Source organism: Mya arenaria, chromosome 9 (genome assembly GCF_026914265.1).
Source record: "Mya arenaria isolate MELC-2E11 chromosome 9, ASM2691426v1".
NCBI classification, from domain to species: domain Eukaryota; kingdom Metazoa; phylum Mollusca; class Bivalvia; order Myida; family Myidae; genus Mya; species Mya arenaria.
In genome coordinates, this window is record NC_069130.1 from 44,875,647 (window position 1) to 45,007,258 (window position 131,612).

Sequence of the window (131,612 nt, forward strand, 5' to 3'; positions counted from 1 at the left end):
TGAAATGAAATGAAGTATTTTTTTAACAATTCTTGAATAAAATTATGAAGTATCAGTGTAAATATAAGTAATGAATTGCGGAATTGTTGTCATTATCGGGAATATGAACGCAATTGGGCTGGTCAAAGTACGCGTGGAGTCCACACACTTCGACCAGCCCAATTGCTTTCATAACCCGATAATGACATCAACCCCGCAATTAATTCCTTAAAAATTTGTATTTTTTATGATGGTCTGCTTAACATGCATCATATATTTGTTTGAAATTCCTTGCCAATTGCAATGTTTATAAAATTCACATGAGTCTGGTTACACATCATACATTTTACATGTTTCAATAACATTATATTATATATATATTAACTGAACTATTTTTGTTGGAACTACTTGACCTTGTGAACGTAGTCAAAATACTCGTCTATGTATCATACTCCTTGTTACTTTACAGGTATTGGCTATGGAATGGTCATCATGACGGGAATTGTTGCTGTGTACTACACGGTCATCATGGCGTGGACATTATACTACTTGGTCATGTCATTTAGTAAGGTTCTACCGTGGAGTCACTGTGACAACGAATGGAATAATGACGCATGCGCACTCCGCGTGAATCAAAATATGACGTCGCTGATGTCATCAGGTTTTAACAATTTCACAAACGAAAGTAACATTGATTCAACAGTAACGTTACACCATGATGGGATAAATTCAACGGAATTGTCAACAAGGATTGCTCGGACTCCTACTGAACAATTTTGGGAGTAGGTTGTTTTTTTTAGATGTGTTTTTTTTAAATTCACACTGTCTAGAATGTAATTGTATTATCTGCAGCAGAAAAAGATGCGACTGACAGGGAGCACAATAAATAAAAGTTAATGCTAATATTTGTTTTAATTTAATGTCTCATATTGTTTCACTCATTTGATTTAATCATCGAAACAAACAAAAATGATACGATTTGTGTACAAATAAAATGACATTAGCAAATATATAAAAATAAATAATGGCTACGTGGCCATAAAGTAAAGAAAGTGCCTAAATATTGAAAATGCTTTCAATAACCTATAGTTTGCGCCTTTGAAAAATAAATCGCATACAATCCATTCTAGAACGTAATTCGGAGTCGCCAAATACGTACAAAGTATAAAAAATAGGAGTTGATTTAATTGTGACTATCCTATGACACCAATGGTAGTTGTATCAGTGTCGACTGCCTCTAATGAGATACCTCCCACCCTCCCCCATTATGTCGTCATTAATTATGTTGTTCTTCGGGATCGTTGAAAATAATCTAGTTATTCTTGACAATGGAAATCGCTTAAGCCGCTTTGTGATTACACGGAGGGCGTTGATGGTGTTACATTTACCACTTCTAAATTAAACCGATGTTGACAGTTTCTTTTATTCATATGAATGTTTAATATATTTTTAGATTTGTTTTTTATTTCGAATTATTTATACAAGTTGCTTCCACAGTCCTGGCAGAATTGGTATGACGATAAAATAAACCACACAACAGAATTGCTTCAACAGTCTTGATAATTAAAAGCAGAATGAAAGTCGTACACCAATACTTCTTTTCTTTCTGAATAAGCAAAATGCTTAAAAGCTCATTCTTACTTTAACAGCTGAAGATAAAAAATAAATATTGATTATACATTGAATGGCCAAATATATGCGTTCTTTAAGCAATTTAAATATCGACTTTGGATTGATATGATTATGTGTCGTTAAAGTGACTTTAAATATCTAAAATACTTTGAATTACTATGTTTATGTGTCGTTCAAGCGAATTTAACTATCGAAAATTCTTTGTATCGCTATTTTATGCTTTGTAAATGCGAATTAGAATATAGAAAATACTTCGAATTGCAGTATTTATGTGTCGTTAAAGCGAATTTGGATATCAATAATACATAGAATTACTATATTTAACATGTGGTATTCCATATACAGTGTTTTGTGACTTATTGACGACATAGCACCAAGCAGGGCATAAAGTTAGTCGTTGATTCTGTTTTTAATTTGTAAATGTACAGGTTTTTTTCTAGTATAAAGCCTAAAACAGACAATTGCAAATTCCAGGTACAATGTTCTCCAACTATCTGATGGAATAGGGACAGCTGGGGCTGTACGATGGCCGCTACTGTTGAGCCTGTTTTGCGCCTGGTTAATTGTGTTCCTCACATTGATTAAAGGGATCAAATCATCTGGAAAGGTATTCACTATAATATCGACTGGTACCAAGAAGAGATTATCTGAATTGTTTCTTGATTTCTTCGAAAATGCTTTTGTAAAGGAACAAGTCAAATGAAGTTCCGCTTGAAGTACTGTATGTAGGTTTGTCGAGTAAAGGGTTCAGTTAGTGTAGTCCTTAGCACTTACCAAATGTATTCATGCCCAAACAAGCTGCAGTTCTATAAAAGCCAATGTGTATATTAACACTCAGTGTGTCTATTGTTCTGATCATAGTTAAAGTTAACAATGTTTTTAACTTTCAAATCGTTACTGCTCTGGAAAATTAGTGGATAAACTTTATTCCGCAGCATTTGTAACACTATTTTAAGATAAATGTTGCGGTTGTCCATATTTATTTTTACATATGAGAGCTTACCATCAAATATTTCACATGTAAACGTTAATAACGATGACGTTATCGCGTTGTAGACTTTAAATAAACCGGCCCATTAATAGTTTCAAAGTTTCTCTGGGATATTCCAACTTCAACGCTGTAAATAACGTTAACTAAACAACAAACGCGGTTTTAAGAGCTACATCGTCAATGATATCGATTGGTTATTGTACGTGACATACATTTAACCGCAATAAAATTTCATTTGACCCACCCCTCATTTGGATGAATCGTTTGGGTACTATCAGTCTGCCAAAGGTATTCCAAAGATGTTGCGTTATTCTTATTAATGTAATTGAATCCTCTACAGTGGACGTAGGGGCGTATGAATTAATTGAAACCTCTACAATGAACGTAGGAGCGTATGAATGTAATTAAATCCTCTACAATGAACGTAGGGGCGTATTAATGTAATGGAATCCTCTACAATGAACATCGGGCGTACGAATGTAATTGCACCCTCTACAACGAACGTAGGAGCGTATGAATGTAATTGAATCCCCTCCTATGAACGTAGGGGCGTATTAATGTAATTGAAACCTCTACAATGAAGTAGGAGCGTATGGATGTAATTAAATCCTCTACAATGAACTTAGGGGCGTATTAATGTAATGGAATCCTCTACAATGAACGTCGGGTGTACGAATGTAATTGCACCCTCTGCAACGATCGTAGGAGCGTATGAATGTAATTGAATCCCCTCCTATGAACGTAGGGGCGTATGAATGTAACTGAAACCTCTACAATGAACGTAGGAGCGTATGATTGTAATTAAATCCTCTACAATGAACGTAGGGGCGTATTAATGGAATGGAATCCTCTACAATGAACGTCGGGCGTACGAATGTAATTGCACCCTCTACAACGAACGTAGGGGCGTATGAATGTAATTGAATCCCCTCCAATGAACGTAGGGACGTATGAATGTAATTGAATCCCCTACAATGAACGTAGGGGCGTATGAATGTAATTGAATCCCATACAATGAACGTAGGGGCGTATGAATGTAATTGAATCCCGTAAATCCCTTACAATGAACGTAGGGGCGTATGCATGTAATTGAATCCCTTACAATGAACGTAGGGGCGTGTGAATGCAATTGAATCCCCTACAATGAACGTAGGGGCGTATGAATGTAATTGCACACTCTACAACGAACGTAGGGGCGTTTAATTAAGAAATGAATTGCGGGGTAGATGTCATTATTGGGGTATGAACACAGTTGGGTTGGTCAATGTGTGTGGAGTCCACGCGTACTTTGACCAACCCAATTGCGTTCATATCCCCGATAATAACATCAACCCCGCAATTCATTCCTTATATTTACACCAATAGTTGATTATTTCATTCAAGAATTGTTAAAAGATACTTCATTTCATTTAAGAAAACCTTTCAGTAACCCGTTCTTACCCATTCGGTAAATAGAACGCCCCGACTATAACCGGAAATCTTTTTTTTCAAATAACGTCACAATAACGCGGGAAAAGATCAACCACTTGAAATCACTTTAAAACGTAAAATTGAAACACTCCTGGTACCAATATATTTTAAATATAATAAACTAACACTTTTAAAAATGTTGATCTTTATTTTACGGGACCTGCAGACACAATACAACAAATAACAAGATAAATAGCTTTCATGTATATTGTTATGCAATGAATTACGATCCGAAGATATTGCGTTCATCGATTGATGAACGCAATTACCGAAAGGCAGTTCATTTAAGGAATGAAAGTTGAGGTGTAAATATATGTAATTGAATCCCCTGCAATGAACGTCGGGAGTATGAATGTAATTGAATCATCTACAATAAAAGTAAGGGCGTATGAATGTTTTTAAAACCACTACAATGAACGTAGGGGCGTGTGAATGTAATTGAACCCTCTACAATGAACGTCGGCCGTATGAAAGCAATTGAACACTCTATAATGAACTTCAGGGTGTATGAATGTAATTGAACCCTCTCCAATGAACGTAGGGGCGTATGAATGTATTTGAACCCTCTTTAATGAACGTCGGGCGTATGCATGTAATTGAATCACCTACAATGAACGTCGGGCGAATGAGTGTAATTGAACCCTCTACAATGAACGTAGGGACGAATGAATGTAATTGAATCCCATACAATGAACGTCGGGCGAATGAGTGTTATTGAACCCTCTACAATGAACGTAAATGCGTATGAATGTAAATGAACCCTTTACAATAAACGAAGGGGCGAATGAGTGTAATTGAACCCTCTACAATGAACGTAGGGGCGTATGCATGTAATTGAATCCCTTACAATGAACGTAGTGGCTTATGAATGTAATTGAACCCTCTACAATGAACGTAGGGGCGTATGCATGAAAATGAATCCCTTACAATGAACGTAGTGGCGTATGAATGTAATTGAACCCTCTACAATGAACGTAGGGGCGTATGAATGTTATTCAACCCTCTACAATGAACGTCGGGCGTATAAATGTAAGTCAATCCCCTACAATGAACGTAGGGGTGTATAAATGTAATTGAACCCTCTACAATGAGTGTGGGGCGTATGAATGTAATTGAACCCCCTACAATGAACGTCGGGCGTATGAATGTAATAAAATCCTCTTTAATGTACGTAGGGGCGTTATACCAAGATCAACACATAGTTTAAACTAATTACGGTTTCGCGTGTAGAGAGTGCTAACAGACTTCCATAAAATCCTAAATATTATTTGAATTGACATGTTATCAAATATTTCAGACCAAGGTTTGTTGCCAGATGGCAACGCTTATACAACTAAATAAAGTATTAGCCTTAATAATTGCTGAGTTGTTTGCGATTAAAAGCTACGTGGCCACTTACCCTTTATTCAAAATGCGCCAATTTACCGCTAGTAAATCTTATTCGTACCAAATTCATTTTTTTTTCTTCGATCATTTTAGTCAAACGACTTAAAAATAATACTTTTACCAATGCATTTAAAACATTATTGATATCAACCTTTATTTTGACCCATTAAACACTCAATAGAATACTGCTTTATGTCGATTTCCAGGTGATGTATGTAGCAGCCACTGTCCCTTATCTGCTACTGTTGGTCCTACTGGTTCGAGGTGCAACACTTCCTGGCGCCCTGGATGGGATTTTGTACTATGCAGTTCCCAAATGGAAGTATCTGTTAAAGTTCTCCGGTAAACATGCATGAACATATTATGTAAAAAGGGTGAAAGAAATGTTATATCTGCTGTATTATAAAATGTCACATACAGCCTTTTGCCATTAAGGGGGAAGGGTGAAAGCGTTATCCGTTATCATAAATAAAGAAGCCAATAAATTCTTTCTGCTTTTACCACTCGACGTGTTAACCTTTTAAGTACTAACAGCAACCAATGCGCAATTGCATAAATATTTAAAATAACGACATCAACGATTATTATCAGTAGTCCGCGCGGAAGCTATTTAGAAGGACCGGAGTAATGAGAGATTAAAGTCGTATTCATTTTTTTTTGTCTTTGCATGATAATTCTTCAACTTCAGTGTCAACGGCTTTCAATCTGTTGTGATATATTTAAGAATTCAAGAATAGAGTTGGTGTCATTTTAATTTACAGACAAACTATCTGTTTTAATATTCCATGAATATGGCAAGTTGCAAATCCAGCGATTTGCATTGTCGTAGTCAAAACGAAGTTTATTTCATTGTTTTATCCAATTAAATGCGTGACAAAAGATGTATTCAGTAATACAGATTGTTAATTATCAAAATAAAGCACATAAACTAAAAGACCTACAACATTCGACAAACTCATTTTGAACCATCAGAACATGTCAAATGTTACGCTAATAAGTTTAGCCCCCTTTTAAAGCCAAATCCTGGATCCGCCACTGATTATTATGGCGGCATATAATTGTGAAAATAAAACCTTTAAACCTTTTTGTAATGTCATGTAATAAACCCCTTTGTATAAGTCTTGTCATGCAATAGTCGAAACCTTTTGCCCTCGTTATTAAAGTTGGAAAAATAATATTATGCAATTTAACCCTTTTTGATGTGTATCTAGATGTGTTTGTCCTACTGCAGATGTGCAGATGTTTTACTCATGCATGATGTATATCAAGGTGTGTTTGTCTTACTGCAGTATTTCAAGATGCGACAGTGCAGATGTTTAACTCTTTCTTGATGTATATCAAGATTTGTTTTTCTTACTGCAGAATGTCGAGATGCAACAGTGCAGATGTTTTACTGTTTCTTGATGTATATCAAGGTATGTTGGTCTAACTGCAGTATGGCGAGATGCAGCAGTGCAGATGTTTGACTCTTTCTTTACGTTTATTAAGATGTGTTTGTCTTACTGCAGTATGGCGAGATGCGGCAGTGCAGTCTTTTACTCTTTCTCGATGTAAATCAAAGTTTGTTTGTCTAACTGCAGTATGGCGAGTTGCGGCTGTTTTGCTCTTTTTTGATGTTTCTCTCGGTGTGTTTCTCTTACTGCAGAACTGCGAGATGTGGCAGTGCAGATGTGTTTCTCATGCATGACGTATATCAAAGTGTGGTTGTCTGACAGCAGTTTGGCGGAATGCGGCAGTGCAGATGAATTGCTCTTTCTTGATGAATATCAAGGTGTGTTTGTTTTACTGTAGAATTGCGAGATGCGGCAGTGCAGAAGGTTTACTCTTTCTTGATGTATGTCAAGGTATGTTTGTCTTACTGCAGTATGGCAAGATGCGGCATGGCAGATGATTTACTCTTTCTTGATGTATATCAAGGTTTGTTTGTCTTATTGCAGTATGGCGGGATGCGGCAGTGCAGATGTTTTACTCTTTCCTGATGTTTATAGCGGTATGTTTGTCGTACTGCAGTATGGCGAGATGTGGCAGTGCAGATGTTTTACTCTTTCTTAATGTTTATAGCGGTATGTTTTTCTTACTACGGTATGGCGAGATGCGGCAGTGCAGGTGTTTACTCTTTCTTGATGTTATTACGGAGTGTTTGTCTTACTGCAGTATAGCGAAATGCGGCAGTGCATATGTTTGACTCTTTCTTGATGTTTATTAAGATGTGTTTGTCTTACTACAGTTTTGCGCGATGCAGCAGTGCAGATGTTCTACTCTTCCTTGATGTTTATTAATATGTGTTTGTCTTACTGCAGTATGGCGAGATGCGGCAGTGCAGATGTTTTGCTCGTTCTTGATGTATATTAAGGTGTGCTTGTCTTACTACAGTATGGCGAGATGCGGCAGTGCAGATGTTTTACTCAGCTGGCATGGGCTGGGGAGGGATATCCACATTGGCAAGTTACAACAGGTTTCACAACAACATTGAAAGGTATTGTTTTAGTAGAGTTTAAATGTTCCTAGATGGGCATTAAAAAGGAATGTTTTATACATTCTGACATATCCTCGAAGGAAATGCACATTCTATTTTAAATCATTATTATATTATAAAACCGATCATAACTTTGTGGTTAGATGTTCGGGTCCCTTTTGGTAGTTAAAAATGTTGATTAGCACAATTTAGACGATCCGATTTCATTACTGAACTAAGATATTTATCCACATTGGCAACTATGTAACTATCCCCCATGCGGATTTATCTCTTATTCCTGTTTGCTCGTCTGCTTTACGTTTGAATCTAAAAATTGAATTATGCCATTATAAAACCGATCATAAAAATTTGTATTGCATGCTTGGGTCCCTGTAGTTTAATTTATTTAGCACAATTTAGATGATCCTAGTTTAGCACTTAAATAAAATAATTATCCACATTTGAATCTAAGTATAATGTCAATATCTCTCAAACACATTACTCTTTAAGTCCTAGTTTTTCGTCTACTTCTCCCATTAAACAACCGATCATACTTATTAGTATTAGATGATAGGTCCCCTTTAGTCTAATTTGCTCTTGATTAGCAGAATTTAAATGATACTTGTTTTGTCAATTAAATAAGATGATTATGTTAAATCTCACAAATAATATGGAACAAAGCAGATTACTCGAAATTGCAGTTTGATTAAATTGGTGTTAAATGATGAAGACACTTGGGCTGGTATTCATAAAATAATATGTCATAACTCACAAGTCATTTTTCAAAGTCGAGTAGCTTACTAGTCATATAATATAATAACTTAATTGTAACACAATTTAATCTTTCACTGTATGTAGTTTGCGCACTTTTATAATGGATACTTTTGTTTTAAATTGACTTCAGTTAAGAAACGACTTGACAAGTTTTTATGCATACGGTCCCTGTTATATTGACAATGAAACTCAGAATATACACAAATTTACCGTTATGATTAAAGTCAGAACTAATCATGATATCAAGATTTTTATTTAATAGATAATTTGTCCGGGGTTACAAAATTAATTGTATAATTACAAATTAAAATTAACATTAAAACAAATTATTTATTTGTTTCGAAACAGTGAGTATAACAACTCTGAAATACTTCTTCGGAAAAGTGATCGTGCGATATGTGCGTTAATAAGACGATCACTGTGCGTTTAATTTAAGCATTCATTCTCACTCCCAAAAAAGATTTACCACAGTTAAAACAAATGTTTTAATACATCAAAAAGGATTGAAAATGTCGAAAACAATGGTTCTTATAAGGATAATGTTTAAATTGGAAGAAAACACGGTATTTCTGCCTCATAAGGCGATAGTAGACCACAGTAAATCTTCTAGCAAGTCAAGTCAAGTCAACAGTTTATTGAGTAATTAAAGAGCACTGGCCCAAAATACATAGCATACAACAATGGCATGAGATGTGTCAGGGTTATTAATCGATAAAAGCAAAGTGTAAATAAAAATCATGATTACTTCCCCTTAACCATTAATGTTTAGAAGAAGATGGTATACATAATAAGCTAGCTTTCGTAATTCTTCAGATTGATTTGTGTTTAATAACCTATAAAAATCTTCTGATTAAGTACCATTAGAATACCAATTAAATAAATATTGCGTTCGTATATCATTATATTTACAACATATAAAGAATGCATGGTATTCACAGTCTAAAATAGAAATGTTAATTTTATCTAGACAAAACCGACAAACGCGTTTTACCCTTGGGATATTATTTTGCCTAATAGTTTCAATTAACAATTTGAACATCTAAATTTGCTAAAAGCTAATTTGTGTTTGTAAGGTATGTCTAAAGATAAATAATGTTCCACATTTAGAAAAGTTTTGTATTCTTTATAATGAAAACACCGACTGGAACTGTTAATAGAATCGTGCCAGTTTTGGTTGAAACAATCAATAAGTCTCCGTTTAAAAACACTGATAAATATAGATATATCGCCAACATCTTGATATCCGGATATTACCGAAGCCATACATTAAAAGCATATTCTTTTCTTCTTACAATTTACCCAGCAAGTGCGTCCAACTTCATCCAACGACTTGAGCATTAAGTAACATTGTTTAGGGTATCTATTATTAGAAAGTTGTAATAATTTGCTAAAAATATCTAATAGAATTAGAAAAATAATTCATACATAAAGGCAATCTTCCACATTCACCAAGAATCATACATGTATTAGTGCTTTTATTAACACCAATATGCTTCATACAGAAATCGTTTTGTACATATTCAATCTTAGGACAGAATGTATAGCCCCAAATCTGGGACCCATAACATAGAATAGGTTCTATCATAGTGTCAAACATTTTAAACAGTTCTTTTGTTGGAAAATAACCAAAAGGTTCCTGGTAACGTTTAATAGCAAAATAGCTTTTTGAGCTTGAGCTGCTAGTTTGTCTTGTGCTGGTGTCCATGACAACTGTGGACTAAACAATATACCCATGTATTTATAAACAGATGTTGTTTTTATATTTACGCCTCGAAAGAACCATTTCTCATTATTTCCTAAAGGGCCACCATTTCTAAAAACAATTATTTCAGTCTTATCAAGGTTGACCTCCATACCGGTATTTTAACAAAAACCATCTATTACGTTTTATTGTTGTTGCAATTTAAAAACCGTTTCCGCACAATTAGCTAGTCATCTGCAAACATTAGGCAAATAATATCTGGCATGTCATTAGTAGTGAAAATCCAAGAACCACAGTTTTCTTGTAAAAGGGCTGATAACTCATTTATGAATAGGACAAAAATTGTCGAACTTGACTTGCTTCCTTGTCTTGTACCGACATTACATGGGAACAAGTTTGTTGCACCATCTGGTGTTTTAACACATGAATTTTAATCGTGATACATAGCTTTAAGAACTCTTAAAAAAGACCATGTATACCTGTATTTTGGAGTCATTGGAACAGTTTAACGTGGTTTATTTTGTCAAAAGCCTTACGAAAGTCTACGTATAAACAGTAGAAGCGCCCTCCCTTTTTTGATAGATATTTTTGCACCATGGCTTGTAAACGGAATAGGTTATCGGTTGTCGAGTAATTACGACGAAACCCAGCTTGACATTCATCAATTTTATGGTTGTCTTCAGCCCAATTATATAGCCTTTTATTAATGGCACCTGAACATATTTTGTACATTGTATTAGTTATAGATATCCCCCGGTAGTTCCCCGGTACAGTATTAGGTCCAGATTTGTACACAGGACATATATTACTTTGCCCCGAAGACAAGGAAAAATGCCAGTTGACAGAATGCTATTAAATAAGTGTAACAAAAAAGGTCCTATATCAGAACAAGTGCATTTATAAAACTTGGAGGGGATTCCATCTAATCCACAGCTTTTATTATCAACAAGATTAGAAGTAGCAGGTACTATCTCATTTAAGGTAAACGGATCGTTAAGTGGGCTAGCACTATGATCAATCGAATTGTGAATTTTTTCAATATTGGGATCAACTAACACAGCGTTATCGCCATATAGTAAGCTTTTGAAATAATTAAACCACTCATTTGGAGAGATACTATACACAGTCTTTGATTTCTGTATACCAAGTGTCAGCTGTTTCCAAAAATAGTTGGGATTAAGGTGTAACACTCGTCATCCCACCAAGGAGGTTGATCAGACACGTATTTTGCTCTAAATTTCCCCAGCTTCATAATATAGTGCTGTTAACTTGTTTATATATTGGTTAACACCCTCATTCAAAGACTGTAATATTTCATGTGCGAGCAACTGTAACTAATTATATCATCTAGCAGTTCTCTTCTTTGTAACATATCTTTTGATTTAAATTTAAATTTACATGAGATAGGAAAATGATCAGATTCGTCCTTATTCAAGACTGAAAAATCCGTAACATATTGAAAAAAACAACAGAAGAGGCTATCATATAATCAACGGTACTCTGTCGTTCGAAAAGCAAGTCTATTCTCCCCGTATATCACCTGGGAATCTTCCATTGAATAGATGCACATCACAAATACAGAAAAGTTCACTAATGTTTTACCAAAATTGTTCCCTTGAATAATATCTTTGTGGTTTCGTGGAAATTCAAAATTACTTCCCTCGTATTCTACGTCACCAAATATAAAGTCAAGATTATCGTTTGGGATAAAATCTAAAAAGTCTCTCGTACGTGAATTAAAATCCACGGACAGAAACAATGAAATATCCGGATAATCAAGCTTAATGGTTTCAAAATGGTCAAACAATTGCAAAATACCATTTTTCTCAGTCATTCGATAACAGTATTTGGATCCTTCAGGAGAAATATATGTAAAGTACATAATACCATCTTTACAATCATGCAATAAAGACAAGTTTATATGTAATACAACACAGTCGTTATAATGCGTATATATACGTTCAATAATATTCAACTTATACAGAGCACTACTTTTAAAACGCTGATTCCCCCCACTGTTTCGTATAGCATTTTCGGTCATTGTTCTAATACAATCAAAGTGAAAATGTGACTCTATGAAATTATTAAATTCGCCCTTAGTTTTACTCAAAGTTTCACAAATGCAAATAATTTCAAATGAGCTTAAAAAACTCTTCAATGAATTATTTTTACAGTGTTTGTTTAGCCCAGCAATGTTCCAAGTTACAATGTTTATATTCGTGGTTCCATATGAGTAGTCATTTGGTATGCCTCGGCCGAATCCCTAGTCGGTTGACCCATCGGAGAGTAAGTCATCTCCGGGGGTTTCCGTCTTATCGCTGATTGGTGCATTCTCACCAACTGGTATACCATGTGCTCCTATGTCACGACCCTCGCGCTGACTTTGGACCAATCGTCTGCTCTCGCCGTCATTGTTTATGTGACCACGTGTTGTTTGAACATGTGGTGGCTGATCACGCGGTCTATATTGAGCGCGTTTACCAATCTGAATAATGCGGTCGCTACTGTCATCGTATTTGAAAACAAAGTCATTGACAAATAATTTGTCAAATCTGATTCATACATAGTTGCCTTGTTGGCGTTCATAGATCATTTTTTCACCAAGTATTCGCCTATGCCTCTTCACTCGGTCACTATAATCCTGATGTACAGAGTTTGGGGGATTACGTATACATTTAAAGACATTGTTTGCCCTGTTTATAATAGATTGACAGTCCGTAACTCTGATGAAGCGTGCAATTATTGTACATGAACTCGCATCCTGTGATTTTACCCTATGCGCCCTGTCGATGTCAAATTGGTCGGCCTGTGCCCCAAAGTTCAACGTTGTTCTTAAGAAATCACTTACTTTTTGCTCCGTAGTTTCCCATTTCTCATTAATATGACCAGATGTCCCACTAAATCTTAATAAGTTATTCCTCCTTGATTGGTTTTCTATTTGATCGATTTTACTTTGTAACTGCGACACCTGATTTTTAAGGTTTATATTGTCCTGTTTAAGATAGCATTCACCAATCATTTAATATTTTTGCGGTTACAATCTTGTTAGCAGTAATTGATTCCATAAGTGCATTATTTAGTAAATAGTTAAAGGTTTATCATTCAAAATATGTGTTTGCTATACATGTGTATGCATTGATTTTGAATAAGAGTGATCTTTAAACCATTTGCTTTGTAATTCAGAGACGCAATTCTTTTACCCATACTGGACGTTTTGACAAGCTTCTTCGCTGGATTTGTGATTTTCGTCAATTTAGGCTACATGTCGCATGTTTCTGGAATACCCATTGATCAAGTCGTCAAACAAGGTACGGTAATGTGTTATGTGATTTCTGTCTTGTGACTTTATAGTATTCTTTTCCGATAAACTCATCCATTTGCCCCTGTAGAAAACAATTCAAACGGTAGATGTAGTCCCCAGATAAAGAATATTTAAATTAAAATTTTCACATGCCTTGCTTTAAGTTTGGCTCGTTTGGGTGTAGCCTTTGTTTCTTGTACAATTATTTGTTTATATACACATTATTATACAAGAAGTATTGGTTACACCCAAACCACAGTCATTTGATAGGAATGAACTGCTGCATTGGTGTCATTTGACCTGATATACATTAAGTGACAATAAACCTAGAGTTATTCATTGTTTCTTCAGATTTATAAAAGAGGTCACTCCTACCAACGATTTAGAATAAAATAACTATGCATTACTGCAGTTTAAAAATGTCAGAAAAATCTCGAAAGGCCTAAATAGCTTCTACAACTACGATTTGATCTTAAAAGGATTGAGTACGTAAAACATGCCAAGAAAAGTACCCACACGAAATCTTGCAACAAAACATGCAGCCGATTATCCTCCAGCCTTTCAATAGCAACCAGTATTCTTACCTGAACATGCGTCTAGTTGACGAAATTTGTTCAAGTTTCCGAATGTATCCGAATAATTCTCAACACAGGGTCTGTATCCAAACAAGAGTGCCTTAAGCGGGGTATTGAATTAAGAATACACGAGAGAAGCATGACAGAAAAAAAAATTATTACAGTGTTAGATCGTACTTTATTCCACTTGTTGACATAGACATACAGTATTTTAACAGGTGGTTGCGCCACTCGTGAAAATATTTCATCTTCATAAAATTCACCGAATATCATATATTGTATATGTATATTATGTATACATTGACAATGACTTTGATTAAGTTGATATACTATTTTTAGGCTTTCTATGGCAAAGGAATTTGAAATGCATCTTAATCGAAATAAAATTACAATTTCATGTCACACAGCTTACTGCGCACATGAAATTTAGAAACAGACAAAAAGCCATTTAAGTTAAATCTGTTTACGACTTAGAATTGTTTCCCCCAGGTAACATCAAACGCAATCGAGTCTGGGTTACCATCTTTCGTGTCTCAGAACGTTCAAATTTAACAATAAAACTTTCAATAAACAAAAATCAAGGGTCTCTTGTGTATAGAGCGTATTTAACACGATATATAGTCTTAAAATAAGAACTTGTTAATAATTTATAACATGTATGCTTATTTTGATCTTTAATTTTCCCTTTGACAACTTTGTTCATGTTTAACTGAGATCATAGTTATTAGAGCACTCATTTGTCTTTGACTAATTTTGCAAATCCGACAACGGTAAATAATTAAGCAAGTACTTTCATACGCAAAATGGCACTAATGAAAACTACGAAATACTAGTGGTGACATTCAAATGCAATAATTCCCCCCCCCCTCTTTTATAATTTCACCTTCACGATTTGGACATTTTAACTTCTCAAATTCATGAATTAACGATTTCAACTTTTCGATTGTCCGACTTTAATTTCACGAGTTCACAAATTCGCGATTTCACGATTTCGTGCAGTTGAAATCGTGATATCGTGAATTCGCGGAAATACGGCATATCGTAAATTCATTAATTCGCGAGAAGGTGAATTCTTGAAATTCAGAAGTTGAAATCTAAAAAACTTAAATCATGAATATGCGAAGTTCAAATTATGAATTTGTTATAAAGAAATCCATTAATCATGAAATTTTGAATTTGAAATGCCACCAGCCCTTTGTAGAAATCTTATATATTAATAAATGTTCTACATTTCAAAGCACATTCATTGATTTGTTTGTAATAATTTACTTAAATCAATATTTTACTGATATTTATCCGATACGTTTAGTTTCAGCTACGTATCGCAATATATCGACTTATCGATAATATCCCATATTATTGAATAAATGTGTGTTTTTGGTGCGTTATCGTGGTGTGTTAAAACGCAAAATCCGCTCGTTATCGGTAGAAAACGTGCATTTTTCATAAACTTTACGTGCCGTTTATTACCGGCTTTTTGTTTTACATCAGCGCGATCAGGGCCTGTATCATTACCATGGTCGCTTAGCGACCAGTGTTTTGACCGAAAGTTGGTCAACGATGCAAACTTTTGCACTAAAGCAAGTTTCAGCATAAATAGCTGTATACAAATAACAAAAAATGAAATAAACCACATTTAACTTACATATTTTCTTCTGAGTTGTCTTTTCCTGGCAAGCTGATGTGTGTTTACTAAATAGATACCTTCTGCAGTTGTTTTTTACTATTTGTTTGCTTAAAAGCTCTAGATAAAGTCTAAAACGTTTAACTCCGTTAGTCGTTTGCAATGAAAATCAAATCAAATATTTCTCTAGTGCTGCAGGTGCTGCACATTTTATCCATGACATGTTAACATTGTGTTCCGGTTTTAATAATTTGCCAAAACATATACATGTTAAAGTATGAATAAATCGGTAGTAAAGCGATTACCTGATAGGTATTTAGTGTAAATAATCCAAGTAATCCAGTCAATTTCTAAACACAAAAACTTTCCAATCGACTGAACACTGAAAAATATGGCGTCGCTACAAAAATGCAACTGTCGAGTTATGTTGCGGCCCTTATCGAGCTTAGTGTAAAACTTTGCGCTTGACGTCGCGCAAGTACCCGATTAAACACTGCTTTAACAGTATACGGAACTTAAAGTTATTATTTATTTTGTCTTTTTAGGCTCTGGGATAGTATGTTTTTGTTTAAGGCCCGAGGATAGCAATTATTTTTGTCTTTTTAGGGCCGGGGATAGCGTTTATGGTTTACCCGGAGGCTCTTTCTCAGCTTCCTTTACCGCAGCTGTGGTCTGTGCTGTTCTTCTTAATGCTGTTCACAGTCGGACTTGACAGTCAGGTATAATCTTCGTTCAGTAAATTCAATATAAATGATTTGAATAATTGATGTATTAGCAGAGTTCAGTCAATCTCCACAAGAAGGGAAATTAGAAATATTTGATTAGAAATGATCATTGAAAGCGAAAAATGCCCCTTATAAAAAAAATATAGAAAATGTTTTGAAAAAACGAAATGATATTAATGATTTCAAAGTCATCCCAAAACTAGTCTCTTTGGTATGAGTCTGAAATACTCAATTTAATACTTTCATTTTTTTGAAAATGGTGTACTATATGAAAAAGCTAAGACATAAATTATGATTGTATTTTCGAAGTCTGTGTTATTTTTCCTTTAATCAGTATATTATAAATATAGGGTTTGTCACAAATCGTCGTATAATACAAATAATGATTCAACTCGTTCAGGAAATATCTTTGACATCTTTAAGCGAGCCAATGAACATATTTCCTGAATGAGTTGAACAAATTTGTAGATGATATGATGACGAGAAAATATCTGCCTGTTTCACCTGCCCTATTGATATGCTAAATACCACAAAGAAATGCCATTTCACGCGCTTCATGCATTTTTTAACCTTTAAGGATGAAAAAGACCTAATGATTCTTGGAATTATAATACGGCTTCCACCCGTATTTGGGATCGCTTTTAGTTTTGCACTTTGTTATGATGTCAACGAAAAGTTTCAACATGTTCAAAATTACGTGTAGTTTGTGATTTCGATTTGAAAGATCTTCGTTCAAGAATATTTACGTAGGGCCCTTTGTCGAAAACAGTTCTAATAAAACAGGATCTACAGTTTTAGTCCAACCGTATCTGCCATGTTCACATTAAGTAGTAGTTTGTGCTTTCGATTCGAAAGATCTTTCTTCCAGAATGTATCGATATTTATGTATGATCCTTTGTCGAAAACAGTTCTAATAAAACAGGATCTGCTATTTGGGATGTAGTTTGTTCTTTAGAAGGATCTGCCTTCCGGAATGAATGAGTTTGAAGCATATTATCTTACTATCAATTTATTGTAACTACTTTGATATTTTAGATGGTGCACGTGCAAACTGTGACGTGTGCAATCATTGACACGTTTCCCAAACAGTTAATCAACAGAAAACTCATCGTCACCGGTAGTGTTTGTTTTGTCATGTTCCTCCTTGGCATATCATGTGTTACCCAGGTATGTATTTAACCTTTCGTTTTTGTTGCGACTGGTTTACTTATATTTTAAATCGAAACACCTAAGTATATTACAGTGCGATACGCAATTAAAATGCGGTTCTCAATATCTACGAACATCTAAAGGCGACACTCAAACCTTCAGGTGGTTTTATTAGTCTCCTTTTATTTCATCGCGGTTTTTATAATCTCTGTATATTTAAGGGCGGTATTAAACATTAAATTATATTTCAGGGCTGTACTTATACTCTCCTTACATTTTAGGGCGGTATTTATACATTTCTGGGCGGTTCTTATACGCTCCTTAAAACTTGTATTCCCCTCATATTTTAGGGCGGTATTTACGTTCTCCAAGTTCTTGACTGGTACTGTGCTAGCATTGCAGTCATGTTTCTTGCCTTCCTTGAGGTCGTTGGCCTATCATGGATGTATGGTATACATTTAAATGGAACATACCTTTCAAAATGTTAATTGTTAAAATATCCGAGTTGCAAATATGTGACAGTCTACTTACACCATGATATATTTGGTATCATTTAAAGTTTATACAATTTCCTTTGATGATTGAATGCTAATGGAACTAATACGTTTATTTAATTGCGTACGCATTATGTGCGAATTTCGTTTCGTGAATAAGTTTACATGTGGCATACATTTCAAGTTGTACGCTTTTACACCATGATATATTTGGTATCATTTAAAGTTTATACAATTTCCTTTGATGATTGAATGCTAATGGAACTAATACGTGTATTTAATTGCGTACGCATTATGTGCGAATTTCGTTTCGTGAATAAGTTTACATGTGGCATACATTTCAAGTTGTACGCTTTTAGGTGTTATGGTTAGGAGTTTGGATACAAATCATCGTCACAAAACCGTCACAAAATTACAGTCTATACTTTATTTATAATAACTTTGAATAATTGAAAAATGCATTTTATAATAGGTTTTAATATACCATTACCCAGTAGGAATACCAACTTATTGCCAACTTATTGCCAATTCCAGGTCTGCAGAATTTCCACAACGACATTGAGCTAATGTTGGGCAGGTCTTTATCGCCCTTCTGGGGAATATTTTGGCGATTTATAACACCAGCGATCATAATGGTAAGGTTATTTCTGACGTTCTGACAATGCTGTAGACGAGCTTAAAGCGCTTGTGATATTTAATTGACGTAATTAGACATGTGTTCCGTTCCTATGGGGTACCTGCTCAAAATAAAATATTTCTTTTAAGCAGAATGCATCAGAAATTAACTGATATAAGAAACATCTTCACAGCTGTGATCGATGGTAAGGCGATATTGTTTTGCTTATTTCCACTAATATTTATGTGAAAAACTACAGAAACAAGTTCAGTAGCCAAAGGTTTAGACATGAACCCCACCGGCCCTATATTTTCCTCCAAACCATACACTTTCTGCCGTAGTTTGGATTTCTTCTTTGTAATTTCCTAAAAAAAAATGTTCATTTACGACTCATTTTAAATTTGACAGTTTAATACTTCACATACTGAAAATAATAACGTCTGACTGCTTATTCACTGAATTGAATTTATTCGAAATATTGGACAAAAGTAAAATGTTCACCACTAGAATGTTAATCTTTACATAATGTTGTTATTGGCGAGTATTTCTTAATTTCTTATGACAATAACTGTACTCAGAGGTACTTAGATTACGTCAGATACATATTATAGTAGGTATCATTATCGATCATGGTTGGTGATCGTTTATATAATTATATACATAACAATGTAATTAGAAAATTAACATATGTTTTTCCGCCAACCAATTTTGAAAACCGAGTTTAAGGTAGCGAAGTTAGATGTGTAAGTGCATGAAAGAAATTTCCATCGATATTTTATCTATGTTAAATTTCAATTGATAACGCTTATGGATCACTAAAATGAATTTTCATGACCGGCATAATGTCACTTCTCCTTCCTAAAACAATAAAAGTGTCCCTTGGTGGTTAAAAACACATACAATATGTTTTAAATGTGGGCGCCACAATAAACGACTATTTTTAAAGACCCATATTGTATTCAATGTCGTAATTGTTGGATAAATAAAGAGGTGTTCAGATTGCAGATGTTCTACAATTTATCACAGGAATGGGTCCAGAACTTGACGTTAAAGGGAGTGTAACTTTGAGGCGTACCCTTTTAACTTTCGCCCCTCCCTCAAAACCGAACTAATTTGGTTTAAAGTGTTGGCAAGGGATTAGGTCGGTACTTCCTCATGAATCACTCTAATAATTTCTAGTTCGAAAAGGTGTTTTTCTGTTGTTTTCCTCATCATAACATGTATAAATATATCGTCATGAACCTTGTGGAATATATCTCTAATACTCAACATCTTATATGGGTCATGAACCTCATGTTATATTGCTTTAATACCCAACATCTTATATGGGTCATGAACCTCATGTAATATTGCTCTAATACCCAACATCTTATATGGGTCATGAACCTCATGTTATATTGATCTAATACCCAACATCTTATATGGGTCATGAACCTCATGTAATATTGCTCTAATACCCAACATCTCATATGGGTCATGAACTTCATGTTATGTTGCTCTAATACCCAACTTCTTATATGGGTCATGAACCTCATGCAATATTGCTCTAATACCCAACATCCTTTATGGGTCATTGCCCTAATGCAATATTTCTTATATATGCAACATCTTATATGGGTCATGAACCTTGCGATATATTTCCCTAGTATCAAACATCTCAATTTGGTCATGAACCTCGTGTCATATTGGCCATATATCCAACATCTTATATGGGATATGAACCTTAAACAATATTTTTCTAATTTCCCACATCTCAAATGGTTCATTAACCTTATGCAATATTACTTTAATTTCCAACATTTGACCATGTACCATGTATATATTTCAGTTTAGGCGATCTTCAGAAAATAGAACGGGTGTACCTGGAAAAAGCCCCTTTCTGTAGATCTTCAAAATTACATTCTTAGTTAGCCTGGTCGGAAAATAGACTGCCTGAAAGATACTCTATGAAACTACTTTAGGAATTCGTCAGTATCGACCTTAGTAAAATTAATGAGCAGAAAATTTAAAAACTCATTGTCATTGACCCACACAAAAATACAAACAGCAAAAATATCAATATTGCTCTGTTAAACATCATCTCATATGGGTCATATCATTTAGTCCGTATCATCTACTTCGCAGCTAATATGGATCATGAACCTTGTGCAACTTTCCCCAGTAACCTACGGCAGCTACACCTACCCAGGTTGGGCGGTCGGTATAGGATGGATTGTGGCCTTCCTTGCAATTGTTCCCGTCTTCATATGGATCCCATATGAGTTGAAGGGCCACACTGGAAACATTCTCACGGTTTGTTTCGTGATTTTGTTTATGCTTTTGTTAATTACACGGATTCGGAAAGATACTATATTCGAACAGAACAGAAGAGACTGAGATAAATTATTAAGACTGGTACATCATCTTCTTAACCACATGTATATCATAATTATGGCTAGAACAGCTAGAGTATTTATAATTTAACTGATGATTGTATGCATCGGTTTTTCTTAAATTATTTATTTTATCGAAGGTGGCTGCTATATGGTTGTGCTGAGCGTGATTAACACATTTTTTTCTAGATGAAGTAGTCTAATTAGGAATTCGTTTCTTGCAAATAACAAGATCTATCGGAACCACATGATCTTCGTATTTTAGTAATTTAAACAACCCTGAATGTACGGTCATTTATTAGAATTAAACAATGCAATATAATTATGAGACGTATTTTGATGTAACAAATTATTATGATGATAAAGATGATAATTAGAAATACATTGAATCAACGACGAATCTATGCTGTTAATTTAAAAATCCCTTGGTGTACGTTTTTCTTATTAGAATTATGCATTGCAATGTCATTCTAAGACCATAGTTTAATATGACAAATTCATGTTATGATCAAATAAAAAAGAATCAAGTAGGTGTTCATTGTTTTCGTTTCTTTCAGCGCTTGAGGAAATCGCTTAAACCTACACCTGAATGGGGTCCTGCCGATGACGAACAGAAAGAAATATACAAAGGGGCAACGCATGAAAATGGGGCTGAAGATATTAATGTTATGGAAAAGGAGAGCTTTATTGGTTAACGTTAGCCATTAACATGCAATGTCGATCCGCAGTCTGAGAACGAGCGGCTAATTTAGACCGATACTGAAATTGCCGAAAATCTGCGATTGCCAATTACTTGAACTTAATTTTGGAGACTGAAGATGGCAATTAAGAAGTTTTTTATGTAGAATACATTTCAAAAACAATATACATTTTCATAGTTAACATACTGTTCGAAAATGCATGTACAAGTACAATACTTAAGTGTTTTCATTGTCATCTAACTGATGCTTATATTTTCAATTTTGCATTTATTCATAAAGGATCGGATTGAGTGTGAAGCTGTGTCGAGTAAGTAATACCCTACGTTTAAGCTGCATTCACTTTGAACGTTTTGACAGCTTTTTTTTCCTTTAGAACGAGCCATTGTTTTAGAAAATGCATGAAAACCAGTGGTATACAAAAAAAGATCGTAGATTTTCATACTTACGGTAGAAAAATATTGCTTAATGGCTAAAAGCCTTAATAAAGCTTTAAGAAAAATTAGTGTATCGGCATAAAACATCGATTTTTGAATGTATATATGAACTAGGATCAGATTTTTTGCTAGCACCCTTATATCACTGCTATTAAGAGCTTAAAGTGGACTTCATTTTCGGTAACAGCTCGAAGTGCCCCAGCATGAATTGATAATGTTTGTTCAATGGACGTTTGGTCTGTGTGTGTTGCTTGTTTGATGTGTGTCTCTCGTACCTTGATGAACTTATGCATTGTACATTAAAACAGGGTCGTCCGATAAGCGACGTGCACTCGCGTCTCATATAAGCGACCCGGGTTCAATATCCGGTCTCTCCCACAAAACAAGACCGCATTCTTGCGCAAAATCATGTCAACGAGAGGAATTTAATCATCATAGCTTTCTAAAGAATCGTTGTCAGATGTAAAATGTTTAAATCGGAACACGGTATTGGCTAATTGTTTTGTTACTGCAATTGTTTCTATGTTATGGCCTTGTGTTTTCAAAATGATAAATATGCAAATAGAAAAAAACTTCACTGTCTTATCATTAAAACTGACTTTTTCTTATTCAAAATCGATTTGATCAATTGTAACATGTGAAAGCTGGACTTTTATTTTATGATGTGGGTGATATTTTAAGAGCAATTGTAGTAGTTAATTTTTTTTAGGAACTATGAAATTTAATAATTAGTTCGTGCAACGGCTTTACAGACTAGCGTGATGCTGATTAGATCAGATGATTAATATTACTTTGATCTTTTTGTAACCTTGTATCATTGCATTTCATAACATTTACAATGTATTGCATTACGTAACCAGAGTTGTTGCAAAAACACTAATATTACGGATACGTGAACGCATGGACATCTTTATGTGTACAAAGTCATCCAGGTATGTATAAGAACTTATCGTTATCTTGTATCGGTGCTTGATGGCATGTAAAATATACCATAACTAAGTTGCGAAAACACTAGAAATACGGATACGTGTTCTCGCGGACTACTTTTTGTGAACTACGTCATCCAGTTATATTAATATTATACACATTTAAAATGACATGTAAGATAGCAGGAGGAAAGTAGCGTATGTGAGTAGCAACTGGTCGACAGGTTCAATTTAAAATGCAATATCTCCTAAGTTATCATACGCTTGTAGCTACGTAAGAAAGTTGTACCCGTTGCGTTTCGCAAACGATTCCATAGTCTATAATAGACAAATGTCAATATAACATTGTACATAGTTCGAGCTTCAGGACAATCAAGCCAAGCGGGAATGCTTTCCTGCAGTGGAATGAAATCGGTCTTTTACATCCAGTTCGATCCAACGAGAAAATCGAGCCAAGCGAGTTCGAGTCAATTGGGTTCGACTATATAAAATAAAGCTCATTTAAAAAAAAATGTGTATTCACTGTAAGTTATGTTTTTTTTTAATACATTTATAACAATAACCTATATGTGTGATCGAAATTTATAACGATCTTGTTAAAAAAATAAACTGAAATTGTTATGATGTTTTTAACAAATAGTTGAGTTGACATGTAACCTTTCAAAAAATATCAAACTATTTGTTATCACATTCGGAACACCTCGGCCTAGTTCCATGAAAACAACTCGGATCTGTGCCGGTTTATCAGAAAAAGTACTTAGTAAAAAAACTATTAATTGATTAATTGTAGTGATTTAACGTGTACTGTGTATTACTATTACTAAGTCTAAATTTATTGACTTTGAAGATTATTTTTGCAAAAATAATTATGATTCCCTAGAGTTAGGTCATTGAGATTAACTGTTGAATTGAAATTACTACGCGATCTACTTGCAGAGTAGTAAAATTTAAAGATTACTGACAATGAAACCCGTCCATATACATCCGAGGTTTGTTTTCAATGGAAAATGGAAGAGGTGTTCCGAATGATTTAATTCGAATATATCTTTTTACATTGTGGGCGTTGATACACAGTTGTACTTTTCCTTTGCATTATTGAGAATGATATTGTATTGGAACCTTTTTTAATAGTTGTATTTCGAAATTATTGTAACCCTTTTTGTTGTGCTTACTAAAACTATGGCGCTTTATTGTAATCTGTATATTGATGCATTCTGTATTTGAGGTCACTCTTAAAGCTCGAAATGTAAATGAACTAATGGTATTGTATCAACAAATAAAAAGTAAATTCATTTGTAGATTTACATCACAAATTAGTTCGAGTGATTTTGTTATCACCATAAATAATAACAAATTAATGAGGATCATTCTTCTTGCTGAAAATAATTTTTTTAAGCTTAGTTCACATTCATATAAATTGTCCATACTTTACATTAGCGGCATTTCCTGCAGGTGTAAGGGCGGTTACTCTTCTATGTTAATGTCGTCAGTATGTAAAGTGTTGCGCGATATTCTCTGCAGGTCCAGGGAGATAACGCTTCTAGGTTAATATTGTCAGCATGTGAAGGGTTTCGTGACATTCTCTGCAGGTTCATGTGCGGTAACCCTTCTAGGTTAATGTCGTCAGCATGTGAAGGGTTCCGCGACATTCTTTGCAGGTTCAGGGGGAAAACACTTCTAGGTTAATGCTGTCAGGATGTGAAGGGTTTCGCGACATTCTCTGCAGTTTCAGGGGCGATAAAGCGTCTAGGTTAATGTCGTCAGCATGTGGAGAGTTGTGCGACATTCCCTGTAGGTGCAGGGGTGATAACGCTTTTAAGATAATGTTGTCAGCATGTGAAGGATTGTGCGACATTCTCTGCAGGTTTATAGGCTATATCGCTTCAAGGTTAATGTCGTCAGCATGTGAAGGGTTGCGCAACATTCTCTGCAGGTTCAGGGGCGATAACCTTTCTAGGTTAATGTTGTCAGCATGTGAAGGGTTGCGCAACACTCTTTGTAGGTTCAGGGGCGGTAACGCTTCTAGGGTAATGTCGTCTGCACGTGAAGGGTTGCACGACATTGTCTTCAGGTCCAGGGGCGATAACGCTTCTAGGTTAATGTCGTCTGCACGTGAAGAGTTGTGCGATAATCTATGCAGGTAAATTGGCCCTAAGGCTTCTAGGTTAATGTTGTCAGCATGTGAAGGGTCGCGCGACATTATCTGCAGGTTCAGGGGCAATAACGCTTCTAGGTTAATGTCGTCAGCATGTGAAGGGTTGTGCGACTTTCTCTGCAGGTTCAGGGGCAATAACGCTTCTAGGTTAATGTCGTCAGCATGTGAAGGGTTGTGCGACATTCTCTGCAGGTTCAGGGGCAATAACGCTTCTAGGTTAATGTCGTCAGCATGTGAAGGGTTGTGCGACATTCTCTGCAGATTCAGGGGCAATAACGCTTCTAGGTTAATGTCGTCAGCATGTAAAGGGTTGCGCGTTATTCTCTGCAGGTTCAGGGGCGATAACGCTTTTAGGCTAATGTCGTCAGCATGTGATGGGTTGCGCGACATTCTCTGAAGGTTCAGGGGCGGTAACGCTTCTACGGTAATATCGTAGGCATGTGATGGTTTCGCGACATTCTCTGCATGTTCAGGGGCGATAACGCGTCTAGGTTAATGTCGTCAGCATGTGAAGAGTTGTGCGACATTCTCTGCAGGTTTATGGACTACTAGTATATCGCTTCAAGGTTAATGTCGTCAGCATGTGAAGGGATGCGCAACATTCTTTGCAGGTTCAGGGGCGATAACCTTTCTAGGTTAATGTCGTCACCAAGTAAAAGTTGCTTGACATTCTCTGCAGGTTCAGGGGCGATAACGCTTCTAAGGTAATATCGTAAGTATGTGATGGGTTCACGACATTATCTGCAGGTTTAGGGGCGATAATGCTTCTAGGTAATGTCGTAAGCATGTGGAGGGTTGTGCGATATTCTCTGCAGATTCTGGGGCGATAACGCTTCTAGGTTAATATCGTCAGCATGTGAAGGGTTATAAGTTAATAGACAAAAGCAGCCAACATCGCTTGTTTTCGAGATCATTTTATAGATTTGTCAATGTTAACTAAATGATAGAGATTTCAATTGTTTATCACCTTCGACCAAATGATGAAGAGTCGAACAGCTTGTCGACGTTGACCAATTAATAAAGGGTCTAACAGCGTGTCAACGTTGACCAAATAATGAAAAGTTGAATTGATACAACATTGACAAAAGTGCAGATTTTCACGTTGTCTAAATATAAAAGTTCAGCAACTTGTGATTACGTTCAGGACGATTAGATTTTGATCCTTGTTTAGACCTTTTACATTTAACACACCACTTTCCATGATTTTTCAAGCAAATTGGTATAGACTTTTGAAAAGATAAAATAAGATACCATTTTCAAGATTTTTTCTTCATCGGCATTACAGCGGAAGACGCGTTGGAGCATTTTCAACAGTTTTTAAAATGTTCTGACTTCAATGAACGCCATCCGTGTAAAACTTATAGCTGAACGAAATCGTGTAGTAATTTAGGCACAAAATTAAAATGCATTCATTTCGTTTCCTCTTTTTTAATCTTAAACCTTCTGTTCATAATAGAAAACATACCCGAAAACAATAATAAATACCATTGCTGATGAATAACTAGCACTGTATAAGTATAATTTATCTTTCGTCTGCTATTTCCATAGTCATTGTTTCGTCCACCTGCCTTTGTGTAAAATCTTTACAGCTGGCTATTCTTGAAAAGCTTTATTCAACTGAGAAAACGGACGCGCGTTGACATCCGTTAACTGTGCTCTTGTTTCATCGAGTATATTCGCGCATGTTTATGTTCCAATTTATTTATCGTGTGTTAAATCTGTTTACAATTGGAACGAAAACGCCCTACAAAACAGACACCAATACAATTGGCCATTCTTAAGTCCGATATTGTGAACACTACTGCAATTAGTATATAGTTAGTTGATAAGAAAACAAAGCCGGACTTCTCTCCTTTATTGCCTTAATTGTACGTTCGAGTATGGCTACTTAGTGTTATACATGCAGAACAAACATTAAATGAATTGATTGTTGCGGATCCGTGGTCTAGTAAGAAGACAATTAACTGTCAATCCATGTGTGGCAGTGTCGAACCCCAGCCTCAGCACTTACGGAAATAACCGTCTTCCGGGACAGACGTTGAAGAGGGTTCCCGCGCGACAGTGTATTGCACTGGCGCACGTTGGCACTATCGTCGTCAACCACGGTACTTAATTCCGTTATACTTCATAAGCAAAGCGTTTAGTAATGTGTCGGGGTATCCGACGATGGTATGTGCATTATGGCTCACAACCATATACGGCTAATACTCTCCGAGCCGATGAATGAATTTCCCAGTAGCGTTGTTAAATAGAAGTGCGCACCCCTATCTAAAATTTAGGATTATTTTTTGTAAATAAACTGACAGCAAAACAGCTGACTTATTTCTAAAAAAAATATTTCGAAAATAAGTAAAACAAAGTGTGCAAATTTTAATACAGCGCATCATTGTTATTTCCAGTTATATTATATAAAGAGTACATTTGAGTTTGTCCGAAAAAGGAAGAGCAAAGTTTCATAAATAGTTCCAAGTGATTTTACATTCAAATATTTGATTTTTACAGCTCAACACAAAACTTGTACCGCCATCTTTTAGACACACAGCTTTCTACTCAGTTCCATAAGAGAAATAATAAAAGTATCGATGAATAACAAAAATAGATAAGGCGTTTAAAAGGTGAATTATAAAAAGGGCTATGTCTGTCTTAAGACGGTATCGATATTAGCGGAGGTTACTAAACTGGACGTATCTGTCCTCCCGAATACGACCCGTTGGTAGCTGAGTTGACACCAGGGACTTCACTCCAATTTCAAAACCTTTTGTTTTGTTTGCCCTTTTCACCAGCCCAATTTCAGGTATCTTTACACAAGTCTCTGTCATCAAATACGGTGGGATATCTAACTCAGATATATCAGCTGTAAACTTTCCGTTAAGTGCTCTGTAAGCGTCCATACCGTTCATCACATCGAACAAAGCTCGATAGACATGCCACTTTGGGAATCGGAATTTCTTATCGTTCATGTTTCTCTTGAATTGCACGAGTCCCCAGCGGTCCTGCAAATGTAGGTTTATGGCTCCGCAGGGTTGCCATGACCACCAATTCTTTTGAGAAAGAGCTTGAGGAACATACCTTCCATTTTCAACCGTCAAATTGTGTTCTGATCGACCAAACTGCATGAACCAGGCTTCGTTATCATTTGGGTTCGGGTCAGTGAGATTTCTTTCTGAGCCAAATGAAAGAGTCTCGAACGGGATCGACATCTCGACTGACCAAAACTTATCTTTGTCTCCAGGTTGATTGATGGTGCCGTCGACATATACCCGAGACGTAAGGTTTGCCTCCCATGTTTTCAATTTGTCGTCAGCTTTGCCCGATGCAGATGTATCAACATCCTCATAAGGAGACTTGTAAAGCAACTGGTCCATTGTAGTACCAAACGCATTGATTTGAATTTGCTTGTAATTGAACATAGTACCATCAACATCAATCAGGAGCTCAAATCCGTTATCTTCCCAAATCCTATCGTCGTGTGTTGTCTTTGTCGCATATATGTCTTTCTCTTGAATATATGCTCCAACATAAAGGTTATTGTCATCCCATCTCAGTTTTATTTTAGTCGTAAAGAACGGTGTTGGAAAACGCTCGCTTCTTATGTCCACAAAGTCCGCGCTCCAAGGTACCTACAAAGAGCTCTGTAACATTAAAATGTTTAAACACAATGTAATGAGACGTATTTTCCCTTTCAAAAGACATGTAAATTCCGTCGCTGTGCAATTTATGTTTTACAATTCATATCAGAAGGTTGAACTAACTACGTAAGTTTGTTATTTTGGGGGTTAAAAGTTTTAATCAAATTTACTAAATTCTTATTGTTAAAGTTTGCACTTCTGTGATCTCGCGATATTAGGCAATTACCCGCTATACCTTTATAACTGGTTTGTTCAATGTTACTTGACAGTACCAAAAATTACAAAAACAAAACGAAACTTTGTAAACGTTTTAAACTTCAGGAAAGAAACACTTCTACCTCTTTCCATGCATCGTCGTTCAGTACCCCATCAATATTAATGGTCCTTCCGTTAAGGTGGTAAGCATTGTAATTTCTTGGAAGATACAAATTCTCGCATTCATTCCTGCCTTTTACACATGTAAGTTTTTTGCGGTGACGCTCGAGAAAGGTGCCGTAAAAACGATTTACTTTTGAATCCGATTTATCAAAATAACTGTTGTAGCAGGTGGAAGACTGTAGCTGTTCTAGGATCGTGTTTTTTGCTGTTGGTACTTCATCCGTGTTTCCATTCCCTGAAGCATATCCAATTGCGATCCCAAGGAGAAACACAGCTATTGACACACCGCAACAAATGGCAACAGCTTTCCTAGTTTTAACGTCTAGAATAATATATCCGGGCATTTTCGAAGACAAAACGTGACTACGATTTGTAAACCTGGTGATATAGGCCAAAGCAGCTCGAAACACTTAATCGAGTATCTTATCAATGACATTAATTAAATTAAGCAATTAGTTGCAATCATTGAACAAGATATGTTGTTGTATGTAGTAGATATATAAATCCCAATGTTATAAATGATGTGAAAGTCGCAGTCAGCTCATTTTGAGGCACAGGCGGCACTATCAGTCAGAGGTGGTTAAACTATGTATGCCTTAATTTGCTCGTTATCATAATTATTCGAACCGATGAACTACTTGTTAAACATTAACACAACACAAATTATATCTCGAAAACTGTTTAACATTTGCAAATACGTAAGGCATTGCAAATGTGTTTGTGCAACCACGCCCATTAAGTAAAAGAAGGTACGTGCCCATTCATTTTATCCTTAGAAAACGTCGGCTGGATTAGGCAAGTGGATAAAATAGCCTTAGAGACCTTCTTTTTATGTATATTTTTTATAATACTATCCAGAAAGATTATTTGTTTACCCTCTCTGACTACTACTGCCGCCTATGTTTTGTGGTGCTTTTTTGTGCCATTGTACGTGCTTCACATACTTATGAAATCTTCAAGTGGTGAGTGACAAAGCAATTGCAGTGAACAAAAACATGCTATAATTAGGTCATCAAATATTATTTGAAATTTGCTGTGTCAATAGGAAGAACCAAATTTCTTTAAAAATACATGTATGATATAAATCTGTAAAGCGTTATAGTAATGTGAAACTTTTTACGACATTAACTAACGTAACGACCTAGTAACATATTTATGGCTACATGCATTAAACAACTATAGAAAGGCTATGTTAAAGGCTGGATGCCCTTTAAAGGCTTAACAAACACAAATTCAGTGCCTTGTTCAGTTATTTGTAACCGTGACCGCATATTCTATGTACAACATGCATTATTTCCCTCCAAATTGTGTGTAAACAATACCCAACAGAACCTTACTATTTTGGATTACAAATGGTCTACAAATTAGAGATTATTGAATAAAGATCAGTTATTAATGAAGCGACCACTATGTCTCTTTCTTGCATGTTGAATACCGTTTTACCGTAAATATCTGTTATGAGTTTTAACTTTTTATTCTATTCATGTGCTAATTTTCCGAATACTTCTTCAGGCTATATAGATTTTCTGAAATATTTTACTATTTCTATCACTTTCAGGTACAAATAGTAAAAAAAGATATTAGCGATATGTTGGCGCTTTTTAAATGGGTAATTTGTGGCCATGTAACCATAAATGAAAAACACCATATATAAAGGCTTTTATTAATAAAAGTCTAATGAAATAAACATAATAATGTTTTTTTTGCAAGTTTTGCACATTTATGTCACTTTATCTCTATGGACACAAATAAGCCCCAAAATAAAAGCTAAGGCAACGTTGAAACGCTTTTGACATTGCGATAGCTTAAATATCATAGATAAAGATTCTTTAACATATTAATCAAAGTGAGTTTTTGCCTTTATCGTTTTTATTTGATTTTTTTCTGCTGGTTTTCATGCGTCACTCTCGCACATTCTATGCCTTCTTGTTTGAGGTTGCTGAAACTCGAATTAATTTCGCTTCGGTTTCTGTGGGAACTCAAATCATACTGCATGTCGTAATGTTGTTGGCAATTTGCTTGATTGAATATATAGGTTTTGAGCCTGGTACTTATAGAAAGTTGTGGTTTCGTCCCTATTTTACGATGCTACTCGACTTGCGTTAGAAGATTAAATTCGGCTTATTACTGACAGCTTGTCAAATGATAAAGCATTTTTAGGTGCGTAACTGCTATGTCGTTTTATTCTGATCAATCGGAACTCCTCAGCCATTTTCCATCGAAAACAATATCCGATGTATGTCGGTACATCAGTAAATGAAGATCGTTAAATTAATTACTGTACTATTAAATAGTGAAACGTGACGTTTGCATCAATTTATTCAAAAAGATTCCCAGTAAAGTTTTTTTTATACACAAGAGTAAAGTCCTTAGGTTTAACATGACAATACTGCGCGATCTATTTGCAGTGTTGTGAAATGTAAAGATTTCTGACATTGTCAATCGTCCATACATCCGAGGGTGTCTTATATAGTACATGGCCGAGGAGATCAGATTGATATTCTATTACGCAATGTTCATAAAGCTTGGATAACATTTAAGTCAATAAATGTTTGTGTTAAATAGTTATAATAAATATCGTAAGACTTGTCATGGACTAAACAAAATGGCGGTCATCTTGGCTGTTTTCTTGGTTACCATGGTAACCTTGAGTATATATGCCAGCTGTCCACCCTCGCTAAAAACGAACTTCAGACATCCCCCGACACAAATATACCAAGAAACGCCCTGGACAAAAAATGCACACAAATACCTCTAGGGACTGTACTAATTCTCATGATTTTAACAATACGCCTTTTTACATCTTGTCTTGTTTTCATTTTCATACCGCATGATCTCATGTGACATGCTGTTTTGAAATATAAAGAAGTAAGAGTAGTACGAACGAATTATGGTTATTTATTTTCACAAACAGTTATTATATAATGATACACGTAAGGAGTATACGTAGGTATATATCCCCTAGGTAAAACTATAGATCGAAGATGGCATTGTTCGAACATTTGTTTTTTCCAGCATTTAATCAATGATTAAAGCAAAAAGTTGTATCCAGACGGTACATCGAAACGATAATTCTGAATGTGATAGTATCTGGTGATTAAACGCTGGTAGGAAACGTAGGGCACAGTTGCTATCAGATTGTGTATTGAAACGATAACGCCGAATGTTTCATTTTCTGGTTGTAAACTCGATCAAACTCTTCGTTTTGAGCTACAGTGAACCAGTTCTTCCAATCGCCTACAGCTCCTGTAACATACCACAAACACTCGTTATAAGCATATTTGTGAAACATTCCAACTAAACTCTTATTTTGGACAATGATAACATAGAACCCCTCGTTGTTTTGCCGTCTATTGCTTCTGATTTGTGAATCTGAATTAGCTATATGACATGTTAAAATGAATAATAAAATGTTTCTAATGAAATGATTTGTTTTATTTTTGTTTCAACATTTAAAAACATATCGTAATATTACACAATCTTACAACAAACTGTCACAAGATTGTTTATTAAAACGGGCCGAGGACAAAGCACCCGATTGATATAAAAATAAGTCTAAAATGAGTCATTTTTTTCATTAAAAACAATATTCCATTTCAATAACAAGGGAGTGTACCACCCAGCAAATCAGTAATCTTGCTCAATCCAAATAAAATAATTGCTTAATATCTTTTTTATGTTGAAGTCTTTTCTACGTATAACACATAATACATGACTGAAATCCTACCTTTCCGATACATGTTGAAGTCTTCTACGTATAACACACAATATATGACTGTAATCCTACCTTTCCGATACATGGTGAAGTCTTCTACGTATAACACACAATATATGACTGCAATCCTACCTTTCCTATACATGGTGAAGTCTTCTACGTATAACACACAATATATGACTGTATTCATACCTTTCCGATACATGGTGAAGTCTTCTACGTATAACACACAATATATGATTGTAATCCTACCTTTCCGATACATGGTGAAGTCTTCTACGTATAACACACAATATATGACTGTAATCCTACCTTTCCGATATACTGTGAAGTCTCCTTTGTAAACCACACAATATATGACTGTAATCCTACCTTTCCGATACATGGTGAAGTCTCCTTTGTAAACCACACAATATAGGACTGTAATCCTACCTTTCCGATACATGTTGAAGTCTTCTACGTATAACACACAATATATGACTGTAATCCTACCTTTCCGATACATGGTGAAGTCTTCTACGTATAACACATAATATATGACTGTAATCCTACCTTTCCGATACATGTTGAAGTCTTCTACGTATAACACACAATATATGACTGAAATCCTACCTTTCCGATACATGGCGAAGTCTTCTACGTATAACACACAATATATGACTGTAATCCTACCTTTCCGATACATGGTGAAGTCTTCTACGTATAACACACAATATATGACTGAAATCCTACCTTTCCGATACATGGTGAAGTCTTCTACGTATAACACACAATATATGACTGTAATCCTACCTTTCCGATACATGGTGAAGTCTTCTACGTATAACACACAATATATGACTGTAATCCTACCTTTCCGATATACTGTGAAGTCTCCTTTGTAAACCACACAATATATGACTGTAATCCTACCTTTCCAATACATGGTGAAGTCTCCTTCGTATAACACATAATATATGACTGCAATCCTACCTTTCCGATACATGGTTAAGTCTTCTACGTATAACACACAATATATGACTGTAATCCTACCTTTCCGATACATGGTGAAGTCTTCTACGTATAACACACAATATATGACTGTAATCCTACCTTTCCGATATACATGGTGAAGTCTCCTATGTAAACCACACAATATATGACTGTAATCCTACCTTTTCGATACAAGGTGAAGTCTCCTTTGTAAACCACACAATATATGACTGTAATCCGACCTTTCCGATACATGTTGAAGTCTTCTACGTATAACACACAATATATGACAGTAATCCTACCTTTCCGATACATGGTGAAGTCTTATACGTATAACACACAATATATACCTGTAATCATACCTTTCCGATACATGGTGAAGTCTTTTCTACGTATAACACACAATATATGACTGTAATCCTACCTTTCCGATACATGGTGAAGTCTTTTCTACGTATAACACACAATATATGACTGTAATCCTACCTTTCCGATATACTGTGAAGTCTCCTTTGTAAACCACACAATATATGACTGTATTCATACCTTTGCGATATACTGTGAAGTCTCCTTTGTAAACCACACAATACATGACTGTATTCATACCTTTCCGATATACTGTGAAGTCTCCTTTGTTAACCACACAATACATGACTGTAATCCTACCTTTTCGATATACTGTGAAGTCTCCTTTTTTAACCACACAATATATGACTGTATTCTTACATTTACGATATACTGTGAAGTCTTCATTGTAAACCACACAATACATGACTGTATTCATACCTTTCAGATATACTGTGAAGTCTTCTTTGTAAACCACACAATACATGACTGTATTTATACCTTTCCGATATACTGTGAAGTCTCCTTTGTAAACCATACAATACATGACTGTATTCATACCTTTCAGATATACTGTGAAGTCTTCTTTGTAAACCATACAATACATGACTGTATTCATACCTTTGCGATATACTGTGAAGTCTTCTTTGTAAACCATACAATACATGACTGTATTTATACCTTTCCGATATACTGTGAAGTCTCCTTTGTAAACCATACAATACATGACTGTATTCATACCTTTCCGATATACTGTGAAGTCTCCTTTGTTAAACACACAATACATGGCTGTATTCTTACCTTTCCGATATACTGTGAAGTCTCCTTTGTTAACCACACAATACATGACTGTATTCATACCTTTCCGATAAACTGTGAAGTCTCCTTTGTTAACCACACAATACATGACTGTATTCTCACATTTGCGATATACTGTGAAGTCTCCTTTGTAAACCACACAATACATGACTGTATTCATACCTTTCCGATATACTGTGAAGTCTCCTTTGTAAACCACACAATACATGACTGTATTCATACCTTTGCGATATACTGTGAAGTTTCCTTTGTAAACCACACAATACATGACTGTATTCATACCTTTGCGATATACTGTGAAGTCTCCTTTGTAAAACACACAATACATGACTATACTCCTACTTTCTGATATATTGTGAAGTCTCCTTTTTAAATTACACAATACCTGAACGTAGTCCTACTTTTTCGATACATAGGGAAGACCCCCCTTAAAAAAGTTTGTTAAACACACAATACATGGCTGTATTCTTACCTTTCCGATATACTGTGAAGTCTCCTTTGTTAACCACACAATACATGACTGTAATCATACCTTTCCGATATACTGTGAAGTCTCCTTTGTTAACCACACAATACATGACTGTATTCTTACCTTTCCGATATACTGTGAAATCTCCTTTGTAAACCACACAATACATGACTGTATTCTCACATTTGCGATATACTGTGAAGTCTCCTTTGTAAACCACACAATACATGACTGTATTCATACCTTTCCGATATACTGTGAAGTCTCCTTTGTAAACCACACAATACATGACTGTATTCATACCTTTGCGATATACTGTGAAGTTTCCTTTGTAAACCACACAATACATGACTGTATTCATACCTTTCCGATATACTGCGAAGTCTCCTTTGTAAAACACACAATACATGACTATAATCCTACTTTCTGATATATTGTGAAGTCTCCTTTTTAAATTACACAATACCTGAACGTAGTCCTACTTTTTCGATACATAGGGAAGACCCCCCTTAAAAAAGTTTGTTAAACACACACTACATGAGTAGACACCCACCTTTCCGATACAGAGAGAAGTCCCCTTTGTAAAACATAACATACATCACTTTATATCTACCTTTCCTATACATAGTGAATTCTGCTTTGTAAAAACAGCATACATTACTATAAAGCTACCGTCTGTTACATTGTGAAAGCACATTTGTAAAATACTGCATTCTGTATACATACCTTTCCGATACATGGTGAAGTTTCCTTTGTAAAGCAGTTTTCGTAAATCGTCAGATACCAGTTTGTCCTTTGACATATTTGAAAATTGACATTTTTCTGAGACCATATTCACTAGTTGATCGTTAAAGTCTACTCCAAGGAACTTCGCGAGTCTTTCAATTTCACTGACATTATTCTGAAAACAATAAATTCCAAGATTTTAATTGGTAAAAAAAGTACAATTTAACACCACCACTTGGCCGTAATCCGTTGAAGAGCTGAAATAAATCGGAGTTAAAGACATACAATCGAAACATTCCTTTAACACAATGATACCGCCATACCAAGGGAACTTACTGCTCCTAGTATTTACAAACAAAACCTTAAGAAACAAATTAAGCAAAAGATCTATGTATGCGTTTAAATAAAAAGTGTATGTTTGTGTTTTGACTCATTTTACTTTCAAATTCTTTGCTTTTCGGTTTAAAATCCAATCATATGCCAAATATCCTGAACACAAAACGCTTACTGCAGCAGATATATATGGCTCTAAGTTTTCATAAGTATATCTTACATCAGACGTTACACATGAAATAAACTCATACCACATTTTACTTATACCTTTGCTAAATATTGGGTAATTTTTAAATCTAAGACGTCACAAACAGCATTACCTTCTGGAGTTCTTCATAGTAAATAACATGGACAGGATACGATGGGTTCGCCTTTACAAATGTCTCCCATGACAAAACGTTACCAAACCAAGAGCCATATTCCACTGGAAAAAGATTGTATCATTTACTAATTAAAATATGATTCCTGATAACAGAATACTGATTGAAGAGTACATGATGATGATGATGATGATGATGATGATGATGATGATGATGATGATGATGATGATGATGATGATGATGATAATGATGAGAACAAACACTATGATGATGATGATGATGATGATGATGATGATGATGATGATGATGATGAGGTTGATGAGAATTATCATGACGATGATGATGATGATGATGATGATGATGATGATGACGATGATGATGATGATAATCATGATTATGATAATCATGATGATGATGATGACGACGACGACGATAACAACGAAATTAGTGAGATCCGAAAGCAAGGTAGTTTAACGACGACGACGACAATGATGATGATAACGACGACGACGACGATGAGGATGATTATGATAATGATGATGAAAGCTTACAACGCAATTAGAGAGATCCGAAAGAAAGGTAGTTTAATTGCGTAACATTTTCATGCTAACTTAATAGAAAGGTAGAGGAGGCGCTTACATTTCTCTTCTAGAAACAACTTCAAGTAATGTTGCCATTCCCCATCGTAGGCGTAGCATGTGATTCCCTTGACATGATTGTAGAAGGACACCGCCATATCTTTAGGGTTTCTCAAAATATGAATAATTTTACATTTCTTCTCAAAAAGCTGTTCCGGCAAAAATTTAAAGTCTAAATGCGAGTTAAGAATCCTAGGTGAGGGGATGTCGTTAAGCTCGTTTTGTGGAACGTTTTCAAGCATGTTTTTCGACTTTCTCTTTGGTATTGTCTCAGCTTTTCCCTGCAGCAGCATGCTTGCAATTTCCCATACCCAGTGTGTTCCTGAAATTTGGATAAAACAACAGTTTGCTGTATATAAAAACGTTAATGGGCGTTATTGGCTATTTTTTACATTTACATTTATTGACGGTTTTCAGCTACTGCGTTGTTAAAGTGATTTACTTCTATCTTATTATTGATTGAGATTAACGACATGAATTAGGCCTAAAAAAATACGTCCGTTTCGAGTAACCCGACCTTACCTATAAAAATGCGCCGACCCTAACTATTTTTTCCTGTTTCTGAGCAAAATAAATATTCGTTAGCGAATAGAGAGTTACGAAGGGCGGATAAATGCAGATTTTAATCAGAATTATTGTTTATATGATAAAACAAAGTCAGGCAATGACAGTAATGTAGGAAAGACTGCCATGTGCAAGAAAACACTCTGAACTAACGACAGATTTTGAAAAAAAAATAAAAAAAATAAAAAAGAATCCCTACCTACCCTACCTAGAAATTTTGGGAAGGTTACCCTAAACAAACAATTATTGTTTTTGGCCTTATATAACTTTTCACAACTGACACTAGTGTAACAAGAAAGCCTTAGTAGAAACATTGACTGCTACTGAGCTCGTTTCTGTAGTTTTTCGCATAAATATTGACTGAACTAATCTCTCTGACAGAATCTATCTACGTATAAGTTATGAACAGAAATTTAAAACATTCTGGATTGGCATTATGCCCAAACAAAAATGGTATCATCAAATATATATAACAATGTATTCACCCGAACATTCTAACATAACCAAGCTACACATCAAATGTGTTATTGCTTCGCCCCTCGATTGTAACCTTCGTTATTAACTTTCCTTTTTATAAGGTAGGGGAAAAATGAAATCACTTACTTAAATAAGTGCAAATATTAAGTGACTGGTGGGTCCTAAAATATTTACAGTGATCAACTATCGTCTCATAAGATAGAAATACTGTGTTTTATGCACTTTCCGTTCAAATCCAAAACGGTATCCTTCATAAAAAGCATTGTTTTTTCTATATTTATTCATCCTTTTCGGTAAATTAAACAAATGAATTATTAGTGGTACATTTGTTTGGAGTTAGTTTGCATCTTTAATCAAATACCTGATTTCATTGGGGCTAGAATGAAGACATCATCATCCCTGCATTCAAATGTCTTCAATGCCCTGACCAATTCACCCTCCTCCTCCGCACTGTTGTAGAAGTTACAGATTTTATAACCATCGATGTCCACTAACTGCATGGTTGCCCCACCCTCATCAGTTAGCACAAAGGACGTCATTGTCTACTGCGAGTAATACACGTTCAACTTGAAACTGAAATAAAACACCAACAAACAATGTAGTATCATGATATCATAACTGGCATCACCATTTAAAAAAAAACGTTTGTAGTTTGTTACTTTGATACATATGTCATAACATGTGTAAACACTCTTGACCTGACGTTATAAATTGATGGAGTTGTACGCCTAATATGGCGACGTTGGATGTATTAAATGTTATAAATGATTAAAACAGTATTGACGATATGAATATTATATCACCTACATGGTCATTCGATGTGAGTCATATAATACTCGTTATCTTAATTTGATAAAAACAATCACCAAGATTCGTTTTTTGTTGCTGTTGGTTTTTGTCTTTAGATCAATATTATAATTAATATTTATTCCTTTCTGAATGACCAATCATTAGATATACTCTGAATATTCTACTAAAATATACCACATGAAATGTATTAACACATTATTGTTTCTTGAGAAGATTAAAAATTGTTCACACTAATGTTCATCAGTAAAGTATTTAAAAAAAAAACTGTCCGTTGATATGTACGGCTGTAATCAAGTTTTACAGTGGTTAAATACTTGGCGGTTGAAACAACATTATGAATGCTTTTATCACCTAGTTCGTAATGTCTTTTGCAGCTGACGAGGAAACCAATCTGTTCAGTAGCAAAACAACAAAGCTAAACGATTAAGCGTGGTGCTTGATGTCAGAATGCTTAAAATGTAGGTTATAATCTATAGACTGTATCTACCACTTGATAATTAATCTGGCATTCGTTATACATGTAGATTAAGTTAATTACACATAATGATTCTAAAGCAAGCCCTTGCTATACACATCGAGTATTCACCTCAGTAAAAAGTCAGGTTTCACATTTAAGCATGATATTAAAAAAACGTTAACAACTTACATTAAGAGTTATTTTCATTTATTTCATAATGAAGAAAGAACATCAACATAAATACTACCATTTCTACAAAAGTGGTAGATAGATTATGGTATACAGGTAAACAAAATAAATGTTTAAACGAATACATTTCAAAATAAATGAAATATACGAACCTCAATTTCAAATAACAAAAGAAATCAATCTGGTTTAATCACAATCACAAGTAGCAAAGTAGCAAGTTAATACCAACTACCAAAATACTGCTATCAGTACGTACACAAATCTGACCTATTTAGAGTTTATTAATACATGAGTTTATACGCTTAGAGGTTCACGATATAGCGCGTAGAGATATATATCGTGCATGAATTGGCTTTAAGATAATACGCGGAGTTCAAGCATCAAGATCAATACACTGGTTTCAGCACCAGATCTCCTTGAATACTTGAGTGGTGAAAATTATCTACAAAGTTCTGGCTGCAGAAATTCATCATTCTTTTTTTAGTAAAGCCATTAGCTATAACCAATATTGATTGATAGAGTGAGGCCGGTTTTATATCACTGGTTAAAGATTGTTAGTGTGTATTTGTGGCATACCAATTGATTTTGTGTAATAACATTCAAAACATGTAAAAAGCGCGCACATACAAAACATGACATATTTAACACATAATGCAAAACGTGCAAATGACATTAGGATGAATATAAAAGGCATGCGCAATGTATAGCTAGCTGTACTATATTAATTATCGTAAGTGCATTATGTGTTAAATATGTCATGTTTTGTATGTGCGTGCTTTTTACATGTTTTGAATACTTGATTATTGTTACTTTTAATTATGCGCGCTTTATATATATTTGTAGTGGAGTTGTTAGTTAGTTTGTCTGAATAAAGCTCTCTTTCGCCCTTATCTTTGTTGGTCATTCGTTTAATGTAAGAACATACTGACAAGCTTTAACCATCTTTAATCTGCAGAAGTTAACATACTTACGTATTTTAGTGGTCTACATTATATTACGTAAACTGTATACCCACATACTGGTCCAGCCTTGGTTTATATCTACTGATACACCTAATTAAAATCAATAAACGGCTGACTGCAAAATTCTCGTATTAATTGAATTGAAAAACGTATAAAATAATGCCTTCTCATCGGATAAAATATAAATTTGACCACTAACAATATATAACCATTACTTGAAGAATGATGTCGGTTCTTAATAACAATAGAAGATGAAAACTATGGACCATAATTTGAAAGATTTTGTATATATAAATACACACTGCTAATGGTTTTTAATATGTGACAAAAATGTAATTGCAAAGTTTATAGTGTTTACATATGCTAGATTGAACGTAAGGCAGGCGCTTGATTTTTAGATTAAACTATGCTTATTTCAAGTAAACATCGTTAAAAATACATTTTCTGTTATTTTGAGTATTCTCAAGCGTTTCTGCATTACATTTTGCGTATGTAAGATAATTATCTCGATCATTTCTGGAGTAATTCCCAAATTGTTTTAGTTGGGATGGATATCCTTTAGTTTGATAAGCCAAATAGTGATAAAAATTATTACAATGGTTATTCTTCACATAAACCTGATAATTGATCAATTGTACATAGCTATTATTATGAGAATTGGCAGGAATTATTCACTTTTCCCCTAAAAAACATCATAGACCGTAGTAACGCATTATCCAGTTGAATGGATTTAAAAGGGCTGTACTCCATCTGATAAAATAGCGAAAAAAAAGGAAATTGTCGAAAACTGACATACTTCGATGTGTACAATGCATTGAAACTTATTAACTGAAGTACCACATAGTTTACAATTTATTTAAGTTTAGCAGTTATTTCGTATTTTTCCATTAAAAAGATTACTGGTATGTCTACCAGGTAGAATTCATTCCTTATGCGTGATTGGCTAGTCGGTGTTATCACGTTATATAACCGAGGTAGGAGTATAGCTTAATTATGTCACCCAATGAGAGTAAGCCGTTGTAGCTCAGTGGATAAGACTGGACTGCAATTTTGGCGACACGGGTTCGAACCCGGTCTCTGACACAATGTTTTTTTTTTTACAATTATGACATCAAAGCGTAACACATTCTATTAAATAATTGTCCTTAGATTCGTTACAGAAAAAAAACTTTGTTTGGTGGCAATCTGGTGTACAGTCCCTTTAAGACTGTTCAAAATAGTGTCTGTTGTTGTTTGCGATGTTTATCTCAAACGAGTTGATCACATAGGCATTTGCACAATACGAACAAATGCCTCTTTACCATATGCTTAAGAAAGAAAAAAACATTGACTAAAACTATCAACACGAACATAAACTAGCAATGGAAAGACAGATTCGAATTCTGTCAATGGCGTTGGCAATAAAATATCATTTGATGTTTTTGATAAAGGAAATAACTGTATATGATTTAGGTGTGAGGTCACATACCACCCTCTTGTAAAAAAACATCATTTAAAATAGTTCCGGTTTCTTTCAAAGAAACGGTCTAGGGGGTATAATGTATACACTCTTATTGCGCTTAATTCGCGGGCATTCTATTTTGAGTAATGCAATATATTCGGCATACCCCTGATACTTTAAAACCATCGCTTGTAATTGGTCAAAAGACGTTTCATCGAGTTCAAACGCATATGTACGTTTCAACTTCCATTCCTTAATACAGTGCCTTCAACAATTGCGAATACACTTCGGACTCAACACACTTTAACGCGCTCAACTGCGTTCATAGCCCAATAATGACAGCAATCCCACAATTCATTCTTTAAAGTAAAGTCAATGAAACAAGAGACCCTGCCGCTGTTCAGAAAGCCGAACTTATACCGCGTACAGTTATTTTCGTAACTCTCAGCGTTGTACTTGGATTATCCAAGAGCAAATTTGCAAATAGTGAGTTTAATTATTAACATTAACATTTTTTATAATTGCGGTTTATCTGTGTATGAAGATATCGTGCGGTGCACGGATAACCCATCGGACTTCACTGACGGTACACTGACCAATTATTTCCATACATCGATGAGCCGCAGTACTTAAACATACAATCCTTAAATAGCTCCATTCACAATTAAAAGACTACGTAGTCTACTTGTATAATAAACAAATGGACAAACAAACAAAATAAAACGATAACAGAAGAAAAACTCACAAATAACTCAGTTAAATCCTAAATCCTAATTATGCCTGATGCGAATTCCACAGAATAAAATACCCCTAAATCTTAAGGATTTCAACGTCAGTATATAAAGTCTGCTTGGCCGGTATTCACATCTTACTAGATTTATCTTAATCTGCGAAAAAAAGTCTGTGTGATTTTATTTATTGGATCAATGCCCTGAATATATCATTGATCCAATAATAAAAATATTCAGTACTGCCCTTGAAATGGCACTTGTCATGCGGAATATTGTATTAAAATCGATATAAGAAAGACAGAATAATACTAATAAAATTAGGAGCCATATTTACGAACCGCTTTATCACTCGACACGATGAAGGCCATGAACATTGATTAAAAGCTTTGGCCACGCTATTTTGTTCCAACAAAAATATAGCTGCAACGAGTGGAATAAACTCATTTTTTAAATGTTTCCATTTAGTCTGAGCATAAGCGCCAGTCATATATGAAATTGTTCAGGTTGAAAAGTTCTACCTATAAAAAGTGTATTCGAAAGTACTTCGACGTTTTTAATTAAAGCGTTCGTTTGGAGTCTTCCCGAAATCATTAGAGAGAGATATCATATTGTCACTGCTTCATTTGATGGGTTGCTTTACAAAGAAGCTCGTTGGCATTTCAATGATTTTTAGGGAAAACTTTTGTATTTGAATATTTTTGGTGCGAAAATTGAGACTAAACACACATTTTTGTTATCGGAGAAAACGGGCGGATATTAAAAACATTTAGATATATTCTCAATTTGATTTATTAGGGCGTGTAGATTCGAAGGAAAAACAAAAATGTGAACCACAATTAAATTTTGTGCTTTATTCTAAGAATGATGATATATTATCAACTTGGAAAAGTTTATTTTATTGCTTCAATGTTAAAACTAAAAAAAGCCCTGAAAATAATTACTCGTTATCCTATGGACTTACATGTAATAGTAAAATTTGCATGACGAAGCTCCTGTTTGATTTACGAGCGACATTTCTAAAAAGACAAGGCATAACAGACACTAAACAGATATACGCAACGTGATTATAAATCAACAGTGATTATATATGTATACATATATTTGCCGATAAGAAATGCTGGGGCTTACTTTCTTCTGACACGTCCGTCTGGCAGCGCGCATACATGTAATTACACTCCTTGATACAATCATGATAATGAAATAGACAATGAAATAGATATATTAGGATCATCATTTATTTCCCGCTTCTGCATAAAATCATGCCCCCTTTACCGCACCCCGATCACAGACGGGAATGTTTGGCTGGTGATCGCGGGAAAGGGGATATATGGTATATTTACGAGCAAGAATACCAATGGAAGTTCTTGCCTACAATGGACCAGTCGTTCCAGTAATTCTATTGCAGGTTTCGACTCCAAAGTTAGCAGCTTATAGAATCACGCTCGAGTCCGTTTCCTAGCAAACTCTATCAGTTTCAATTCAGGAGGTCTTGCGACAGTGTCCGTACACCAATCCCATTTGACTATTGCATTGTCCATTTGTTCGGGATGGCTAGATCAAAGCCAAATTCCTCAGCTGGTGTCGAACTTTTTTCTCTGCCGCCCGTTTGGTGGTACAAATTTAGCTTTTTTGTCACCAGAAAAGTCCATGAAGCTAGTTTTTTTTTTGAAAAATTAGGCAAAATCGAGGCCTTGCGTTCATATGACAATCGGGGACTTTTTATGTTTTATTTAAGTAGTAAAAGATTGAATAGACGTATATGTTTGCATTTTTGTGAGGGCTTAGGATAATCTATCTTTCACGGGAAAGCCAGGTATATTTTATGTAGAAAACCCAAATAAAACTCTTTACATATACGTAGGTCGATTCTGAAGAATGCACCAACAAACACCAAAGTTCAGTTTCGAATGTTGACTATCAACGAGCTATCTCAAGCTACGCCTGCTTTATTTTCTGAAGATCGGCAGATTTACTCCAACATATACATACGTGATTTCCAATCTTTAATCAACACTAACGGGTCAACAACACGGCAAACACGATCATGAATACGATGTATTTATAATCATAAAGTAACAATAAACACGTCGGTTATTGCACTGTTTATCACAAACAATGTGCATGCAATAATGTATCCATATCTTAGTTTATTATAAAGTCCGTTATTGTTAATATTTCCGTCAGTTTTATAACAGCTTGCACATAAAAACGCTACCGCAACTACTAGCTCGATCATTTGAAGACTAAAACTTATAGTAAGTATTTTGTTTCCGCTTTGTCCGTTTCCGTATGAAGATTTCAGGAACATAATTGTTTGAGCCACAACTTTAACAACTGTGCAAAGATACACTGAAATTGAAACTGTCACTGTTAGGGCGTCGACTGAATGGCGTCCTGCAATGTATGCGATCTGAAATGGAATGAAGATTATATTCAGTGATGTGCCGGGTTGTCTGGATGAGGCTTCTTTCTTCATATAATACATATGGAAAGAAACGTTATGGGTGTGCATACAATGTATTTTTCCCCTAACCATCAAGATATTAATATTAAACCTAATGTAATTTTATCACATAATGTGATAACAAATTTGACAGGTTTTTTTTTTTTTTTTTTTGGGGGGGGGGGGGTATGTAGGCGTGTTAAAAGTCACGTGCATTAAGAATAAAATGCCCTTCGATTTTAAAGGTTTTCTGTGTTATATATTTATTTTTATTCAAGTGTGTACAAAGCACCTCACCGTTTTATATTGCGTTTATGCCAAAAGTGTTCGTTTTACATGAACAACTGTATTGGTGTATTCAAATATGTATTAGCCATACCAAAGACGATGAGATAGATAATAAATCTATATAAATTGAAATGGCTATGCATTACATTGGCCAAAAATCTCCATCCCCCCATGCATCAAAAATACTTTTAAATAACAATTAATGTGTTAAAATATTATACACCTTAATGTTAAAGCTTAACTTTATGAACAGGGGAGAACACTGTTAATGTGAACGAACAGAATTCATCAGACCTAGTTCCTTTGTTTAACGTAACAAAACCGTATGCGAATATTAACAAAGGGGAGATGATCCAAATTAGCTTCACTTTTTCAGCAGTTCGAGCTAAAGGAAGGTCTCCTCTTAACGTTTTCTTAAACATAATTTTATCATCGAAGGTTAATTTTGGACCTTTTTTAAAGATACTTTAAATGGATACAAATACATATTGCAATCGATATTTTTTTTCGATTTCATTCTTATCATTTCTTTTCTTTTCATCCAACGTACTTGTTTTGTCAAGGCAAACAAGTTGGGAACATAGATATATTTTTAGAAATGTGCACACGTCCATTTTACCATCAAAAATCATATAAATCATTCCATATTTAAGCACTTGTAATAAAGTATTTAATAACATCTTTTGAATCAACAGGGGCAATTTGTTAAAACATTATTTTTTAAAACAAACCATATCACCTTGCCTATCACAGACGACTAAAGATTGAATCAGTTCCAACATTTTTTCAAGTTAATTCATTTGCTAAACCACTTTTTGTCAGGGGATAGGAACAATGTGAACAGAGTATGTATGTATGTATGTATGTATGTATGTATGTATGTATGTATGTATTTCTTTAGACCCTACGGTCAAGGATAACCCGTGAAAGTGCAAGCACTTATTTCCAACGGGGGTCCATTGTTTTTGCTAAAGGAACAGCACGCTGAAGAGACAGTGGTGGGATTTAAGGAAGTCCGGGTGCGATACCCTAGCTCTTTTTCGAAGAGACCCCTTGGTTCCTTTACGTGCTCGGTGTAAAGCCCCGAGGTTACTGAGTACATCACTTTTCTCAACACCCTACCCTTTAAATGCCGAGCGCAAGGCAATGGAGCTACTTGTTCTAACTTTTAACGTCTTTTGGTTTGACGCGGCCAGGGATCGAACCCACGACCCCCCGCTCCGTAGGCGGACGCTTAACCACTATGCCACAGAGAGTAATGATTCTTAATATATTAGTCAAACTTGTATTTCCATTTATCAATATTTCAATTTCAATTCATTTTTTCCAACTTGTGCTTTAACTTTATTTCTTATCAAAGGAAGGCATTTAGTAAGTAGCAATGGTTCACAATGTTATTGTTATTTTACTAAACAACGCAGTACGTTAGAGTAACTTTATAAATGTTATTAGGATCATTTAATTCTTTTCAGAACCATTCAATTCCTTTAACTATATTATTATACAATATTTAATTTATTTTAATCAGCATTTTCTTTCTAATCAAGGGAGGCAATTTGGTAACATTATAACACAGAGTTAAGGTTCTAGTAATGCACTTAATTTCACAACGTCATAAGAACTTTGATGTGTTTCTTTCAATTAATTTCAGTTCAAATTCTGGAGAAAAGTAGATTGATATGCTGCATTTACATTCCGAAGTGGCAATAAATTTTACACTATCAAGGTTTAGGTGATACAATTTGGCATAGTGTAGCATGGTTTTAATGTGAAAACATCTACGAAGATTGAAGTTTATTTTAAGATGGTTTTCAAGTTTTTATCAATATATTGTTATAGGATCAACAAACTGCTTAAGTTCATATTATATATGTATGTTTATACGTGTATGCTGCTTTGTGAACATTTTAGCACTTGGAATGTGGAGTGACAATATGACTGTGTACATGACTTATAATTTTAATATAATAAAGAGATTAAAGACAATCAATTGAACCTCAGTTTGCGTCGCTTGTGACTGTATTTCTGGTCGAAAACTTCTGCGCTTGACGTCATCAGCTCTCCGTCTTCTAGCCACGTCACCAGCCATAAGCATGACGTCATCAGAATCAGTGTTCATCTTTCGGTATAAATGGTATTCAGGACTGCCCTTTTCTCTGAAGCGTCTTTTATCTAACACAAAACGATAAAGACAGGAGCTCAATCGGGATTCATGTTGAAAATCGGTAAGTACATCGCATACAATTATTTAGTAATAATGAGTTGATGACCTGAATTCCAGTGTTGTTGTGTTTAATAAGCATTTATATTTGTATTAAAAGTCTTCTGAATCACAGCAGGGTCATAATTTTTCGTTACCGCTGTGTCTTTTTGACTCACATTTGTATTTTTGTTTAAACCAATAGTACTCTTCAAGATTCGAAATCGATATGTTAATAACAACACGATGTATGCAAATACTCAGATTTTCATAGAAACAACATTTATATATTAAGTATTTTCTAATGCGTAAAAAATAATAGTATCGCTCACCTATTATTCACGTAACCGATCGAATATCCGTATATTTCTTGGCCAACGTATACACAACGTATACACACTGCTTATAACTATAATTAAATTCCGTGCTAACAGAAAACACAAGCATTGCAAAATAGATGCTGCATTATCATTTCCCACTGTTAAAATAAATCACACAACAGAACACATCCACAAAGATAAAGCAGATACCGAAGGACTAACTAAGAAACAATTTTTTTATTATGTAGTCTTATGTCAAGTATGCGAATATTACTTTCTAAGAAATAGCAAGTTATTTTGATAGCGTTTAAACACATGTCGTTTATTTTATTGCTATGTTGTTCGTATATTGTCGTTAATTATCACGAAGGCAAAATCGCTCTGATTCTTGGAGATATGCCATCAAGAAATATGGCTGAAAGAGAAATACACTAGACATATTTGTAATTAATGAAATCTTGATATTTCGATATCTCATTTAACGGTTGAGTCGTTGTGACGTCTTTAACTTATGTCATTTTTCAGAACTTTTCTTTCAATATTTATAAGATTAAAATCCGTAATTTCTAATTAAAATATCATCAGAAACGTTGTACTATAGGAAAGCACATAATTACTTCACGTGCAAGCTTTTGTTTCCATGGCTTTATCTGAATTTTGGCAGACTGCAATTTTAGACAGTGAATGTTATTAAATCAGTTCATCTTATACATACCCTTACACTCCTTTCAAACAATGCTCGCTGATATTGATTGTAGGAATCTCTCAAACAAGATGAGTTTAGCTGCAGGTAATTATCACCTGCCCATGCTTTCTCTCAGTCATTTCCAATAATTAATCCGTTAAATTTCACCTGCATGAGTAACGTACTGGCACTTCCTACAGTATCATAAAACATCGAGTTAATTCCTTAATTCAGTTATGTTCTTTCTTTATGAATCTCATTTGTCATATGTTCGTATATTTACTTGATAATTTCTGCAATTCTTGATCTTCAAAATACGCATTTTAATGATACAAAAAATCTAATACACATGTATAAGCTGTAAATAAGTCTGAACCTTTATGCCTGTTGACATGATAAAAAATCTAATACACGTGTATCAGCTGTAAGAAAGTGGGCAACTGTATGCCAGTTCACCCCATAATTAATTTGATGTCAAATGATATAATTTAATGTAAAGATAAAGAATATGTAAAAGATGCACTCTTACTCCCAAATAAGATATACAACAATTAAAACAATTGTGTTAATATACTAAAGAGGATGAATAAATATCGGAAACAATGGTTCTTATAAAGGAACCCGAGTGTAATTTGCAGAAAAACACGGTATCTCTACCTTATGCGATAATAGTTGATCACAGTAAATATTTTAGCATCACCAATCATTTACTGTTTTTGGCGTTTTTAGCTATTAAAAACTTAGTTACAATGTTGTGATCAGTAATATTATTTCCATAAATGCATTATTTAGTAAGTAGTTAAACGTTTAGCACTCAATATTTATGTTTGTTATGCATGTGTATGCATCGATATTGAATAAGAGTGTCCCTTTAATACAATACCAATAAAAATATTGAAAACATGCTGTTTTTGGTCTTGAAAGATTGAAAAGTCAGTCATTCTGCTGTCGACCTTAGTTGAAATAAAGAGCAAAAAAATTAACTGCTATAACTTTATTTGTAATGTATTCTCGGTCATTTGTATTTCATATTAGTAATCAGTAAGTAATTATTTATGATCTTTCAAATGACAGCAAGTATATGCTTGATGTCAAATTGGCAATCTACAGCAAATAGAGCAGCCGCAGTTCGAGGTAGCCCGTTCTATATCTGTAGATCGTCAAAAACTCAAACTTATTTGGTGTTTGTTGGTGCATTCGTCAGAATCGACCAAAGTAAAGATAATAAACAAACAAATCCTCAATTTTCATCGGCTCACACAAAAAATGCAAGCATCAAGCATATGCTTCCTTTTACTACTGACACTTGTTTAACAAGTAGGCATTGATAGACTGAATATCATAGCAAATATAGACTGAAATGTACACTAAAATGATATGTTCAGTGCATTCGTCAGAATCAACAAAAAACTAATGAACAAAAAAAAATAAAAATTCCTTGATCGTCCTTGGTCCACAAAAAAAAATGCAAACATCATGTACAATTAATGAACATAGAATCTTGAAATATCCTCGATGGTCATTTGGCCTACACAAAAATGCAATCACCATGTAAAATCAATGAACTGGAATCTTAAAAAAATCCTCAATCGTTATTGGCCCACACAAAAATGCGAATACGAAGCATCAACATTTAACATTTCAGCATTTAGCATTAGAACGTTTTACGTTACAACTATTCGCTTGGAATTTTAGCATCGGTATGCTACTGTATGAATAACTGCCCGGGATTTCTCTTTTCTCTTCTGGGCACTACTTTCCCTACTATTTTGTATTGAACCAAATGTATCTTCCAAACAGAAAAAAAGGAAACTACAGGTTCAAGGCATTTGACTTTCATCTTTTCAATCTCACCAAGTCCTACTATGTTCAAATCATTTTTACAAATTACGAAGTGAAGACTAGTAAACTTATATTTTTTTATTATTTTATAGTGACTTGGATTTTTTTCAAATAAATAAACCGCCAGTGTATCTTTCTCAAAATTTAATGGGAAATAGAAAAAATCAACTATAATCGTCAACATTTGCATTGAAATAGTATAATTTCATATAAGATACGCCCCGCTCGAAAAAAGTTATAGTTTCAATTTAGCATATTTCATGGTTCATATCTTACATCAAACATAGTATAAAGTCATTCACAACATCTAATAAGAAAGGTATGTCACAGATTGCGCTGTATGTCACTGAACAAGTTAATGTTCACCAGACGTTAAAATAACTGTTTATCATTGAATAGTGTTCGCCGTACCATTTCCAAGGAACCAAGAAACGTTTCTATGCCTGAACAGGCGCGTGATGGATACTATGATCGTGGTCTGGATGTCCATGATCGTGTATTGTCAGTTCATGGTCTCTATTCCCGTCCAAACCATCTAATGTTAAACCGGCCAGCACATCAACGGTGCTAGTTTCATTTCCAGTGTTTGATTTCGTTTTCTCAGTGGTCAATTCATGTTTGTGATTTACGGCCTTCTTATTGGTTGTTGATTTGGTAGTATGGCTGTGATTGGTTGATTTTGTTATTTTTGGAGTCTTTGTTCCGTCCAATTTGATTTCAAGGACTGTTCCTCCGAGTTTTCTGGGGGTTTCTTTCTTGCGTGACTGCTGCTGTTGTTGGTGTAGATACATTAGCCAACGGTACCAAGCCGCAGTTGCTGTCGGATGGATGGTGGTGTCTGCAGATAAACATTTTAGACACTTCGGTTATAAATGTATAATATCGAAATCAGAAATCAATAAATGTAACTTTTAACTGGTAGAAAATTGTCGTTATTCCACTCAACGGTCGCATTTAGAATGCTTGGATATAGTGCTTTCATGTCTATAGTTTCAGACTTGTCCTGATGGAACTACGCTAATGAACGGTCTTCACATATTGATAGATCGTGTTCTTGCGAACAGTTCCAAATGTTACTGATACGCTTCTGTGTACCATTGTATGCATATAGGTACACTATAATAGTGCTCACACTGTGAGGGACAAGTTCATCGGGATCGTTTTGTGAATCCTTTCTTGTTAAATAAAACGTGATGACAATTGTCAGTTAACATTACCACATTGTTTTATAAACTACTCTACTTAACCCTACATTTCATGGGAAAACAAATGTGGATAATCGAAACCCATACGCAAGGCTATTCAAGGAATATTATTCAGGATATCTACACGTACGTTATATTTTTACAACGGTACACCCTAATTTTCATAAATATTCTAAGCATAAGTTACCAGCGGCAGTCTGGTAGCCAGTGGGAACTAGGTGATCCGAACGGATGTTGGTCCAGTAGGTGTCGTAGTTAAACACCCCAGTGGCCCTGAAAAGAAAAACAACCATGACTGTTGCAAATACTATTTTTATAAATGTTGTGGTAAACATTTGAATCATCGGGCTGCTGATTTGAATCTGCTTGATATCAATAACGCATAAGTGTATTACCACCGTTTCGCAGTCTCAATTCAAGAACATTTAACAAGTGTAGGTATGCCAATCCAGGATATTGGCAAACATATTCCTCAATTTTCAACAACAATAACTTCTAAGCACTTCTCAAAGGACGTACACGGTTATGTGTATCCTTATGTCTGAATATATTGATATGTTTGACATACTAAGAAAACTTTTGATATGTTTCATAAAGGAAACAAAATTATGACTGTTAAACAGTCTTTCGTTTGGTTTTTGGTCTAAACAATAGTTATCTATATGTAATAATACATCGCCTTATTACAAGTATACAGGCGAAAGGATCGAAGGCATATTTTGTATATTAGCTTGGCTTACGCCAGGGGCTAGCCCTGTATATTGGTTGTACTACAGGGATTGATTTTACTACAAGAACTGGCCTTGTAGATTAGTTGTACTAAGGACTGGCACTGTCAATGGTTTTACTACAGGGATTGGCCATGTTAATGGTTTTACTACAAGGACTGGCCCTGTCAATTTTTTTACTACAGGAACTGGCCCTGTCAAATGTTTTAGGAATTGACTTTTACTATTTGGATTGGCGCTGTATATAAGCTTGTTTTAAAACCCTACGCCTAACATAAACTTAAATAAGAGACACACAACATCGCTCGCAAGGAAGCAGACATAGATTGCAAAGATGTTAAATATCGCCATAGATAGTTGCATCGGTACCATCTGCGAACGGTAAGTGAGTTAACAAGGAGTTAAAGACCTAGTTTAAGGAAAGTTTGGCATGACAATCCCCAGCTGTGCATCGCTAGCAAATTGTACTGATGTCACAGTAGATGCCAATTGCCTGTGTATTTGTTTATTGGTTCAGGGTCATTTAGGGTCCATTTCTATTGTAAAACCTCTAAAACTGCACAGCATGATACTCAGATCAGAGATCTGATAAGACAATTAGGTAATTTGATTAAGATTAATACATAAAGGTTGTTTACTTTACATGTTTGTTTTTGTTGGTGTTGTTGTTTATTGTTGTTGTTTTTTTGGGGGGAGGGGGTCACTTATAAAAAAAATAAACTAGGCCTTTCAGGCACATCGATGTAACTGTCATCTTAATGGTCTTACAAGAACTGCACATTTCCAGGGTTGTATGTCTCCGGGGCAACCCAGACTACGGAAACACTGGCTCTTCCCCGAGTGTTGGAGTGCGTTGCGCCCCCTGTTGTTGATCTATACGTCTGTTGGCAAATTGACGGACGCTCGTTCATCGTCAGGTTCTCAAATCTGTATTAATATAAATATACGCACTATAATCACTCATGCATGTTGCCATTTTAGTTAACTTTTAATAACCCCATTTAAAACAACCATACAGGATGCTATGATCGCCATGAGCGTCCTCTCCAGCTCAGTCAATATCGACGCATCAGAATTATACCAGAATTACTTAAACAACACCATATTGTTCGTACGTCCTTTTACTAGTTTTTACAAGCTTTCTATTTTATCTTTGTTCGAATGGACGCGGGCTTATAGTGGCTCACAAAAAGCATATGTTACCTTGGCACTTTGATTTATAACGATTAAATGTCTTATACCAACCTTCCAAAAGCTTCCCTTCTCAAATCGCGGATGTGGATGTCCGCTTGTATCGCTTGGATGTAAAATCCTCTCAGAGGCCGCTCCGGTGTGCTCGAATAGAGCGTGACTGAAGAGGAGATGAAATATTGGTAAGATTGTTTTATGCAATGCTTCGTGATATTGTGGCATACCTTTGCCTGTAGATGACTTCTCTTTAGGCCGTGAAAAGGCAGTTTTAGGGCGCTCGAATTGAACGTGATTCCTGAACAATAGAACAAGAAATAGTGGGAAAAATTGTTTTGTTCGTGGCTTCGTGATATTGCGTAATACCCTCGACTGTTGATGTCTGCTTTCATAGCGTTTAAAGGCCCATCCACAGCGCACGAAAAAAAAACGCGTTGACTTAAAAAAAAATATAAATAGTGGTGAGATTGTGTTTAAGCATGGCCTCGCGATATTGCGACATACCCTCGCATTGCTTTAATGGCGTTGATAGGCCGCTTCGGTGTGCTCAAAAAGAGCGTGTTGACTGAAGAGAACAAGGCGAGTGGTAAAGAAATGTTCGTGGCCTTGTGATATCGCGGAATATCCTCGTCTATGTTTATGAATGTCTGGCGTGGATAGACCTCTCCAGGGCGATCGAATAGACCGTGTTGACTTAAGAGAACATGAAATAGTGATAAGATCGTTTTGCTCGTTTTTTTGTGATATCGTAGCATACACACGCCTGGCCGTCGGATGGATCTATGGAGACAACAAGTAATAAATGTTTTACTAAAACATACGCAGTTACTTCCCTTAACAACCAAGACTTGGATGAACAATTTGTTCATAATATTCATTTATTGAGTAACATTTCCGTGCATTATTTATACACTTATTATTGTTCAATTGTAATGTATATGATTGGCAAAATATACATAACTATAACCTCTGTTTAACCATTCCTATACATGAACGAAACTTAGAATAGAATATACATAACACACATTTCAGACTCTATTTCACTCGGTCTAATAAAGTTGCCCGAAATAGTGAAATCGTATAACAACAAAGGTTACATGAATAAATATAATAACATGTTAAAAAGTAAAATTGTTTTTCTTTAATGATAAATCTTTTTATTAATCATCCTGAACAAGTTTTACATTTGTCTGCTTTCTACGTGCAGTTTAAAGGAAACATCTTACGATATGAACGAGCCATCCTAATCTTGTCACCAGAGACGTATAATAATATAGTTATATGTTGTAGCGTTGTTTATTGCAAACGGTCGCAAAAAAAACGCGTTTTCTAACCTGTTACCCTATCCCCTGGCTGGAACGACGCTCTATCCGTCCGAATGCGGTATGGGCTTGACGTTGCCGGTTGGGGCATTATGATCCCCTCGTGGGTTACGTTTATTTTCCGCGTGTGAAACGTTGAAGGGTCTTTGCACGAGAAATCCGGGGCCCCGTGACTGAACCCATAGCACGTGCACGCCAATCCCATTAATGTTGACAAGATCAAGACATACATAGTAGGAAATATAGTTTTTTTTATAAATAAAACAAGTAAACGTTAATTAAACATATATCCAAAAATTAACTATTTTGATATGACTCCGATTCTTTCCTCTAATTCATAAACATGTTTATTGAATCAAATATCTAACACTTTTTCCCTTTTTTACGCACTACCTTTATCAAGCACTCCACATTAATTAATATTTGTTTCGTCTCGAGTTATAAAACACTGACCAATGTGACTAAGTACGTCCATGTATCGTACATGTCCAATTAAACCGATCACTGGTTGTCACTTTATTGTCCGTGCACAGTCCTTCTTGACAGTCTTTATTTCAATTAATCACGCCATTAATTAATTGCAAATGCTTTTTGCGTGGCTGTTGCGTTTATAGGTCATAACAAGGGTGATTTTTGTTCGTCTAAAATGAATGCATGTGTAACAGTTTTTTATCACTACTGTATCGATTATAGTGTATCTTAAAAATCAGTGAATTTGACTAATGATTGCCTGTTGTTGTTTTTTTACGTATATATTTGAACTAGCAACAATCACCTACATTATTATATTTATTTTCTATAATGATAATGTAAACCCGCCATTAATTCACCTCTCAATAGTGTGTTCAAATGTAAGAATATTGAGTTTTCACATGATTTACTTAAATGTAAACTGTGATATGATAAAAGAATATTGAGTTCAGTAGAATTGAGAACATAATTATAACAAATTCCTATGCTTTAGAGAAAAGATTTTTGTTAATTCTTTTACGTGTTTATGTAATGTAAATAGACTGTAATGTGTTGACAGTGATATCCCTTTAAGTGAAAAACGACAAAATCTTTTTGAATAGATTTATTTATGGACTCGTTCTGAAATCTAACTTGAGAGGCCCCGTTTTGAAAAAAAAAATAAAAAAATCTTCAAACTGCACTTACAATTGTCTTTTAATTTGAAAATTTGGTTTCAAAAAAAAACAAAACATTTTTTATTCAAAAATGATAGAAGCTTCATGATTCATTATAACGTCCGTTCAACATTTTAACAAAACATCCAACAATCAAATTGTACTGCCTTGAACTCGGCATAAAGCGCAATAATGTTCTTTAATTTAATTCCCAAATCAAAACATAAAGATACTCGGGACTGCATACATCGGCAAATATCAATTCAGTTAATTGATTTATACTAAAGTTACGCCTTTGAAAGCATGGCCGATGATTTTAATCATTTTAATGGATTGAAGTTATCAAATTGTGGAATCAGTATGTGAAGGCAATGCCGACATTTGATTATGTTACATAATAGTACGAGGAGTTAAAACTGCTGGAATTATCGTGATTAACAGGAAAAAAGGTAGGTCCAAATTGTTCGTGACTTAGTATTCATTTAAAGCTGCACTCTCACAGATTTACCGTTTGTACAACTTTTCTATTTTTTGTCTTGGAATGAGCAAATTCTGGCGTTTTTATCTGCAAACCACTAATATAAGACTGCTGACAAAAGATCAAATCGCAGATTTTCATATTTCTGTTTGAAAAATAATGTTTGTTGGCTTAAACCTTTATGAACGGTTTAAGAAAAATGCATAAAACATCAATTTTTGAACTTAAATATAAAAATCTGCTATCTAATTTTTTCTCAACAGCTTTATATAACTCGTTTCCATGGATTTTCGCAAAAATTGGTTCGTTCCAAGACAAAAAGAAACGTTCAATCTGTGCACTAATTATTTTTTCGCATGTATGTATGTTTAAACTACCTATATTTAATGAACTCTAACTCTTGTGGTGTTTTTGATGCATTGATTAAAAACGATCTATGTAAATTCAATGAATAGAAAATTTGAAAAATCATTGATTGCCTTTGGACCACACGAAACTGGAAACTCCTGTGTAACTGTGTGTTACAAAACAATTGTGTAAATTATTACCGCCGACGATAAGGAAAAAAAAATCCGCCTTCACTTAAAAATAACAATGTAGGTTGATGCATTTTTGTATGATGTTGAACTGATTTCACTTTAACAATCAAAACAAAATTAAAACATGATGTGTGAAATGATTTTACATATTAGCGAGATTTCGGCTTTTTTTACTAGAAAATTTATGGCCACGTAGCTATTAATTGGAAAACATCATACATAAGGCTTATATATCCGTTAATATGTTGCTCATCCCCTACTTACATTTGAACCGTATACTCCACCACTTTTTAACGCCCTTTTCTGTATACGCTCGAGTATTATGATGGTGATTCTAGTATGTATAAGAAAAGTGAACTTAATGGATTATATCAAGCGGTTTGGTATAAAAAAAAAGCTTTAAAAGACTCAAGACCAAATTGTGTGCATTGAAAGGTAGTCGATGGTGATATCAATTTAAAGTTCATCTCCGTGACATACATTGCATCCCAGACGAATCCATTTAGTGGATTTTTCTAGCAAACCAAATTAGTTTATATGAAAATGTATAGTCCTTGTCAGTTTTACCCTCATTTCTTTTTCTATTATACTAAGCTAACATAACATGGCATTTTGTATTTGTCATTATAAATTGAATGATCTACCATATGGCTCATGAATTTATGTAAGTAAATATGGGTTTCGGCGCATTCTTTAAGAGTTTATGCTGTCCCAAAAAATAAAAATGTTTAAGAAATGCACGCTACTGGTATGTTTTGTGATTTTCGTGATTCAGAATTATCATTGATTAACGACAATTGATATATTTTTATTTATATACCATATACATCTGTTACCTACTAAGTGAAATGTTGAATTCATATATGAAAATGCTTTATATGTTATGACTATATAGTTCGTTGGTACACATCTTATAAAATTCAATTATCATATCCTTTGTATTTCAGCTGCTCTGAAAATATTATCATACATTGTAAATATTGTTTCTTTATCATTTTACTTAGTTAAGGCTAACGTTTAGAATTTAATTTTTAAATTTATTTAAAAAATCTTCATACATTATAATAGTTTACAATTTACAAGTTTTCATATGATAAGTCCCTGTTCTTGACAAATAGAACATAAATATTTTACTTAACGTTTGACTGTCCATCCTCAACATTAATTTTAACAATGTTTAATACAAATTTAAAGGGACTGTACACCAGATTCGCACCAAAAAAAGTTTTTTTCTGTAACGAATCTCAGGACAATTATTTAATAAAATGTTTTACTCGTTGATATCATATTTGTAAAAAAGAAAACCAAAATAAAAACAAATTGTGGCAAAAAACCGGGTTCGAACCGGTGTCGCCAAAATTACAGTTCTGCGTTGTATCCACTGAGCTACGAAGGCTTACTCTACGCGGGTGATATAATTAAGCACTGTACACATCGAAACCAAGATTATGTCAGCGTTTGACGTGTTTTTTTTCGCTATTTCATCATACGGAGTGCAGTCCCTTTAATGTGTAAATGATTATTCGTAGTGATCGTATATTATATTGTTTGTGTCTTACATACTTTAATACATACATTAATTTTTTGACCATAAAATAATAACGAAAACGTTTGTGGTCAAATCATTTAATAAATGTGTTGAACCTGAATCTTGAATCTATACCGACTGCATTTCCAAGTAAAAGACGTGTGTACTTGTCAACCGTCCCCTGCAGTACTTTCAGTGCTTTGATTCTCTTACGGATTGAACATTTGTGTCGCATGACGTTTAACGTTGTACACAAGACGAATGTTGATGCTAGGCATCAAAGACGCGGCTGAATGGGTTTTATTGAATATAATACTTGGAAACTATCGATACCCAATTGGCCAAAAAAAGTCATGTGACAATATATACAATTGTTAACATTCCGAATAAACACGGAGATAGCCGAACTATGACGGTTTAATCAACTTTCTAGATCGTAGTTACTCGGTCGTCTCCGGCATGCGTACCTTATATAGACTGGTACCTTGCATTATCACCGATAACATTATTGGTGTCAGTCGGCCGAGATATCATTTTAGCCTGATCCTTTTCGGCCTACTTTTATTCATTAATGTTTGTTTTAAATCGTGTGAATTACGCTTTGAACTTTCATTTTATATCAGTTAAATTTAAATTGTGTTAATTTCGTTATTGCGACTTATTTTTGTTAGTAAAATCGTGTGAATTAAGCTTTGAAGTTCCATTTTATATCACTAAAATTTAAAATAGTAAATTAATGTCGTGTTAAGGCACTTATATTTGTTATCAAATGCATAATTCAAACTATTATTCACAATATGCCCGTATATTCTCACATGCTTGTTTACTACCACAGCGTGTATATAAATCGTTTTCCCAGAAAGTAATTTTCTAAAATAACGAACTCGTATGACCGGCGACCAGTCAATACAAAAAACACAGAGAATAACTTTTTTTGATTTCCTGTTTTAAATGTTAGGCTTATTCGTTTTATATGAAGTTTTGGAAGTTTTACACGCATCAAAACGGTTATTGACGACCAATTTTAAGTAAAGTTGAATAAGAGTTGATATCATTAAAAAATGTTTTTGTTTTTTTTTCACAACTAAAATTAATCCGTATACACTTCCCCATTGACAATTGCAAACATGTATCCCTAATAACGTCGAGTAACTTCTACCAACATGGCTTCCTCGTGTATATAGTAATTTAATTATGGATGTAACTATCTTTTTCTATGTCTGACCCATAAATCGTGGACGTGTTCATTGAAAAGTTACTACTTTTAAGACTACTTTGGTGGTATTCAGTACAGCATCTTTGTGACAGTTTTCAATTTCGTCAGAAAATGGTTAAAAGAAGTCTTGCAATGTTTTAACACCAAATATATGAGACAAAGCTCGAAAAAAGAGAGACATATGCATTAATCTGATAAAAGATAAAGGATATTCAAAATATTCGTTGATTAAAATTCGAAAAAAATCACAAGGTTGAAAATGCTCGCCAACAAAGCTTTATTAATCCCTGATTAATTTCTTTTCTCATGTTTTGTACATGTCATTGTACCCGTGCTTGGGTGACGAAATGCACGAGATGTCGTCCACACGTACACGTACTATCTATTTAAAACAATGAAATAAACGTGCAGATATCTAAAAATGTGACGTTGCAAAGCCTGTCATAACTGTTGATTTTCTCTATAACTATGGGACGTCAGGGAATAAATGCAATTATCGCTTTCAGTTTAAAATGCTACAGTTGTAATAACATATCTGTATATGACACTTAACTGTCAATGAAAAAGAAATATAAGGCTTTAAACCAAGCTTTTATTGCCAGCGAAATGCTGTGTCAGTGTGTGTGTTTATGTTTAGATTATTCAGTGAAAGATGATGTAAGGAAGCTCCTGTGGTGGAGGGATTTTATTTTATGTTTGAAACAGTAGCTGTATTAAACGTAGGTGCTCTTGATTTCGTGTCATCGTTCTATTCGTGTTTTCATATGGTAAGTGTAAACTTGACATATAAGATGTGCAGCTGGTGTTGTCCTTTGTGTGTCAATTTAAAAATCGACAATTCTGATGTAATGCAAAAACTAACCTCCAATATCCTCCTAACAAACATGTTCTTAGTTTATCATAAATTATTCAACATTTGACATATTGCACTATATAAAAGTTATATAACGTTCCAATGTTAAAAGCATATTTCAATAACTGATCTAAGTATAATTCAGAGCAAAAGGTTGTGAAAACAACAACAAAAATAGAAAATAAAGATTTCAATTGTTCGTATTGACCTTTTGTCCAATACATATTTTGTTTTATTTTGATAATTGTTTCATGTATGTTGTCTGTAGCGTCACAACCTTGCTTAGAGTTTGCATGACTTCAATCCTTATGGTTATAAACATGATTTGAGTTAAACTTTATAACACTGCGCGTGTTCTCTCTTTCAATTCTTACTTACCGAGTAAACCGATGGCAGCTCTCCCTTCTCCACCATCAAGAGTCAATTATGAGATTGAAAAGCGCATTTTTTACTCAGACAAAAGTGTGTAAAAATGACTGTTCTCATACATATAATTAGCATCATTGTAAGCATAAATAAGCAGTCAAGTACTCATATATATTGTGACCAACAATCGATTGACAGAATTGTATATAATCACATAGATTATGAATTATATTAATGTAAGCTCATGGGCCTATGGCCTTTATGCATTTAAATAAACTATAAAGTATAATAACAAAGACGGGAAGTTTGTTGCGGTTCGAGACCCGATTGCATGGCGCACAAATTTCAATGTCGATGCGGGATATTTATATTTTTTCCGAATTATAATGTTTACGTTATTGTCATCACAAGGATGCATACATGCATAATGTTGGAACGACTCTATTTAAATGGCATCAGACGTCATTTCCTATTTTCTAAGTCGGATAGATCACGAGTAGCCGTGATATGGAATTTATCAGCGAGCGTAGCGAGTTGATAATTCCATATCAAACGGTTACTCGTGATCTATCCGACTTAGACAACAGAAAGTGTATTGCATGTTTCTCAGTCCGATACCATACATTTGTATGAGAAAAATGCCAGGAAAGCACAGGAAACAAACATTTCTGTAGTATTAAGAACGTTCTTGTAACATAAGTAGGTGCACGATTTGCACGAGATTTACCAGTTGAAATATCCGACAGAAAAACAGTTGTGTGTGAGATTTATCAAACACTTTTGCAGGCCTATGATTGGCCGGCTGGAGGTAGCTGTTGTCTAATGTCTTTGCATTCTACCTAAATTATGAGACAAAGAGGTATTTTCAAGAAATACAGTGTTTAATCTCGAATCTCTTCTTGAAGTTCAGAAGAAATATATTATAAAGAAGGGAATTTAGTTGCGGTTCGGGACTTGATTGCGTGGCGCACGAATTTCAAACAAAAATGAGCGTTACTAATGGTATGATTCCAACTCTAATGCGTATATTATTGTCATCACAAAGATCTATATAAATATATGTTTTCATAATATTGTAATTGCATCAAGTTCAATTTTGATGTAAATGTTAATTGCAGAAAGCTGTCCATTATATAAGAGAAAGTGCAGCCCGAGGAAATCTTTTTATCTGTTTGCGGCATTTCACTTTCTTCAGAGATGTTGACCACGAGGTTCATATCATGAATTTCATGTCAACTTATTGGACTCAGTCCGAATATATACACTCATTAAAATGTGTCGAATCCGAATGTAATACTAAGGCAAATCAACCACTATTTAAGTGTTAATTATTAATATGTTTAGTATTTAAAATAATTATCTAATCAAATGTCTGTGGATATAACAAAAGCAAATTTTATATTGCTTAAAACAGATATTTTATTATGTTTCTACAGTTTTATGCGACATATCTCGTTTTTTTTCCTATTCCCTAACATCTCCGCAAACCGCTAAAGTATGTTTATAGGTTATTGAGACTGGACATTTTTTACGTAAAATAAAAACAATTTACTAAAGCTTCTGTTGATAGTACAACGGGTTGCCCTATGCAGTTGAAATATCGTGAGCATGGTAACTCGTGTGATACGGACAGTATTTTAAATGGAGTACTGGAAATTGAAAGGGACAAAGGGACCAATTTTAGCAACATTTCTGACGAAGAGCCAGTTTTCTATCCACTAGAACCGAAGGATTTGGATAGTGCAACATTAGATTTGAAAGAAGGAAATTGCCAAAGAAAACTGGGCATTGCGACTATTCCAAAATTGTGCCAACCAGCGGTATGACAGACAATTCATTGGTGACTTACTAAACATGTCTAAAGAAGCGATCAGTAGTAGAATCGGCTATTCCTTTTCACACGAGAGCGGGACAATAGAGGTACAAGAACTACATGCCAAACATTCCCTTCGAGATGATAACTGCGCTGCAATGCCACATGCGGCTGGCAGGAAGAGTTTTTGTCAGTTGACGATGCATATAGTGGCATAAGAAGTGTTTTATGCTAAAATGAAATCCCAAAACTTTCTGAAAAGGGACTTGGCTACATAAACAAGAAAGGCCGGCATGTTTCTTAGGAACAAGAAAAATGAATTGTGGTCCAAGGGGATCGACTACATGATCTTTACCTCGCTCTTCAGACAGATCATGATCATCGGAATGTGCGCGGTGGACCAAACGAGCAAATTCAGGTGAAGACGGACGAGTGCGGGAAATATATATCCGGAATACGTTTAAAAAACAATCTAGTAAGCTCGTTTTACAGGAAATGTAAAACAAAGACAACTTGCTACTTCTTCGAAAGTCATCGTGATGTTCGAAGATGTCCTCATCACTTGTACGAGAAATACGTTAGCTCAGGTAATCGCTTTTTTGTATATATATATTTTAATATATATTGAAACAGCTGTTTAAAAAAGTCCGTTAAGACTTTCCATGAAAACGATTTTAATGTGAATGTTTTTATTTCCATTACCTTCGCAATAATTCCGCATAAGTAAGTAACCTATGTGTTTTATAAAACACACACACGTATACGGTATAACATAAGGTAAAGACTCAGAAGGTAAGGGATAAATTAACCAGTTTACAATCTGTCATTCATTTAAACATAATCTCTGTAAAGCATTACCACAATATGTTCTAATTGACTTAAATTAAAACGGGTTTTCACAAAAGCATGACCTCATCATCCTCACAAACGATGACTTAAACCTTTTGTATCATATTTTTATAACCCATAGCTTAGTTTTTGGTATCATTTCTCGCATAAAAGTACTTGAGCCTTTGGTAACGTTTCCTCGTAAACCGTGACTTATTTTTTGGTAACATTGTCACAAATAATGACTTTAACCTTTGGTACCACTTCTCACAGAACTTGACTGGAGGATTAGTATCGTTGTTTTCAACCCATGACTTAAGCCTTTGGTATCATTTCCCCACAAGCCAAGACTTTAACATTTGGTGTTATTTCCTCTCAACCCACAACTTTAACCTTGGTGATATTTACTCACAACCAACGACTCTCACCTTTAGTGTCAGTTCCTCCCCAACAGTGACTTAAGCCTTTGGTGTCATTTTCCACAATCCATGACCTTAGCTTTTGTATTTTCTAACAAAGAAGGGCTTTTACATTTCGTTTCACTTTCTCACAACCCATAACTTTGGATTTAGTATCATTTCCTCACAAACGATGACGTTATCTTTGGTACCATTTCTTCATTACTCATAATTTTAGCTTTGGTGTTTCCTCACAACCCATGACTTTCACCTTTATTATGATTCTTCACCAACAATAACTGTAGCGTTTGTTATCACTTCCTCACAACCTTAACTTTAGCCTTGATATTGCCTCACAAAGCATGATAATAATGGTATAATTTCCACACAACCCATGACTTTCACCTTCAGTAATAATTTCTTCATCAACCATGGCTTTTGGTGTCATTTCCTAGCAAACTATGACTTTATCCAATGGTATCATTTCCTATATTGCATGACTATAGTATTTTAGGTACATGGCAATATTAACTTTATTTGTGTTAAATAAAGGTAGGTTTGTAGGTAAAAGAATCGCGTAATAAAATCATTCGATTTCGCGACATTGTCAACATGGCTGAGACAAGAGATGAACTCATCACAGAATTTCTGATTGGCGAATTATGTTAATTTAACCGGATATGTAAGTCGTTTAAATATTTAGCTACAAAATCGTGAGCGCAAGTCGAGACACGTTATTGGTTTACACGAGATACATGTGAGTTAAGTGTGTCCGTAAATGTTGAGAAATACCACTTTTATGGGTCATGTGTGTCCGTAAATGTGGAAAAATACCACTTATTACGGTCAAGTGTGTCCGTAAATGTGGAAAAATATCACTTATTTAGGTCATGTGTGTCCGTAAATGTGGAAAATTACTACTTATTTGGGTCGTGTGTGTCCGTAAATGTGGAAAAATATCACTTATTTGGGTCATGCGTGTCCGTAAATTGGTCCATGACGTTTTAGAAATCCGACAAACATGAGTTGTATAATATAGCGTCATGTTTACATACAATACTGCTAGAAACAATTTCTACGTTGGAAAGTAGTGTAGACTGTTTAAAGTTTACAAGTGTTATTGTTGTAATGAACGTCTTATTGCCAGCCCTGAGACAACATATCATCTTATGTTCCTATTATCCATTTAATTGTTTATCACTTTGATCCGCTATTTTTGAACAACCACTGAGTATAAATAACTAAACATTATCACATCTTAAGCCCCTCAATGTGTCAACGGGTGTACTCTTTTTAGTATGCGGAGAAATACAACTTATTTGGGTCACGTGTGTCCGTTAATGCGGAGAAATATCACTTATTTGGGCCATGTTTTTCCGTAAACAGAACCATGACATAATTGAAATAAGACGAACATGTCAGTTCATAAAAAAAATGGCCCAATCCTAATCTTATTTCATTTTTAAAGTGTTTGAGTACAAACTGATTGGAAAAAAATGAATTAGATACGGAATACGAAGTTTCTTTCTTAGAACAAGATGTGTCATAGCAAAGCAAATATTGTATACATGAAGCAAAGATGCACACTGGTATTTTTTCAGTCATGTCTCAGGAAACATTTATACTGTTTTGGCCTGAGCTAATAAAAGTCACGTTATAGTAGCGGCTAACAAAACATCCTCCCCTCCTGTCAATTTCAGTCTAATAATCAAGATACAATGAGTATTGTTATTTTTATTGGACGTAAAGTCAATGATAAACCATCGATGAAGGTTATAATGATAGAATCACTTTTAATTAGCAACGTACTTCAAGTAAAAAGAACACTTTCACTTTTAAAGTGCTTGAAATAAATAAATCAAGTATGTTTATGCTATCTGATTTGAACACTCCTAACAAGGACACATGTTGTTCAGATCCGAACTTGCTAGAACAACGTGTACACTATTTAACTTTAGAGTAACTAGGCTCATGGGGAATTCAACAATCAGAACACTTTTGTCATACAACGAGCATCGGATGTATACCGGAGCATTAGAAATAGTTCTTCGTAGAATTAATATTTGTTGATTAATTGTAGTGCATTAACGTGTATCTTTGAAGGTCAAATTGATTCCCAGTGAAGTGTAGTTTTGCATGAATGATTAAGATTTCTCAGAGTAAGGGCCTTAGGTTTAACTGGTAAATTGAAATTACTACGCAATCTACTTGACATTGCAAACCGTCTATATACATATACACCCGAGGTTGTTTTCGACCCAAAATGGCCGAGGTGCTCCGATTCATAAACAAGGATACAATCAAGGAAGAGAATAATGTGTTCCGTCTAAAATCCCTAAAGCTGCACTCTCACAGATTGAACGTTTTGACAATTTTTTTATGTTTTTGTCTTGGAACGTGCCAATTTTATATAAGACTGCTGACAAAAAATTAGATCGCATAATTTTATATTTAAGTTCAAAAAATGATGTTTTATGCATTTTTCCTAAACCGTTTGTAACGGTTTAAGCCATAAAACATTAATTTTCGAACGGAAATATGAAAATCTGCGATCTGATCTGTCAGCAATCTTTTAGTTGGTCATTGGTTTGCAGATATTTACGAAAATATTTGCTCTTTCCAAGACAAAAAAAAGTTGTAAAAACGGTATATCTGTGAGAGTGCAGCTTTAAAGGGACCAACATAGATGTAATTAAATTTTGGCAACGATATTTTTAATTTTGTTGAAATTGAGCTGTTTATGAACAAACGTCAAACAACAACTAGAAGATGCTCTTTTGAAAACAATTTTGAAAACTCGAATCCAAAAGCAATTCAATTTTCATTAGCGTAACTAACGCTTTTTAGCAAAATAGAGCATTTTCTGTCATTTTGTCAATATTTTTTTATGTTTTAAGAGAGCAATATGTTTGATAAGTGTAATACACAATTAACATGGTTTATTTTTTTACAGACCATATAAAACTTGAAACGAAAAGTCCCTTTAAATAAAATTATACTGTAATTATTTAACATAAGAGAACAAAACACTCATTCAGACTTGTCTAAGTGTACAAGGTACATCTTAACTATATACATGTATATAAAGAACATGTTGAATAACAGGTTATAAGTGGTATCTGAACATCCAAAACATGATCAAATAAGCTGAGCAGAAACAACGTTAAACTTGCACTTCAATAGTGTTTTTCTAAACACAAAGATGTCAACATTCCTTAGGTCGGAGATCGGAAATAGTCAAGGCATCAAAAGTCCTTTGTAAAAGAGGATATTTCATGGGTGATTATCTCAACGGACCAGTCAAATCAAGCCTGTCAGGAATCCCCTTTTGTCTAAAATCCACTATTTGTCATTTGCCTCTCAGTGGAGGAGAACATAGATAGGTGATTATTATGAATGCGTCTTCCTTTCGTTTTATGCCATGTGGTTTTAATGTTAATCTATCCTCTTTTAAAGAAACTGGTTTGCTGTTTCACGGTCAAGACTTTCTAGAGATAAGCTACGGTATTGAAACAATCTAATAAACAAAACATTTTGGTATTTATAAAATAACATTTGGCTTGACGACTTATGAAATAAAACGCGATTTGACATATCCTCTATTCATACAGCTTCAGCCAATTGCTTCAAAGTAAGTGATTCTTTGATTGGTCAAAGTTAACCAAAATGTTCATTGATTGGTCAATATTTATTGAATATTAACTATTAGCCAATCAAATCATTTAAAGTGCAACCTTGCCAAATGATAATGTTTGGACAACTTGTCCAAGTTTTATACAAATACCTGCTTGTTGATCCGTCACCTACCGTTCCCTATACAGGTGTTGAGTAGGTTTGTACGCGGCCCTGTAGCTCAGTCGGTAGGCCACTCACCTTATCAGTGAGGGTCCTGGTTTCGAGACCCAGTCTGACTGCACATTCGTCTTATGCTGTGATGTTTGGCTGCTGTATGTACTACTTGTTGCTTCGTCGAGATTATGTTCACCTTGTCCTCTATCCTAAAAAAAAATCGGAAACGAATTCCATTTTGGCAGAGAAACATTTGATGGCACCGACTCGGAGCTCAGTCAGTAGGGCACTTACCCTGTCAGCGAGGGGTCCCGGGTGCGAGGCCTGCTGCCCTGCTGCACTTTTTTCTTATCCTGTGATATTAGATGTATGTACTCATTATCCTACCTGTTGCATCTTCGAGATCATGTTCACCTTTTTCACTTCCCTGAAAATTCGGCACTTATTTCATTTTGGCAGGCATGTGTTTCACCGTACCAGCCTTGAAGCCCAATTGGTAGAACACTCGCCCTGTCAGCCCAGCACATTTGTCACAAACTGTGACAAGTGGTCACGAAAAAATGCCTAATATGTTTTCTGACATAAATTTGGCATCGATGTGTACAATGCATTGAAACTTACTAACTGAAGTACCACATAGTTTAAAATTTATTTAAGTTTAGCAGTTATTTCGTATTTTTCCATTAAAAAAGATTACTGGGTATGTCTACCAGGTAGAATTCATTATGCGTTTACAAGTTGGTACCTTTTTTACAATTATGATATCAAAGCGTTACACATTCTATTAGATAATTGTCCTGAGATTCGTTACAGATTAGTGCCAATCTGGTGTAGAGTCCCTTTAAATCAAAATTTAATAATATAAGCACGCCACTTGTGAACTCTATCGATTTGTGCTTTCTCGAAGAAATATATTATAATCTTACACTGAAACAAACAGTTATCTTCTATATTCAAAACGATGGAAAATATCAAAATGTTTGAAATATTGTTATTTCATCGATTAATCTCTATAAATCACCGGAAACCATACAGTGGATTAAAGTTATCCATGGTCATAGAACAACTAATTGAGATGCTTTACTTCTAAGATAGACCCTTGTTTGTGTTTAATATTATGTCGGATCACGCAGTTTTGCGAGTACTTTAATGTTCTGTCTGATTCTACTCAAATGAAATGGAAAGCAAACGCCGAACTTGAAATTAAAGAAATGATATACTGAAATGACCATAAAAAATATATCCTGAAGTCTAGATGGTATATATTGTTTTTTTAAAAAAGGGCTTCTATTTCTATGTTGTAGATGCTTTGTAACTACCCTCCTATAGAGTAAAACGCAGTCGGAACTCCTTGGCCATTTGTATCGAAATCAACCTCGGATGTATGCCGGTACATCAGTTGAAGTAGTTCGTAAATATTGGAATTATATCATTAATCAAATTAATCAAATGTAGTGTTTAAGCTTGTATTTATTGATCTAAGTTTAAATCGATAGCCAGTGAAGTATATTATTGCAAACATGATTAAGATTCCCAAGAGTTAAGTCATAAAGCTTAACTGCTACATAAAATTACTACAGAATATATTCATACTTAACGTCCCTCTACCGTTATCTGCTCTTGAAGGAAATGGGATTTTCAAATATAATTGCATATGTTTACAGAGTTCATGCCGTTGGTTCTGTTTCTAAAAATTCATTCCAATTAACATTCTAGATGTTCAACTGATATAATGCATTAATTAAATTAATAACAAAAACGCAATTGAAAACAAAATAGGATTGTTTCTATTTATAGCGCTTCTTTATCCTCTTTATAATATAATTTCCGGTGGCATTATTAATTGCAGAATTTATCTTATATAGTCAAGTACGTGAATAGTTTTATTTCTCAAATCATTAAACCATTGTAAAACTTGTTTTACGAGGAGCGTATACGGCCCGTATTATTACAATTAAACAAAAAAAGTTGGATAGATTTCAATGAAATTTCGTATAACTATAAAACTACTCATAGGCTGATCAATTATGTATTCCAACGAGCGGATCTGAGCAAAGTATTTCGTGCGATGTATTAAGTATATTATTCTATGTTACGGAATCGATACATCCATTACATTTGGCCGTTGCGTCATACTTTGTGTCAAGTCAACCTTAGTTTCAATGGTAAACTTTAACTAGATTTTTAGAACAGGTTTCTGTCGCTCCATAAGTTAGTTTAATTTGTTATACAGTCGAAACTCTCTTTATCGAAATCTGTTATCTCGATGATCTGGTTATGACGAATTAGTTTCGAATATGTTTGGTTTAGTTAGACATGTTTTGTATTTAGTTTATATCGAATGTTCGTTATCTCGAAGTATTTCATGAAGACCAAATGACTTCGATTTTGCGAGATTTGACTGTACTTAAACTTTAACTTTTATAGACTTGTAATTTATTGGGCATCAATTAGGTTAAGTTCAGAATATAACCATGCTATCAGAGCATTTAGTAGGGAAAAGAATAACTATTAGGTACAGAGAATATGTAAATCAATTACGTATTGCAACACATTTTTAAGTTCTAATGAAAGTCTACGTATGCATATTACATCTTAATAATAATTAGCCAGCAGAACCTTTTAAGTTCCCGTTTAATAAGAAGTTATTTTGAATAGTAGCATTTTTAATTAGTTCAAAGAATGCGTACAATGAGGAGGACTTGATGCGCCGGACTTGAACATGTTAAACTTGAATAATGCTTAATAGCAAACACTCGCCTAAGGCTATCCAAAAGATCTTTAAGTAGTATTCATATCCTTGAAAGGAAGACAATCTCAACAGTCTTGTTGGTTTGCTACTAACGTGCAATTTTCTTTGGAAGATATTATATACTAGTTATAATGATATTTGAAATTCACATGAAATCATATGGTTATTCACACGGGAAAGAAATAAAAGTACTAAAAGAGAGACGTTTGATCCTACCATGGAGATTGAAGCCTACGTAACAGGTCAGATTATTTACTTATTTCCATTCCTATTAGCATGCTTTCTGAGCTTTTGTGGCCTGCAAAACAATGCTTCAAACTTCTTATTTAATCAAAATTCGCTATAGCCAACTCTGCAATCTCTATGTTCTGCGTATGTTGAACTTTTTTTCATTGTTTGGATTCAGTTTATATTTTAACGACTGATTGTTATCTCGAAGTATAGCCCGATGTGCCAACAACCTTGACATTGCGAATAAAACTTGATACCTGCGTAGCTTTTACAGAAGGTTCCTTTGGGATTCCTTTTGCAGATTCCTTCAGATCAAGTGGTTCGGTGGATAGCCCTGGTTGCCATGGCAACCGAAAAAGTATCGTTCAAATCAGCAAGGTCAGAATGTTGATATGTAGCATTGCCTCGTGGTTCTCTGCCAAATCCTGTCATATAATGACTTTGGGGTCAATAGTGGATATGCCCCGAAGGTAACTGTTTAAAATTCAATACATGGAGGCGCATGGCCATTTCTGCGAAATAATAAGAAATCTGTTTAGCGATTTCGGAGGAGATGATTTTCACTTCAGTCATTTCAGTAAAATATGCCCACCCACCTGGCGGTCATACAAACGAACATAGACTTAATAAATTTGGTTTAAATTCACCCAAAGAAGATTTCTTTAAAATAATTTGGAAAATGTCAAAAGTCGGCTGCCATGATGAAACTTCCCTACCTAAAAAACTCCGTATAGCTCGTTAAACTTTACTAGAAACTTCAAGTATCAATTGAATAGTGTATCATTTGACTATGTTATATTGCATGGTATTTGTCAGAAAATTTACTGTACGACACTTATCTTGTCCGTCTGTCCGTCTGTCTGTCTGTCTGACTGACTGTATGTATGTCTGTCGACCTGTCTCCTAGCCCATTCCTGGGGCCGTATTCAATAAGCATCTTAGTGAATATTTTCAACTTAGTGAGAAGTTTGTAATTTTTGACAACGATTATTTTAAAAACCGGCTACCTTTCATCAGATTTATTCATATGCATAAATTGTTGAGACTATTTCCTTGCTTATTTCCATATTTTTGGTGTACAAACATTGTTCGTTTTCTTAAAATTCAAATTAGAAAAATGGCAATTTTTCACTTAGTTGAAAATTATTACTTAGATGCATATTGTATACGGTCCCTGAACGCAAATTTTACGCGTTGTCCGCCACGCACCAACACGATTCGCAAAGCGCGCAGCACCAACACGATTCGCAAAGCGCACAGCACCATCATGATTCGCAAAGCGCGCAGCACCATCACGATTCGCAAAGCGCGCCGCACCATCACGATTCACAAAGCGCGCAGCACCATCACGATTCGCAAAGCGCGCAGCACCAACACGATTCACAAAGCGCGCAGCACCATCACGATTCGCAAAGCGCACAGCACCATCACGATTCGCAAAGCGCACAGCACCATCACGATTCGCAAAGCTCGCAGCCCCATCAGGCTCTATTGGGGTTACAATCCAGAGAGCGGTGCTCGAATATAACTCAAAATAAAATAGCTGCTTACTTAATATGAGCTAATAGTATATATTGGCAAATTACATGTGCTTTATGTGTGATAACATTGAATAAGTTACTTGAACATATCTCATTCCTTAGAATAAGATGTCACATTCGTTGAATGGAGTGAGTTGTATTATGTAAGGATTGTTCTAGAATGTTTTAATTATGAGGATATGGAAATGATCGCTAACGGCCGCGGGTACCCGTCCATGGCTTAATTCACACCGTCCTCTTATTAAATATTTAACATTAAGATTAATTTGATGAGTTTTAAAAACATTTCACTTCCTCAACACAAAACAAATCTCTCGAAACACTTTGAAATCATTTACCATATCCTTCAAATCCTGTGCAGCGTCTATTGTTAATAAGTATCACTTAAGTAGCACAGTTATACGTACGGGAAGGTTGATGTTTAATAGATTGTTATCTGTAAAAACTAGAAAATTTGCTGGCCTATTAAAATCATCAATAATATTAAGGCTTTCCAACCAAAACTTCTGGTGATAAAAGTGCTTCCAGATTAGCTGCCATTTGTTTAACCTGATCATGATACATATATAGAAGACAATCTGGAAATAAACCAATTTATGACAAAGTTATATAGCAAAAGAAAAGAGAAAATAGCATTACAAATATGAACTCGGTATTACAATCATGTTTTGATACAAGTACCGTCTGTTTGTGGTGTAATTGCATTGTGTCCCTAGTTAATTTGAGAAATGAATTGTGTGGTTGGTGTCATTATCGGGGTATGAACGCAGTTGGGTTGAATGTCTTCACGTGTACCTTTAACTGTATTCATATCCCCGTTATTGACACAATTCACACACCATTAAAGAAACCTAAGATAATTTATTTCTCACCAATGCAGTAAATAAAATGCCCGACCGATTTACACATGTTATTGCTACAGGCAAGAATAGTACCTGTCTCTGTGACACTTCTTGTTTAAATTTCGCTGGCATTCGTGTTAGTTCATAGTCCATGCGGTGATTTCTTTACTTTTTTTACTACGTATGTTACCGGGAAAAATGTGAACATAATTTAGGGTAGAAAACAGTTGAAGGTATTTTCATTGACTTTTTTCCATTATTAATTTTTAAAAGCATATCTACTTTTAGAACCATTTGTTTATAAATATATAGTTGAATTCGTACCTATAATTATATTTTTATTATTTTAGTTTGTTTTTACAGAGAATTAAAACAATTATCGTAAAAATCAAATATAAACATATGATATGAAAATTTCTCTACTACTACTACTACTACTACTACTACTACTTCTCCTTCTACTACTATTACTTCTACTACTACTACTACTACTACTACTACTACTACTACTACTACTACTACTACTACTAGTACTACTACTACTACTACTACTACTACTACTACTTCTACTACTACTACTACTACTACTACTACTACTACTACTACTACTACTACTACTTCTACTGCTACTGCTACTACTACTACTACTACTACTACTACTACTACTACTACTACTACTACTACTACTTATATTACTACTACTACTACTACTACTACTTCTACTACTACTGCTGATGCTGCTGCTGCTGCTACTACTACTACTACTCTACTTCTACAACTACTACTTTTCCTTCTACTACTATTACTACTACTACTACTACTACTACTACTACTACTACTACTACTACTACTACTACTACTACTACTACTACTACCTACTACTACTACTACCTACTACTACTACTACTACTACTACTACTACTACTACTACTACTACTACTGCTACTACTACTACTACTACTACTACTACTACTACTACTACTACTAGAGTGTATTTTCTTGTATACTTTCAGGTGATAAATATGTATTATCAGTGATATAGAAATGTTATTCCTCTGTTTCAAACAGTGAAATAACAATTTGTTTTCGCTGTTTTACAATTTTGGCCCGCTCTCACCTCCACATCAAACGACAATGCGTACTAGGCTTGGACACAATTTCAATGACGTCATTTCCGAAATGACAATACGTTCGCATAACATTTTGCGCGCTTTTTTGTTAAAGAATAAATACCCTTTCTTTTATCTTTTCAGGCATACAATAAAAAATTAAAAAATGCTTCAGTGCAAGCTCGAATAATATCTAATCAATTGAACACCAAAAGCACTTATTTCATTCGTGGTCACTCCACACGTAGAAAAAAAGATTTTGGTTCTCGCTCGGTGAAACATTATAATTTTAATGATTTTACCCTGAAAAGAACAACGAACGACTTTTATAATATTTGATTTGGTTTCTATTTCAGGAATACAGGCCGTCCATCATCTTTAAGAAAAAGACGTCCATCACCTTTAAGAAAAAGCCGTCGACCATTTTTTTTCAAAGCATCTTAATGAACGATAGACTCCTTTGATTTTTCGGGTCAGTGGTATAAATCGTCAGTTGTTCTTCGAAGAAGTTTTTGTTACAACAGCCAAAGCTTTTTTTTTATTTTAAAAATGATTACCGAGACATCTGAATTGCTGTCAAAATCTACACATGAAACACTCCATTGGAATACCACACAGAATTTGAATTCCACAATAAATTTCAACACTAATATGAATTCCACACTTAATAAGACTGAACAATCGATGGATGGTAACACAACAGTTGAGCCAGAATATGTGACATCTACAAATATCAACAACAATACTGCGGAAACAACATACTATCCAACAGTAGGGATGTACGAAGAACAGACGTATGCTGATTATTACTACCCTGGATATTCGTTCGAGAGGCCGATATACCTAGTTATATGGGAAGTGATGGTGATAGCAACAGCACTAGTCAACATTTTGGTGATCGTTGTGCTGCTGAGAAAAAAGATGCGATCTCGCACAAACATGATTCTTACAGCTATTGCTGTCTCTGACACTTTGACTGGAGTTGTAACTCTTCCAACATATATTATGGCTTATCAGAAATTTGAACCCGCGCAATCGTATGACCTTGAATATGATAGTTTGTATTATAGCAACTATCCCGGATTCACAATTGCACCTCCCAAAGATGCGTATGCCTTGTCGAAAACTCTGTGCAAGTGGTTTATGTTGACTAAGTTTTTCTTCTCAAAGATGTTCCATACGATGTCAATATTTCTGACGTTGCTACTCGCATTTCAGCGATATGTGTCCGTCGCGTATCCGTATATTGCGAAAAGGTTATTAACCAAAAGATCAACACTGGTAACGTGTGTGCTGATCTTCATTTTTTCTCCCGTTCTTCATATTTACCACGTTATAAACGAGAAGGCTAAAGATGGCATGTGCGAATGGAAACTTGAAAACTGCGAGGGCGACTGTGCGTTCGTGTGGATTGTCCTGATTTTCAGGCATTTCATTCCATGCACGCTACTGACCGTTTTTACATGTCTGTTCGTGCAAGAATTGAGAAAGTCAAACATTATCGGAGGGAACCGCGAACAAGTTGAGCGCCGCGAGCGAGAAAACAGGCGTGCTACCATCATCGTCATAGCAATCGTTATCGTGTTCCTGATTCCCGAAATTCCCTACGGGTTCTTCCTCCTTGTTTCCGTCATCAGCAAGCACACGAACACGGCATTTGACTTGGAAAAGAATCGCCTAATCCATGCCATCTACGAACTCACCCTGGTCACATCGTTTCATGCGAACTTTTATATTTACACCTTCCTGAACAGTCGATTCCGCGCAGGACTCAAGAGAACAGTCCATTACCCCATTCAGACGTTGCTCGGACGTCCATACAGATGGTCGCTGTCGCGTAGTCAATCTGGTCGCGCTACAGAATCGCAAAGGAGAACATTGAGTTTATCCATACACTCGAGGAACGGAACCCTGCTAAGGCAGATGAGCCCCGATCAAGTCAACATAGCGTTAACAGAAGAACACTTGCTGGCGGAGACGAAACTTGCAAATGGTACAAGTATGTCCAGGGACAACGAGTAGTTAACACTACGAAACAACCACAATACGGCTGCATTGCAATACGATGCTTCAAATGATGAATATTGATATATTTAGTGTGAAGTAGAACTTTACTTTGATGTCGATGTAGTAAAAAGACTTCTGTTACTTATAATTTTAACTTATTATTTTTCATCTATTTATGTACCTTTTCAAATGCGAGGCGAACTAGAACAATATTATTTTTTAATATTCCTTAACTATAATCATACCTACCGTATGTCTGACTTTAATGTAATTGGCAAGGCGAAAGTTCCACTAACCCAACCGACGATGTTTTTCCTCTCGATCTTGTGCGTCTTAACTCCCGATGTGCCATTAAGGTTACACACCACCATTGTCATTTCCTCTATAATTCAATGTGAAATGATTATTTTTAGACAACATTTAAAGGCATTTCGAGCGAATGCAGACTATGATAAACATATATATTCTCAAAGTACAAGCTTTAAATTACCTTTTAAACCAATAAAAAAGGGGGGTCAAGTTATTCCTAAGAAAAATCTCTCCACTTCAAAAACAAACTCTAGAAATTGCACAGTCCACCATGACAGTTCTTCCAAAATGACCTTTCAACTATAGGGCAGCAGTTTATACTTAAATCTCTATTCTAAATGATAAATCAAGCAATAATAGATACTCAAGGTATAAAAGTTTCAGGAATAATGATATTTTTGATTTTCAGTGTATTGAGCATGTGAAAACATGTCTATCAGTCATAAAAACATTATTTTTTTATTGAGAAATTTTCCACACAACGGAAGTACATATGACGCAATGGTGACGTCATACCTTTAAAGCGACGGTCTCTTTCGAGTCTGTTTAATATGATGACTTTCGATGGAATTGTCAGAATTCCACATAACAATGAGTGAAGTTTTGCATTTTTTGCACACCCACTTTCCGCATTTCGCACGCAAGATTCTCGAATGATATCAGACGCTTGTGATCAATAGAAAATTTATTTTGTGTTTGTAATAAGCCATACATATTGCGCGATTTTGTAAATTTGATTACATTGTCAGTTTTAAAATCAGAGGAATAATATCCAGTGAGAGAGAAATGCGAATCTTTGATACTGTCTTTGGCCGATTGTTCAGAACTTTGGTAATGTTGACAACTTTGTTTACTTCGTATTTGATAATTTTCAACTCACCTCCGCTCTCCGCTCTTGATGTTGAATGGATAATCTGTTGTTGTTGTTTTTTGTGACGACTGTTTCAGCTGTGCTTGTTGACATTCAAATATGTGAGCCCATCTTTAAATAGGTCTGAACAATCATTGTTTCTGTTTTATTTTATTTAACAATATCTCATATGTATATTTGCATGTTTGTTTGTTTTAATTGCTGTTGTTGATTTTGTTTCTTATTGTACCATAATTTTAAGAAGACGTGTATATAATTAGCTATATAATACCGATAATTGTATTGTTATTGACTCACTTGTACATCGAAGGATAGCAATATAACTTTTAACAACTTCTATTGTTGCTGAAAAGGAGTAAAAGTGTGAACGTAATGAACTTGTTGAAACAGAAATGTGTGTGTACCGTAATGTAAATGATGTATTTTATTGACTTCTTATACCTAACAGTTTCTCTTCTTTTGATAGCTTGGACAATCGTCTTTTCCTTGAATATGCATATTACAAATATAATTATTTACTGAATTAATAAATGCGTCGCTTTTAAATAAAAACTTTGTATTTTCTAACGTCTATTTATAAATATCGTCTAATATATCAATGATTTAATATTGAAATTCTTCATATTTGATAACATTGCCAACATCCATGAAGTATTCGGCTCTATCTTCATATTATTTGATTACAAGGTATAATACATTCAACTTTTTAAAAAAGAAACATATAAACAAACATCATCGTTTTAAATGCAAAAATAAATGCGGTAGTCTCATCATTTGTTGATAAAGCTATTCTGAAGCGTTTGTGTGTGTACGTTTTGTGTGAAACTTGACTTGAAGTTAAATATCAGCTCTGTATTTGCGTATAGATCCGGTACTGTCCGGGAACGGCGTGTATTCATACTTACGGTGTCTCTGTATAACATTCACATGTAAAAAAAGAGAATTGTTACGATCGTGTTCTTGATTCGTCTGGAACCACATGTACGAGTACATGGTTATTTATGCAATGAGAAAGAGCATGAACACATACATGTTTTCAACGGTGAAACATTAATCTAACAAGAAGAATTTTAAATAAAATGAAATAGAGGATATTTGTTGATTTCAGTGTAAGATCGTATTTTGTTTCGCGAGTGGTCATAGAAAAAAATATTTACACGAGTGGCGTAGCCACCAGTGAAAATATTATGTTTCTGTCACCACGATACATACTTATTTCCCCGCTGGAGACAATCTTGTTTGAAGACTGTCTCTTTCCGTGGCCTTTTTGCGAATGGAAGTAACTTCGGCATAAGTAACTGTGTCAAGATTACTCCTATTCGCGCGAGCAGTTAGTCCACTAAAAATGGTTCAAACGTTATGGAAATAAATGATGAAATCGATATTAATATAAGATAAAACACTCATACAATCAACAAAAAATAAGGTTTTTTTTTTTACATTTATTAAGGCACAAACAAGTATGAAAGCAAAAGCATTGCGGAATAAAATGTATCGCGTAGAAATACAAGTGATTGAAATTTGAACATGCGACATATTTTTGTACATTTACGAACAATTTCAACAGGAATTCTTCAGCCGCTGATCTGAACTATTTGATTAGGCAGTACTCCTTTATCGTTCAGCTTTTGGACAAGCCTTTTCAGAGCACTACAATATTTTTAATAAGAAAACTGAATTGATGAACTGATAAAGGTAATTAGTTGAAATTAATTAGTCAAATTTAAAATACTTGTTCATACATGTATGCGGTATGTAAGTGAAAATTATCTCCAACTCTATTACTAGCACATGCGGCCAAGTAAATATTCAACCGATACCTACAAAGCGGATTTATTGTAACAGTATATTCGTGAAAAAATCATATATAAAATTATAAGTTCATACTTTTTTAATAGTTTAATCAATCGTAGAAATGTTAGTGTAATTAAAATTAATGCATAATTTGAAAATGACTATCAAAATCTATACGGCGTGATGCCAGTGTTCACTATGCCAGCATCTGCCTTCATATTGTTCATAATGCTGTAGATAGAGTTGATCCCCATGACACTCTTGAACCAACCTTTCTGCTGGCCTGTATAACTAACTACTCAGAAGAAATAGGCTTTCAGGGTCCAAAGATTCCACAGGGCGCCGGTCCCTATATATTTTGAATAACTGAACCTTTGTAGCGTACGCACGAGGCTAATTTTGTCTGAAATAGTTTGGTATCAGCATTTGCAAAATTATATTTTATGATCATTGTATTTCATGTTTCTAAAATTAAGTTCATTTTTTACTGAACCAGGGTGTGTTTTTGTATTGCAAAAATAAACAATTATTTCTATTTTTTTCAATGGTTATACATTAGAACCACATTTAAATGATTTTAAATAATAAAAAACTTATTTTGCCTAACATTTCGAGCGTTTTCACCAATCCTTGTTTTGTTAGTCGCTCAGTTGTGAGGTTCATGAACTCACGCCCAGTTCAAGGGTCCAAACCAAGGTGAACGTCACCCCATCTCATGTTATGTACTTCAGCAACAGTCATCATACCAACAGATGTAGTACATGTGTACCACATGGAATCATTGATGACGGCTCGTTCACTGGCATCACCAAGAGTGTGGGCCTGGTACATCTGCTCCAGATGTGTGTCATTGGGACCATCGGCTGCTCGTGGCTTGTTTCCTTTGCCCATTATCTTCAGGTTTTTCTGTTTGCTTTTCAAGACGTGCCTCACAATTTGAACATCAGGAATGACGTATATCATTGTATATTCACATCTAAAATGTCTCACGAACAATGTTTGTACACCAAAAATATGAAAATAAGCAAGAAAATGGTCTAAAAAATGTATGCATATGAATACATCTGATAAAAAGTAGCAATTTTTAGAAATAATCGATGTCGAAAATTACGAAATTCTCACTAAGTTGAAAATATTCACTAAAACGCTTATTGAATACGGCCCAAGAGCTCACACAGCGTTAAGAGAAACTTACAGAAGTACTCATTAAGCTCAGTTGGTGAAATGAATTGAATATTTCCTGAATCTCCTTTTGCCAATAAAAAAAGCATGAACTACTTTTATATCGCTGTTAATTCTTTTTAATGTGTATTTGTTAATGTTCTCAGATAGAAATTGGTCCACATCTACGATTTTGAACTTTAGTTGCTGTGCCTCATTTTCTTTGTGTTGTTTGTTTATTTTCAGTTTGTTGTTTTTTCTCTGGCGTTTTCAATGTTGTTGTTTTACATCATTATTTTTATAATTGTGCTTAATAAATTCTTCAAAGTCTGTGTTTAAAGAAATGTTCTGCATCAAAAATATCAGCTACTTCCTCACCAAACGGCCGTTGTGTCAAATGATGCACTACAGACGACCGCAAACATGTATACTCTTCTTGTTACATACAGGTACTTTTTAAAGTCAAGGGAAGCAAATCTTACAAAAGTTGGAAAACTGTAGTCTCGAGTTGTCGCAATTATCATTTCACTAGAACCAGAGTTATCATTCATCAATATTTTTCATTCTTTCGCCGATATGCATAAAACAAATGTTACCCCCGCCCTCATTTAAAAAAAAATTTGGATGAAAACCTAGCAATTAATTTATATTGGCCTAATATCGGGCTGTTGGCCCGTCCGTACAGTTACAATTGTAAAAGTGACAGATTCAGATCAACATATTTCATATGTTCACCAATGCGGATCGTAACTGTGTGAAGGTAAAACATGCGTTCACTCGAATACGATATTAAAGCTTAACCAAAGCGAATAATTTGATCCACATACGAAGTGCGTAGGGCAGCCGACTGTCAATAAGATTGGATGTAGGCACTTGACTTTTTTTGAACATCCATTACATCCGATATAAACCACTTCAACATTACTTATCGTATGCTCCGTACAAAACAATGGTTATCTACGGAATTCCGTTAGGGCCATCGTGGTTTCGCGCTGTCGCCGTAAGGGCGAAATCGCGAAAACACGATGCATTGACGTGAAAACACGATACAAGATCGCGAAAACACGATGCAAAAAATATCGCGTTTTCGCGCTATTAAGATCGTGTTTTCGCTTTATCGCATCGTGTTTTCGCGTCAAGGTATCGTGTTTTCGCGATTTCGCCCTTAGGACGACAGCGCGAAACCGCGCTGACCTTAACGGAATACCGTAGTTATCAATTAAGTAGCTTATTAAAAAGGAAGCATGTACGTCAGAGCTTTTGCAGGCCACTTTAAAGTACACTAATTCAGAGGAGCAAATGCTCTGTGTTCTATACATTGTTTTTTTTTCGCGATATATATGCATTATCAAGTGCTTCCTTAATAATTGCCATTGGTTAAACCTAATATTGAAATGTTTTGTTTTGTTTCAATTTACACAATCAAGGAACTACCCCGGCTGTGGTATGTAAATTATCAAGATTTTTAACAACGTTCAAATAAGGCTAAGCAATAACAGGACTTTAATTTAACAATGGAAGCTACAGGGAAATGCCCAGTAACCTAAAATATACCAGGCATAATGAGCATGGACAAAGAAACACAAAACAAAAATTATTGTCGAACTCCATTGGCTCGAACTCGCTTGGCTCGATTTCCTCGTTGGCTCGAACTAAATGTGAAATACCGATTTCTTTAAACTGATTGTAAGCATTTTCGCTTGGCTCGAATGTCCCGAGACTCGAGTTTTTTCTGCCTGTCGCTGTGAGTTCGAGCCAACGGTGTTCGACTGTACAATGTTTCAAGAAAACAAACATTGCGCAACTATCAAAATATCGTCATGTGTAAATGGTGTGGTTAATATGTTTTGGCGAAGTGATTGTTTTCTATTGTTCCTGGTTGCATTGCACGTATGTTACTTTAACAATTCATATTTGTAAATCTTGAATATAAAGTAAGTGTATATTGCAAGTGAGTGTATAATATGCATACTTTTTTGTTAATGAAGTCGAACATGTTCAGTGGCAACACTTCACCAGGAGACTCAACTATTTCATGATACATGTCGCGAATTGTTATACTTGTATAGTCATATGTTTTATTTGCAATATAATTACTAATTTTCTTAATGTTAGTATTATATACAACTAAAATTGTTAAAGATTGTGTATGCAACTCTTACAAAGGTTTATTCACTTCATGTACTATATGTTCACATGTTAAATATTTACCATACGGCATTGCTCCGCTAAAGTTTACATAATGGATTAGAACCGCCATTGCGTTGTAACGGTGCCTTTGCTCCGCCGGAGACTGCTCCGTTGAAACGGGATATCATGTAACTCGGAAGTCTCGTGCATTTCAAGTTCTTGTACTAAGTATATAAAGCCGTGCGATTTATATTCGCCAGAGATAAATTAACGTTGGATCTTTCTGGACTTACATTATATCAGTTTATTTTGGACATTTGTGAACCATCTTTATTTAATATAAAACGAAATTGGATTATTGCTTACTTTTTGGATTTGTGAATAAATTAAAATCATACATTTGTGGCAACTTTGTGTTAATAAAAGAAATATATAAAAGTTTGAAGAAAAGTATGTCTTTGTATCTCTCAACTCCAGTGTGGCAAGTTTGGGACCAAATGAATAGCTAAAAGGAAACTTCGCTACAATACATAAGGCCATCTTAGTTTTAGAACTAAAAGTTAAATGTTTATCGATTCATTAAAAAACATACACTTTAGGAAATGAACACAATATGCGTAATACCAAGATATCTAAAGATTTACTCTTACTCCAAAATAAAATTTACCACAATAAAAACAATTGATTTTAAAAAAAGGTGAATACATGTCGAAAACAATGGTTATTATGAAGGATACCGAGTTTAATTGGAAAGAAAATTACAGAAAACAAGGCATTTCTACCTTATGAGACGATAGTAGATCACAGTTAATCTTTTAGCACTCAACAATCAATTAAAATTTATGCGTTTTCAGCTATTATATACACGGCTACAATCTTGTATTGAGTAATAAATAATTTTCATAAAGGCATTATTTAGTAGTTATTAATGGTTTATTTCAAAAAAATAGTTTGTTATACATGTGTATTTATTTCATTTTGAATAAGGGTGTCACTTTAAATATGATATGCAAAAAAAATCAGTCGCCAAATCCACATTGACTGTGTATATTTATAAGTTCAAACGGAAGAACACTTATTTTAAGCTGTTATGCTTAAGATTCTCAATGAAACACTAACGAAAACACTAATTGTTTCATTTATGTTTACGACATTATACAATTGATATAAACGGTTTTGGAAAGGTATTTTTGTTTGTAATATCAATATTATTATATGCATGCATGTGTATTTTAAGAATTTCGTTGAGATACTTGCTGGAAGTTATACTTTGTTATTGACATCTAAAACTTTCAAGATTTACATATGAACGATATAAGTTTTTTGTTTTGTATCTTTGAATATCTAAATACACCCTTGTTTATGTTATACTGTAACCCAATGGATAAAAATAGAATGAGTGTTACAACTACTGCTACAGCTACCACTACTGCAACTGCTCTTGCTGCAGCTAGCCCCGAGTAACTGCTAAAACAACAACATCAACAGCAACAACATCAAAATCAACAACAACAACAGCAACATCATCATCAACAACAACAACAATAAGAATAATAATAACCTAAATGGTCCAAAAACTTAACACAATTGAAAATATTAAATAAAGATGTGTTTTTTTGTTGTTGTTTTTTTTTAATTTTAGATCAGTTTGCGATGCAAATATGTAATTGACGTCAAATTTGACAAAACAAAGGACTTTTGTTTTTGTTTACTGCAAACGACTGCGTGACATATTTATGACATATTTTATGTTTACACACAAAGTAAGATTTCTTCTTTTTATCAAAATAATTTTTAAGATAAACAAACTTAGATTATACAATCACCGCATTGTAAAACAATGTTACTACTCGGCGGTTTACCCGAAGGACGTTTTTTAAAGGTCATGAAATGCACGTATCTGACGATAGGTCGGGCACTTGGCCCCAATTTCTCGAAACTTCTTAAGTCCCTTATAACAGGATTAAGCTAATCTCACCATTTTTGTTGTTCTATAAAATGTGTTATATCTACTTATTCAAGATTTTTTAGAAATTATTTAGTAATAGTCTGTATGATTATCAGAATAAATCATTTTTCATTTGTCAAAATCCATTTTCAGTATGTATTTTGGCTGATTGAAATAAGCGACTTAAGCCTGTTAAGCTTAAGAAGTTTCGAGAAATTGGGGCCTGATCAACATTTCCAGAGTCGACTTTTGATAATTTGGTGAAAACGAAAGTAAAGAAACGAAAGTACAAATGCTGCCCTTGAAAATGCTCGTTCTATGAACGAAAATAGAATTGTCACGCATGAGGGCAGTCTCGTAAAAACAAGGAAACAGCTGTTTTGTTTTAACAGGTAAATGTGTTATTTTCCTTGTTTATTCACTTAATTTTCCGAATTACTGACTAAAATGATTCTGAAATAAATTAATGCGAACAGTTAATCCGGGATAAATTTCTTTGAGTACACGAGGATGCTTTATTTGACGTTCAGTTGAGCAGTATTTCGGACGTTCATGGTCAATCCGAAAATCTAGTTATGTAAGAGGCAGATAGTGTCAGTAAGTGTCATTAAAATACTAATTAAAATAATTGTCTATATTATTTTTTCAATAGTAACTTTTGCTGTTTTGTTTTCTTTAGCTCAAACAATAAACAAATACAAAATAATAATTGTTCGAACAAGTCTAAATTTCATTAAGTGTAATTGTTTGAGTTTTTTAGGGTAATTATTTGTTTACAAATAATACCAGTGTAATATTGAAAATTATTTTAAGCACTGTAATTTAATATTATGTATGGCAGCACATAAACTATTTTCAGTGTGAAAATCTCATATTTTATCACTGAAATGAAATACGATCAGCTTGACTTGGCCTACATCACAATCTGGCCTGGATTGTTTGGAGTTATCTAATTACATTAACTTGTTTACCTTACAGTGCTGCAACTATCTCCACCAAGGATGGTATGTCATTCACAATTTAATAGTATTTTTCATTCATAGCAGGTTGCTCGTGGGCAAATGCACGCTGGTGACTGGTCATTTAGCATGATTTCGTTTATTCTGTGTTTATACTGCTATTCACGATAAATAGTACTCCCCTCCCGTATAATCTGTTTAACAATCATTCAGACTTTGATTAATTAATTGTGTTTAACAAACATTCAGACTTTGATGAATCAATTGTGTTTAATTATCGTTGTATGCAAATTTTTAACCACAAAATGTTTTTAATATAAACATACTAGATTTACCTGTTATTGCACAATAGTTCACTACTACTATTCAATCATTCATATCATTTATCTTGCATTCACATTTTATCATTATGCGATAAATTTACATGTCTGCTCGTAAACTGTTTTTATGCTATAGGCATATTTGCCTGAATGCACTTAAAGTTGTGGTTATTGATGTTTATCTATACATACATTGTATTCACTACTGTATGATAAACAAGTGTAAAGAACACCTTTTACCAAATTCATTATATTGCATTACAATACGATCGTATAATGCAGTTGGTATTATAGCTGGAGGGTTTTAACTTTAACTCGTATATGTATTTAAAAACTTAGTTCAGTATCCTAATATCTTACATCAACAACACTGATACTCACTGAGTATATAGTGCGCCATGTATCAGCTTGATTGGCAGACTTCTGCATTGACAAAGAAGTAATTTCCATATCAGGTATAACTCGGTGTTTTAAAATATATATATACATGTAATATATGATTATTTACCAGTACATTGCGTGACAGAGTAAAATGATTCAGCTACGTTACAAAACAACAGTAGTAATACTTACTCTTTATACTTATTTAGAAATCTTATATAATCATAAAGATATGTAATGCATAAATAAATTGTATCAATTGAACAATTGTTTTTAATGAATACTATGAATCCTCCACTACAACTAACGCAGTTAAACTATTTACCTGTAAACATTTCCCGTCCGTTGTCCAGTGATCAAGAAAACTGGATAATGGATGTTCATTTTTACTGAAATAGTTGACATGAACGTCATGAACATTTTTACCGATCTTTTGAAAACTATTTATTCCTACAACCTTTGTATAGGTCGCAAAAATGAAAAATGGTATTCTGTCTGTTAAGTATGCACTTAATTCTTCTTCAAAATTTCTTTTTTGCAAGTGCTTGCTATTTGTACTTCAGTTGATAATTTCTCCTATAATTTTAATGCAATAAATATAGCTGTCTTTGTCAGCCTGAAACGATAATTTTTATGAAATATTTTATTTCAGAGTATTTGTACCAGGGATGCAGTTGTTGTACTGTTTGTGGATAATTAGACATCAATTGGATACGAGCGATCATGCTCTGTGATTCAGAGCCATTAGGTATGCGCGATTACTTGATTAATGGCGAATTTTAAAGGCTTTGCAAACAGCTTGGAACCAGACCAGACGCCGAGTAAATATATACTGACAAGTTACTACAAACTTGTAGCTGCAATTTTAATATATCTTTCAATTTGATAAATGTTTTGTATTCAGCACAACAAGTGAAAATTAAGACATCTTGGAAATAATTATTCGCAATAGCTGTATACTGAGTTGTTTCTGAGCATAATGTAATCTAGGTGTTATACGTGTTGGTCAGTCTATCTGTACTTCCTATTTATGTGTGTTCTGCATGGTTCATAAGTTAACTTTTCGTTTCAAAGTTTCAGCATAGAGTAAATAATCAGACACTTAACCATAAGGCTAATTCAATTAGTTGCTAGATTTTCATATTAATGTGTTTTTAAATGGGGGCGAGGGGAAAACATTTTATGGTTTTATCTTTCATAGATTACCGTTGTAATCGTTTAATATGCATGCACACTCTTTCTTTTGTATTGTATAAGGGACCATATACATATGTTTTTAGAAGAACCATAAGCTCCATCGTTACAATTCTCCTGATTTTACATGTGAATGTTTTAAACGACACGGGCTTGTATGAATAAACGCCGTTCCCGGACGGTACCGGACCGACACGCAAATACAGACCCCAGTTCAACATGTATATCTGAGTCAATAAAATTTAAAGGGCGGCGGTAATGAGAAGTGGCGTGGGGGGGGGGGGGTGAGAATGAACATCTAGCAATTAATTTCTAGTGGCATTAGGGTCAAAGCCACACATACTTAACAGCAATGGGTGAAACACAAGCTGCGAAAGTTATTTTTAAATTGCATCAAAAATGAATACATTTACTTATATCCTTAGTGCTTGCATTTCTATCGATATTCAAGGCATTAAAAACTTCTAAACAATGCACTGAATTCTACATATTGTATCGCCATGGCTATGGCTATTTTAGTTTAGCTGTAAACTCTTACTCTTAATCAGTTAGTCTGATATGCTAAGAATTAAGTTGATATGTTGCCATTTCCCAGTCGTTGGTGTGAAAGGCATTGTCATGGTATTAACATGTTATCCAAAGACATAAAAAACGTTCATATGAATATTAGTATTCATATTTACTGTTTAATAAACTGCCTTTTGATTTTATTTCGTTTGCTTCTTTTACCACAGTTCTACATACTCATGAGAGTATCTTGGATGAACACAGCGAATATGCAGAGCTGAAGACAAGTTTTCCAGCAGTGAAAGCCAGAGACACTGACCAAGCTGAAATTAAAGACTATTCGCATTGAATAGAAAGAGAAATATCATCACAAAACAAATCATTTCTGGCTGCTATACTTTGCTTTGAACAAATAAAAGACAAGCACACATGTGCAGATGTCATTGATCAGAATTCAATCCCAAAGGAGCAGAAACCAAGCAGCGTAAACTGATCTGAGAGAAAGGCAAAGACAAACAGACAAAAAAACAAAATCAGATAAACAGAATTAGTCTCCCCTATCAAATAACAGAGATGAATGGACTATTTACTAATGAAAGTTAAATAGATGCAACGCAGATATCGCAACAAGAAGCGGCCTACATGTGAAATGTTTCCAATGACATTATTTTTTTACGAGAATGTTTTAGAGAGAACAAGCCATAGAATAGTGTTCCAATTTCAAAGTGAAGGAAAAACTTATTCAATAGACAGTCAAATTCAAATCTCAAAACTATTATTTCACTGCATTACACAGAAACAAGAAACTCTATCACTGATACCACAGATGAGGTGATTCAGGGGAAACTGAAGAGATAAGAAAGGCGGTCCCAAAGGGCTGATGAAAACAGGGGAAAAAACATGTTGCAACAAAAACGTCAACAATAAACCAATCTCACTCATCTTGTCACAAATTAAATAGTTTGATGTAAACCTTTTTAAAGATAAGTTTTGAAATAAATATTGAGGACTTCAAGATGTGTTTTTGAAGTAACTTTAAACACAATGTGCAGGAATCCCACGTGTATAGATTCTTGAAATGTACCCATTTTGTAAATATAAATTGGCTACAATGAAGGATTAAATGGTTGCTATGGGATTAATTTCAATGTTTTACCTTTAAAAATCATCATGTTTCTTATAAGTAAAATTTCTCCTATATTGGACGTTTATGATTAGAAGTAAAAAACTTCAAAAGATTGATTCTGTATTTATGCGATTAGTTGCCATTACAACGCGTAACAACACACGTCTTTGATTATGTTTTGATATGCATCTGTGAATCTTTCTGAATATTATGATGTTTAATTTTTGTTAAATTTAAGGTATCAATTGTAATCATACACTTGCAGTTAAATTAATAAATAATGAAAATTGTTATTATCAATTATCGTTTCTATGGAAACCTGTTTCAAAAAAACAAAATTGTTGATCAATATATACTATCATAGAGTCTTACAAGTGCAACTGAGCAGGTTACTGTGATCTGATTGTAGTTAAAAAAAGTTTTGGGGTATTTATAATCGTCGCTTATTTTCAATTTTACATGTTCAGAAGCTGTTTCTATGGAAGCTTGACTGAGATTGTAAGACGCCTTTCGGTATAATAAATTCCAAACGGCGAATTCGGAAACACGTAAAATGTTTGTTGAAAAAATGTATTCATATGTATACTTCAAGTAGCATTAAATGAAATGGAATAACAAAATGGTGACGTAAACCATTCATATGTCCATGATATAATTTACTAATAATTACCACCGAAATCGAAGCTAAAAACTTTTACATACTTTACCGAATTGGACAAAATAAACGTTATGATTTTATGAACGTCGGTAGTTAAACAATATCCAACGTCATATTCATTTAAACTAATAAGTTAAAAGCACTTGAACTCCCTTTATTGGGTAATGATTAACATATTTAATAAACACATTGTTATAATCCATGTGCTTTATGATTGCAAACAAGCATATGATGCTTTTAAGTGAAAGATATTATTCGCATGTTCTTTGCTCTTATTATTTAAGAAATCCTATATAACGTTTAGTCATTTAATTGCTGTACTATTTTAGTACATATTCTTTTTTTCATTTCAGGAATTCAGGTCGTGCATCAATCGTAGGGGAAGCATCGTAAAGACCAACAATACACTTCCAGTTCACCAACCAATTTTCCGAGAAAATTATTACGGACAAACAATACTCTTTTGCGAGTTATTCGTCCATCAATTTTCGGACCAGAATATTAATGACTTACAAACCTTTGACCATTTTGCACCAGGAGTAGAATTCGTCATTCATTCTTCAGAGAAGCATCGTAAAGACCAACCGTATTCCTATTACGATTACCTCGTACGTTACCAATCATTACGCCCGAAGCACCGGAATCGCTGTCAAACCGTTTTCTTTCGGATTCGACCATGAATCGGAACTTCGATATGAATTCCACAATATATAAGAGTGTACATTCCATGAACGGTAACTCAACACCTGAACCAGAAAATAGGACCGCAGATATATCGAACAATATTGAAGACAGGATATATTTTTCAACAACAACGGGATTCGATGTGTATTATTACCCCGGCTATTCTTTCGAAAGACCGATATATCAAGTTATATGGGAAGTAATGGTGATAACAACAACACTAATCAACATTTTGGTGATCGTAGTGCTGCTAAGGAAAAATATGAGAAATCCAACAAATATGATTCTTACAGCTATTTCTTTTTCTGATACTTTGACTGGAGTGGTAACTCTTCCAACATATATCATGGTCTATCAGCAATTTGAGCCTGCGCAAATGAATGACCAACGTGGAAATGGCGACGAACTTGAAATAACAACTGTATCAGTCTCAAACGCATCTACTCAAGGTTACAACATTTATGCCGATTACATGTACGAATCCAACGACGCCTATGCCTTGTCGGAAAGTCTGTGTACGTGGTTTATGCTGACTAAGTTTTTCTTCTCGAAGACGTTTCACACAATGTCAATATTTCTGACGTTGTTCCTGGGCTTTCAGCGATTTGTTTGTGTCGCTTATCCGTTCCTTTCTGAAAAGTTTTTCACAAATAAATCAACGATTGTCACGTGTGTGCTGATTATCATGCTTTCTCCCGTTCTTCATATTTACCACGTTGTAAAAGAGAAAGCTGAAGAAGGTATGTGCGAATGGAAACTTGAAAACTGCGAAGGGGACTGTGCGTTCTTGTGGATTGTCCTGATTTTCAGGCATTTGATCCCATGCACGCTATTGACTGTATGTACAGTAATGTTCGTTCGAGAACTGAGAAAGTCGCGAATGGTTGGAGGAAACCGCAAACAAATGGCGCGTCGCGAGCGGGAAAACCGGCGTGTAACCACCATCGTCGTAGCGATTGTTATCGTGTTCCTGATTCCCGAAATCCCATACGGGGTGTTCCTTTTTGTTTCCGTTATAAGCAAGCACACGAACACAAAACCTGATTTGGAAAAGATTCGCGCAATCCACGCCATCTATGAACTCACCCTAGTCACATCGTTTCAAGCAAACTTTTACATCTACACAATCATGAACAAGCGTTTCCGCGAAGGTCTCAAGAGATCGATCCTTTACTGTGCTAAATCATTGCTTGGACGTCCATACCAATGGTCGGTGTCTCGAAGTCAATCCGAACGCTCTGAACAAAGAAGAACATTTCATTCAACCACATATTCCAAGAATGGAACTCTGTTAAGGCATATGAACCCCGATTATGTCGGCAAAACTTTAAAAGAAGAACCTTTTCTAACGAAGACAAAACTTGCAAACGATGCAGGTGTTCCCGGGGACTTCAAATACGAGTAGCAGAGAGAGCATGGAAAACATACAACATGCTACATTCCATGAATGACAATTCCATACGTGTGAAGCTGCTGATTTCTAGGGCAAAGAAATACTTGTGGCATTATAGTTAGCTGCTTAAAGTGTTATTGCCCTTGTGAATTCATTTCAATTGATGTATTACATTATCATTGATGTTGACGTATTAACTAGACTGTGGTTAGTTATTTAACACACACTTTTGAAAGTAAAAGTAAGGCGAGTTAGTCATACTCTCTTTGGAATTCTTAAGGCGAAGGCAGACAGGTACATAAGTTCCCTCGAATGTTTCTTGTATTTAGTTCACATACCAACCTGGCTTGCTGTTTAAGTAAATCTTTTAAACAAATCGATTATACAGAATGAGTGAATATATTTTCATGTACATGTTTTTTTTATTTAGTATTCTTTTAAAAGTAGAATATCCCTTTAAATCAATGGTTTATGTTTGACAATAATGCAGTAAATAATTCAAGCAAAACGATATCAAATATAGTTGCAATTGTTTTTCTTTTTCGTAACTCTCATTGACCGAATATATATAAAGTATATATTGACTTCTGATGCACTATGATATCAACGGTTACTCGCTGTTTTTTACAAGAATGTTCCATGGATATTTCAGAATCTCAGAGGAGGCGTTCTGCATGCCTGCTTAGTTTACTCATTCCACACAGAGCATGCTATCAAACACTAGAAAGTAATTTAGAATATATGGAATAAAATGATGCGTTTACTATTAGCCGTATATTTAGAGAGAAGTGATATGAGTTTCTCTGCCTTTATTTAATCATGACGATTATAAAAAAGTATTCAAATACATTGTTTCTTTAGTTTGTGTATGAATAATTTCTTATATGTATTTGTGTGATATTGTTTTGTTTTTGATGCTGTTGTTGTTTTTTAAATGTAGAGATATTTTGATTTTATTTATGGGCTTATTTGTGCATCAACTTTTTTTGCCAAATCCAGTTTGCAATATATCAAAATCTTAAATACACCTAAATAGTCCATATGTTTGACAAAATGTGTTGGCAATGAAAGAAAAAGGAACCCTTAAATATTTTGTGAAAAAAGTTAAAAAGAGTTTCCCCATAAAATATTAATCTCATTTTAGCATGTACTATAAGCTTTCGAGGTCCAACAAAGGATTGCAAACTTATTACATAATATTGAAGACTTTTACATTTTTTTTTCAGCGAGCTGCATGCTTAAAGATGTACTCTTACGCCCAAATAAGCTTTACCACAATAAATACAATTAATTATGAATAATTGTTGTATCAGTGGTTCTTATGATGTATTCCAAGTTTAATTTGAAAGAAATGTACATAATCACGTTATTTCAACCTTATGAGACCAGAGTAGATCACAGTAAATCTTTTAGCATTCACCAATCATTTAATAATTTTGCGAATTCAGCTAAAAAATACACGGCTACAATCTTGTTATCAGTTATTGATATTTTCCATAAATGCCTTATTTAGTAATAAGTTGATGGTTTATCACTCAACATTGATGTTTGTTATACATGTGTATGTATTGATTTCGAATAAGAGTGTCACTTTATGTTAGTTGAGGCAAGATCTCTTTTTTCCCTGGTTTTATTTCACTTCTGCATTTAAGTTATCAAGGATTACAGCTGTGCTCAACAGCTACAAAACCCAAAAGTTACAGCACCTTCAAATGCTGGTTAACTTTCCTTTTTACTAAGAAAACTCGTATACAAATCGCAATAGAAGTGACACAAGACTCCAATGAAGTTTTAAAAGTGTCCATAACTCTGCTTTTAGGGAGGCAGCCGAACCAAGAGCACAGGTTCACATGCTGGTGAACATTTCATTACTCTGTACAACAGATTACATATGCAATATTTGAACACGGTCAAGGATCATTACTCCGCATTTATATGGTTAAACAACACACAAACCTCCAGGTGCAACACTTACAATACTGGATAACAGGATAACATTCCTGCAAAGTTTTGTGACTCTGGCTCATATGCTTTTGGAGTTACGCGCGACACAAGAGTACAAGCTTTTGATATCATTTTTAACTATGTCAAGTGCGACCATAACACTTAACGTTTGATCACTCTGGAAAAAAACTTCAAAACACACGTAACACAAGAATGCATGCTTTAAACGCTATTTTGACTACGTCAAGGACCATAACTCTACACTTATTGGGTGTAACCACGTACAAAATCTCAGGTGAACAATTAAACAATTTCTGTAAAGTTTCAACACTCCGTCAAATATATTTTGAAGATACGCGCGCCACAAGATTACTTACATTTCATGGTCTCGGTCCAAAACTCTTCTTTGTTATATGTAAAATTACTCCTGTTCTCCACTTTGAAATGATTTTGCAGAAAAGATTTCAGCTCTGACACTATTTTCCCACAAATAACACTTTGTCTGTTGATTTAACACCAGAAAACAATATCAAGATAGTTTTGTTTTTCGGCTATCATCATTCCTGTACAGTCACTATCAATAACGTCCATGTAACACAGTCATGGCCGCATCTATTGGGTCATCTCTGAATCCATCCTCCTAAGAAAGAGGTTCTGCAAAATATCATTAAAAACCACACTGATGTCTTCAAATAGGATATGTATCATGTGTTAACTTGATAATCCATACAAGATTGCAATGCACACATCATCAAATGATACAAAAGAGGGGATAAAACTTTGTTTTTAAGAACTATTTTCAGGCATACAACGACCCGGAAGTATTTCGTTGTATGTAATTTACTTAGTTATGAGCCAAACCGTGCCTCATATACTTAAGAGGTACGTAAGAACTATAGGACGGACGGACAAAGAAAATACCCTTATCCCTTTCTTCTGGAAGGGTGGGGCATAAAATATGTGTCACTTCTATAGTTTCATCAAACAAACAATAGTCAGCAATCATATTTTAACCTTCTTTTTCTTCTATTCGAGATATTGTACTTAATGCTGTACATCACACTTTGCTAAATAAATAGAATTTAAATAAAAAACACTGGAAGCGTTAATAGGCCGTAGGCGCATCAGCGTGATTTTACTTTTTTACTATAAGGTTCATAGGCATAACAATCTCATCCCAATCATATTGTTGGCTCCAAACGGAAAACGATGAATGCCTGTCATTACCTAAGAATAGGTAATGTAAACTGATGTTTTGTATACAATTAGCTAATTTCATAAATGTTACTGATAAATCCATGTACTAGGATTTATAAACATTGATTTTGATCTCGCAAGTTCGTTGTTAGAGTTAGAGTGAATGAGGTAAAACCCGATATTGGCTGAGGACGATTTGATTATTTGAAGTAGGTAAAGAATTGGTCTTTTGATGAACACATTTTCATCTTCTGCGTATTTATATAAAATAGTATATTCCCTTGGTTCCTTACCAAAATGTATTTAAGGTTCTTCGGATTTCGTTTAAATTCACCGTGCAACTTATTTTTATACTGCAATATAATTTGAAAATATGCAGAAAAATCGGCGTACAAAATGTAGCAGAATTTCGTTACAAAACACTTTCACTTTTGTGTGTCAAATTAATTTGACTGTAAGATCATGCGAGCGTTTAATAATACAACACTCGTAAATTGTAAAATGGTGAAATTAAGCAATTTAATTTATCTATTTGTAATAACGATTTTTTTTAAAGTGTAAATGTCACTTGAATAAATGAAATAGATGGGTGAAAGTGTTTATCCGTCCTGGTGGAATTTAGAAACTAATGTATAATTTACTAAGATTTGTTTGCGGTAACTGTTATTGAGGTACTTGCTCATGGTTTTGGACCAAAATTAGTTTTCCCGGTTATGCATCGGACAACTTTTATTATGCCATTCTCTTTACCCTATTGTGTCGAAATTGCAAGAAAACGAGTTATAGCATTAAAAAAAATATTTTGGTTTTAGCGGGTAGCGAACCAACGCTGGTAACGTCCATAATAAACTAGAAGACCGACGCCTAAACCATAAAGCCGCCAAGGCTTAAACAAAATGGTGGATATTTTTACCTCTTACCAATTCATTGATAACATCCCGCGGTTATGTCAATCAACCAATAACGCAACAACAAAGCCGTAATCTGACTAGTTAACCTTTGTTTTAGCATCCTTAATTAAAATAATTATATATCACATAGTATATGTTGTAATATAACAACATCACTCCGCTTATTTGTGAAAAATCAACCTGCAAACAACAATTGCTTAATTGTATATATTCCAGCAAAGCATACATTTTTTAGACGCGGCAAGGAATAACATTTTGTTTTCAAAATCGAAATATATCCACGTGCATATCAGTGAGATTTGTTTAAGATAGTAAGAGCAGGGCACCAGTCACTTGTTTTGATTTCTTCCAGATAATTACGCACGTACGCAATAATGCAGACATTATATGCATGGGGCGAGTTATGTTTACTGTTTATCATCTCAAGTATTAATTTTACTTAAAATCGAAATTAAAACTTTCCGGATATTCGTTTGTGCTTTAAATTATTGCATTGTTTTATCATATTGTGGTCTTCGGCTTATCATCAGAGCATGTGAAAAAGGTAGGTCTGGTTTGTTAATTTTACTTAGAAAAAGCAATTGAAGATAATCTAGCCATCATATTATACACAGAACCATCATTCAACTCGTTCAGGGAATATGAAAGAAAGTTCGTCAAAGCTCGCTTATTAACATAATTCGAACGCTTTGAATAATGTTGCGAAGTATATGACTCGTGACACATCTTATATAATTATATGAACTAAAATAATGGAAAACAAACAACATGAACAACCAAGTTTCAACAAGAATATTTTCACTGTACATCAAAACATATTGGTTAATCAGCTAATTACACACATTATTAAGTGAAAAATAATAATAACCAATACAACGCCATATAAATTATAATTGAAAAAAACAACACCAGAAAAAGTTGTAATCAATATAAGTCAATATATAACAAAGATATTTTTGCAGAGTGGCATAAAAAGGTCATCCAGAAAGTTACATAAAATTCCGTGGGCTGACAAACTATTGAATGTATCAGTATTAAACAAGTTAGGGAAACCATGTACATGTAATGGAACAAACGTCTATGGCTTGACATATGTTTTCAATGAGCATAAAATACAATTGGCAGCCACATGCAGGTCTAGGGACTGGCACGGAACAAAAACGAATTTAATATGTCTTGCCGTCGTACAGATTCCCCGTCACCTGCATGCGAGCGAACTTACAAACATAACACATAAAATCTTTACAGCACAATGCTACACATTCATGGAAAAATATATGGAGTGCAATTTAAGCACAAGGAATCTGATCATTTAGACAAAATTCCTCTACCCGCCGTGTAAGAGAGCAGATCTTGTATAAGACCTGCTGTTCATATACTGTTGAATTAATTTCTAAGCAGGGCGCTGTCGTCTGATTTGGCTCGGATCCATCTGCATACTAAACAGTTGTTAAATCTAGTTGTGCCGGGAATTTATTCGATAACCAGAAAAGCCATTTTTGCATTCGTTTTCAAGAATATCTACTCTATGGAACATTTCCGCAAAATCAACATCTCTACCCTAATCTGTATGCATTCACATCTTGGCCAAGATCTATACGTGTTGACGTCCTTTTCATTCAATTCACTCCGATTTACACCTCTCTTTTTAGGTAAATACATTGTACAACACATGTTTCTTTGGCAATTTCTGACATAATAAGAAGGTTCTAGGCTAAGTACGTGGTTTGGACAACATTGGATGCGCTCTGAAGGCTAATATGGTACGTTATAACCAAATGCTTATTACATGATGTGGTTTTCTATATTGATATTTAGAATGCTACTTCTAGAGATCGATTTTTTGTTCAAGTCTGAATGATGCACATAATTTACAGTTGTTATACTTTAATTTCAGTTCAATACACGCACTCAGAGAGAAATGGTTCATAAAGATCTCAGATTAAAAAAAGATGCTGCTAAGGGCGCAATAAAAATTAAATTTTCTAAGAATTAAGCCAACATTTTCAACCAATGAAATTGCAGATAGGCAATCATAACGTTCTAGGCTTTATCATTTAGAAATTAAAGAATTTAAACTTTCAGGGATGTTTAAAATTCCGCCAACTGCGTCATAATTTGCTCTGACAATGTTCCGGCCAATGAGGTAGTATTCTCAGACAGGTATATGACTAGAAGTAATACAAGGTTGTTTTCTACGAAAAGTTATCTTTCATTGCGCCCCAACCCCAAACATTCCGACAAATCAGACGTGGCTTCGATGACTTATAAAGGTTATAAAAGAGGTAGTTTTGTGGTACAATTTAATGCACCAATCGTTCTGTTTTCGGAAGAGTTGTCACTTTGGTTAAGGTGGTTCGCGTAGGGAGTTATGTTTTCAACTGGCGAGCAAAACAATGTATGATAAACATAACCACTTTGTCTTTTGTGTTCATTCCAAAATAGTTAAATCTTTATATTACTTCAGGGATTAAACATACTCGAAAGCGCCACCACTACTCTTCGACGGCGCTATCACTGATGCAGCAGCGCCACCAAATTAATTAATACGTGCATATTTCCTTTTTTCAAGACGTGCGTATTAGTTTTGTTGTGTTACGGAGTAAGAGTTATACATAACAGTCATATTTGCATGCGCCAGAATGTTCTTACAGTGTGTGTAAGCAACGAAGTGTACTTGGAATGCTAGCAGATTCTCAAAATATGCACAAGTTCGGAAAATCTCCGGGCACCACATTTAGCAAAGTATCGAAACGAAATCGTTGCCGACCTTTAGAAAAAGTATTCTTACACGGTACCACATTCTCCGATTTTCGAAATATCTCCGTTTAACAAAATTATCAAATAAAATATAAATCAAACTCACGTATGTAGAATTAAATCTTTTTTTAATGGAAAAATACGAAATAACTGTTAAACTTAGATAAATCGTAAACTATGTGGTACTTCAATTAGTAAGTGTCAATTCATTGTACACATCGATGCCAAGTTTAGGTCAGTTTTCTACAATTTTCTTTTTTTTTTTTCGCTATTGTTTTCATACGGAGTACAGCACCTTTAAGGAAATGTATTGTTGCCATGTAAATGAAACGCTGTAAATGAACTGTACTGTTTGTATTGAAATGTATAAGGAAATTAAATAGAAGTGTAAAACCATATAAGAGAACCAAATAGACACAGATTTGTAAGAGTATACTTCTTCTTTAAAAAAAGCCATGGTACTCTTTTACAAGTTTTTCAATATTTCTTGTTCAAGCATTCTTTTAGAACGAGTATTTAGGATTGTAATAACGGTAATAAACTTACGGTTGACAGCTTCGCTTGAACCTGATAAGGGACTTAAGATGTTTCAAGAAATTGGGACCTGTTTCATGAAAGGATGTTTGTCGCAACTTAAGGAATTTTAAAAATGTAAAAACGTCACAGATAGAATCAAGCCGATATTTGTTTTCCTTTATTTAATTTTGTATTCAACTCAAATACGGCCTTAACTTCAGTTCTTTCAAATACTACTACTACTGCTGCTGCTGCTGCTGCTACTAGTACTACTTCCAACACCACCACCACCAACAACAACAACAACACCACCATCACTACTACTACTACTACTACTACTACTACTACTACTACATATAAATTATGCTCCTGTGATTTAGAAAAAGTTATTTAAAGTAATGCATTTTAAATGCTGTTACTTTTATAACATATAGCTTTTCGTTTTAATTACAGAACGTTGTACACTTGAAGACCCTTAACTGCGTACATATCATGTGTTTTTCTCAAGGAAAGTAAATAAATTGATCACTACTTTGTACTAGTATGATGCTCAAATTATTCAGAAAATGTTCTGGGTTAAATTTCAGGTTTTCAGGCCGTCTGTTGTTCTTCCAAGAAGCATCGGAAAGACAAACAATACCCTCTGATAAACTGTTTAGAGGTATAATTCGTGCTTTGTTCTACGAAGAAGCACCATAGTACATTCCCAGTTTAACCACTATGACCTAAACACCTGAATTGCTGTCAAATTTTACACAGAAAACACTCCATTGGAATACCACACTGAACTGGAATTCCATAATGAATTGGGACTCCACTAAATATGATATTGACCAGTCAATGAATAAAAGCGTTACACTGGAACCAGAGTATGGACTCGCTGGAGATATCACCAATCCTGAAAACACGACATATCATCCAATAGAGATGTACGACGACTATTTTTACCCAGGATTTTCGTTCGAGAAGCCGATATATCAAATTATTTGGGAAGTGGTGATAGTCACAGCACTAGTCAATGTATTGGTAATTGTTGTGCTTCTGAGGAAAAATATGCGATCTCGCACAAACATGATTCTTACAGCTATTGCTTTCGCTGACACATTGACAGGAGTTGTAACTCTTCCAACGTACATCATGGCTTATCAGAAATTTGAGCCCGCGCAACCGTTTGACTCAAGTGAGTATGGTGGTCTGTATTATGACAACGACATGGAAGTAACAACTGTTTCTGTGCCAAACGCAACTCTTCAAGCAACAAGTAACAATTACGCTGACGTTTACTCGTTCAACCAATACGACGTGTATGTATTGTCTAAAACTCTGTGTACGTCGTTTATGCTGACTAAGTTTTTCTTGTCGAAGATGTTCCACACGATGTCAATTTTTCTAACGTTGTTCCTGGGCTTCCAGCGATTCCGTTGCTTATCCGTTTATTGCGAACAGATTTTAAACAATGAAATCAACTATTGTTACGTGCATAATGATCTTTACTTTTTCTCCCGTTCTGCATATTTACCACGTTGTAAACAAGAAAGCTCAAGAAGGTATGTGCGAATGGAAACTTGAAAACTGCGAGGAGGACTGTGTGTTTTTGTGGATTGTCCTGATTTTAAGACATTTTGTCCCATGCACACAACTTACCGTGTTTGCATTGCTGCTCGTACGAGAACTAAACAAAGGGAGAATGGTCGGAGGGAACCGCGAACAAAATGCACGCCGCGAGCGGGAAAACAGGCATGTAACTATCATCGTCATAGCGATCGTCATCGTGTTCCTGATTCCCGAAATCCCCTATGGGATTTTTCTTCTTCTTTCCGTTATCAGCAGGCACACAAACAAGAAGTTTGATTTGGAAAAGAATCGCCTTATCCATGTCATCTACGAGCTCATCCTGATAACATCTTTTCACGTAAACTTTTACATCTACACCTGCCTGAACAAACGTTTCCGCGAGGGGCTCAAGCAAACAATCTTTTACCCAGTTCAGACTTTGTTCGGACGTTCAAACCGATAGCCGATATCGCAAAGTCAAACTAGACAAACAACTGAATCTCAAAGAAGAACATTGTATTAAACTGTGAGTTCCAAGAACGATTTTTAGGCAGATGAATCCGGGCCAGGTAGGGAAGGCGTTAAAAGAAGAATCCAACCTGACTAAAACAAAACTTACAGATGGTCAAAGTGTTTCCACGGACTCCAAATATGAGTAGCGGAGAGTAGAAAACAACCCAAATTTGTTATGAGTGCAGCATTATATGTATATGCTTTTAATGTTCTTGCCCTTTATTGACTGGATTAAGAATGTCCATAACTCTATTGAATTTCACTGATGAAATTATTTACTACTAGCTGTGAATCGTACAATACGGAAATAATACAGGGTATAATGAACGCACGTGCAAATATAACGCGATGCGGAAATATAATGTACGATCACGTGTTGAAAATAAGAGTCTACGATTAGACGGTTGGTATAATACAATACTTGTTTTGATGTGATTCGGTGGAGTGGAATACTGCCGTATTGCTCTGCGCGTTTAATACGACATATGTTGCTTGCAGTTTGATGCACGTTAAAAATATATATGTTTCGAAAACAAAATGAAAAATTGTATCAAGTCATTATATACGTCAAAACACTTTATTGCAATAAATATTAAACTGATGTTGCTGTTACTGTTGAAGCAATTGTTGTTGTTGTTCTTATCTTGTTGTTCTTTTGTTGCTGTTCTTGTTCATGCTGTTGCTGCTGCTGCTGCTTCTGCTGTAGTTGTCAATTGTAGCAATGAAGACGTAAATGCCGTACAACTAATACGTAATACAGTTTACGGTAAGTATATAATATCTGCATTAATTATTAATAGGGCCGACAGAGATGGATAACCAGCCACAACCTGACAAATCAGTGTGAATTCAATAATTTACCGAATTATATACAGCCACATGCGTATACAAACCGGTCTGGTGAAAAAACTAAAAACAGCTAGAACTCGGACGGATCTAGGAAATTATGTTTTAGGGGACACAACCTAGCTGTCCACATAATACAAACGTGTTGTATGTGTTTTCAAACGTCAGGCGTTAAATTAAAGTTTTTCCAAAGCGTAACAAAGGCACGAATCAAAATCATTAATTATCGTACATTATTAACGTTATCGAGAGGGTCTACTTTGTCACGGACTTAGCGTAATGATAATTGAGTTAATCACCGGCGGCCTCATCTTTAAGCCTTTTTACGAGGTATATCCCGAGGCTTGCCGGGGATGACCGAGTTGTTACGATTGGTCGTTTTAAGATGTCTGACCGTTGCATAATGTTTGGTTGTGGGGCGCTCAATATAAAAAAAAACGCACAAGCAACGCACCGCCGATTTACATATATACTTGAACTACAAGAACAAGAACGGGGCACAGGAAATGTATCAAATAAATGTTTATAATTTGTGTGCGACAATCTGTCTAACGTTTCCCATCAGCTTCCGAGAAAACAATGTGTAATTATGAATTTGATCAAAATGTCAAGTGCGTCTGCGTAATTCTTGTTACACAGACTAGACACTGTAATCGTGACATTTCATGTCCTATTTTCTACACTTTAGGCTGATTTAAGCAAACACAACATTTGATGTTCATAAGAAAACCAGATGTTAAACATATTCTGTTTAAGCCAACGGATATGATATTTATAAGTGTTTAGATTCCGAACAAGTTCTAACAAACTTGTATATACGTTGCCATTTGCCTAGTTAAATTAAACAACGATTCTGTCCGTCACTCTCGTTGGCACGATATTGCGCGAGAGTGTGGTCTTGTTTTGTGGGTAGAACCTAAGTACGCAGAAATTCCGGCTTCTCCGAACCAACTTGCTTACCAATCGGAGCTCCTCGGCCATCTCCGCCATACGAAGAGCCTCGGTGTAAATTAGTAAAAGTAGTTCGTACATTTCTTATTAATAATATTCATTATTTGAAGTGTTTTAACGTTTCAGTTTTTATTACTTTGTTCAAATTGATTCCCAGTGAAGTGAATGATTGCATTATTCATTAAGATAACAGTCCTAAGGCTTAACTGCTTAATTGAAATTACGCGATCTACTTGCAGCGTAGTAAAATTACTAAGATTTCGAACATTGTCAACCGTCCATATACACCCGAAGTTGTTTTCGAAGGAAACTGACCAATGTGTTCCGATTGTCTCACATCCTACCAGGCCGAGAATCGTAAGCATCGGTCAGAAAAACAAGTGGGCATATCACTGCACTAACCTGACAACCGTTTGTTATTTGTATCAGCACATGCATTAAAATATGTTTTATATATTTGAACAGAAGTTATTGTAAAAGCCGGTACAGTCATGGAAAAAGCTCACAGGATAATTGCGTGAAATTTTCAGGGCAGTTAAAGTAATATATTAGACAGTGATTGGTGGAAAACAAACAACAGACATTTCCGTATTTTGAAGATTTTGTATTTTATTCGATGCAACCCCCACTTTACAAAGTCGCAAAATTTATCGGAGAAATACAATTACTAATAAAATGAAAGTCAAGGTCCCCAATCTTGAAAACGTCCTTGGAATGCTAAGAACAAAATTCGTACACGACCATCTTTATCGTATTAATTAAAGCGTGATTCATCGGTAAATAATACAGCTGCCCAGTCCGCTCTGGTCATCCGTAAGCGACGACGAGCCCAGCGTAAACGGGTTAGTTTGGCTTGATCAGTTAAGATAATCCCATGAAATGGGCCTCTGCAGCGTACACCATTTTCCCTCAACCTTCTACGCACAGTCTGGGCGCTGATAGGGCGACCATGCGTTCCAACTGTTACCCTCGATGTATCAGTAGCTCGACGTCGCCTGTCTAGAAGGTGTGTATTCAGAATGTTTCAGTCCTGATTTCTTGTAGTTACTCGTCCTCTTGGTTGGCGTGGCAGGTCTCGGACAAAGCCTGCCGTTCTGTAATTACGAAGCAAACGTATTACTGATGTGCGGTGCACGTTCAGCATTCTTGTAACCTAAAAATGAACGAAATTTGCAAGTTTCTGAAAATGGCCTAAGTTATATTTAATATCTTTTTTTTAAAAGTCTGATCGAAAACGAAATTATAATGACTGGCAAAAAATAAGTAAACGAACACTTACAACATTGTAACTCGCACTTGCTCTTTCTTGGTTTGACAGTTTCGGCATTTCGAAAATCTTTCCTAATAACTGATGCAAATGTCAATGCCCATGAATTTAACCGTTTATTTTTAGACTACTTAGAAAGTTCATGTATTACATACCAGTAAGCACAAGTTTCACGTGCACCGCGCCTCTAAAAACGAGTTCTTGGAAAAATAAAATCGATGCCCACATGAGCAATTAAACAGTTATTTATCGGGGGGGGGGAAATAAAAATAAAATCACATTAAAATATAATAATAACAGTGATTATAAAAATGAAATTTAATTTATTAAAAATTTGCAAGAATACAGTTAAGAATGTGGAGTACTGAGTTTTAGTTGGCTAAATTTGCGACTTTGAAAAAAGGGGTTTTATTGGATAATTAATAAAATCTGTTATCTTTTAGAATTCTTTTATTGTAAATTTTATATCAAACAATGTCCTCTGTATTAATCTATATTTCCTGAAAATATTATTCAGTTCCTTTCGGTAGTTTTAAAGTTATTGCGAAAATGCTACTGGTAGCGTTAGAAAAATTGTTAAGTGTATACGCACTTCCGCCTACAGCGGAACGTTACAATACCACCGATTAGTCGTGGAGCTGGCGTTAAGTGGCCGTTAACATACCTTTTTATTGTTTAAATCATTTAGGTTTGAACTGAACGATAAGGAAATGTGTGGTTGCCATGTACATGAACACTAAAATGGCATTTTGCCAAGCTGAAGTTTTGCTCGTTTGCATTGAAATGTATAAGGAAATTAATTATAAGTGCATAGCCATATCAGAGAACCGTTTCTACAAGCTACTAGGAAGTAGCTCACAGAAAAGGTTAATTACTAGAAATTTTATCCATTCACTGTAATAAACCATATGATGTGGATCCATATATGTTTTAAGTTTAATTTTAAGTGTAACCACAAGGAAAAGGTATTGTACATACTTTTATGTCATACTAAAAGATGAATACTCGTGTGCATAGATATGAATTTGTATGAATACACTTCTTCTTTAAAGTAACGGCATGGTACCTTTTTACACAAGACTGAATAAAAACAACTTCAGGCATAAGTTTATTCAGAGATGAAATGCATATCTAATGTTCAAAGCATATTCAAAACATGAAACAATAATCACTTATTTACTTGTTTAACCATTATTTGAGTACGAGTAGTCGACCGTGGATGTCGTTTATTAAAAAAAGGTTTACACATTTATCAAAACATTAGAATACTTTGTATTAACAAAACCTTTTTCTGAGCTTTAATGAATCGGGTCTAAAGGTTCGCACACCAAGCTATAAAATAACGTGACCTACGAGTTTGGGGGATACAATTTCAAATACCCATTTATTGTATCCCCCAATGGGTTATAATAACGGTGTAAGACAAAACAATGTTATTGTTTTTTGTATATTAATGTTGTTGTTTTTTGGGGGGGTTATCAGTTTATTATATAATTATTTGTTTTATAAATACTTATGTGAAAAATTGTTTTATCAAGCATATTTTATAGATTTACTTTACAATAAAAAAGTTGGCTGGTCCATTTTGATCATGTGATCTCCATGGAACAACCTAGAAACCAATTCAAAATGTTCATTCCATTAATATATTTTGTATTTTTTTCTTTGATATATTAAATTGACATTCCAAATGGTCGTCAGTTTTTTTTTAATTATTTTCACGAATGAAGACAAAGATAATTATTTAAATTAGGTATCTTGAATACTTTTGAATACTCAGCTACCTGTGGTCTAATGCATTTCCCATCAAGGCAGCAAACGTCATTTACTTTAGACGCTAGTGGCAAAAAGCTTGTTGACTTTATGACCCGACACCACTTAGTCGCCATTAAGGTAATACCTATTTGTACAGGCGCGATGATATCTAGTAATGTGCCGTATAACAGTGTTAGAGAAACGCTTATTGACCAAGTCTTATTTCAAAGTGAACATTTAAATAGTGTAATATGTTGTAAAATAGCAAAGGATAATTGTTTAAATGTTTCTAGCCACTGTCTTGTTATTTTTAATATACAAATACAAGTTATCATACCCAAAACGTTTGAAAAGCTCAAGACCAGACCAGACAACCGACGACATTGATGATTCGTATTGTACTTTGGTAACAACATTGCATACGACTTCTAAGAAGTGTGTGCCAAAGCGATGCTTTAACCCATACTTAAATCCAGACTGGAACGTTACTTACGTTATCTTGTTTACATAAAGACATGCAATTTTGAAGGAAACAATTGATAGATGAAAACCGACCACGAGGGAACGAATTTAAAACATACATAGCATACAAAAAGGCAATAGCTCAATTAAGAAGAAAACATAGCGAAAACTCACAAATGTATATTGAATAGTTAGAAGCGAAAATTGACCAAGTGGTGGGAATGGACACTAACACATTCTGGCGTTTGATTTAACAGACGCCGGAAGCCAGCGACTAACCAAAGTGTTTGAAATGAAATTCGGTGATACTGACAAGAAAAAAACGCACAGGATATAAGGGTTGGTAGAAAACATTTTGCTGATCTATACCAAATAGACGTTAATCCGACCGTTGATGAGGAGTACCATTTGAACTGCGAAAAAATAAAAATCATCAAATCTTATCTTACGGTTGGAAATACGTCTATTTTCATATAACAGAAAATGTAATACTATAATGTTCAAAAACATGAAAAAGGATTATGCAAGTGGTTAAACGACTTGCTCATATCGCTTTTGAGATGTTAAGAGATAATATAGCTACGCTATTCAACGGCGGAAATAGAAAGAAAAGGGATCCAATCCAAACAGCTGTCGTGCTATTTCGCTGTGTTCTAAAATTTTGAAACTATATCAAAAAGTAATTCTTTTTGAAATGCAAGATGCAGAGTGGCTGACGTATAATAATATTCAAGACTGCTTACAATAACATTTTAGTTGTATCATGATATCATTGCTCGTCCGTGAAAGCATATATATTGCAAATGAAAACAACAGTAAACTGTATACCTTCTCACTGGATGTCCACCAGGCCTTTGATCACGTTAACTTTACAATACTGCTTACAATGTTATTCGATGCCCCGGTGTCAACCCATACATGTCAAAAGTTTGTATCAATATGTTCTAAAACATTTACAGTTGTTTATGATCACAAGGATGCGTGTCCGAAGGACTCCCAATACAGCAAGGTACGAGACAGGGCCAATGTTGGAGTCCAATTTTGTATCTCCTCTATATAAACAACCTCATGGCATTCGTTTTCAATATTAGATGCTCAACGCATACTGATGCCATGGTTCTTCTTTCACTCAGCAAAATCGGTATAAATGAATTTCTAGAATTTGTAACTCCAATTCATTTAAAGAACGATATCAGTGTAATGTAAGTAAAACAAAAAAAATGTTTTAATGAAACAAAATAAATGTTTGCATGCAGTAAAAGGTCATGGAGTATTGGAACAGACAGTGTGGACAGTAACGTGCACCTTGGAGTCTTATGCAACAAGTACATGCACATACATATTTTAAAGATGCGTGCATTCAGTCTAACAGATTGCGGGGCATCTGATGATAGAAGTCTACGGTTCCGAGGTTTGGAACAATATTTCAAGAACACAAATGATTTCCCTTAATTGTGTGCATATACAGTTCATGAAGAAAATTCAAGGATTTTTACGTTCATGAAGGTCGGACGTTACTAGGTTACATCGGCATCGATTGACTAAGAAATTGTCAAGAAAAAACTGCTAGTGTTCGAAAATCTCTGTTAGTTGGACCCAGAGAAAACAGTAAAACGCATATTTTCACTAAGACTTCTTGCATTTCTTGAAGATCCAAGAACAATAAGATGATTTATTCCGTATTTATATAGAATACTCTGCAAATACAAACTTTTGAAGCATGTCAACCAATATGTAGAAAATGGACTATTCCCAGAAATATGTAAATGGTAAAAAAACATTGTAAAAAGCATTGCAATCGCAGAATATTAATCAAGGCTTTTGAGTGAAAACATCATATGCGATTTTGTGTCTATAAATAAGGAGATATTACCAGGTGTTTTATGGAAGTTTAGCCAAATATATGGTGAGGAACTTAAATATTGCAGTTCCGTGACGCTAACTCTTAGTTAAATAATAAGCGGGACATACGTTCCTTAATGTACACGCTGTTCTGTTCAAACGTACTGCATTTCAAAGCATATTTTGTTGTTGTTGTGTACATCAAATGATACTATAAGGCAATGTCTTTGACGAAAACCAAGTTCATTGCTTACTAAGGAACATTATGGTATATATTTATATGCACTTTTCGAAGCAACTTTTGAAAACGATATCAGGGTTCGAATCAGCTTCGCTATGCGATAATAGTCGACACACATTCAAAACTGTATATAGGTACCAGATTTTTTAGGCAAGCCACTAGCTTAGTTTTTAAATGTATATTTAAACATAGTATAGCGTTATATTTCCTGTATTGTTGTACAACAGATGAGTCAAAAATCATGTGTCTATTACAAATATGAATGTGTGGCATTGAAGTTTTCAGGTTTTGTGTTTTGTTTGCTCAAAATATATTGCTTTGGTTTGAGATATTTACTGAAAATTGGAATTTCAGAGACATATTGTGGGAAAGGTACCAACAGTATTTAGGCAAACCACTACCTCAGTTTTTAGTAAAAACTTTTTATCATACATTTCAATAATTATATTGAATTTTCGTGCAATAATGGTACCAGATTTAATAACGTTTTCCGATAAATCTTTCAATAATTATTCCATGATTTAAGTATAAATTACTTTTAAAATCTGTAAATAAGAAATCATCGCACATTATATTATTTTATCAACTCGCTTTCGTGAAACCAACATAAATGCAGTCTGAACGTTAATGCGCATGTATTACATTTCATTTTTTTTTTTACAATTAACAACTACTTAGTCCATGTTTATAAATGGACGTATTCTGGGATTGGTGTATATTGCAGTGTTCAAAGGGAAATGGTCATTTCGTACCCTGACCATTTCGTATTCTCCGATGTTTGGTCATCCCTTTTGTGAGTCAGACACCTCTGTGTCGGTCAGAATAAAGTTTTTCAGACCACTCATGTAATACCGACATGTCAGCAAAAAAAGAATTGACCTCAATAACAGTCTATTCTTGTGTTATATAAAACCCGAAATGGTCACAGTGGCGCAGTTGTATGACCATTTTTACAGAGCTTGGGACCTGCGGCCGTATTCAATAAGCATCTTAGTGAATATTTCCAACTTAGTGAGAATTTCGTTATTTTTGACAACGATTATTTTAAATATTCTCTACTTTCATCAGATTTATTCATATGCATATATTGTTCAAACCTTTTTTTAAAATTATTTTCATAGTTTTGGTGTACAAACATTGTTCGTTGTCTTAAAATGCAAATGAGGAAAAAAGGCAATTGTTCACTAAGTTGAAAAATGTTACTAAGACCCCAACATCTCGAAATTCTTAAGCAAAACAAGCCTAAGTTGCTTATTTCCTTAAGCTTAATTTTAACTTAATCTTGATTTTACTAAAAAAAAGTGCATTGTGATTTTCACAGAGATAATTCCATTTTAAAAGTCCAGATATGTTTTGAGATTGTAAATATTAATTTAATTATACAAAATCTAAACTAGTGTATTTAGTTTGGTTCTGTTATAAGGGACTTAAGAAGTTTCGAGAAATTGGCGCCTGTTTCATTTAAGGATCTTCATCTAAACTTTAGAAATCTTTAACATGTAGATACAGCACAGATAGCAAAAGGTGATATTTGTTTTCGTTTTTTTAATTGTGTTTTCAACTCCTAAAGTTCATTTTTTACAATAATGACACCAAGTGTTTTTCTTCTCTATTGTGCTGCTGCATTCTTTTGAAAATAGATTTTCATTTCGAACTTTGTACCGTATTAAAGATGTAGACAATGGGACTGTTTAAGCCTACGTAAAGGCGTTTAAGTGTATATTTAATGATTCACTTTTGGATTATTACACGAAACGGAAGAACGCTTTTCGTTAAGAAGTTTTGCTTATAAAAGTAAGTGTTCTTACATAGATGACTAAACATTTGTGACAGAATACTCAATGAGACACTAACACAAACATTAATTCATAAGCGAAATGAAATAAACAGTGTAGCAGAGGTATTTATATTTATTATATACTACATTACGTGCACACGCATATGTGTTTTAGGCAATTCATAACAAGTAAAAAGTATTTGCAGTACGTGATATACCAGTAGTTTGGTATCTACATAAAAAATCAAAATAACACGGATTATTGGAAGGTTTCTTTAAAAACAACTTATTGTGTACTTGTCATTATTTAGGTTTGCTAGCAATACTTACTAATTTCTTTATATACTACTGCTACACAACTACTACTACTACTACTACTGCTGCTACTACTACTACTACTACTACTACTACTACTACTACTACTACTACTACTACTACTACTACTACTACTACTACTACTGCTACTACTACTGCTGCTGCTCCTACTACTACTATTTCCTCTACTATTTCCTCTACTACTACTTCCACTAAATGCAATTTTTGTTTTGTTTTATGGAGGGAGATGGGTTATAGTTTATATATACTTTTATTAACTGCATACACATTTGCCGCTTTCAAGCGAAGCAAATTCCTTGCTCACAGACTTGCAGATTAATTATGCTCCTATAATGCTGGTACTCTTATTACAAATAGTTTTTGGATTTAATTTTAGCGGAGATGCACACTTAAAGGCCCTAAACTGCGTACATAATGTGTTCCTCGGAATGAAAATAATCGATTGTTCACTTCCTTGTACTTATATGATGCTCGTTTAATTCAGAAAATATTTTGGTTTAATTTTAGGTATCAGGCCGTCCGTCATCATCCGAAAAAGTATCGTAAAGAGTGACAATACCAATAGATAAACTATTTAGGGGTTTAATTCGTGATTTGTTCCACGTAGAAGCATCTGTCTCACCCTTTGTCATTTAAAAAATGACAACAGAAACAACCGATTTGCTGTCAAATTCTTCACAGAAAGGACATCATTGGACTACCACACATAATTGGAATACCACACTGAATTGGAATTCCACAGTGAATTGGGATCCCAATATGAATTCCACCAAATATGATATTGACCAATCGATGAACGGAAGCGTTACACTGGAACCAGAGTATGGACTTGCTGGAGATATCACCAGCAATCCTGAAAACACGACATACCATCCAATAGAGATGTACGACGACTATTTTTACCCAGGATTTTCATTCGAGAAGCCAATATATCAAATTATTTGGGAAGTGATGGTGATAGTCACAGCACTAGTCAATGTATTGGTAATTGTTGTGCTTCTGAGGAAAAATATGCGATCTCGCACAAACATGATTCTTACAGCTATTGCTTTCGCTGACACATTGACAGGAGTTGTAACTCTTCCAACGTACATCATGGCTTATCAGAAATTTGTGCCCGCGCAACAGTTTAACTCAAGTGAGTATGGTGGTTTGTATTATGACAACGACATGGAAGTAACAACTGTTTCTGTGCCAAACGCAACTCTTCCAGCAACAAGTAACAATTACGTTGAAGATAACTCGTTCAACCAATACGACGTGTATGTATTGTCGAAAACTCTGTGTACGTGGTTCATGCTGACTAAGTTTTTCTTGTCGAAGATTTTCCACACGATGTCAATTTTTCTGACGTTGTTCCTGGGCTTCCAGCGTTTCATGTCCGTTGCTTATCCGTTTATTGCGAAAAAAACAACAATGAAATCAACGATTGTTACGTGCATAGTGATCTTTACTTTTTCTCCCGTTCTGCATATTTACCACGTTGTAAACGAGAAAGCTCAAGAAGGCATGTGTGAATGGAAACTTGAAAACTGCGAGGGAGACTGTGTGTTTCTGTGGATTGTCCTGATTTTCAGACATTTCGTCCCATGCACACTTCTGACCGTGTTTACATTGCTGTTCGTTCGAGAACTAAACAAATCGAGAAGGATCGGAGGGAACCGCGAACAAAATGCACGCCGCGAGCGGGAAAACAGGCGTGCTACTATCATCGTCATAGCGATCGTCATCGTGTTCCTGATTCCCGAAATCCCCTATGGGATCTTTCTTCTCTTTTCCGTAATCAGCAGGCACACAAACAAGAAGTTTGATTTGGAAAAGAATCGCCTAATCCATGCCATCTACGAGCTCACCCTGATAGCCTCTTTTCACGTAAACTTTTACATCTACACCTTTCTGAACAAACGTTTCCGCGAAGGGCTCAAGCGAACAATCGTTTACCCAGTTCAGACGTTGTTCGGACGTACATACCGATGGTCGGTATCGCGAAGTCAAACTGGACGCACAAGTGAATCGCCAGGGAGAACATTGAATTCAAGTCTGAGTTCCAAGAACGAAACAATGTTAAGGCAGATGAATCCGGGCCAGGTAGGGAAGGCGTTAAACGAAGATTCCAACCTGACTGAAACAAAACTTACAAATGGTACAAGTGTTTCCACGGACTCCAAAAATGAGTAGCAGAGACTACAGAACAACCCAAATACGACATTCTTCATCAACGAGTCACAATTCATGGCGTGAGATTCCAAGGATTACAAGGGCCAAGTTATAAGTGCGGCATTATAATGAAATCGTTCTTATGTTCTTGCCCTTTATAGGCTGCGATAGGAATGTCCATAATTCCATTAAATTTCACCAATGAATTCAGTTAATTAACTGTTTTCGTTTTGAAGAACTTTTGTTACTAAGGTTGTCATCCCTTCGATTATTCGAAACCTTCAGTGAATTTGTTAAAGATGCACTCTTACTCCCAAATAAGATTTACAACAATAAATGAAATTGTTTTAACAGTCCTTATGGATGAATAAATGTCGAAAACGATGGTTCTTATGAAGGATACCGAATTTAATTTGAAATAAATGTGAATGAAACACGGTATTTCTACCTTTAAATGTATAGTAGATCACAGTAAATCTTTTAGCATTCACCAATCATTTAATACTTTACGCTTTCTGCTGTTAAATACACGGTTACAATCTTGTTTTCAGCAATTAATATTTTCAATAATTGCATTATTTTGTAAGTAGTTGAAAGTTTATCACTCAAAATTTGTGTTTGTTATACATATGTATGTATTGATTTTGAATAATAGTGTCACTTTAATGCAGCGCCAAAACGCGTGCAGATGTTTTCCTATAAAATCAGGTTATGAGTCAAAGGAATATCATCCATTTGAAGTATATGAGGTTCTAAGTCGGTTTTTTTTATAATGACGAAAGTTTTGTTTATTTGATTTTATTGTTTCTGTATCTATTTTTATAGTTTATCATACCTTTATTTGCATATTTTTGTTCTTATTTTTGTTGTTGATATTTCTGAAAAATTTTATATTTTTTTTAATTTCTTATTATTTCTCAATTATTAGTTTATATCTATATATAAGTCCAAATAAACCTATATATTTGTTTTGCTTATTAAATTGCTATTTGTTCATTTTTGCATCCGACGATCGTAAGACGAAATAATTATATGCAATGGAATTTCAGTGCTTTCGATAGTGTAAAAGTGTATAATAAGGTAAAAAGGAGTTGACCAAATTTTACGAAAAAATATAATATAATAGTTGCGATCTAAAAGCATTTGCATTTTTATCGGAAAAGTCTGTCGCCATTATAAGTATGCTTTTTTGTCAAAATGCACCCGACTTCTTATATTTTTAAAAATGGTTTCTTAGAAAGCTAACGAAACTTCATGTGTTTTATTATTGGGGCGTCAATAAATATTAACATACGGAAGTGTGCTCTTGAGAGCATTAGTTTGAAATACAATGATCAACATTGATGGAAGTAAGCCAGTTTGAGTGTGGTTTGCAACTATACGCCTTTATAAAATACAAAAATATCAATTTTAAAGACGCACTCTTACATGTACGTGAAGTAAGCGGACTAGCGGTCTAGCGGCGTGAAGTCAGCGGCCTAGCGGCGTGAAGTTAGCGGCCTGAAGTTGGCGGCCTAGCGGCCTATTTTTTTTCTCTATTTCAAAGCAATTGCTAATGCGTTTTTTTGGAAAACAATGACAAATCAAAGTGTTTTTCATTTATACAATAAGCGGCACAAAGCTGAAAAACCTAGCGGCCTAAAATGGTTTCCTATTTCAAGGTATGTTTACATGGCATCCTTCTTAAACATGATATATTTTGCTGTTTTTATGCCCAAATGATCACTCTTAAGCAACAAACTTCTTCTTTTTTCAAAATAGTATATCAAGCAGTTCAGCGGCCTAGCTGCCTAGCGGCCTAGCGGCCTAGCGACATGAAGTTAGCGGCCTAGCGGCCTAAAATGGTATCCTATTTCAAAGCATGTATACAAGCCCTTTCTTCTAAAACAATGATATATTAACTGTTTTGTGCACAAATAATCACTCAAAAAAGTCGATTAAGCAATCAGCTTTTTCAAAGCATGTAATACACCAGTCAATTGTAACCACGCCCCCCCCCACCCACCCCAGGTCCGGGGAATAGCCGGGACTTTGACTTTCGGTCCAACCAGCCCCGGGTAAAATCCCCGCCCTGCGAGGACGAACTGATGGTTAAACCCCGGCCAAATGCCCCCGCATCCCAGAGACTCTATATAAGGCCCAATCTCCCCTAAATTTGGCGCGATGACAAAACCAGCGCATCAACCGGCCCTGCGGTCTGATAAAATATATAATAACACATGCACAGCACTATGGAAGACCCTTAAACAACTTATAAAGTGTATTCGGGTAACTATTTTAAATGCTATAATCTTGTTGATTTAGAATTTAATTCGGAAAGTAAAGAATTGATTTATAATTTAGTACATAACACTGAAAAAATACATGAAGTATAGTATACAACTAAAGTTTGTTTTTCCAGGAGATATTTATTTACTGATAGTTGTTTTTCTTCTCTTTAGGGAAATATTTTCGGCAGTTTTCTGCACGGGAAAAACGCATAAAAGTAACAAGACCAAATCACTAAATTTTACCGTGTGAAAAAATGACTCAGCTTTAATTCAGTTAAATACCTACCCTATTTCCGGCAAAAAGACGGAGAACAAAGACACTTATCTTAAGTGTTCGTACTAAAAATGTAAGTGTCAATATTAAAGTTTAATGGTAGCACTTTATGCATTTTTTAAAAACAGTAAACACGTAACAAAAAGGCGCATCAATAAGGAAATAAAGAAACGACAGCAAACTTTAACAAAAGTGTTATCTTAATTAAAACACGTGTGAAGAGCATCAAGTGCCAGTATAAACGAGAAAACAACAAATCAAACGGAAATCCTTAATTGAAAAATAGCTTCCACGTTTAAGTTTGTTGCGGAACCTGTAGATAAAAAATACACAAACTGCATTATCATATAAAATATGGTTATTAGAATAGTTCTTGCGTTTTTTTCAGACAGATTGTATACGACTGTCGTAGATTTTTAAAAAAAAAAAATTCGTGAGAAATCAAAACCTGCAAAGAAACCACGAGGGTCGATTATAAAAAGGTCTTGAAAAAAAGAGAAATAGTTAGGAAATACGGATCCAGGATAAGATGTTAGAGGGGATACAACCTAGCGGCCTTCAGCCTAAAAACGTGATATTTGTGTTTTCAACCGTCAAACGTCATATTTAAAGTTTAAGGGAGGAAAAAGTGTCATTATACCCGTCCTATGGGTCGAATTCAAGTTTATCCAAAGCGTAACAAAGACACGAATCAAACTCATTCATTGCCGTACATTATTAACGTTATCGAGAGGGTCTACTTAGCCACGGACTTAGCGTAATGATAATTGAGTTAATCACCGGCGGCCTCATCACATTTTCGTATATCTTGAAGACTATTTACGAGGTCTATCCCGAGGCTTGCCGGACATAGCCGAGTTGTTACGATTGGTCGCTTTAAAGGCCTAGTTTATGCCTTCTATATGTGACCCCTCCCCCGCCCCCCCCCCAACCCCCCCCCCCCTCCAAAAACAAAACAACGTGTATTTGTACACAACCTCTGTTAATTGATCTTAATCGTATTGCCTAATTGTCTTATCAGATCTCCAATCTTAGTATCCTGCTGTGCAGTTTTCGATGTTTTATTATAAAAATGGACCCTAAATGGCCCTGAGCCAACAAACGAATACACAGGAAATTGGCTCCTACTGTGACACCAGTGCAATAAGCAGGAGATGCACAGCAGGGGATTATTATGCTAAACATTCCTTAAACTAGGCCTTTAAGATATCTTACCGTTGCATATGATTTGGCTGTGGAGCGCTCAACATAAAAACGAATAAGAAACGCACCGCTGATTTACATTAACATAAATACTTGAACTACAAGAACAAGAAAAGGGAACAGGAAATATATCAACTAAATATTTATAATACAAGTGCGACAATTTGACTTAAGTACTCCATCATCTTGCGAGAAGTGTATATTCATAACACGTGTAATTATAAATTTAGTCTAATTGTCAAGTGTGTCTGAGTAATTCTGGTTACGGAAGACAAATACTACACACAGTAATCGTGACATCTTATGTCCTATTTTTACACTTTAAGCTGTTCATTAAGCAAACACGTCATTTGAAGTCCATAAGGCAACCAGATGTCAAACATATTCTGTTTATGCCTACGGACATAATTTTTATAAGCGTTAGGCTTCCGAAAAAGTTCTTACATATGTGTATTTATACGTTATCATTTAGTTTTAACGAGTTTTATGAAACAACGATTCTGAAGTTCTATTAACTTATGCTAAGTAACTTTCGTTAGCACGATATTGCGCGATAGTGTGGTCTTGTTTTGTTGGTGTAACCGAAGTACCCGGAATATCCGGCTTGTCCGGACCGAACTCACTTACCAATCGGAACACCTCGTCCATTAACCTATACGACAAGCCTCGGATGTATGCCGTAAATTAGTAAAAGTAGTTCGTAACAATTGTATAAATAATATTCATTAATTGAAGTGTTTAACGTGTTATTTTTATTACTTAGTTCAAATTGATTCCCAGTGAAGTGTATTATTGCATCAATCATTAATATTCCCAAGATTAAAGCCCTAGAGCTAAACTGCTAAATTGAAATTAAGCGATCTACTTGCAGCGTAGTAAAGCATGTTAAGATTTCTGACATTGAAAACCGTCCACATACAGCCGATGTTTTCGAAGTTCCGATTGACTCACATATTCCCGGGGCGAGAATCGAACTCTGGACGCATTGGTCATAAAAAAAATTGCGTTTAATACTGCACTAACCAGACAACCGTATGTAAAAAAATATGTTTATCAACAATGTTGACCAAAACCAATTTAATCTTGACACCATACTCTTTAAATAAGGCAACGCTTTCTTAACCTTTTGTCCATGTTAGACACTGAGTCCAGGTCGTGACATTTTCTTAGTCTTGACTTGATTCTGCGTTTCAGAAGTCATTTATAAAACGATGACACCTTAAACAAAAAAAGAACTTAACTGTCCATTTTAGTACATTTGTTTCTTATCATTTCATTTAAACGGTTTTGAATGTTTGGCGACACTCCCCATTCACGTTTATACATTTCTGGGCACAATTTGCTAATGCACAACTTAACTGGGCTTAAATGGCCAGCGCAAAATATTAATATTGGCCCACTTGACCCAAAATGAATTTTGAAAAAAAAGGTCCGAAAATGTTAACCCGATTTAAGGCCAATTGGTCACCTGCCAAACTTTGGCGTCTTCTATGGCGCCTTAATCCAAAGCATCGGAGTTAAAAATAAGCAAGCACTTATAGCACAGCAATTACTTATTGTACTTATTGTAGCAATTAAATACAATTAAGTTCGGTGCAGTAAGTATGCAGATCAATATCAAACATCAAATACAAGTATTCATTCTTTAGCAAATGTAAGTGTGTTCCGTCACGGTAAAGCAATGTTAGGAACGCAGTTTAAAATGGTCAATGATAAATTTGCTTAAAATTTTGATAAAAAAGGTGCTGTCGAACGCTAACAAAACAAGTATGGCGTATAAGGTACAACGGGGATTGCCGTGGTGGTCTATGTACACAACCATTGCACATGACCAAGTGTTCAAGAGAATCGCACACTATGCTTATGAGAAGAAGCATAAATCACGGTGCATAACCATATCGGTACCCTCTTTGTGAAATCTACTGAAACGGTACCCTCTTTGCACATGCACCGGTCATTCTCTGCTGAAAATAAATCGGCGATGGACAACAAGCCAGTAAATGTTCATTCAACTGATGAAAGGAGGTATGTCATGTGCAAAAGAAGTATACCACGGAACACTAGAATGTTATAGCTATGTCTTTTTTATAATGTGCCCATTTTTCAATTACTGCAACTCCACAATAAGCTACACAATATCGATATGTCTTGCCTCGCCCACCGCCTCTGCATGTTCTGCGGGCTTACATGAACCACTGGTTTGATTATATACACCCCATACATATTACATGTATTCATTAATATATCATATTCATATAAATGGCAATTTAAAGTCTAAAATATGTGGTAAATTTATAAAAACATCCTACTTTCGGTTTTGCAGCGGCACGGGATACCTCTTTGCTATTGAGTTTTTATATCACAGGTACCCTCTCTCTCATTTTTAAAGCACGGGAGAACGCCGATAATTTTAATATCTATATATATAAGATCAAAATGAACAAGTCAAACATTCTCCATTGGGATCCTCACCGGACTTGGATTATTCGGAGTATTCGTCTGGCAGGTTCTTATGGCCGTTACGCACATTGAACTGTCTGCCCTGGGTCGCCGGCTTCCCCGCAATTGCGTCAATTGGTAGCATGATGGTAATGGCATAACTGAAATATTCTAATAACACAAGAGAAGAGAGCAACTGTTAATATCGAACAATGATAATATAATGTGTTTATGCACATGTTTGTATAAAGAGCGTACAGCTTCGGTTCCTTAAAAATGTAGTGGGGTAGGGTGGGTTTTTATTTTTAACTTACAAAGAAATTAATTCCATAATCTTTAACTCACCTTGTATCGACGATGACTTGTTTGGAAAGAAAGATTTACTACAAGGGTTGGATTTTTTAAAGCGAGAAATTGATTGACCAATAAAAATGAGAAGAGCAATAAACAACTTATGCGTGTTGACCGTTCGCATTCGGAACTCCTCGGCCATTTTTTTTCAAAAACAACCTCGGATGTATGCCGGTACATCAGTTGAAGTAGTTCGTATTTTTTTGAATAATATCTTTAATTAAATGTAGTGTTTGAAAGTTGTATTTATTGATCTCAGTTTAAATTGATTGCCAGTGAATTGCATTATTGCAAACATAATAAAGATTCCCAAGAGTTAAGTCATAAAGTTTAACTGTTAAATGAAATTACTACGCGATCTACTTGCAGCGGACTTAAACGTACCACTTTTTGAGTATGTAAACCGTCCAAATACATCCGAGGTTGTTCCGAATGCTTCAGAGATAGATTCTGGTTGTTTAATAAAACCTATAGAGAAAATAATGACAACACAAAGTCATACAAGAACTAACAAAACATATTTGATTAACCAAGTGGACACGTATCATCAAATATTTGGATTACAGCCATGAAACTTGTCTGCATGAGCAAAACTTCACGTAAATACTTATATGAGAATTGAGTTCTCAAATAGAGTTCAACTCTCAAATAATAGGAATGTCGTATGTGCAACATGTCAGGATAATTTTGTTTTTCTTTTGTAAGAAAAACAAACTTTTAAGCATATGTTGTACGCTTTCATCAATATATAAACAAATTATTGTTGTTATACATTTGAGCTGATTTGTAACTCTTAGGCTAGGATATCCCTATTTGAAGAGACCATATCCGCACAGTTTCAAGTCGCAATCTCCTTGAATGTTATCACAAATGAACAGATCATGTGTCCTCCCGTATTCCAATCATGGCCATTTCCTGAAAAAATCGTTTGAAACTTTTGCGCATTTATTCTGTTGATTTACGGCTTTTTCATTATCGAGAGTTTATCCTTGCTTTGAGACTTATGCATTTTCTACTATCAGGTAAGAACTTTTCGCTACGTATGTATTGCATGATATAATAAATTTAGTGTAACTATATATATATTATTCTATAGATGTTATTTCTGTATGCAATGTAGAAAACATGGAAACCTGCAGACATTATACATGTGTAAAACAACAAGTAAATATACCATTATGCACAAAGGATGTCACAAAAAAAGAAAATATGAATGCCATGTGTTCATGCTTAGAGTAAACATTATTTCATGTTAATGTTTGCCAAAAACTAAAATGGCAGAATCATCTGAATATATTATTATTATTATTATTATTATTATTATTATTATTATTATTATTATTATTATTATTTCATTAGGAGTAGAAGTAGTAGTAGTAGTAGTAGTAGTAGTGGTAGTGGTAGTGGTAGTAGTAGTAAGTAGTAGTAGTAGTAGTAGTAGTAGTAGTAGTAGTAGTAGCAGCAGCAGCTGCAGCAGTAGTGGTAGCAGTAGTAGTAGTAGTAGAAGTAGTAGTAGTAGTAGAAGTAGTAGTAATAGAAGCAGCAGCAGCTGCAGTAGTAGTAGTTGTAATAGTAGTAGCAGCAACAGCAGTAGTAGTAGAAGTAGTACATGTAGTATGTTTTTATTAAGCACCCACATCATTTCCCAATTTTGTTCTGATTTCATGTTTGCTTTCAACTTGCAGACGCATGTTTAAAGTTTGCCGCAACTACTTTGAAGAAAATGGAGAACTGACTGGCTATGACGTCTTTAACATTGAATACAACTCTGACAACAGCAACCCTGTCCGGCAATGCCACGGAATCTTTTTCAAACGCAACACCAATGGCCGGTGTTCCCTCCAACACCATTACATTTGTTTCCATCCTATATAACTTAACAATCACAATTCCAAGTGCAGCAAACACTACAATGTCGGACTACTCGGACTCTGAGTACTATAAAAACGATGATTACAGTGATTCGAAGATTGATTCACATGGTAGCAACAAAACAGACTACTACTACGATCATTACAGTTACTATGACTACGATTACAACACTTCACTTGACTATTCACAATACTTCGACGAAAATCAAAAGGTGGTTACGCAAGGAGATTACAGTTACAAAGGGTTTCCCTTTGAAAAACCTATCTATCTGTACGTTTGGCCGATATTAGTGTTTTTCACGACGATATTAAACATATTTGTGGTGTTGGTTCTCACCGGAAAACGTATGAGGAACGCTACAAACGTCATATTAATTGTCGTTGCCGTTACCGATTCTCTTACGGGTTTAATCACCGTACCTATGTATATCCGTGTGTACTCAGAAAGCTCCGATGGAACTCTTCATCTCTCCAAAGTGTGGTGTGAAGCATTTATGGTGATCAAGTTCTTCGTTGGCAGATCATTTCACACGATGTCAATTTGGCTAACAGTACTCCTCGGATTTCAAAGATTCGTCTCCGTTACGTTTCCATTTCGAGCAAACACTATGTTCTCTGTTTCCAACACGATAGTTTATATCTTGTTCGTGTTAATCGCTTCTCCGCTCGTCCATATTTATCATGCCTTTGACAGCAAGACAAATATCCCGGGTTCCTGTCAATGGGAAATAAGCAAAGATTGTAACGGGGGATGCGCATATGTTTGGATAATGTTTCTGCTGATGAACTTCATTCCTTGTGTTTGTCTGGTGACATTCTCTGTCATCATGATTATTACGATGAACATGGCCACAAAGAAAATGAAGCAAACCCAGATGATTTCAAATGCTGAGAAACTGCATAAGCGTGCGTTGGAAAGTCGGAGAATCTCTTTGATAGTTATGGCAGTAGTCGTGGTCTTTCTTGTACCCGAAATACCCCATGCTGTCTTCTTGCTGGTCTTCATACTGAAACACCACACTGGACACCAAATGCCATTGGTGACCAACAGGGCTTTGGTTTGTGCCTACGAGGTTATTGTCGTTCTTAGCTTCCATGCAAACTTCTGGATATATCTTATCATGAATCGGAAATTCAGAAACGGACTCAACAGAATACTTGTAGACCCTGCGTATTCAGTTCTCGCCAAGTTTGGTGTCTATCGCAATCTTAGACGCAAGTCGAGCTGTACATCCATTCGAACCCAACAATCGGAGATAAATACGCATACGTTCGTTTCAAAAACCCGCAGTAACTCATTCCGAAGGCAGTCGTCGCTTTCTGAGAGAAGACCATCACGAAGCTCTTCTTCACACAGAGGATCGCTGCATCTTGAAATGAAAATGTACACCTTCAAAAACCCTCAGGACTTGGAAACCTAAGGACTACGTTTAATTTATATACACTGAAAATAGATTACTCCTCGGGAGGTCTTTTTGCGCGAATTTTAGTTTTTTTTGCTCTATGTATAAGGTTAACATTAGTATAATTCGCTACGGATTAAATTCGCGGCCTAATTGATTTGGGAAAAATCACGAACATTAAACGCCTGCGAACAAGAACAAATCTACAATAGTGTTTCTTTGTAGTGTGATTTTCATGTCATGTATTTTCTTCTTTATACCTAGTAATGATTTATAGCATTTTTCATTTCTAAAGTGAACTTAAACTTTGCCGTTTAAATGTAAAAATAAAATCAAAAGATTGTTCGAGTTAGTAATAAGCTTGCTTTAACATTTTAAATTTTAGAACCAATCTTTGTTATACATAGTTTAAAATGATGTTTGTTTTTATTTGATCAAAATAACAGCATGTTTTGTTTACATAGATCCCGGAAACGTTGTAATTTTCTTTCAAAGCAAATTTTACTATTGTCATCAATATTAAAAACATTAATAATAAAGAAATAACCCTGAATGTATTATGTACTCTTTATAAATCACACAAGGCTCATACTCATCCAGTAGCATTATATTTTATTTTACTCATCTTATTTCTACATGGTGAATAAGATGATTGTCCTCCGAATGATACTCTCCTTTCTTTCCTAAATATGTGTGTACATAGCATGTATTCCTAGTCTGTTTGTGTGTTTTTGTCCTTATTTTGTGTAAACACTCACTTTGTTTGTAAGATAATAAAGTCATAAACATTAAATCGTTTATAATATGTTATGAATGCTGGTACAGGGGCGTAGCCAGCGTTACGCATTTACGCATGTGCGTAACATCAATTTGAAAAATGAATATATATATATATATATGGTCAAAAATGGCATCAAAGTCGAGGGCATTAAAGCTAAAAAAAATGATATCATAATAAAAGGAAGATCAGCTAAAGTAAGGATTGCTTCTCTGTGCTAGATAGCTTACTGGGCCTAAATCAATCACTTGGTAACTACAAAGTCGGCGGCCTCGAACCTACAAATCCCTCCAAATAAACCTCAGAGCTTTACATGGTAGTTCTATTTCCATTTTTTTCCTGGGGAGGCCCTCCGAACCCCTAACTGGCTATAGGGTTATTTCCCCTCCCACACCCGCCCCCTTTCGCGCGTAACATTCAGTAAAGCCTGGCTGCGCCCCTGTGGTATATTGACACATGTTACTCGTTTGGTGAGTGTTTCTGCACCAGTCAATTGTAACCACGGCCCCCAGGTCCGGGGAATAGCGGGGAAATTGACTTTCGGTCCAGCCAATCTCGAGTAAAATCTCCGCACTGCGGTGACAAACTGCTTGTAAAATCACCGCCAAATGTCCCCGCATCCCCGGACATCCTAGGTTAGGCCCATTCACCGCTAATTTCGGCGCGAAAACAAAACCAACGCTTTCACTCGGCCCAGCGGGGTCACCTGGAAGGTAAAAACACGGCCCATTTCCCCGATATCCCCCGGGTGGAAGGGTGGTTACAATTGACTGGTGCATTTCACATCGAACTCGTCCCATAATATCCCGTATGTATGACGGACCTATAAACTCATAAATATATAGATAGTGACGTTAACGTAAATAGACCACAAGTGGATGAAAATTCAACTGATACTCGTTCGTAGCATCCATGTCATTCAAGTTTATTTTATATACCCAGTTGCCATATACATGTATTATGGTATGAGAGAATACACGTTGTTTGATTTGACTTGACTAAAGGAGTGGTCCATCATTATCGACGTATATTAAACGTACTGTCTCTGTTAGTATTTATTAACAGGGACGGCTCAACGATTCGGCGTATGAGGGGGCCTAAACTGGGGGTGTAACTAAGGGGGTCGTAAACTTTTGACTTGCTCCCCTCTCTCAGGCGCGAAATTCATTTTGTTTAAGTGTTTGCATGGGGGGGGGGGGAGTACTCCCCCACGAAAATGTAAACAATTCTAGTCCGTTATGGTGCATTTTAAGCGTATCATATTACTTTTTTCTCTTTTAAATAAAAGGTAACATAGACGATTTTAGAGGGGGCGCGCGCCGTGTGAACACCCCCCCTCCACACACACACGGATCCGCTCATGATTATTGTCGTTGAAATAGACTCTCTGTTCTTACGCATATCATTCAAATTTTGATTCACAAGCGTTATACAAGTGTTAATGTTAATTATGGTGTCACCTCTCCTTATTAAGAGCCAGTCCGCTTGACACTGATTAAAAAACCCATCTCTTCTCCAGAGTTCCTATATTCCGGGCGACGGGCATAAAAGCAATTGGTCGACATTATAAAACTATTCATTTATACATATATACAACGAAAACACAAGCAATTGGTCCAGCTGCTGGGCCAGCAACCGTCCATATCAGAGCCGACCATTACAGAACAAGCAATTGATATCCTTTTTAATACCAGCTGCTAGGTCAGCAACAAACCATTACAGAACAAGCACTTGGTAACGGTAGCCATTATGTAACTAGCTTTAGGATCAACAACCGGCCATAACAAGACAATTAATTGATAGCCATTATTAAACAGGCTTTTGTGTCAGCAACCTGCCATATCAGAACAAGCAATGGGTAGCCATTATTAAACTAGCTTCAGAGTCAGCAATCGACCACATCAGAACAAGCAATTGGTAGCCATTGTTAAACCAGCTTCTGGGTCAGCAACCGGCCATTACAGAACAAGCAAATGACAGCATTTTTAAACCAGCTGCTTTGTCAGCAACCGACCATTAAAGAACAAGCAAATGGCAGCATTTTTAAACCAGCTGCTTTGTCAGCAACCGACCATTAAAGAACAAGCAAATGATAGCATTTTTAAACCAGTTGCTTTGTCAGCAACCGACCATTAAAGAACAAGCAAATGATAGCATTTTTAAACCAGTTGCTTTGTCAGCAATCGACCATTAAAGAACAAGCAAATGATAGCATTTTTAAACCAGCTGCTTTGTCAGCAACCGACAATTAAAGAACAAGCAAATGATAGCCTTTGCATACCAGCTGCTACGTCGGCATGTATATTTTTAACATGTGTGTCAATGGCGTAGCCAGACTGTACTGAATGTTACGCACAAATGTGAGAGGCTATGGGATGGGTAATCCCTGTAACCGTAGGGGTTAAAGGGGGGGGGGGTGCTCCCCACGGGAAAGTGGAACATAGAACTAACATGTTTAGCATTGATTTGTATTTGTCGGAATTTATAGGTTCAAGGCCGACGACTGTAGTAACCAAGTGATTTTAAGGCTCTGTTAGCTATCTGGCACAGAGAAACAATGCTTTCTATAGCTGATCTTCCCTTTAAGGTTTTATTCTGATGTCAAAACATAGCTTAGCCCTCGACTTTGATTCCATGTTTGGCCATTTTTTTCACTTTTCAAATTGATGTTACGCATGTGCGTAAGTGCGTAACGCTGGCTATGCACCTGTGTGTATTTTCAACAGTAATTGCGTACAAAGTATTTCAGAAATGAGCATGTACTTATATCATGTGACCAGCGAGATACTTAAAATAGAAAACTGGCTTAAGTACGGAAATGACTAAAGATGTTTGTACTCTGTATCACATGCATATATCTGATAATCAAAATGATAATCAAAATATGAACAAAGAGCTTAACCATGTACATGAGAACTGTGGATTTTGAATTAAGATGGGAAACTGAGATTTGTTCACTTAACCTGCAGCTTCTGCTTAAGTGATGTGCAAATTTAACATGTCAAAGTTCAAGAACAATTTCCTGAGTTTCCCCTTAAAGTCGTTATTAGATCGCTGAAGAAGATACTTAATATCCTGTTTATACAAGACATACACAAACAGATTGCTTTGAGTTTAAGAATCTTAAGTGCGTATTGTCTTTGTTTCCTTTGTTGTGATTCACACGGTGTTGATGTCACATGAAGACATGAATATGATGAGTGACAGAAGGGGTTTATCTCTTAGTTAAAACATTACACTGATCAAGGGACATCACCGACCTCACGTAATCCCATGCAAAAGGGGCACACTACAAGCTTACACTTGATAGATGAAGATCTTTTTTTCTTTCTTTTTTTGAATATAATTCATTAAAGCTGCACTCTCACAGGTATACCATTTTTACAATTTTTTTTTATTTTTTGTCTTGGAAGAAGCAAATTTTTGCGTAAATATCTGCAAACCAGTGAAATAAGACTGCTGACAAAACATCAGATCGTAGATTGTCCTATTTCCGTTCCAAAATTAATGTTTTATGGCTTAAACCGTTAGTAACGGTTTAAGAAATATGCATAAAACATCAATTTTTGAACTTAAATATAAATATGCGATCTAAAAAAAAATCAGCAGTCTTATAAAACTGGTTTCCATGGATTTTCGCAAAAATTGGCTCGTTCCAAGTCAAAACGTTCAATCTGTGAGAGTGCATCTTTAATGTGTTACTCATTTGCCTTTTTTTAAATAATAATGAAATAACGCACACACACAAAACATGATTTGTGTACAATTAAATGTATTAGCCTCTTGAAAAAATGGGGATTTCAATTAATAAACTTCGTGCCCACAAATTTTCCATTTAAAACGAAAAACGCCAATATATATCGCATTTTTTATATGAACACATATCATATGGGTTTTAATTTTGCTTTTATCATTCAAGGCGAATGAGATTATAACTTTTGATGTGATGTGGCTAAATGAGTTGAGACTGACATTTACTGAAGTATTTCGTGATATCTGGGCCCTGTGTACTGCTAGTATACTGCTATCATTTCTATCACATTCAGCTATATAATTGGATTATCTTATCTCAAAACAACCTTAAATCATAAACAGATTGTCTAAGGTTGAATCCTCTCTATCCTGAATTCAGGATTGTTATCATAAATGGTATCATTTCTGGACAAGGACGCGAATTTAAGTCACTATGTGTTCCGGACTGTTCTTATTTGAACCTTGCGCGCATGTGTCACCAAACCGGACAAGTGGATTTCCTCCCGGTACTCCAATTTCCCCCACAACACAAGAGCACACTCTCGCGTCGTGTCACAGAGTGGGATTGATATCATTTTGTAATATCTCATTTCAAAATTAGTGTAAAACAAGAGCTGTTGTAGGACAGCGCGCTTGACTTTACAACGCTTTGTCGTTATATACCGTCTCCGAGGCATAGTGGTTAAGCATCCGCCTAGGAAGTGGGCGGTCGTGGGTTCGATCCCTGGCCGCGTCATACCAAAGTTAAAGGAAAAGTGGTATACTCAGTACTGGTTTAACCCAGGAAAGTTGTACCCCGTGTATCGGTGCTTTACACCGAGCACGTAAAAGAACCAAGGGGTCTCTTCGAAAAAGAGTTAGGGTATCGCACCCGGACTTCCTTGTATCCACCACTGTCTCTTCAGCGTGCTGCCCCTTCAGCAAAAAAAAACAAAGGACCCCGTTGGAAATAAGTGCTTGCACTTTCACGGGTTATCCTTGACCGCAAGGTCTAAAGAAATACATCATACATATAATGAATACAATAATGATGTTATATGTGCCTGTCAAAAGCAATAATAACAAGAGCTGTCGTAATACAGCGCGCTCGACTATGCCGCTTTGACTTAGAAGTGAATACAATAACGATGTAATATGTGCCTGTCAAAAGCAATAAAAAAGCAATAAAACAATCAAATTAAAAAAGTTAACAAGAATCGCGATGTGACAAAACTGGGTTTTTAATGATTGGCGGAAGAGATTCAGTTTCAACTGCTCTCTTCTATTTTTTGTAACAGTGACCTTGATCCTAAGGGCCCCAAACACAATCCAATGGAAGTCCTCCATAATCTTTTCCTACATATCAAGTTTGGTCACAGTATGTCAACCATAACTAAAACAGTAATCTATTTTAGTAACAGTGACCTTGACCCTAGGGGGCCAAAAGGCAATCCAATGAAAGCTCTGCATATTGTCCTATATACCAAATTTGGTTACACTATGTCAACCCTTACTTGAGTTATTTAGTACTTACCATATACCCATTGTTTTAGCAACAGTGACCATGACCTAGACCATAACTCTCTGGGCCCAAAACACAATCTCAAGAAAGGTCTCTATAAACTCTTCCTATATACCAAGTTTTGTCACAATATGTAGATCCTTACTTTAGTTATTCAATACCAACCCCTTTTCTATTAATAGCAACCTTGACCTTGATCCTAGGGGCCTCTAACGCATTCCCATAACAGGTCTTCATAAACTCTTCGTATATTACAAGTTTGGTCTCTTTATGTCAAACCTAGCTAAAATTATTCGATACATAAGATGACTTTGACGCTGCCCTCCCACCAACCAGCCCGAACAATGACGCAAGTCTTCAAATAACTTGTTTTCCCTTTATGAAAATGTGGTTAAGAATATAAAAATGTGCATGTCAAAAGAAATTAAAAGAAAAATCAAAAAATCAATAAATAAATAAATAAATACATAAAAAAAATCAAAGGCCATAATTTGTATTTAGGGTTAAAATGGGGTTGTGTGACCTTAATGTAAGATGGTCGTCATTAATTGTGCGAAGTAATAAGTGCATTGAATGAAGGGTATAGAAGTTTTTCATTAAATCCCAATTTGCCCAAAAACGTTAACCTGCCCTAAAACTTCAACCTAAGTCAATCAGTGGCCATAACTTGTATTAAGGATAATATGGAGTTACGTAACGTCATTGTGTGATGGTCCTAAACAAAAGTGTGAAGTATTAAGTCAATTGAACGAAGGGTATAGAAGTTATAAATAAATATCCCAACCTGCCCTTAAACTTTAACCTAAGTTCCATAGTCAATCAGGGGCCATAATTTGTACAAATGATATGGAGTTATCTAACCTCATAATGTGATGGCCCTGTACAACTGTGTGAAGTATTAAGTCAATTGAATGAATGGTATTGGACTTATAAGTGAAAATTCCAACTTGCCCCAAAACTTTAAACCTGCCCTAAAACTTCAACCTAAGTCCATCAGGGACCATAACTTGTATTAAGGATAATATGAGGTTATGGAACCTCATTGTGTGATGGTCCTGAACAACTGTTTGAAGTATTAAGTCAATTGAACGAAGGGTATAGAAGTTATTAATAAATATCCCAACCTGCCCTAAAACTTTAACCTAAGTTCCATAGTCAATCAGGGGCCATAATTTGTATAAAGGATGATATGGAGTTATCTAACCTCATTATGTGATGGCCCTGAACGACTGTGTATTAAGTCAATTGAATGAAGGGTATTGGACTTATAAGTCGAGGGGTGAAAGCGAAAAGGTTCTATCTGCTTCTTTATTTAATGTCACTTAGAACCTTTTCGCTTTCAACCCTCGAAGTGAAAATCCCAACTTGCCCTAAAACTTTAACTGGACGCCGACGCTGGGGCGAGTAGTAAAGCCCTCCTTATTCTTCGAATAGTGGAGCTAAAAAGGTAAATATTTCAAGTAATGCACAAGGTTTTCAATGATTGACAGAACAATGTCAGCCTTCGTTGTGAGACTCAGTATGTTACCTTCTATTTTTATTAACAGTGACCTTGACCATAGGGACCCCAAATGTAATCTCATGAAAGTCTCCATAAACTCTTCCTAAATACCAATTTGGTCAAAATATGTCAACCCTTATTAAGGTTATTCAGTACCAAGTGGGTATCTTGTTGTAAAGTTGCAATTTTATAACGTTATGTCTGTGAAGTTGTATAGCTGCAATTTTATAACGTCATGTCTGTGAAGTTGTAAGGCTGCATGACGTCATTTGTCTGTGAATGTGTAAAGCTGCAATTTGATGACGTCATGTATGTGAAGTTTTAAAGCTGCAATTTAATAACGTCATATCTGTGAAGTTGTAAAGCTGCCATTTTATGATGTCATGTCCGTGAAGTTGTAAAGCTGCCATTTTATGACACCATGTCTGTGAAGTTGTCAAGCCGCAATTTAATGACGTCATGTCTGTGAAGTTGTAAAGCTGCCATTTTATGATGTCATGTCCGTGAAGTTGTAAAGCAGCCATTTTATAACGTCATGTCTGTGAAGTTGTCAAGCCGCAATTTAATAACGTCATATCTGTGAAGTTGTAAAGCTGCCATTTTATGATGTCATGTCCGTGAAGTTGTAAAGCAGCCATTTTATAACGTCATGTCTGTGAAGTTGTCAAGCCGCAATTTAATGACGTCATGTCTGTGAAGTTGTAAAGCCGCAATTTAATGACGTCATGTC

General features: G+C 35.0%; 8 protein-coding genes and 1 pseudogene across 27 annotated transcripts in view; 6 read left to right on the top strand and 3 right to left on the bottom strand.

The window, feature by feature from the left end:
• Positions 1-24,598, top strand: part of LOC128246075 (sodium- and chloride-dependent GABA transporter 1-like) — a 37,726-nt gene extending 13,128 nt beyond the window's left edge. Inside the window, exons 5-15 of the mRNA XM_052964283.1 lie at positions 449-761; positions 2,086-2,218; positions 5,665-5,800; positions 7,832-7,934; positions 13,573-13,697; positions 16,496-16,608; positions 17,650-17,781; positions 18,114-18,213; positions 18,792-18,892; positions 20,998-21,165; positions 21,803-24,598. Coding sequence (XP_052820243.1) covers positions 449-761; positions 2,086-2,218; positions 5,665-5,800; positions 7,832-7,934; positions 13,573-13,697; positions 16,496-16,608; positions 17,650-17,781; positions 18,114-18,213; positions 18,792-18,892; positions 20,998-21,165; positions 21,803-21,940 — 1,562 coding nt within the window. The 3' untranslated portion in view covers positions 21,941-24,598. The remainder of the gene's footprint in view (positions 1-448; positions 762-2,085; positions 2,219-5,664; positions 5,801-7,831; positions 7,935-13,572; positions 13,698-16,495; positions 16,609-17,649; positions 17,782-18,113; positions 18,214-18,791; positions 18,893-20,997; positions 21,166-21,802) is intronic.
• Positions 24,599-27,301: 2,703 nt separating this feature from the next.
• LOC128203098 (uncharacterized) lies at positions 27,302-30,002 on the bottom strand. The gene is made up of 2 exons (XM_052904374.1): positions 29,429-30,002; positions 27,302-29,081 (listed from the first exon to the last, which is right to left on the bottom strand). Exons 1-2 carry the CDS (start codon positions 29,810-29,812, stop codon positions 28,122-28,124), a joined length of 1,344 nt encoding a protein of 447 aa, XP_052760334.1. The 5' UTR covers positions 29,813-30,002; the 3' UTR covers positions 27,302-28,121.
• Positions 30,003-32,350: 2,348 nt separating this feature from the next.
• On the bottom strand, positions 32,351-49,531 carry LOC128245508 (sulfotransferase 1B1-like). Of its 4 annotated transcripts, none has more exons than XM_052963700.1 (6): positions 49,403-49,531; positions 39,208-39,419; positions 37,807-38,127; positions 37,168-37,271; positions 36,515-36,689; positions 32,351-32,714 (listed from the first exon to the last, which is right to left on the bottom strand). In XM_052963700.1, the coding sequence occupies exons 2-6, from the start codon at positions 39,383-39,385 to the stop codon at positions 32,602-32,604; spliced, it is 891 nt and encodes a 296-aa protein (XP_052819660.1). In that variant the 5' UTR covers positions 39,386-39,419; positions 49,403-49,531; the 3' UTR covers positions 32,351-32,601. The 4 variants fall into 4 exon arrangements, with proteins under 4 accessions (XP_052819660.1, XP_052819661.1, XP_052819659.1 ...); XM_052963701.1 differs by lacking the exon at positions 49,403-49,531 and adding an exon at positions 43,451-43,549; XM_052963699.1 differs by lacking the exon at positions 49,403-49,531 and adding an exon at positions 40,455-40,579.
• On the top strand, positions 48,372-94,104 carry LOC128245506 (uncharacterized). Of its 11 annotated transcripts, none has more exons than XR_008263164.1 (4): positions 85,122-85,679; positions 86,266-86,291; positions 87,600-87,695; positions 88,876-90,779. XR_008263164.1 is itself a non-coding variant. In XM_052963691.1 (3 exons), the coding sequence occupies exon 3, from the start codon at positions 91,109-91,111 to the stop codon at positions 92,519-92,521; it is 1,413 nt and encodes a 470-aa protein (XP_052819651.1). In that variant the 5' UTR covers positions 85,689-85,884; positions 86,266-86,291; positions 90,786-91,108; the 3' UTR covers positions 92,522-94,104. The 11 variants fall into 11 exon arrangements, 8 of the variants coding, with proteins under 8 accessions (XP_052819657.1, XP_052819652.1, XP_052819649.1 ...); XR_008263163.1 differs by lacking the exon at positions 85,122-85,679 and adding an exon at positions 85,689-85,884; XR_008263165.1 differs by lacking the exons at positions 85,122-85,679; positions 86,266-86,291 and adding an exon at positions 82,443-82,653.
• LOC128245507 (uncharacterized) lies at positions 51,353-57,395 on the bottom strand. The gene is made up of 5 exons (XM_052963698.1): positions 55,670-57,395; positions 54,393-54,498; positions 53,916-54,074; positions 52,607-52,692; positions 51,353-52,052 (listed from the first exon to the last, which is right to left on the bottom strand). Exons 1-5 carry the CDS (start codon positions 55,887-55,889, stop codon positions 51,652-51,654), a joined length of 972 nt encoding a protein of 323 aa, XP_052819658.1. The 5' UTR covers positions 55,890-57,395; the 3' UTR covers positions 51,353-51,651.
• On the top strand, positions 63,593-79,344 carry LOC128245505 (sex peptide receptor-related protein 2-like). 2 transcript variants are annotated; one of them, XM_052963688.1, is made up of 2 exons: positions 63,593-64,164; positions 75,424-79,344. In XM_052963688.1, the coding sequence occupies exon 2, from the start codon at positions 75,617-75,619 to the stop codon at positions 77,087-77,089; it is 1,473 nt and encodes a 490-aa protein (XP_052819648.1). In that variant the 5' UTR covers positions 63,593-64,164; positions 75,424-75,616; the 3' UTR covers positions 77,090-79,344. The 2 variants fall into 2 exon arrangements, with proteins under 2 accessions (XP_052819648.1, XP_052819647.1); XM_052963687.1 differs by lacking the exon at positions 63,593-64,164 and adding an exon at positions 71,300-71,586.
• A 2,824-nt stretch (positions 94,105-96,928) lies between the features above and the next one.
• Positions 96,929-102,496, top strand: LOC128203002 (neuromedin-K receptor-like; annotated as a pseudogene).
• Positions 102,497-102,600: 104 nt separating this feature from the next.
• LOC128203001 (uncharacterized) lies at positions 102,601-114,508 on the top strand. Of its 6 annotated transcripts, none has more exons than XM_052904234.1 (2): positions 102,601-102,670; positions 111,889-114,508. In XM_052904234.1, exon 2 carries the CDS (start codon positions 112,021-112,023, stop codon positions 113,557-113,559), a length of 1,539 nt encoding a protein of 512 aa, XP_052760194.1. In that variant the 5' UTR covers positions 102,601-102,670; positions 111,889-112,020; the 3' UTR covers positions 113,560-114,508. The 6 variants fall into 6 exon arrangements, with proteins under 6 accessions (XP_052760194.1, XP_052760195.1, XP_052760193.1 ...); XM_052904235.1 differs by lacking the exon at positions 102,601-102,670 and adding an exon at positions 105,728-105,834; XM_052904233.1 differs by lacking the exon at positions 102,601-102,670 and adding an exon at positions 105,802-105,933.
• Positions 114,509-120,941: 6,433 nt separating this feature from the next.
• LOC128245318 (sex peptide receptor-related protein 2-like) lies at positions 120,942-124,142 on the top strand. The gene is made up of 2 exons (XM_052963443.1): positions 120,942-121,097; positions 121,761-124,142. The coding sequence occupies exon 2, from the start codon at positions 121,817-121,819 to the stop codon at positions 123,365-123,367; it is 1,551 nt and encodes a 516-aa protein (XP_052819403.1). The 5' UTR covers positions 120,942-121,097; positions 121,761-121,816; the 3' UTR covers positions 123,368-124,142.
• Positions 124,143-131,612: the final 7,470 nt, after the last annotated feature.

What these genes read in the sequence shown, in the direction of transcription:
- LOC128203098 (XM_052904374.1), bottom strand. Translation starts at nt 29,812, where the DNA reads ATGCCCGGATATATTATTCTAGACGTTAAAACTAGGAAAGCTGTTGCC. An exon ending in ACGACGATGCATGGAAAGAG is followed by an intron (nt 29,082 to 29,428) that starts GTAGAAGTGTTT and finishes AGCTCTTTGTAG; the next exon opens with GTACCTTGGAGCGCGGACTT.
- LOC128245508 (XM_052963700.1), bottom strand. Translation starts at nt 39,385, where the DNA reads ATGACGTCCTTTGTGCTAACTGATGAGGGTGGGGCAACCATGCAGTTA. An exon ending in TCTAGCCCCAATGAAATCAG is followed by an intron (nt 38,128 to 39,207) that starts GTATTTGATTAA and finishes TCCAAATTTCAG; the next exon opens with GAACACACTGGGTATGGGAA. An exon ending in CTTCACCATGTATCGGAAAG is followed by an intron (nt 32,715 to 36,514) that starts GTATGTATACAG and finishes GGTATGTTACAG; the next exon opens with GAGCTGTAGGCGATTGGAAG.
- LOC128245507 (XM_052963698.1), bottom strand. Translation starts at nt 55,889, where the DNA reads ATGTATGTCTTGATCTTGTCAACATTAATGGGATTGGCGTGCACGTGC. An exon ending in CCTGGAAATGTGCAGTTCTT is followed by an intron (nt 52,693 to 53,915) that starts GTAAGACCATTA and finishes TTTTCTTTTCAG; the next exon opens with GGCCACTGGGGTGTTTAACT. An exon ending in TGGCTACCAGACTGCCGCTG is followed by an intron (nt 52,053 to 52,606) that starts GTAACTTATGCT and finishes GTTTATCTGCAG; the next exon opens with ACACCACCATCCATCCGACA.
- LOC128245505 (XM_052963688.1), top strand. Translation starts at nt 75,617, where the DNA reads ATGATTACCGAGACATCTGAATTGCTGTCAAAATCTACACATGAAACA.
- LOC128245506 (XM_052963697.1), top strand. Translation starts at nt 91,109, where the DNA reads ATGAATCGGAACTTCGATATGAATTCCACAATATATAAGAGTGTACAT.
- LOC128203001 (XM_052904234.1), top strand. Translation starts at nt 112,021, where the DNA reads ATGACAACAGAAACAACCGATTTGCTGTCAAATTCTTCACAGAAAGGA.
- LOC128245318 (XM_052963443.1), top strand. Translation starts at nt 121,817, where the DNA reads ATGACGTCTTTAACATTGAATACAACTCTGACAACAGCAACCCTGTCC.